Here is a 121,896-nt window from a genome sequence, read left to right on the forward strand (position 1 = left end):
CATCCAATTGGCACTTCTGATTTCGTCACACACATTTTCTTCTCACACTGCACCTCAGCAGTATAGGATTTTTCATTAATTCCTATTCAAATTCATCACTATATCATGTATTAAATAGCGACTTACTGACAACCAAGATCTGAGATAAAAGCTTTCCTGACCCCCCCCCCCCCCCCGATTTTTATGAAGTAGTATATCAGATGTGAGAATCAGCATAGAGGATTAGGAGATAAAGCAATGAGGTGAAATGCAAGAACATACAAAACATTTATGTAAGATTAGTAGTGTTAGTAATGTGTTTTATACACAATTGCCCAATTGTAGTATACCAATAGCAGTTAAAAAAAAAAAAAAAAAAAATATAAACAAACAACAATATAGTTGACATATTCGATATGCAAGTACAAATCCCTTGCTAACAATGACTCCTTGAGGTCTTAGATTTGTAGACGTCACAAACATTTGACATTTTCTCTGGTCTGGAATTTTGCTATTTTCTGTTTCAATATTTACACATTGAAACTAAGCTATCTACCGGTTAAAAAAAACAGTTCCCTCACAAACAGAGAACTAAAAATATAAACTTTTTTTATTTTTTTTTACGTAATTTCAATATAGCAATAACAGACCATACACAGATAATGCAAAACACTACTCGTTATATTCTGACTAGACGGCTAAAAAGAAAGAAAAAGATAAGATTAGCAAGTATCCATACAACACCAGTTCTCTGCATGCTGTGGAGGCTCAAGCATGTTGCAGGGTTAATCTTCCTGGTAATGTTCATAAGCTCAATCAAGGCCAGGACAGCCAGCCCTTACGGATTACTACTCTACGTGGTCTTTCTCACGTCTAGATTACACCTTCTAATCATTTAATTTACCCAAATCACTTTCAAAGTATGTGCAGATACAACACTCGCAAGAACCATCAGGTGCTCTTTATAGCAATTTCAGCCTGAGGCGTGATACAAACAAAAAAACATTTGTTTGGATAGGAAAAGCAAAACTGTAGCAGGAAAGAACACCCTTACTAATTCGGAGTATATTTTAAAACATGAAAGCCAAGCGAAGGCTAATATTGTTTGGCCAGTGGGATACCGGTCAACAACAAATAAGCGAGTGTCAGGTCCTCCAAAGAGGAATTCTGCTCCGACGAAACAGCCATACCTGCAGCTTCCAATAGAGCTTCAAGTCGCGCCTGTGTCTCTGGATCAACAGTCCTCAGATCTACTCCATCTGTAGCGCTGGACAATAGCAATTCCGATGCGGTCTTCATGATAGGGTTGTCGAGGTCCTCCTGGTCCAAAATGAATGACTCAACCTGAAAGATACAGGGCAAAGGAATAATAATTAGCTTTTTATATAACAGCTTTGTAGTTCACATCAAAAGGTAGAGATTATAAGGAATATATTTGTGTAATTTTGTATTAGTGATATTTTCATAGAATGATTTTGATGCGTAAAACACACAAGCAAATCACTGTACACAGAATAACGTAAATATGCTATGGCTCAAACATGAACCTATAAAAAGACCAGGCTTTCTTCCCCTGTTTATTTACTATCTTTCATCAGAAGGAAGCCAAATTAAAAAGCACACAGTGATAGCAAGGTCTCAGATTGTGAAGAACTATGGCCAAAAATTACAACCCTTGCACACATGGAGATATTCAGCTGACAGTCAGCTGCCCAAGTGCAGCACCACAATCTCATACCTGAACCATGTCCCTGTATTATAGTCTAAAGTAAGAGAAGATATAAACTTCATCAAAACACCAATCAATATTTTGCTTACTTAGAAATGTAAAAGCTATTTCACTGCTATTTCTAAATATCTAACTCATGTCAATCTAGATACATGTGTTCAAGGCATCCCATTCTGTGAGTTTATTTCTTGTAATCCTAAATACAGGCCAGTGGGACCCCTGGATTTACACATTGCAACAACCTGAAAATGAAAACACGCTTTGAGTACAAGTTTAGTCCATGATTTACAGGTGATCTGCCCATTTTTTCACATGTAATAGCCCTTTGGATAGCAGACAGTTCTCAAATGTGGTCCAGTATCTTTCAATGTGAATGTACTGTAATATCATATCCTGTACTATCCTATTCAAAATACATGTTAATGCAGCAGGCCAACGGTCCACTTTCAAGTGACGCCATAGAAGTGTTCATAACTGCTGCAAGTGTTCTTAAATACATGTGAATCACTGAAGGAAAGCTTTTGAAGCAGACATAAGTACAATATGACAAATTTGCACTAATCAAACCATGAATACTTGGATCCATATTAAAAAAAAAAATAAAAGACAAAGGATCAATTCTCTGTACTACGAGGGCTGTGCTAATTATCGAGAGAAAAAAAACGACTATCACTTACCGTACTACCAAGGCAATACATACATAACCTACATATTATCTTCATTTACACGTTTCTATTCAAAAATTGAAGCATACAAGGCAGTAGTTAAATTTGTTAGCCCACCGTTGTAGTGATATTTTTTTTTTTTCCCAGAAACTCTATAACTGGGACTAAATTAAATTGGACTTGAAGTTCTAGTGTTCTTTTAGCCATTCACTTTATATTTAAAAAGACAGTATAGGTATAAAAGAGCTATTGTGGGTGGAACAAGACAGAATGAAATTCTACACGATCTATCATTGTTTGAATTATTTTTGAAATTCTTGTTAGCGAATCAAACCATGTAAAATGGACATGAAGAAACAGACTAATAATGCACATCGCAAAGTGTAAATGCTGTAAAAGAAAGAGTTAGTGATTGGTGATGTAAAGTAATTCAGCTATTCCATAGAACCACAGAGCACAACCACTCGTGGGTCATGTTGTTCTCCAATGGCTTTTATATTCAACAATGGACATCAGTCTTCACTATTATTGAACTACAGTTCCCAGAGTGTTGGTATCCAGAGAGCTGGAAAGGCCTAGAATGGCATCTGCTTAATCCTGGGGCTCACATTTTAGCTACTGCCCAGAGCAGTGGGTTCTCCACTGGAGTAAAGCATCACAACAAACACTCCTTTTCAGGCTTATAGACTAGCCTAGGTAAATAAAGAAACTTGATATGGAGGAAATTTATCAGCCATTTCATTGAATTAAACTGCCATGGATATGGTTGTCAAAATTAATTTTTCTTCCGCTGAGGTGGACCCTGTTTCGCTATTCTTACATTGGTTCTGGCTCACTATCTACTTGGGTAGATGTACCTTGGGAGTATTTGATACAAATTTCCCCTCTGGTTAGATACAAGTCAGGTAAAAAAAAAAAAAGAAGACAGAAACAGACAATATACATAGTGCGGCATCAACCAGTCAATCCACACCCATAAATCATTGATGATGGTGTTCCTGACAGAATATTACATTACCTTTAAGATGACAATAACCAAGTCCCCATGAAAATGTTTTTTAAACACAGATGTTTGATAAGTTTGTGTAACACAAATATTTACCACCTAGCAGTCTGGCACATTTAAATCATTTGCCTGCTGTTGTCATATGATATTGTAAATTGAATTATTTGGCAATAGCATGTCTGAGAAGCCTTGTATTTAGACCACATTCAGCATATCTTGGATATTTTTCGAAATAGTAAGACAATTGGATAATCTGTCTAAAAGCATTCACACACATAAAAAATAAATAAATAAAATCACCCTTCCAATAATTATTTTCACATTGCCATCTAAGGAAGGATTCGCATCTGTCCTATTGTTTTCGTGACGTGCTGGCAAATATTTGCAATAATCGAGTATTATATTACCAGGAGATGCTATAAAACCTGTCTGCGGCACACAGTGCAGAGATGTCACCACACCTGTCCCCTGTGTGTGTGTGTGTGTGTGAGAGAGAGAGACTGCCAGCACATGGAAAGTTGGAGCCATCTCAACTTGAACTCTAGCTGCTCTCAATAGTGTCAAGGTAAATCAAGTTGAAAGACCGGCAGCCGCTTTCTGGCTGACAGGGTCGAAAGGAGAAGAAAATTCAACGGATTGTTGTTTTTTCCCCACGTTTCCTCCTTTGGACAGCAATGCTCGTAAGCTAAGTGCCCTGCGAGGGAAAGAATAATGTATACACCGTAAAGTTAACCTCGGACAGATCGTTATTAATTTACATGATTTTGGGGGAAAAGTGACGTAACGGTATTTGAAACACAACGAGCGAAGAGCAGATAGTTTATCGGCCGTGTGAGTCCGTTGGTTTACAGGCATATTCCATTTGCTGCGGTTGGGGAGCTGCTGGAAGAGGCGCAAACTTGTGATGGGTGTTGCGAGACGACAGCACCAAACGAGGCCGTCGTCGCTTCCACCCGAACTAGGCCGTGAACACAGCCTGAGCTGCATAAATAAAACATTTCAGCCGGTTAGCGTGAACAACCCGCCGCGTTTCGCCAAACAATACCGATATCGACCACTTCGCAAACACTTTAAGTGCTAGAGGTCGTATTTTAACACCAGCTAGTTGGTTTTATATCATTCCAGCGGCCTGGAAAGGGGTGATTGCCAGCTGCGAGCTAACGTTAATTCGCTAGCTATTAGCCTGCTCGCGCAAGGAGAGGAATGTTGCCGAGCGCTCTGATACGGCTTAGCTAACTAGCTTAGCGTAGCTACCTCAGAAACCTCGTCTTCGTCGCTGCCGGATCCTGGACCCGATGAGAGGACGGCCGCGGCCGCTAGTTTGAAATCCAGTCGTTCTGCTGCCGGGCCGCCTGGTTCGCCGTACAAACGTACTTTCTTTCCACCTACACCGATTCCAATGCCCCCTAGTCCGACTCCTCCTGGTGTAGCTCCTACCCCCATCCCTGCCACTGGGGAGCGAGGAGTCACCGAGTCAATCTCGTCCTCGAAGCCGTCCGTCAGCATTGCCGTCCCGGCTACTGCATCCTGCATACTTATTTTCACGATACGTGTGTTAACGATCTAGTTGTTGACTTATACGTCCGCCCTGGATCTTTCTTTCGAGATTTTTGCGTTGCTTTACTTCAGGGAATCCAGAAACTCTCCCGAAGCGAGGGTTGAGGAGGTTCTCTTTCCCCCAGCCATTAACTTTCTGACAACCTAACCCGATACGCACTGTTTCTCAGAAAGACCGCCTCCTCTGGAAATTCCGGCGATTCTATTGGTCGAAATGGAAAAATACACGTTTCCGATTGGACAACGCTGCCGCTTTTCAAACCAAAGACCGCAACGTCATGTTAGGTTTACCAATATCACGAGGCTGTAGAACGTCAAGACATGACATGGTAGGCCAACTTAACTGGTAGCTAGCTTTACTAGTTCATGTAAAGTGGTAGGAATTTAAATCCACGGGGGGACTGCAGTCAGAGTGTTGTCAATTTTGTCTAGTAATTGAATGCGATATTCAATTTCGTTATCAATCATTTGATACGAATTCATATTTTCACTTGTCAATGATACAGAGCAAACATACAGAGAGGTTAAAAATACAAGTAAATTAAAGCCCTGTCTTAGCTCCAATTTAACTGGGAGTCTCTCTCTTTTGTTTCCTTCATAAGAACAAACACTCTCCGCCTCTAAGTGTAATGTTTATGCTTGAATGACAAATTATAATGAAATAGATATTGAATATAAGAACTTCATATTATAACTAGACATTGGTACAAACTTTGTACAAGGGATCTACAAATTTGAAATATTTTTTAAGCAATTTAAATATTTGAGATGCATTTTCAATACAAAAACTATCGTGTTTGGTCAAATGGATTAGCAGCATTTTTCCACAGCGTCAGACATGACCAAAATCCCGAGAACAAAGTTCCTTAAATGCTCAAACAATCCATTTCTCTGTTATTATTATTTTAAAATATTTATTATATTTCAAAATAGATCTACAAATGTTAAGTCTGTTATTGATCATCAATTTAATCATAGACCTTGGTGAGACATTACAAATGAAAAACAAAAATAGATTCTGTTTTTAAAATATTTCTCTTTGCTCTCAGAAAATAGATAATGGTTTCAAACACAAATCATTTAGTTCAGATGATATGGCTTAATAAGAAAAACAAAAAAAAACAGGAATAATTTCAGTGAGCTTGACTTAATTCACGAGCAACAATGCTGAAAAGATTGGAAACAACTCCTACTCCCATTTGTTACTTACATTTCTATTTTTTGCTTGTTTCTATTAGCCTATCCTGCACCTAGGGTCACGGGAGCCTATCCCAGCTGTCCACCTGGGACCAATCGATCGCAATGCCACACATGGAGATAAACAACCACTCTCTCGCCCACACATCTGGGAAATTCTTCCAATTAACCCATGCAGACACAAAGAGAACATGCAAATTCCACATGGATAAGGCCTCCTGTGGGAATTGAAGCAGGATCCTCCTTGCTGTGAGTGCGAATCACTATGCCGCCCTTCTATAAGAAGTATTTGAGTATAACTTCAGAGCATTTGACATTAAACTGAACCAATTGTCCAAGGTAAAGGTGCAATATTACAATATGACATTACTAAGATGGAAATAAAGACATGCTCTAGGCAGTGCTTCATTAAGAACTATACTCTGGCAAGGCATGTAATACACAGCATACATAAAATGTTTCACATTTTATGAGCTCGACTGTAAAGGCCACATTCCTTAAAATAAAAAAACAAAATCCAAAATTCAGTTTAACCTACTAAAAAAAAATAAAGAAGCAGCCAGAAAAATTCCACACTGACTAATTTTTAACGTGGAAGTTTGGCACAACTTGTTGTCTCGGACATGTAATTGAGTAGGAAGTGGCTCGGTGAAAGACAGCTCTAATTGTTGAAGAGGGGTGGGCAAAGTTCTTCTGGCCGTGCACACGCAGAAAGTCTCTTTCTCTTGTGTGCACAAATTTTAAAAATATATGTGTCATGTAAAACTGATTTTTTCATCAATATCTTAATAATTAAATAGTACAATAAATTGGTAAAGGTCTTAGGTGTGTGTGTGTGTGTATATCTGCATGGGGGATAGGAGGAATACCTGTGTTGGTTTTACAACAGTTTGCATTCAATGAATGAAATACAATTGCCTCGGAGAGTCTGTGATGTCACAAGGGGGGATCTGGGTAGGCGGAGTTACGTCATGGCACCCAACTCACCGTGAAAGAGGAAACTGTGAAGTGCGGGAAGAGGGGGGGGCTTAAGTTGTGATATCACAAAGTAGAAGATCTGATGTAGCGGAACATCCCATCGAGATGCATTTTCGAGCGCTTAACAATGGGAAAGGTGGAGGAAAGGTAACTTAAGCGTATGCCTGTCACAATAAAAACACGCAGAAAAGGGAAGAGAAGCGAAGGAGAGGACTGCGGATCTTCATATCGGCTCCTACTACGGCGATAAGGTGTGAGTTCAAAGAAATTGCTCAGATTTTTACGAATGGATCCCAGATGCCCGAGCACAAGGTCACAGCAGTTGTCCTTAGCTATTGAGTGGTGTTTTAAGAGAAAAAAAATTATCTTGTTTGAGGCTTTTTGCAGTTTGGATGTTCTCACTGTTCTCACTGGCACTGGAATGAAATAATGAGGTGGCAGCGACATAGTAGTTTAAGCAATTGTGTTTCAGTAGTTACATAGTAGATCCAGGAGTTATCCAGATTAGCTCTTTGAGCGATTTCTTTTAATATCTCAATGAGAGGTTCAGCGAGGTAGAGGTGGTCACTTTCACGTGTGAGCCGTCTTCAAAGGAAAAGGGATCAACATACCTTTAGCCCTATCAGACTTGTCTCCGTGACCTAATTTAATTCTATCTTCCACCTGTCCTATTCTCCACGGTCTGTCTGCCACGATACTAACACTTTAAAGGTGACTAGTGTGGTGCCTCCTTGTGCCTTTTTATAGTTGTTATCTTCTATGAGAAAACAAGTGTGTGTGTATATGTGTGTGTGTGTTTTGAGAGTGTGTGTTTGGAAACCATCTAGGAAAAACACTGGTCAACACAGACTTTGTTGTGAACAGCAATCCTCAAGACATTTTGTCCCTCCTTGGGCTTCCAACAAAACTTGTATTTCTGTTCTGACATGCAAGTTATAGCTAAGGTTAAGGTTAAGGTAGACCCATCCAAAACATACTTTTTACCATTACACAGGCAGTTGAACTCTTCCATCTCCTTTTCTGCTTACACAATTGGATTGACCCTCACCCTTCCTCCCCTGAGGAGAGCACCAGATCATCATCACTTGATCATTTTGAATCAATCCAGAGGAATGAGTGGGTGTGTCAGTGCAGATAAAATAATGAACAACTGTTGCAATATTGAGAACAATAATGTCAATCTGATGACTTGTAATGCAAAATATTGTGTTTGGTTAATTTCCTTTACTCGATCCAGTCATCACATTGCGCGTCCCCTCTGACATTAGAATTCCCAGTTTTACAGAGCGTCCAACATCTTTTAAAATCTAGAAGTTATCTTTATTTTTGCATTTTTGCAGTGGTGAAAAGGCAGCTGGGTGCAAACTGAGGTCTTCGCAGTTCAATGTAACGTTGAATTTGGGAATAGGGCCAATTTGACGAAACAAATGAACTGCGGGCTGAGGTAAAGTCCAGATGAGCTCCTCAGCAAACACTCACACTTTTTGGAGATAAAACTAAATCCTTGTGTCACTCATACAGACACACAAACGCTATGGACTTCAACACAAGATTTACATTTCTAGGCTTGGCTGAGCAGCAAGTTGTGCATGATGGTTAATATGTTTCATCCCCCACACAAAAATGGATTACATCCAAAATTGGTCTCTGGGAAATAAAGGGGAAGCGAGCAGTAGACTTCGCTGTAGGTTTCTAACATTTCACTGGAACAACCGTAAAAGTTAAAAGTGGATTCACACAACTGCAACTTCTAACTCCATTAAACCACTACGATGCTAGGGTTGCACATTCGCTGTGAAATGGGAAACTTTGATGTCCCAGGGTTTCCCGGGTGTGGTAGTGACCACCCACCCACACACACACACACACACACACACACACACACACACGGGATCTTGCAACAGGCCATTCTTACAAACGAGCTCTGCAATGGTGTTTTCCCGTCTACGGTTTTTTTCGGTATGTAATGTGACAACACGTACCAGGGCTTTGACGGAAATGGCTGAGTGTGTATGCGTGTATGCGTGTGTGCGTGTGCGTGTGTGTGTTTGCCCAACACCGGGGCTGACGTCATCGGCTTTGGGCGTGGACGCCGAACCAGCCGCGACCCCGAGGCGGAAGCTCCGGATTTGAGTCGGGGTTGCCAGATGTTTACCAAAGACGGTAGTTTTTTTAGACAATGCTTCGATCGCGCATTTAATTGTTTATAAAACAGTTAAAAAACGTCTCACTAGAATGTCCCAATAGATATGAATCATACATGATATGTATGAGTTTCCCAACTTTAGCCAAATTAGTTTCTTTAAGTTATCGCCTTTCACGAGTGGATTAAAAAGGCAAGATACATGTAAAAAGAAAAATCAAATTATATTACATTTAAAGATTTCAAAATTCCCCGTCTTGTCGAACAACGAAAAACACTTAATAGTTAAAACAGGGGCGGTTAATAAATGAGTGCATTCGAAAAGGGGGATATTTAATGGGTACTGGCAACCAAGTGTGCGCTTTCAGCTGCATCACGCACACACAGGCCCGCTCATACGTACTCCGGCGCGTTGTATTCAAGATTGAATCAGGTAAATCTATGACTTCCGCAACCGTTCTGCGTGTGTTCGGCGGAATCCAGCGATCAATTCGCCGGCTTCCATGCCGGGAAACCGTAATTCGAAAATGGAAAAACAAATAATCTATTCAACCGCACATGCTAGCCGGGAAGCTAACGCCTCGCTAGAACATGGCGCAAGCTAGCAGGGCCGCTTTTGTTCTCGTTTCAGGGTGCGGTGGAAAGCCCGCCTAAGGCCCCGCACGATAAGTTAAATACACGATCCTCCGATCCGTGACCAACCTGGGAACAGGTTTAAAATCACGCCTATTTCCGAAACGTAACGAAATTCCAGAAACTTGATGTAGGAAGACGCAGCGTAGCTAACATTAGCTAGCCAAGCAACGTTACACCGGGTTCCCATTTTCGTACCGCCGGACTAAAAGACCAAGTGAAGGATTCGATTAAATTGTTATTCTGCATGTCGTTGGTAAAAAAGAAAAAAAATACAAGCGCAGAAATAATTTCATACTGACCAGGTTGGCTATGCTTATTCACAGCAACTTAGCCCACTTTATCAGTACTCATTCAAACTGAACCTTAACCCGGCCGTTGTAGCGTTTAATGGAAGCCTTCCACGTCTGAAATCCCGCTTTCCGCTGTAAAGGAGCAAACCGAGCCTACAACCTTAAAAATTATTTCACCGTTTAACCGGTGAAATATTTTTACAAACTCGTTGTATTCGATTGCATTGTTTTCTGAGGACTGATAAGAATCGATTAATTTGCCAATAACCTGTCGAGTATTCCCTCGTTCTCCTTTTATCAATCTACATGCTCAACCCAGACTAGTTGTTATGAATTTACCCTTATTCATTCAGTCATGATTATATAAATTTATACATGATTATAACTCCCACCCAGTTGTGGATGTGTGTAATAACCCTTTTGTTTTGTCTGGTGGTTTAATACTCACAATAACAAAATAACTTTTTTTTTTCTTCAAAAGGGATCGTGACCAGTCATGGCAGATGAGGGATATGTTGTACGAATCAGGGGTCTCCCTTGGTCCTGCTCTGTGGATGAAGTGCAGAGGTTTTTCTCAGGTACATCTTTGTATTTTTTTTTTTTTGTCAAAGTGTATTCAGGATCTATCAACTCAAGTTGCAAATGAATATTCCATTTGTTTTTTTAAGACTGCAAAATTGCCAACAATGGAGGCGGCATCCACTTTACCTACACGAGAGAGGGGCGTCCCAGTGGGGAGGCATTTGTGGAGATGGAGACGGAGGAAGACCTGAAGATTGCGGTGAAAAAGGACAGAGAGACCATGGGCCACAGATATGTCGAGGGTCAGTCTCACATCCATCCCTTTACATACATCAATTTCAATGTGATTGTCTTCAGCAAATTGATTGCTTTTTGCGTGCTGCGATGCAGTGTTCAAATCCAACAACGTTGAGATGGACTGGGTCATGAAACACACTGGTCCAAACTGTCCAGAGACAGCAGGAGATGGTCTTGTCCGGCTCCGAGGTCTCCCCTTTGGTTGCAGCAAGGAGGAGATTGTACAATTTTTCTCAGGTAAGAAGGTGTCCCCTTCAGTGGCAAGCTACCTGTAATACCCCCCACCCCCCCAACCTTTCTTTTCTTGTTTCCTTTCTCTCATGAACACTGACTAATCCCTTTTATGTTTTACAAAGACCTGTCCATTTCCATTGATAAGTTAGCATTGTGTTTTCTTACACATCACAATAATCAGTGATTGTCTTCAAAATAGTGGCGCTGAGGAAATGATCCTGAAAAAGGAAGCCAGTCAAAGCCAGGAATGAGGAAATACTCTGAAAGCATTATATATCTAATAGGAATCTGCTATGCAGACTAGGGATGTGCTGGTATGCCATCAAACAACGAACGGTTTCATGTGTTCCCTCTGGATATCTTTGATTGTATCCATTAATGGGACAATTGATTCTTTGCTAAGTATACAAATTGTACAAACTTGACAGTATCATCACAACTATTCAAATCAAATGTGAAGCAGAACATGGCTCAAATCTAACACTGTTTTCTTTGAGGCATTTTATTTTTTTATTGATCATTATAATTCATTTTCAGGATACAGCGGTGTGCAGCTTTCTGACTTTGGCGGGTTCTCAAGATTCCAAGTTGATTTTTGTATGAAGTCATTTTACTTGTAACACTTGTTTCAATTAACCAATCATCATTTATGAACAACGTGAATCTTCTTTGGATCATATTTTGCTGCCAGCACATCCCTAGTAAAAACATCCTTCCCATCATTTACATCTTTAGTCCATATCCATCCCTTTTTTGCTTTTAAATTGGACCCAATGTTGTGAAACAGTTGTTATTTCAGGTTGCCCAATGGCACTTACTAACGATGGAATGGGTATCATCTCTGATTGGACAGCTCGCACCTCAGTGTCATTGTTCCTTTTTTTCCTTCCCATTTCCTCGCACCTTGTCTTTTGTAGAGGCATCAGTGTGTGCCAAAAGTTAGATTAGCGCCAAAGGGGTCAATTTTAACCCATGTCACCCACCAGATTCTCTCTTCATCAACACCAATACTAGCCTGATGTCCTACACAATGCCCTTTTCATACTCTTCCTCTATCCTCTCATTCCTATTTTTATCCCCAAAGATACAATCGATGTAAACTGTTGAAATTGCCAGTCAATGGTTAAAAAAGCTGAACTGGTATGTGTGAATGTTTAGAGTTTTCCATAAGTTTTCTATCTCTCTAGAGAAAGTTCTCTCTGTGATTGGGCATGTGATTTAATATGTCCCCCGCTGGGGTTATCTGTCCTTGGGTTGAAGGGTTGGAAATCGTGCCAAATGGGATAACATTGCCGGTGGACATCCAGGGGAGGAGTACGGGGGAGGCCTTCGTGCAGTTTGCTTCACAGGATATAGCTGAAAAGGCTCTAAAGAAACACAAGGAAAGAATAGGGCACAGGTGGGGATGGTTGGTTGGTTGGCTGGAAAAATTGCTTTTCTTATGGTGTGCACCCTCAACATGTGAACCAAACCTGACACTTTTTGAGCTTGGCTAACTTGTACGCATACATAGTCTCTACCTCAAACACACTAATTCTTCTTGTAGCTCCAACTAGGCCACACATTCACATTGATCAACGGGAAAATTAGTGCTTAGGCACCATTCACTGTATGAGAAATCCTGAATTACACCTTTTTTTAATATTGAGAACAAATGGTGACTCAGCACTAAAAATTAGTCCAGGTTGATAAATGGTAAGGAGTATCCCTGGTGGTAACACAAGAGGCCCACTGTACACAAGGATGGTGGCGCCCACTGTCACAGGTAACGCTTAGTGGGCCGCAGAAGTGGCCCGTCTAGAACCAGGACAATGGCTGTCATGGAAAGGACACAGGATGCTTTATCACATCTCGAATCAGGAGTCACTCCAGGTAACCATCAGAAAAGTGTACAAGTCATTAAGGCCCTCATGAATTTGGAGAGCTACGTTTTTTTTCAACTCAGCTAATTAGTCCTTCAATTTGTTTTAGCCTATTAACACCTAGCATAAAGTATTCCAAAAAAAAAAAATTGTTACCACGTATGGAACTACACCATGACAGCATCTGCCAGTTTCATCAGTAATGAGCAAAGGCAGTCTTGCCGATCCATTCCCCATGTGCCGACTCTGTTATTTTTATGCTCTCAGGTACATCGAGATCTTCAAGAGTAGCCGTGCTGAAGTGCGGACCCATTATGAACCGCAGCGGAAGCCAATGGGCATGCAGAGACCCGGCCCCTATGACCGGCCCTCTGCCGGTCGCGGCTACAACATGATGAGCCGAGGGGGATCCTATGAAAGAATGCGCCGCGGAGGATATGGGGGAGGTGGGTGTCGAGTGGTCCGAAGATCCCCAATCAGATGTTCATCAGACACTTTGGCCGGATCGCGAACCCCTCCTATTGTCCACACACAATCTGTCTTTCTGCCAGTATGCCACCGAGCTTTAGCACGATAGTCTATCCCCCATTAAGATGTAGTGCTAATCATAACTGTCTTTTAAGGAGTATCAGACGGACGATACAGTGATAGCGGCTCATCCTTCCAGAGCACAACAGGCCACTGTGTTCACATGAGGGGACTGCCATACAGAGCTACAGAGACAGACATCTATAATGTAAGATGACACCGGCAGGAAATGCCTCTGTCAAAACCGCCTGAGCAAGCGAAGGTGGACAAACTTTTCGAAAAAGATGGTGAAAATGTTTGTCTCTGTAGTTCTTCTCGCCCTTAAATCCAGTGCGGGTCCATATTGAGATCGGGCCAGACGGCAGAGTAACAGGCGAGGCTGACGTAGAGTTTGCGACACACGAAGATGCCGTGGCAGCCATGTCCAAAGACAAAGCCAACATGCGTGAGTCTGAACGAAATGATCTCTTAATCCGTCGTCCGCCAGCTGCATACAGATGTTGACGTTTTGTCTCTGCCCCTCAGAGCACCGCTATGTGGAGCTGTTCTTAAACTCAACAGCAGGTGGCAGTAACGGGGCCTACGGCAGCCAGATGATGGGAGGCATGGGTTAGTAACGATTAGGTGGCCAGTGGCCTGTTTGGATGAAGCGTACTTTTTCTTAAACAGTGCTTAACGACGACTAGCATTGAGGGCTTTCACACACAAAGCTGTCATTGAAGAGCCGCGTACGACGCGTAGTCTGAACATCCCGGCAAATGTCTTTGCAGGAAACCAGTCTTCGTACAGCAGCGGCCAGCTGAGCTCAGGATACTCCGGAGGATACAGCAGTCAAGGAAACATGGGCGGCTACAGCGACTACAGTGAGTGTCAGCTCCTTTCCCTGCGACCGTCCTCCGCGTCCACTAATACCTCCTACCGATCTCGCCCGTGATTGACATGTCATGTTTTGCAGTTTGGACAGTTCTCAAGCAGGCTCGTTTTGAACTTCTCGGTCCTATGGTGTGTATTTTCTCTCTCTTGTTAGGTAACCAGGGCGGAATGGGAAGCAGTTACTATGGCGGTGGAGGTGGTGGCGGCAGCAGAGGCTCTATGAATGGACTGGGTGGGGGCTGGGGAATGTAGTAATTAGTATTTTGTTGTTCCCTTACGTCAGTGTTTTTTTTAAACTCAGCATTTTGCTGCGAGGACTGGAAATTGAAATCTCACCTAGCAAAAAGCAACTAGGGGTAGGGTCAGGTGAGGCTGTTTTGAACATGTTGATAGGGTTTGTAATTTTTTTTAAGTGGATGCTCCTCGGACAGTGGAGAGATCATCTGGTGTCACAAGTGTCAGAGAATGGCTGTTTATCTTCCCCGATTTGACAGGATACAGAAATCATGCTTTTCAAATCGCCATGTGCAGGATCTGTGTTTCTTTTCTCTCTCTCTGTGTCTCCCTCCAGTTTTTTTTTTGTTTTTTTTTAATTTTTTTGTCAGTGTGCTCCACACCCAGCTGTTTTCTCAGTTATCACATCTTGTGCTGGCAGTGTTAACATTTATTTTTTCGATGAGTGCATGAACAGTATGAACAGTGGTATCCTGATGTTTAGCCCTTGTTTCTGATACAGTGCTTAGCATTTTTACTTTCAGTCGATAATGAGATTTCACACATTCACAGCATGTTTCTTTAAGGTTTGACTGTTGATAGGGCAGTTTATTTTCTTTCTCCTGAGGGGTGGGCGGGGGTCTCAAAGGGCAACTGAATTTCGAATCTGTCGAGATGAAGGTTTCTACTGCTTCAAATGCTATTTGTATTTCTTGTGCACAAAGTGAATAAAACTAGTTGGGATATCTCATTGAAACAAATATTGTAAAACAGACTTTATTAAGTTTATCAAATATCAAGATAAAAAAGCTCCATGTCCAGATTAGAACACGTTTTGCAGTTGACACACTCCCCTGTTAATACATTCTAAAATAAATTGATTTAACATTCTACGGTTAGTTTTCCTGTATCCAACACAGGGAGAAATGTTTTAAAAATAGCTTTTTTTCTAAATGCATCACAATTTTGAATGCATTTAAAATGAAGTACATGTCTTCTGCACAAAGTATCAACAAAAACGCGAAGCAATTCTAACTTATAGCGCCTCAGGAACTACATCCAGCGGGTTAAAGTCGACTAGACGTTTCTGCCGCCCCGATCGGCAGAACTTGGATGAAGCGCTTAAACTACTACAAATCATTTCTGCTTCTTTTCAAAAATCACATCGCTAGACTTTCTGCATAAAGTACAATGCGTAGTGCAACCCGTCGCCATGGACCCAGTGCTGAATGCGTCTTCCTGAATTTCAGGAAACGTTGAAAAATGAACACCAAATCACATTTCTCTAATGACTTGATGCCATCTGTTAGTATTTGGAGTTAAAATGAGTGACTGCGGTGGTAAACAGAACTTGCGTCTTGTCGGTGTGTCAGGACCCCGTGGACGAGCTTCTCTGCAGCAGGAGGGAGTGGCACATGTCACACACCCGCACAGGCCGGGGGTAGGAGGGTAAGGCAAGTTCATTGCTGGAGCAACTGTTGCAGTAAATGTCTCCGCAGTTTCTACAGTGGTGCTGAAAAAATGCCGAAACACAACCCGTTAGACTTAATGCAACTGTACGCGTCATCAAAAAACCATGAATGCGGCCCCACCTTTCTGCGAGAGATGGAGAACTCCTTCTGGCACTGCTTGCATTGAGTGGCCTCGTCATCTTTCAGCCAAGCGTGTCCCTGGTGAGAGCAGAGCAGCGGAGTATGAGGTGGTTTCCCCTGCTAAAGGTTACATCAACTCAGAGGAATCAAGAATATTTACTTTCAATGCTTTGTTAACCTCCTTGAAATCCTCCATCTTCAGTTTAGACCTTCAACAAACACAAAAAAAAAAAAACAATTCATGATGGGAAACAGTCAACTAGTGACTTGAGTGAGAGGAGGTCCAGTACTGACTGGCTTAGATGCAGCCCCATCTCCTGTAGCGCCTGCTCCTGCTGCTCACACTTCTGCTGCAGCTGCTGCTTCTCCTGTTTCAGGTCCTGAAGCTCCTGCATCATTGTCCCAAAGGAAATGAGCATTTTTAAAGATAAGGAATGCACCAAATACTGTTTTTAAAAATTTTGTCATGCAAACTAAAAGTTGACTTGAAGCCATTGTCTGTAAAGTTCACACTATGAGTAACTTGACATTTTCATCTTTTGTTGGTTTTAATCTTAAAACTCAAATTTGTCTACACATAATGGATTAATAAATAGGCAAATAACATTTGACGACGGAAACCTCCAAGTTAGAAGCTCAAGAGTTTAAATTAGAGACAAAGCGTAAAATCCTTTTAACTTTTTATTGTGCTAACAGTGATAATTTCACTAGTATACAGGACTGTCTCAGAAAATTAAAGTAAGTAAATTAAAGAAAATAAAATTCTTCTGTAATGCAATTACAAAAACAAAAATGTCATACTATCTGGATTCATTACAAATCAACTGAAATATTGCAAGCCTTTTATTATTTTGATATTGCTGATTATGGCTTACATCTCAAGAAAACTCAAAAATCCTATCTAAAAATGTTAGAATATCAAAGTAATTTTTGTTTTTTAATTGCATTACAGAAGATAAGGAGCTTTATCACAATATTGTAATTTTCTGAGACAGTCCTGTATTTGTCAAAACACCAAAAACCAAAGGTGACTAAAGAGTGGCTGTTACTTTTTACTGGCAGCGACACACACACACACACACGCGGCTCTTGTCCCAGGTGCCAGAATAGAATTAGACTCCTTTTAATCCTTTCGGGAGTGAAAAGCTTTAAAGCCCTTATTAAGAGTAGTTAGCTGCGACGTAAGCCCAGGGTGGAGGAGGCAGCGGCGGTGTGTTACTATATCATATAGAATGACCGAGTAATAGCACATCCCAGCCACCAAAGGTAATGATGATCTCCCACTTGAGAACCCGGATACGTCACTTAAATGTGAAGAGTCCGTGTTGTGAGGTGAAACTGACCGCGTGCAGGCCCTGGAGCTGCTGCAGCTGCGTGCGGATCTCCATGCTGTTGTCCTGCTCCCTCTGCAGGGCTCGCTGCAGGCCTTGCCTCTGCTCCCTCTCCATGCGCAGCTCGTTCTCTAAACCCAGCCTGGGCACACAGAAGACACGGCCGCGGTTAGCCGGATCCTGTAAGCCAGTCTTTGCCGCTTATGTGAAAATATTCACACACAGTCAGAGACATGACGTGGCGTGACAGACGGACTCTTTATACCCCGTGTACAGACCGGGGCTGTAACAGTGAGTGTGTTTTTTGTGCATACAATCATCTGGACATCTGATAGTGCGATATCAAGGGAAAATGGTGGATCGTGTAATTCAGTCTTAACTGGTCTCAAGGAGTCTTGATGAATTCATCTACAGCACGTGTCAAACTCAAGGCCCACGGGCAAAATGTGGCCCATGGGAACATCTTTAAAGGCCTAATTGTCTTAAAATAAATAAGTCAAACACGTGCCTTGACCATAAACTATTTTTCCCACAATGCATGCCGATCATGTAACCTGTGAAGTGACGGAATCCCGTCAGTAGATAGGGGTGTATCCACATCAATATGATTTTCAACAAGTGGAATTAAGAAATACAAATGATCCCTAAATGTCCAAGAAGAGAAAAGTTAATGCAGATGGGAGGCTGTTTCAAGACAGATGGGGAGGCGAATACTTGAATACACGTTTGTTCTTCATGGGGAAAAACCGGTATGTCTTTTGTGTTGTGTTATGTTATCAGTTGTCAAAGAGTACAATCTGCATCAGCATTTTGACACCAAACATGGAGCTAAATATGCCAAAGGTAGTCTTCCAGAAAAACAACAAATTGTCCAAGAATTAAAAGATTAAAAGCCAAACTACGATAGCGGCAGAATGTGTTCAAGAAAGCCGTATCCAAAGACACTGCAGTAGCGAAAGCTAGCTTTGTAAAAGAGCCATGAGTAAAAAAAAATTTTTTTTTACATCAATGCAAATGCATATGTAACATTTTGGATTTGAATGAGCAATAAATTCAGAATTATTTAACATTGAGGAGTATTTACATTTATTTTACATCACATTTGGTTACCCGGAATGAAAACACAGATGTTTACGGGACCTTTCAGTCACAAAACACATAGAATTACAAGCCAAATGTTTTAATTGGTGCAAAAAACTATCTGCATGACTGACTGCTGCTACTGCTGCTGCTGCTGCTGCTGCTGCTGTCACCAGGCATACATGGCTAAAATAGCTACATCGTCATTTCAGCCCGTGTATTTTCCAGATATTGCATATGTCTGAAAACTTGAAACATCCGAGCTTCCAAGCAACTCATAGGTTTGTTTGGATTGGATTGTTTCTTTCATGCAACTTTTGATATGAGCCTCTTCCTCGATTGGGAGTGGTGTTTCTGCTGATGTAAATTTGCACATGCAGACAAACACTCCACCAAACTTTGTGTGCCTTCACCTCAGTGTATCCAGGTCGCTCAGCTGTTTCTGCAATGCATCCACTTTTCCCTCCAGCTCCATCCTCATGTCCTTATCGGACTGGTCGCTCTTTCTGGATTCCTGCTCAGAGTTCTGCAGTCTTTTGCACAAAAAGAGACACACATATGATTGAATTCCTGCGCTTTATAATCATAAAGCACATTCACAGCCAAATAAACTGAAACCTTCGCTCCAGCTCCGCCATGGATCGCTCCATCTCGTTCATCTTCTGTTCGAGCCTCACCGCCTCTTCCTGCTTCTTCGCCGCCTCCCGCTCAGAGTCCTGAGGAGCCCCAGCAGATTCAATTACGCTCTCGACGGGTGGAAAGTGCCGGAGAAACCGAGCGTGGGGGTCGCGTGACTCGCCTGCACTTTGTGGAACATTTGAAGGTTGAGAGTCTTGACTTGGTCGAGCTGGAGTCTCAAAGCCACCAGGGTGTCCTGCTTCTCGTGCGAGTCCTTCTCCAGCAGCTTCATGGCCACCTCCATCTCCTGCTTCATTCCCAACTGCAGCTCCAACTCCTGCTCCAGCTCCTAGGACGGAACAGCGGGGGCATTCGGAGCTGTCCTTCAACACTTTTATCCTGCTGTTAAACCATCTTTTCATTCACAGATACTTGTGAACAGTAAATAAAGTGCATTTAAGTCCACCTCCCTCGACACCTGAATCCCACTTTGTTGTCAAAAATAACAGACCGTCAAAAGTTTGGAGCCCAAAATAGAGGAAGTGTGTCTGGCCTGTGTTTGATTTCATTGAAGCTCGGGTCCTTTGAGACGTCTACTTTATCCAGACCGACATGCACGGCATCACCACATCCACCGTTCAAATGTGGACGAGTCTTCCTTAACTATTCACAGTGAATATTCTAATGTCTTTATATATTCCTATGAACAGTGGCCAGTGATATGAAAAGGTGTGTCGTATAGATTTTAAAAAATTGTTTCAAATCACATCTGGCCTGTGTGAGAAGGAAAGCTGAGTTTGGTCCCATTCTTAAAAAAAGAACAGTACCTGCAACCTTTAAATGTGTCTTAAACCTTTTACTTTAAATAAAATGAACTCTGGCACTCCATCAGGGATTCTGACTGAATGTGTATGTTGTTCCTAATTCTGCTTCCAATAGATTGCAAATGCGAATGAATCCCTTCTCTCTTTCTAAGGATTCTTTCACATTGTTATTTTTAAAATAATTTGGGATTTTACTCCTATCTTTTCATGATTACTATGTAATGATAGTAGTTTTTAAGTTGGACAATTGCTAATTTGCTCCCTGCGCTTCACCAAGAGCTACAGTGTTACCATGAAATGATTTGTGCCAGGATGGAGACTGAAAAGAAGTACTAGAATACTTTCAGTATTCCAAAAAACATGCGGGATAGGAGACCGAAGTTGGATGAAAATGGATTTAAATAAGTCCACGTCTTCATGGTACGAGATAACACCGGCACTAATCCATTTTTCTTCTCTGATTAGCTGCCAATGATTGCGTTTGTCCGACAGAGGAGCAGCTCTTTATGTTGCAGGGGAAGAAAAGACGGGGAAAGGACTTTGGCCTCAGGGTTTTACACGGCAGGGGCCGAGGAGCCGGTCAAAGGGGAAGCAGAAGCACCTGGAAACCCCCGGCCGTGTTCTTCAGCGGAAAGGATGGACTTTATGAAGCTTCGTAAAACCGGGGAAATGATGCTGAGGCTTAGAGATGCAGAGGATCCTAACACTGGACTAGCAGATGTTTCAACTAATCTATATTGTCTTTTGCTTGTCACCGTCTGCATGCCTGACCTGGTGGATGCGTTTCTCCTCCTTGTACTGCTTCCACACCACATTATACATCTCATCCAGGCCTTGCCGCGTCTGCTTGTACGTCTCCAGCTCTGCCTGGCTGTCTTGAAGCGCGGCCTGGAAATACAAAAACACACCCGTCTGTCATCTCCGAGAGCAGTTTAGAGGATGGCGGTCAGTTTTCTACTTATATATTCTGACCTCCTCCTTTTTCTGGCTGGATAGCAGAATCAGCTCATTGTCCTTTTTCAGCTGGTCGTGCTCTTCCCGCAGAGAGTTGATTCTGTCCGTCGCTGCCATCAGCTGCCGAGGAAGAACAGACTCGTCACGGAGAAAAAATGAATGAGGAATCATCTGATTGCTCCTCGTGGCGGGCAGGTCGCATCCTGTCTGGCTGTACGGGCACCGGGTTTCCCCCGTACGGGTGGCTGACCTCCTCCACTAGTTTGCTGTTGGTCTTCTCCAGGGAGTCCATCTTGGCTTGAAGGTCGGTGACGGTGCCGCTGAGATGACGGTTTAACTCCTCGATGTAATGCTTCTGATCCAGGATGGCCGTCAACTTACTATCACTGAAACGCATAGCAACAAGCAGAGAAATGACATAGAGAATGGGGGAAAAAATGGATCTGGGGCGCAGGCTCGATCACTGGAAGGTGGTACTCACTCCTTCGGGGTCTCGCTGTTGGTGGAGTCTTTCAGGTAAAGAGAGAAGTCAATGACTCCCACCTGAAAGAAACCGAAAACCAGACACGTCCAGGGGAATGCCAAGATTCAGAAGCCCAGAAATAATTATTACTCACCAGAGAATCAAGATCCTCTCCTTTAATACAAAGGTTGGCATCTATAACATTGAGGCCCACCAGCAGTCCCCCCATTACTGCTCCTTCATCCTCCAACATTAAGGCTCCAGAGTCATAAAACTCACTGCGAAGAGATGGCGAAGGACCAGTAATGGTGAGATTCACAGGCCGACACACCTGCCGTCATCGTGAACTCATTGTGTTGCTGACCTCAGGAGATCTTTGCGATCCAACAGCGCTTTCATGTAGTCGGCCACTTTCTTCTGCATCAGTGCGAGATGCAACCAGGCCCTTCCCCTTCCCAAACCCGTCTTGATACCGGGCAGATCTCGGGCGCTGGTGGCTATGTGAACCGACTCTGGACACAACCTCTCAACCAGCTCCAGCGGTCCCCAGATGGACTTGTTCTGACCGATAAAGGACTTCTTGGCTTAAAAAAAACAAAAACAAATCGTCACCGGCTTCACTCATTCAAAAGCGTGTATTGTCATATGTACAGTCTGGAAACGTGTTTCCCCGTACAATGAAATTAGAAATGTGAACGGCCAGGTTGAAAGAAAGAGTGCAAATTGAAACTTAAACAGTTGTTGTTCACAGGATGTGCAAGCTGAGAAGGTGCAGCCTGGCATCTTAAAAGCTGAGCACAGCTTCGGGCGTGCGTTTTGAGTCAAGTTCAATGAACTTGTGGTAAAATAGCAACGAATGGAGTTTAAACCTTTTAACCCGTGTTTGAGACAATGCTCCAGGACGATGAAGAACTGCTGCAGCGGCGGGTACTCGGAGTCCAGCGTCCGGCCCAGACTCAGCGACGACTGGATCAAGACTTTGACGCTGAGCTTCATCATGCTGAGCAAGTTGGACCTCTCTATCGACATGGGGTCTTTGGGGGGCAGCGCTGTGGAAGATGCATCACGGGGGATGGGATTAATGTCACAAATCGGGATAAACAATCCGAGGCGCCGCTTGGTCTGCCGACCCGTAAAATCCCGGTTCCCCTCCCGCAGTCATGTGGCCGGACAGCTGACAGTTAGCTAGCCGCAACTTGGGGGAGGAAGTGCTGACACGGTCACTTAAGAGCAGCCTTATCAAAGTACCGAGGAAGTTTCAGGGTGTTTCTGGAAGGGTAACGGCCTACCTGGAAGTATTTTCGCGGTGCTGTCGAGCTCGTTGTCCGGCTCCTTCTCCGTCGGGGAGCTGGCGTCGGACCCTTGCGAGGAGTTTCTCGGGGCGACGGCGTAACTCACCCCGCTGCTAATGGTCTCCGTGGCCTTCCTGGCCAGAGACAGGAGTGGAGCCGACCAGCTCTTCTCCGTCTCGGCTTGGCCATGAGGGTCACCGGCTTCGTCGGCGCTCGCCGTCTCAAAAAGTCCAGGCTCGTCTTGCTGTTGTTTCGCTTGTTCATCAACAGCAGCTGTGTTTACTTCCTCCGACTCGTCGGCCATCTTTGACCCCCTCCCCGTTAGCTTCTTTTTCGGCTTAACTTTAGCGGTGTCTGTCAAACACCGAGATTGCTCATTAGCGCCACCCTGCGGCGGGGAGGTATAATAGAATCGACTTTCTCGAAAAATATAATTACATTTTTTATATTCCATGAATTAAATAAGGGTTCTGAACAACAGAAAAAAAAAAATCTTAAATTCATGACATTTTTCTTTTATATTGATCTCCTCAAATCAAATCCCTGTGTTTAATCGGCTCTCCTTTCATTGTCAAAATGTATACTGTAGATAACAATGACTTGACTGGAATAGGACTTTAAATAAGGGTTCTTGAACTATGGAGAAAAAAAAATAGCAAAGAAATTCTTGAATTCATGAAATTTTCTTTTTATATCGATCACCCCTGATCAAATCTCAGCATTTAATCAGCCCTCCTTTTATTGTCAAAATCAATACTATAGTGTGTTGTAAGTATTCACTAGAGATTGTATAGTGAACACTTTCTATGTTCCCTGTCATTATAATGTCCACATGTTAATGTTTAATTCTAGCCATTTTAAATAAATACAAATTATTTCGGTGTGTCTGGAAATGACTGATTCCTGTTTTTAACTTACACTTTTCTTCTATCTTCCGCTGGTGCTCGAAAATGTATTTCATTTCTGATTCTCCTGAAGGAACTGTTATACCGGACAGACTTTTTTGAAACAATTTCCTTTTCCATTCATCAGACGTTTCATTTCCTTTTATTCGAGTTTGTTTTTGAGTTTACAATTATAAGGAACAATGCACTGAGCCCTGTCATCTGATTTCTGCTAATGTTTTTCTTTGTTTCTATGTAAAATAAAGAATATGTACAGTCCTAATTTACATCTTCCACCCGCTGCACTACTCATATACTGGCGAGTACTCGGTATAAACCGGTTTGTTTTGAATGTGAATTGCATATGACCAGGTTACAAATCATCTCCTTTGCTGAATCCCTTATTTTGGTTTTATTCAGTCTAATGAAGTTTCACATCCTCCTTCATTTCCCAACATTACATCACTACAGATGTCGTAATCCACCAGAATAATTTATTGCTGGATTAAACAGCGATTGTTCTATGAAATATCCTAAAAAAACCAAAAATTACTTTTTCATGATATTCTAATATTTTGAGATAGGCTTTTTGAGTTTTCTCAAGATGTAAGCCATAATCAGCAATATTAAAATAATAAAAGGCTTCCAATATTTCAGTGGATTTGTAATGAATCCAGAATGTATGACATTTTTGTTTTTGTAATTGCATTACAGAAGATAAAGAACTTTATCACAATATCCCAATTTTCTGAGACAGTCCCGTATATTAAATATTGTTTCTAGTTTTTCGACTTCTCTAATACGTCCTGTAAACACCCCTGCATTCAACCAAAGAATAATCATAAGAACTTTTCTGTGGAGACCTCCAGAGTCCAGTCTGGTTCTGAGTCTTTGGTTCATGTGGCCTCAATATGACCTTTAGAGCAGTGTGTGCCGTGAGAGATCATCAGGTGTGGCGTGGAAAAATACCAACTTTCACCTGATTGGTCCAAAAATGATTTATTCACCGCTCCCTTTCTCCACAACGTACCCATATCAGCTTTGTGTTCAACCAAACAGGGCCAGATTTCACACTGAGTAAGTACATTTTTGACATATTTTATATATTTTTTTAATGTAATGAATGTACATGTATGAATGCACATTTTGAATGTATATTTTTTGAATGTATATTTTTTTTGAACGTAAACGATGTGCCGTGGCGCAAAAAAGGTAGGGAAACACTGCTTTAGAGGACAAGACCGGTACCGCTCCCCTCGCCAAAACTTTCTCGATTTTTGATGGAACGCGGTCTCTGCAAATCGACGCCAAGATGAACTAAACATGGATAATTCAGCGATCGCCTTGATCACGCGAATCCTGACCCCTAAATCTGATCTTCACTGTATGAACCGTTACAGTGACCTCACCGCATGGACGTCAACTTTCCAGTGTGTGGACGGACACAGTGCAGCCATAAGCCCACACAAAGTCTATCCATTCCCCTGATATGTGATCATCTCTATCCTCCGCATACCTTCGTCCTCCTTTATAAAATTCCAACACTTACAAATCTCTGATACAGTGAAGTTACAGAGGAACAAAGAGAAATGACCGGAGAATCCCCCACCAAAACCCTGTCTGTGACTCAAGACAAAGGGGTGAGTCATGAAACTCTGTGAGCTACATACTGCTGACTTTCAAAGCGTTATCAACCCGCTCTATATCTTGTTTCTTTCCCTCCTGCTTTGAAAACCAAAAGAAAAATGTGCGGTCTTGCACATTCTGTCCAAGAGTTCCCATGAAGGGTCGCATCGACCTGAACAGGAATTCTTCCTCCTCTGGGTTTTAACGTTGAGGAAGGAGCTGAAGGTGACGGTAATGTTGTGTACAGAGAGCGGACCTGAACGTCAGCGTCAACAACAAAGATCAAAACTGCACTGGCTTAATAGTGTTTATAACGTCCCCTCCGAGGGACTTTTATTCGTTTGATGATGATGATTCTTCAACCAAGAAGCCATCTCCGTCACCCTTTGAGCTATAGATGCATCGTTGGGAACAAGCTACAGTTGAAGAATTTAAATTATTATGATGATTATTGTATGAAATACCTGAGGAACGGAGAAGAAGTATGCTGCTGCCCATTTTGAAGAATAAGGGCGATGTGCAGAATTGTGGTAACCCACAGAGGGAAGAAGTCGATGAGCCATACAATGACGCACTGAATGGCAGTCAGCATTTGTGAGCAGCGGTATGGTTTATGCTTAGGAGTGCTACAGATGCAGTATTTGCTTTGAGAAAGTTGGTCAAGAAGTACAGACAAGGCCAGAGGGAGCTGCATTGTGCCTTTGTAGACCGAGAAAAAGCATACGACAGGGTGCCCAGAGAGGAACTCTGGTACTGTATGTGCATCTGGAGTGGCAGAGAAGGATGTTAGACTGGTGCAGGACATGTATGCCAGCTGTGAGACAGTGGTGAGATGGGCCGTAGGTGTGACAGAGAAGTTCAAGGTGGAGGTGAGACTACATCAGGGGTCAGCTCTGAGCCCCTTCTTGTTTGCGGTGGTGATGGACAAGCTGACAGATGAGGTTAGACAGGAATTTCCATGGACCATGATGTTTGCAGATGACACTGTGATCTGTAGTGAGAGCAGGGAACAGATGGATGCAATTCTCAAGAATGGCATGCTCTGGAAAGGAGAGGAATGAAGGTTAACCACAGTAAGATAGAAGGCATGCATGTGAATGAGGGGAACTCAAGTGGAGTAGTTAGGCTACAGGGAGTGGAGATAAAGAAGGTGGAGGATTTCAAGTACTGAGGGTCAAGAGTTCAAAGCTATGGAGGTTGTAGAAAAGAGGTGAAGAAATGGGTTCAAGGGCAAAAGTGTCTGGGGTACCATGCCATAATGGAAAGAAAGGTCTACAAGACAGTGACAAAAAGGCAGGAGATCGCGGAGATGAAGATGTTGAGGTTCTTTTTGGGAGTGACCAGGATGGATAGGATCAGGAATGAGTCCATCAGAGGGACGGCACATGGTAGATGTTTCTGTGAGAAGTTCAGCGAAGCCAGACTGGGATGGTTGGTCACGTACAAAGGAGGGATCGTAAATATATTGGTAGACGGACGCTGAGGTTGGTCTGATTTGAGGATGAAGTGAAAGAGGACATGAAGTTAGTTGGTGTGAGGGAGGAGGATACAGAGAATAGAGTTAGTTGGAGAAGGTTGATTCACTGTGGTGACCGACGAAGGGAGAAGAAGGGAAGGCGCTCCCACTTCCGCTGTGACCCAAGTAACTCGATTTTGGAGACTTAATCAAAAAATACTGCGAGACAGGGGTAGTACTTAGACTGACCACACGGTGGTGCAGGAAACCATCGAAATACACCCATTCAAATCTGTACTTTTCTCCAGGTATTTGGACAAACCGCCTATTTCCACTGACGAGAAGTTCAGTGTGTTTGCGTTGCAGATTATATTACGGCGTCTCCTCGAAAGCTCTTGCCTCAAGTTCACCTGACCAGGTGAGCGGAAGCAGCAAGAAGAAAATATTCCATTTCTAATTGAGTTTTTCTTTTTTGTGAGTTTATGAGACGATACCTACCTGCAATAAGGAGGCACTTACCAAATAATACATGCATATTTGACAATATCAGCTATGCATGGATTATCTGGAGGCTGCGTGGGCGGAGTTTGCAGAGTCACAGGGGCCATAAATACCGGACTGCCTCTGAGCAGCCGCTCTCTCTTTCTGCGCCTCCCAGGCCTCTCCCTCCTCCCTGAAGGAATAAAACCCACACAGATCCACCCGAGACAGCGGCCACAACGGCAGGATTGTTGACATCAAGCGGACGGAATTAAACCGCAGATTTTTCTTTTTTCCCCTCCCTTTTCTTTTTGCTGCTGAACATTTGAAAGAAGTCACAGAAAAGTGCTGACATGTGGATTTGTAGTGTGGCGCTCTTTCTCGTGGGTAAGTTCCACTGGTGTGACAACCTCTCTCTCTCTTCTCTCCATGGACGGAAATGTGAAGGAGCTGCAGCTCCACTGCTTGTGGTCTTTATTTTTTATAATAACACCGAAGGCTCTACACGATGAAGAAGAGCTAACGGGGTCATCTCTCTATTTTAAACCACGCTTTATGTAACCGGATACACTTATTTTTAACTCATATTCTTGCCTGACAGTTAACTGTCTGTCCATGCATTTCATGTGTGTGTGTGTGTGTGTGTTTAGGACTCACTTGTACTCCCAACATTTCATAGCCAGCCTGTCTCTCTGACGTACGCTCTGCCCACGTGCCCTTGAGCAAGGCGGCGGCATGTTGGGGGTTTTCTTTTCCCTCCGCGTCTAGGCCAGCAGCTATTAAAATGATGGCCCTCGAGGCTAGAAAACAAACCGGAGAGAGAGAAAAAAAGCCCAGGCCGGAGCTCCACGACATGTTTCGACATGCCCGTGGAGGTCCGCCCCCTCTGGCACCGGAGCCCCGGCGGGTCTGTTTGTCATCCCCGGGCCCGAGTCCAGCGGAACCTGCTTCAGATGCTAACCTCTCAACGGTATCTCACCCTCTCCTGCAGCGGCGTCCGGGCTGGCCAGCAGCGGCGCGGTCGACGTGCACGGCGGCGAGCGGCACACGGCCATCATCAACTTCCTGGGCACGACCCGAGACAGGAGGTTGGAGGACGAGGAGGGGAGAGGAGGCGAAGGCGCGACGGCGACGCAGCACGGTCAAGACGGCGAGGAGGAAGCGTACGACGGCCTCAACTACTACTACGAAGAGGAGTACGACGACGGGCTGTCCGGAGATTACGAGCTGGAAATGCCACGAGGTAAAGGGAGTCGCTCCTCGAGCTACACCTCCTGAGCGCGGCTGTCGGCGGACGACAAAATCCATTCATTCGTTTTATTTCTCCGCTCAGTTGCCATGTCGAGCAAGCCCAAAGACCCGTCGGCGATCCTGGAGGCGGAGGGCGGCGAGCCGAAGAGGAAGAGGGGAAAAGGAAGGAAGAGAGGGAAAGGCAAAGGGAGGAATCCGTGTCGGAAGAAGTACAAGAGTTACTGCATTCACGGCACCTGCCAGTATCACTATCAAATCCGCGTCCCGTCCTGCGTGTGAGTGGATCCTCCCGCACCGTCCCGTCGCCCTCCGGAGATCCTTCCGGATCCGCTTAACGTGTCCGTCTCGTCCGCAGGTGCCTGCCGAGTTACTCCGGCGAGAGGTGCGAGCTCTTCACGCTGTCCGTGGAGAAGCCCAAGGAGGGCTACAACCGCACCACGGCCCTGGCGGTGGTGGCGGTGGTGCTGTCGTCCATCTGCCTCACCATCATAGGCCTTTTACTAATGCTCAGGTAGGCAGGACGGTCACACACACACACACACACACACACACACAGAGGAAGTTTTAGTGACAAGTACTCTGAACTCCGTTGTCTTCGTCGCAGGTTTCACAAGCGGGGAGCGTATGATGTAGAAAACGAAGAGAAGGTGAAGTTAGGGTTAGCGTCCAGCCACTGAGGAGACGGAGAAGGGTGAGTAGGCGAGAGCAGGTCCACGAAACACACCCGCTTGACAAACGCCCCCCAACACACACACCCCGAGGGGCGCGTCGAGGTTTTGCTCATGGCCTCTGTTTCTTTCTTCCAATGTTAGGCAAAGATATGGAAATTCTACCTCAAAATAGAAAAAGAGAAGTGAACCACGAAAGGCGGTCCTGGAGGAAAAAGGAACATACATGAAGAAGGGAACAGAGGGTGTCTGCCTGAACCCTTTGCTTGGTGTTCGAACGCGAAACGGGCCCCTCTGCGTGACCCCGGAGTCCCCCAACACCCGACCCCCCCCCCGGGAGACGGCGGTCACATTTGAAACTGGAATAACCGAAGGCGGCGGGGTTACGGACTGAAGACGTGGAAGACGAGGAAACGCGGAGAGGAAGGGACGTGTTGAGATTCTGTGCTGCTTCCTGACTGTGTGAAGAGAAGTGTCAGACTGAACCGAACTATATCCAATTCATCCACATCTAAGCGAGCTCAACCTGGATTTTTTTTTCTTCTGTTTTTTTTTTTTTTTTTTTTTTCTCTCGTCTCAGCCGACAGCATTTTATATTTTTCTGCACAAACACGTCGCGTCATTTGATTGTTTTTTTTTTTTGTTTTTTTTTCATGTACAGTAAACAGTATATTTATACGTCTAATTTATTTATTTAAGCTAAATGTATTTATGTAGGTTTTTAAACGCCTTCATCAGCTTAAAAAAAAAAAGAACAAAAAAACATGTTACAAGTGTTTATATATTTCTTATTGGATGTTATTTATTTATGAGGCAAATGACAGAAATGCGGAGGCTCCCGGGGGTTTGAGTATTACAAGAAAAGAGACGCTGCGTAAAAGAAACATCTGATTTTGTAATGATAACACAGATGATCAATAGCACTGTGATGAATAAATTGATCTTCTATTTGAGTATAAATGACCTGTTCTTTTCAGGGCAGCCTCACTGTGAGCTGCTCACACACACACACACACACACACACACACACGCCCGAAAGCAGACGAACAGGCCGCTGTTCGCTTTTCACCGTCCGGGGTTTTCCTGCAGGATCCAGGATCTGCGTTATTGCAGCGTTTTGTCGTCGAACCGGTACCGGTAGTTCCGCGTCTGCGCACAAGTCTTTCTGGAAACAAGCGCGCACTCGCGGCCGAGCACCGGCGTGTTTCAAAAGTGAGTCCGATGCCGCGGCGCCGTGGGGATCGGCGCGTTTGTTGCGTCGTATCTCGTGATTGACCGACCCGTATTAAAAGATAAACACTCACGAATCCCGGTGACGCTGTCCGCTCGAGTGTTCCGTCTTTCTAAAACTTTTTCCTGCAGCCATTTTTTCTGTGTTTTGTGATTTGATGTTTTTTCAGAACAAAATAAAAAGAAAAAGTGATCTGAAGCCCCGACTGCTGGTCTTTGCCTCCCGCCGATGATCTCATGTCCCCCGTTCATAGGAGGCGCAGACGTTGTTCTGGAAGATCAGATTGTGGAAGGTCAAGGTTTATTTTAGCCCCCCTGGTTTTTACTTCCTTCGTCTGGACACACTTTAATGTGATATTTTAAAATGGTGGGTCTGGTTAATGATAACACCGGTGTGTTCTTTTGGCTCAATCCGGAGCTGTAATTATAGCAAACACAATATTTTTATTTCCTCAGTTGCTGACGTGTGAGGAGCCGCTTTCTGCAAGAAGGCGTATCCTGCTCATCGGCGCTATTATCCCGAGCCCTCCGAGGGCAAACACGTGTTAGCACACGGTTCGTGAGCGCGCTAGCTCGGATCAGGCGAGGGCCGCGGCTTCTACGGGATGTTTCTACATCTGAAAACACACAATTTTGTGTTCGTGCCGCAACGCGCGGATTGCAGCATCACCGTTCCGCGTCAAAGATCGATGATGTTACGCGCAGCCCGCTTTGTACGAGCGCGGCCTCGGGGCGCAGCTGCGCGGCGTGCAGGCCGGACGGCACCTGACGCCCCGTACGCTATTACTCACACAGCCAACAGATGTCTGTTTCAAAGACGCGGTACCATCTAGAACATCTGAGACCTCGACCACCCCTGGATGCCGCGGGGTTCAGAGAAACCGCATACGGCGAATACTGGCAGGATGCAACAATGCTGTCATGTATGCCACACACACGTTTAATCAGGGCTGGGTTGGTCAAAAGACCCAGCTGGGCTAAAAGGCAGGCAGAGACTAAGCCAAATGTTAGTCACCCCTTGAAGTCACCTCCTACACGGATGTTGTTACACCGGCACCTTGTGTGTGTGTGTGTGTGTGTAACTTTGTGTGAGGCCATGTGGTAGAGTAATACCTCGCTGCTCCACCGTGTGGGTTACGGGGGGGTTAACCGATGCATTACGGTTAACCGTATGTGTGTGTGTGTGTTTGTTTGCCGCGTCGTCGGTGGGTTTGATTGTCATACTTTCTGTGACTGAACAGACGTGTCCACATTGGGGGCGGGAAGCGACGGACAGATGTTCGGCCGAAAGGCAGGGGTGTGGCGCCCGGTTCAGCGGCTCGCGCTACTCATACCGTCTGTTGAGTAATTCAAAAACCAGCAGTTTAACTAGCCTTCAGTTGGCACGTCGCTGCACAAATGACTGCGCGTGAATATTCGCATTTGTCAGGTCACCAAATGCAGTTTACCTAAAGTTCATTTGTAAATGCATTCACATGTGTGTCTGTACGTGTGTGTGTGTGATGTGGGGGTAGTCATTTACAGTAGTGGAGCCACATAATCCTGTCCTCTCAATGTCAAGTAGCCGAGAAACAGAAATAGTGGCGTGCCGTCATGATCACATAGCTGCTATTCCCAGGCCGATGGGCACCGAAGAGCCCGGCGTTATGCTCCGTTTCTCTGAGGCCCGGTGGAACCGGGCCAGGAAATAACGTCCGCTCCGGTCACCCATCAGCGCCACCGTCCGATTTCCTTTTAGGGTCAGCCTCGCGTGTCCCGTTCGCTGGCGTTTTTTTTTAAGGGAAAATCCGAAGGGAACGGGAGGTTTCTCCCTCCAGGACGGACGAATTCGGCCGGAAGTTGACCGTCGCGTGCACCTTTGCGGACTCGATGCTTATTTTTAGCCGGACTAAAGCACGTCGCTGCCAAAAAAAATCGATCCCTGCGCTACTTCTTCATTTATTCTGCCTTTTCATAGAAACTAAAAGAATCACTTTGAGTGCAAACTTATAAAGGAAACCGGAGATCTCTATAGAATCAACAACTTTCCTAGGTGACCGAAAAAGGAATATGCGCTAAATTATACCGTTCTGAACACCATAGAAACCAAATATTACTGGGCCGAAGCTCGTACGGAAACATGTCGGGCCAGCGGAGAGGCCAGGCACGCCTTCGTCTTCTCGATTAATCAGATCTTAAGCTGGTTGCACTGGATTGAAATGTTAGTTTGTTGTGAAAGGTGTTTCCTGCCCTGCTGTGGAGCAACAATGGGTAGTTTCCACCCCGTGGTGGAAGTGCGCACACCGACAGTTGGGAATATAATTATTTTCTTACAGGATATTATCAACCGGAATAAGTTATTAGCTGAAATTCAAGTTTGCCGTGAATGAGTGCGTTTTGAGTTTCGGTTGCGGCACAACCCTCGCCCGAACCCGACGCCAGCCGCCGTCACGTGGCAGAGAGCGGCAGCGGCATCACGCCGTTTACGCGGCGTGGACAGCCGGAGGGGAGGAGGGCGGAGAGGATGGCAGGAACGTGGAGGGGTGGAAGATAAGGTTGAAACGGTAACACGAGAGGGGAAGGAACAGTCGAGGGGCGATCGAAGAGAGGGCCTCTGCTAAGACGGGTGCCAAGTGTCCTTTGCTTGCGGTTGACACGTTAGAAAAGCGACGTCTCTCGCCCTTCGTTTTGTGTTCGCCACTATCTTTAGTCTTCATTCCTGTCCCGCGTGCATCCCGAACCCCCTCCTCTGCTTCCTCATCCCTTTCCTGTCTCCTTTTTCTTCCTCTTCCTTCGGGGTTTCTTTAGAAACTGAAACACGCACGGGTCTCCGGGGCCCCAAATCACCGACAAAATGGGGAAAGCAATGTTTTCGTTATATAACGAAAAGGATGTTTCTGGACTGGCCGGCTCCCCTCGCTTATTAGATGAGAGATCTTCCGTCTTGCTCACTTCCTCCGCTGAATCGATCCGTTGCGACATATTGGCTTCGTTAAATCACCGGCGGGATATTTACCCGCTCATTAATCTCAGACTTATCGGCGTCACCTTCGCTTAAAGGAAAATGTATCTTTCACTGCCACCATTGGATTTGATTAGATGTCATTTGTTTTGCATTCTGCAACGCATGACGTCAACATCCGACGTGCCCTTTGCATAGCATTAGCATTGCTGCAGTAAGTTGCGACGTAGTCGAGTATATAATAATAATAATAATAATAATAACCTTTTTTTATAAGACCACTGAGGTCTCCTTCATTTTCAGGGTCAACAAGTTTACAAGCAAAGCAGAGCACAGCACAACAATAAAATGAGATCAAATTAAAAAACAGGAGATAAACTAAAAACAGGTGAAAATGAGATTAAATTAAAGACGCTACGGAAGCAGTAGATAAAACTCGAAACAAGTAAAAAATGAGATCAAATTAAAAAGTACAAGGGGGTGGATAGAACTAAAAACAAGTACAATTGGCAGTACAAATTAAAAAAACAGTAGATAAACTAAAAACAGAGGAAACTTGTGGCGAAGTTGTGAATGTGTGGTTTAGCAGCCCCCCCAACACACACACACACACACACACTGGCCGGCGATGTGGTCGCATACATTGTCGGCATAGATGGAATTAAGATACATTCAGCCTTTGGCCGCAGGAGTCATGACTCACTGCAGCCGCCCATAAAGGTGGCGAAATTCGGTGTGCAACTCTCGCTTTTCTATGGCTGACAATTGCACCTCGAGCAAACAAGTGCACGTTGGCGGCGCTTCGATCTCCAGGCGATGACATAATCCAGATGCCAGTAAGCGATTTGCTAATGACGATGGAAGGGGGTTTTACGGTCAGCGACGTTGTGCTAAAAAGAACAACAGGAAGATGCAACAGTATTGTGTTAATATCTTTACCGCCCATTCAATGGGATAATCATTAGAACACGGAACCATGATAATTTTTTTCAGGACCTGATGAAACCAAGCATCCAAAATGAGGATGTTGTGTCCTAGGAGGCTCCTGAGCACGGCGGCAGGAGAGCGTCTGTTCCTCCACTCGCCCCTGATGCCAGCGGGATCAGGGCAGGGATACCAGCAGATTCCCCGCTGCTGATGTCACCCCGCCGGACAGACACTTGTTATGTATCATGGTCACACTATTAAATTCTCGCTGTGGTCTATTTAGACCCCGAGGAGGCTGACGGTGGCATCGCGTTACCTCCGGAGGGTAAGAGGGGTTCAAAGTGGGAGGGAGGAGACAAGGGGATGGTGATAGGAGGCCCGTGCATGGAAGAAAGAGGCAAGGCAAAGACACACACACACACACACACACACACACACACACACACACCAAGGCGCTTGTCAGCAAACAGACAGGAAGACTAGGTGACTGCATGCTTGACTCATCTGTTTTCTCTGCCTCTTGCCGTATACCCTGCGGTTCTCTGGAATTGAAATAAAACTCCTCCCATATCCGCCCAGCATGTGTTTTTGTGTGCAGCAAAAAAAAAAAAAAAAACCCTCCTAATGGGGGGTTTTAGAGGATCAGCTTCAATGCGTTCCGGGCAGTTGAGCTGGCCGACGCTACGGCTTATAACAAAAGGAGACGAGCGCGATTGTGGAGGCAGACAGCGGGCTCTGGTTACCGAAAGGGTGGACTGCAGCTGATACTGAAAAAACATCTCACCCTCTCCGCTTACCCGAGATTTGGAGCGGTTTGGCGTATTTCTTAAAAAGGGGGATTACGAAAGAGCCGTGGCATTCCCTTCATCGCCAGAGATATGTAACACAATGAAGGTTGCGTACCCCTTTGCAGATGCCCTTAAAAGATGATGCCGTTGGGTAAACAGATAAATCTGGGCACGCGGTGAGCAGCCTCCGTTATGGTAACACGCTCTCGGGGCCGAAAACCGCCGCAAAAGGGTTCGTTTCTCGCCCCTCGTCCTCTCCGATGTGGGATTCCGACTCGAAGGTAACGCGACCCGCCGCTGAGCGATCGCTGCCCGTTGACCCCGTTCGGCTCGCTTTCCGTGACATCAGCAGGAGGGTCAACTTTGTACTTTGCAGCCGAAACCCTCCAATCTGGTGTCGGAAGTTCACGAGCGAGCGGGAAGGAGTTTGCGACCGGTGTGATGAGTAGAAAGGGGGAGAAAGGTGAACCGGCGTTATCTCACCGGGAGAGGTCGGGGACGTAGGTCGGAGGCCGCGCACGAGTAATCTCATTTCATATTTAATACGGGTAACTCCGAAAGACTGTTTCCGATGGAACTCTCATGACCCGAGACCTGGAAAATACAGACTATCCGGGGATGACTTTCACTGTTTTCGATCTCTTCGTTCCTGCGCGTTCATCTGCAATTTTACATTCCCTCGTCCGAGGCCCGGGCCGGCGACCTCGGCGAGGCTCCCCTCCGCACCCCTCGACCCCCCGCCGTTCTCTGCCGCTTTCTCCTCGGGACAGTGTGGGCGCTGTTCGGAGAGCTGGAATGCAGCTCAAAGCTCAGCTGCTGGAGGAGACGCAAGGGAGGAGAAGCAGGCAAGAGAGGGGGATTTTTCCTTGGATGAGATCATGGATGATGGCTTCTCTCTGAGCTCGTGGCAGACGCGCCCCTGACCTCCCTCTGACGGCACACACACACACACACACACACACACACACAGAGAAAGGGCTGAGCCTGTAAAAGCCCTTTGCTTGGCAGAGAGATGACATCTAGTTTTCATCTCTGCCCATTACACCGCGGTTAATCTCCAGATCCAGCCTGCTCTGCCTTTATCAGACGCACGACAGCCAGCTTTGCACGAGGCAGTAAAGTCAAGTCCCAGAGGGCCACTTTGCTGGACTCGGCCACGTGAAAAGCCCCTGCTAAAATCTACTCCATTACTAGCTGAGAGATGGAACGGATTAGTGCCCCCCCGCTACAATTAGCACGCTCGGCACCTGCGCCGATTCAACCGCTCATCTCGAAGAGCGAGATGTGATTCTTTGTTACCGCGCTGATCGCACGATGAGTCCCAATTTGCGGCGACTGTCCAGACGGCAGGATGATGATGTTATTGTTGTGATTAGTCAGCCCCTTTTCCCCAAATGCGTGAGTCACGCGGCCCGACGCGCTCGGTTCGCGCCACGGCGTGAAAAATACCTTTCTTTCTGCGAGCCCCCTTCAACGCGGATTTCGGGAATGCGACATAGCACCGAAGCTTCGGCGGCGACAACGGGGGAACGGATTTGAAAGTGACGCATCCGTGTGGGAGCAGTTGTTGCTCCGACGCTCACGCCGGCCCACCTTTCACGCCGGCGCCGGATGTTCAAGATGCTTTTTCGTGCTGACATTTGACTGTTAGCTGACGTTCGGTGGTTGCAGATGGTCTGACGCGCATTCATGCCCTTTTAAAGAGTGACTTTTTTCAATGTGTTTTGCATTAATATCAGCAGAGATGTTCATCCTCACACACTCAACCGTGAGGAATTTCATTCACGTGTGAGGTTGATATCATGAGACCGGCGATGTTGCGTGGTTTAGAAATCGTGGCATTGAGGAAAAATACGAAGACGTGGGGATTTCACTCATTTTTGCAACAACAGTGGATTTCCTTTTTGGAACTTGACAATCAAGATTCATTCACTGGTCTTTTTTTTTTTATCCATGCGACTCGTGGGTTGCGTTTCACTCTGGATACAACAGCTTTGCATCAGGCAAAAGGAGCGAGCACATGAAGTACACATCTAAGTGAAAACAATGAACATGTGTTTTCTTTGTGATTACTTCCTGAAGAGGTTAGCCGTCAAACACACACACACACACACACACACACATACGGTTTCCCAGAAGGGCCCGGAGCTCTTTGCGAAGACAGTGATGCTCTTGTTCGAGGCTGCAGGTGTGTTTGCAACCTTGGGAGTTCCCTCCTGCTAATTACAGGCTGCTCATCCACATGATCTACTGTCGATGGATTGCGCTCCTTCTCGGCCTCTTCGTCAGTGGCGTGCAGAGGTCTGCCGATGCCCGGGGCAAATGTCGATCAGATGTCCCAAAAACTCAAGTATAAGAGTATTGAGAAATATTATGAGGAAAAAAAAAAACCATTTTGAATATATAAACACAGATAAGACATGATAGAAATAATCAATTTTAATATAAATCACTATATCATATGATATGAATCAATGTATTGATATATATGATGTATTAAAATCATAATAATTTAAATAATTAGTTACTTTATGTTATGAGATGATGATGAGAGATGAGAACAACTTTATTTATCCCGAAGGAAATTGTTGTGCCAGAGTTTCAAGCAAAAAGATAACAGCAATAGATAATAGTAGGATGGAGGGAGAATAAGAAATACAATAAAATATAAATTGTCAAGGTTAAGCCTATCAAGTGTTTTAAGGTCATAAGTACAAATATTTGAAGATTCCCTGCGGCTGAGGGAAGAGGAATTAAAAGTTAAGAAATCAAATTGAATTAATTAAAAATTAAAAATGTATATCATATGACGTCATTTATTATTAACTTTATGATGTTATTATTATTATCATTGTTATCATTATTTAATTTACATCCGCTGTGAGGAATTCTTTTTCAGTGTTATTAAAGCCAGGCTGCTCAGACCTTTGTGTGAAAAAGAAGATCTCAGATATGTTTTGATTAATTTTGACTTAAAATGCGATTGTAAGCAGTAATGTGTGTGGAATGCACAGCGTCGTGAATTTTGCATGACATATCAGCAAAAAACCTACTTGCATCCGTTGTAGAGCTATTCTCTAGTGTGGGAAGGTAAAAGAAATTATCTAGATGCACAAGAAACTGAAGAAACTTGAGGAAACACAGGAGAAGTAACATTTCTCCAGATCTCCAGGATACGTCATGTTAAAAGGCTAACAACTGTGGTAAGCTTCCAAAAAAACTGATTACCGTAATTTACGGATTAGAAGCTACTTTTTGCTACTTTTTTTAAATGCTTTGACCACTGTGGCTTAAACAACAATGCGGCTAATTTATGGATTTTTGGGGCTAATGAGCAAAACATTTAGCATCAGACCAATGAAATGACAGTGAAATTTAATATGTATTTAATTATTACCGTTATAATCTATATTATCAATTTTGTAGAGTTCTATAAGCGTCTGCATATTTAGAGTTCCATCTGTATATTCTGTATAATTGTTCACATAACATCTCTAGATTATCCCTTCTGTAGAGTTACTGTATGACATCTATATATTGTTATCTGTTAATCAAACTAATCACTACCTATTTGTACACAATCTGCACATAACAATTATCCACCATACTTGCACTAGTTGTACATATTCTGCTCATATCTCATCAACCTGTACTTGCACGAGGAAAAAAATACTGCATATATCATAAATAACGTTGAATCCAATCTAATCTAATTAAAAAAAATGTTTCTGCGTAAATATCTCATGTTACAGTGTGGAAACCTGCGGATTTATAGTGAGGCCTACATGTACACATATTTTTATTTGTTTATTTTTAGCCAGTGCGGCTTATATTCAGGTACCCTCTGTCAAAATGAGCCACCGCTGAAATGTCGTTCCCTTCTCCGATTGAATCCCCCCGTCCAACACACTCCCCTTCACACCCCTGCCGTTTGTATAGCTGCGTCATTCTGCCTCTTCTTAAAAAAAAAAAAAAACTACCAGAAATTCATGTCTGGTGTTATTGGAGATTAAAAATCCTGCAGCTCGGAAGGAAATGAGTTGGTAAACCGAGCAGCCGCGCCGACGGACCACAACATCCTCCCTCTCCTGTGCTTATTAACAGTCGTCTTCCTCTCCGGCCCCGCCAACGGACATCCATCCCGGTGGGGTTCCGCCCGGCCCACTCATCCGCTCACAAAAAGCTCATATCAAGCGCATTTACAGACGGGCAGGAAGTGACATCACCGCATCACATGTCTTTGTTTAAGTGGCTGCTTCACTCTGAACTCACTTCAAACCTTGCTGCTGTTAAAAGCGGTTCCTGTGCAGTGAGTAGGCACTGGCAGCTGTCCAGGGTTCCTGTTACTCCAGCGTATGTGTGTGTGTGTGTGTGTGTGTGTGTAGGACCTCATCATACCACCTTATATAGAAAAAGCAGGGTGACCGCGGGAAGACCGCTGAGGTGAACACCATTCTCCACCGTCACTGCCAGCCTACGCCAGCCATCTCTATAGTTACTGAACGCTATGCCAAGCGGGGAAAACAACATCATAAAAGAAAAACGGCCGTGTCTTACAGTCATTATTGGATTGTACTGCTGGGCGGGATGGACGCAATTGATCGCAGATGTTTCTCTTCTTGAGGGACTGAAAGAAAGGTTTGTGCGCTCGTGTGTCATCCAAGGCTTTTAAAGTTGACAGCGAGGATGAGGTTTCTTCAGGATATCCCACACCTTATTTCCAATCACGCCTGTCTCTCGCAATTTTCTGTCTGAAAAAAAGCGAAATAAGTCGCTTTTTTCAAAACCCTCTTCTGAGTCAATTCACCAGTCTGAATTTCCAGCGCGGCAACGGTCAAAGAATGTGACTCTCGAGGCTTGCGAAATTCCGTTCATTAATCGAAAACACCCCCCAAGCGGCGGTTCGACAACCGCGAAACATAAGAATGCAAGTTGGCTTTTTCTTCCTGATCCAGAACGCAAGCTGAGAATATTCCATTAGAAATATTCTCATGCGTTCGAATCTATTTCTTATCGCGTTCGCGTCAAAACCAATTTCCTGTGCGAGCGAACAACGCATTCTTTCACTTTTGAGGGGAACGAAGATTTCCTGGTCAAACCCCCCAGAAGACGCCGAGCATGGAAAGCACCAGGGCTCGGCCCAGATCTACTTTTGTGGAGTTGGATGTCAACTCATATTTACTTCCTGTATTTTTTTCCTCCTTCAGTCAGCAGTTGTCGAGGAGAAAAAGAGAAAAAAAAAAAAGGCGTTTTTTTTTTTTTTTGTTTGTTTTTTTTTGGGTGGCAGACATTCTGCCTCCAACAACAATATCAATAAAAATAATCAAAAACTTAGCAGTATATTTTGCTGTTGCTTGGCGCGGCGGGTAGCGCTTTTTTAGGGGTGAATCCCACAACCCTGAGCGGAGGCTAGATACTACCTGAAATAGACATACAGGTATACAGTACATCATGAATGAACAAATTTCGAAATGTATAATAATAATCGTGAAATGAGGATTGGCTGACGATACGATTAGCGCGCTGCAAAATTTGCACGACTTGTGCAGGAATAACTGACCCTCGTTCCTGGAAGTCCCTCACGCACTGGAAACACGTATCTGAAAGTTTTATCCGTCTGCTGTTTGTGAAGCAGAAGAGAATGTGAATGTTACAGAAATCTTTAAATATGGGGAGCAAATGACGTAGCCGGGTATCAGTAACAGGTTATTAAGTTTTGAGAAGCTTTGCGGTAAAACTCACAAGGCAACTTGGAGAGCGATAACCCAACTTTTTACATTTCATGTCAGGGGATGAGACATTCATCTTATTATCTGTTATCTTTATCATATAAAGACTTAAAACCATTCACGTTCACGCATCGTCATGGGAAATACAACTGTCCTCCGACACGTCATACGTCATGTAAAGATAAAAAAAGATTCACGTCTGGCAAATTAAGCGTCTCCGATGAATTTTCTGCACCTTCTCGCTGTGAGGCGAAAGCGCCGACCCGCCTGAGGAATATTCAATTTCTTTCAATAATGTAAGCAACACAAACCTGACTGATAAATTTCTAAAGCCGGCTCGGATTTATTTATTTTCGCAGGATTTGTTTTGCTGACATTTATCTGACTCCTGATACTTTGACACTTTTTTTCCATTTTCTTATCTCGATATCAGGATTGCTCAGCGGCTGGTAAAAAATAAACCCTCTTTCAGCACCATTGTGTCTATTTATATCATCTATGCGGTTTCTTTAGAACTTGGAATTTTTATTTGCGTCTTCCTGTTTTTTTTTTAACTTAATCCCACACATTGTTATCTGCGGCGGGTCAGATAGGCTCACGCCAGGATGTGTTTGCGAGCGCGTTTCTTAATTTTCGGGTGGATCCTCGGACTCGGCGGGAGATACGTTGTCTGCGCTCGGACAGGCTTTTCCTGCGGGCCGATTACTGCCAAGTCATAATCAACTCCGCGGGGACAAAGACGGGCACGTGGCCACACGAAACTCGAAACACACGGCGTGCACGCCAACGACACGCCGCTGAACTCACCGAGAAAGGGCTGGTCTTGCACAAACACAAAGATTGTTCTTTGTTTTCATTTTTTTTTTTTTTTTTTTTTTTTTCCAGGGCCCTCTCCCATACCAACTTAGCTGTCTTTTCTTCCATCCGTCTGTCAGCCGTGCTATTTTTAGACGCTTTCTTTTCGCCAGTGGGTGTCAGTGCCCCGGGGCCGACGACAAACACACTAAAAATATGATTTCTAAATGACTTCAAACTAAACAAAAGAAGGAAGTGGGAGAAGAGGGGGATGAGGAGAGGTCATTTTTAAAACCAGAAGTAATGCTAAGAAGTTCATTAGAAGTCTGCGGTTTCCAAATGACGTCATCTGAATCTGAGTGGAGCGGTTTTTAAATATTAGCTTATTGTTAATTATATTGTAGTGAAGACCACTCTATAATGAAGTGTGGATCAGTTGAAAAGCTCTCGACAATAAAAAAAAAAAAAGGAGCCGCGTTACCGCAATTGCTTCCCAAAGATTAAATCATCAAACGGCGGAAGCAGTTTTCAAAGTAGTCGGCGAGTAATTGATTGTTTTAAGCATTTACTTACGAACAGACTCGGCCTTTGAAAATCTCTATCTTAAGTGAAAACACACGTTACGCGTACACGTGCGACATCACCACGCCCGCCGGCACAAAACCCGGAGAGCGAAACGAAAACGGGCGTCCCTTCCGTTCGCTCCTCCGTCGGCCCTTAAAAACACCGCAGACTTCACGGCTCAGCGGGAGCCGCCAAAGAACGGCGCAAACACCTGCTGCAGCGGGAGAAGCTGTGGGACGCCCTGATGCAATGCGTCGTAAGGTGACTTTGTTTTTCATTAAGAGTAATAACAGCTGGGGATGTAGGAGGTCAAACACACACACACACACACACACATATACACATCACTTCCTTGCTTTATTTAAACCACATTAACCACTGTGCCTCATTGCCACGATGCCTTTTTTTTCTTTTCCTCCTGTCTCTTCCCAGTTCTGTTGTACACGTGTGTGTGTGTGTGTGTGTGTGTAGGTGCACTGACTGTGTCACACACACCGCCGTGCCTCCGCATTCCTCCACCAACAGTTCCTGTGCCGTCTCACAACAGCTCCAACCGGGTAGAAGGAGGGAGAAAAAGGCCCTCGGAGGCGTCAGCGTGAGATCGCCGTTCCTGCGACGCCGTGGAAACGGCGGTGGCTTCCGGACAGAAGCTGCACGACAACTTTCAAAAAATTCCCCCCCCCGACACCCGAGTTTCACATGAGCGTGAAATCCAGTGAAGTGCGACCGGATAAGCGTTTGCGTTTTGTTTTTTTTTTGGCCGTCTGAAATGTTGTCTTTGAGTGAATTTAAAAAAATTAAGCACCACATTGCCATTTGAATGCAGACGTAATAAACACACACACACACACACACACAATGCCACAATGCGGTAGCACATTCCCATAATACCCTTGAGTGCGATCACCACAATTGGGAAGTCACTATTTCAGGTTTATTGCAGCGCTTTACACACAGCGGAAGCTCAAAACACTCCTTGCTCCCCTCTTGCGTTATCAAAATCCGAGGCCAAAAGGCTTTTTTTTTTTGTTGTTGTTGTCGTTTTTTTTCTCTCTCCAAAGGTTTTTACTGCTCTGACAGCGGAGTTTCCCGGTAAAACCAGTTCACTTTATGAGGCTCTTCTTGTTTTTAAGGGAATGTGTGTTTCATATCCTGTCAGGGGTCTAATTTTATTCTGAAGTTCCCTCGGCCAAAGCCCCGACGCCGCGCCAAGCATAACAACGCAAGAACAATATATGATATCGATATGTTACGTCATAATAAAGCCATCTGGCGGGACATGAAGCCCTATACTTAGATTTTGAAAGATCGGGGCTAAACTTCATCAAAATACTGATGAAACTGTGTGTAAGACATCTGCTCTCACACGGAGTGACCATAATACGCAGGTTGGGAGAGCACGTAAACATGAAAGGCTATTAAATGAAAATATTTCAGAGCACAGCTGGAAGGAAAGGAAAGGATGAAAGGACGAGTTGAAAGGACGGATTCGGTCTGCGGTTTGGTTTGATGCTCCGTAAAAAAGAAAAAGAAAGAAAAAAAAGGCTCACATCTTGATACAGTCACAGAATATTTCTGAAAAAGAGTGAAAGGCCTCTTTTGCACCTGCCGTATCTGGTCGGCGCCTCGGGGAGGTTGAGAATGCAGACTTAAACAGAGAAATTCGACATCTGTTAAGGCAGATCGCTTGTGAATGACATGACACGGCTTTCGCTTCATGTCGATTGTTTCGACACAAACCGCTGCAAAACTGAGTTGTGTTAGTATCAGATCTTGCAGTTCTGACAATATTACACCGACCTCTGTTATAGCTGTGACTTGGCAATGTGGCAGTTGGTGTAAACCAGGGGTCGGCAACCCGTAACACCCAAAGAGCCATTTGGACCCGGTTTCCTCGGAAAAGAAAACACCGGGAGCCGCAATTACTTTTTGACGTCTAAAATAAAGGTACCACTGTATATATGGCTTTTTATTACCTTTACACTTTGTATTAACAAGTGTGTAGTGTGTTGCCTCTGAAATTCACAAAGTATTACGGAGAAAATTAAATTTTATTTATGTAATGAACCCATTTTGAGCTTTGGGCTTTCAGAGCGTGGAGCGGAGCCTTGACCTGAATTTTAAAAATAAATCGGGAAAAAATCACTGTGTCAGTAAAGAATAAAAAATAAATACTTGCAAAATATCTTCGTAAATATTCATTTTACCTGGTTTATGGGACTTCTGCTCCTGAATTTCTGCGCACGGCATCTGCAAATCGGGACTTTACCGGCTGGCGGGTCTACCGGCTTCCGCGAGCGTGACGTTATTTTGAGCGACGAAAAATAATAAATATAATTTTATTTAATATTTAAAGATCACAATAATCTTCCAACTTAGAACTAAAAGTTAAAAAAAGGAATTAATATTTAATTGAAATATACTTCAATTAAATATTTATCATTTATTTTCCCAAGCCATGAAAGAGCCACAGTGTAAAGGTGAAAGAGCCGCATGCGTCTCCGGAGCCGCGGGTTGCCGACCCCTGCTCTAAACCTTTTACGCCGAGGCGAAACCGAAATGCGGCACGTAAAGTGAGCTAGAAGGCGGACCTGACCTTGGAGAGCTGACAACTACACCACGGCCAGTCCGGTCCCGGTGAATTTCCCATTTAGCAATGCTGTCAGAGCTATTAAAAGTCAAATCCAAGATGTAACAACCTAAAGTTAAACCATGATAATGTGTTTCTAATGTTAGTTTGTTAAGTGGTGGCATTGATTTAACCGTAGTAAATATTGAAACCCACGTAAACACACACACACACACACACACACACACACCAAATGCAGGCTGGGACAAGAAAACAGTGGAATGTGACAAATGAGGCAGAGAACCAGCAGAGGTGGGACGACTAGGGAAGTGTAGCCCGAGGACACTTTATTCTACCTGTGTGCAGGTATGATCTCCACAGAGCATGATTTACACAAGACAACCTGACTCACACACACTCCACTCCACTCCACTCCACACAGCCGCATTATTGTTCTCAGGCTGCGTCGGAGTAACCTGAGTAAACGCGAAGAGACGCCACTCAGGTAACAAACGTATCGCTTTTCCATCCTGAGATATTCCACCGAGGGCCTTGTTTAACCGCTGTCCGACATGAAAGAGAATCCAGTTTGGGCGTGCTGACTCGTTTGATCGCGGTCGGCGTCGGCCTTGTGTTTATCCTCGAAGGGTGAGCAAAGGCCACGTGAAAACAGCGTGACGCAAAGTTTTGTTTCTCTTCAACTGAAGCACCTGGAGAATGTGCGAGAAAAAAAAAACAAGCTCGGAGAACTACAATGTTTCTTAAGCCGGGCGGCATTCCTCCTAAAATACCGAGCCGGATGGTTTAAGAATTAACTCAGCGTTCGTTTGGGGTCTTGGAATTGCACTCGAGTTGCGGGTGACGTTCGCGGCGAGAGAATTCACCAAACCTACATGGGTCGGGATTCCTGTCGGCTTTGACAAACCGCCGTTTGACTCATCGCGATGCATCCGGAGAGCGGTGCGATGAAACCCCGTGACTTTTGTGAAAGTGGCATAAAACAGGGCGCGGAGACAATTGCAGGACAGAGGTCTTGCACCCGCAGGTAGGAAATGAAGAAGTGAAAACGCACCGGGATGATGCAAAATGCACCGTGTGCGATCCAAGAACGGGACTCGGAGGCGAAGGCGAACAAACGGCCAGACCGAAGCCGGACGCGACCGGCTGGCGGTCAAAGTTTTATGCCGCCGTGTCGTGCAAAAGGTTAATTTTCATGTGAATCGCCACAAAACTGCTCTGTGCTCAAACAGAGCCGTCTTTCAGGACGGCCTGAGCCAGATGGTAACATTTTTCGACAGGAGGAATTGATTTAGAGATACTTCACAGAAGCGCCGCTGGTTATCTCCCGGTGAAAACTACATAACTGAGACTGCACATCTCCAAAGCATTAACAGAAAAGTATCTTTTTTACTAATATATGTTTCACCGAGATACTCAAAACTAATTCCCCCGACCGAGCAATCGAAGTAACTTGCGACATTTGCGTTGAGTTAGAAAAGCGGAAGTCGGAGATTGAGCAAAAGTGAAAATGACAGTTAGCGGTTCCCTGCATGTGTACTCCGCCTGCGAGATCCCGGAACGTTGCCCCACTTTCACTCGGTGATAAAGTAATTGAACATTTCCTAACGCACTGAAACCCCGCAGCGATGTAGCATTTTGTTTGATGTAAATGTAGAAAAAAAAGCTGCTGATAACATTCTTTGGTTTAGTTTCCGTCCTGAATGTCCGGTCACTTTTACAAAGATAGCGTAGCTCGGGAGTTACTCCGCTAAAAGACGGTGAGGGATCTTTCTGCAGGGACTGCCTCTGACGTCTCAAGAAAACATAGACATCTATGATCATAGATATCAAATGTATTATAACGTCTGAAATGCACGCGGCACGAATGTTCCTCAGCCACAGCGGTGGCCGTCTTTCCAGTGCGGTGTTGCTGCAGCGATTTCGCCAAATGCTCTCTTTTGCTTCTATCCAGCTCTGCATGCAGCAGGATCTGGCTCTCAAACAGCACCGAGAATGTCGCAACCATAGGTCTCCGTTCCACAGGCTCTCCTGACCTTTACACAATGCTGCTTTTGAGCTTGTGAAAGACTAAAGCAGACCATTACTGCCTGTGTGAGTGTGTGTGTGTTTGTGTGTGTGTGTGTGTTGGGGGGAATCCCTGGGACCAATAATTGTTGTTTCGATTGTTTTTCTTTTAAAGACCAGAAATTAAGTGCCGCACTTTGCCAACAAGAGCGGGCTTTCCAAGCATTCTTTTACGGACAAAGTGGTTACTTTTTACAAGCCGGCAAAAAAAAAAAAAAAAAAAAAAAAAAAAAGGATACATGGAACAGGAGTGTGTTGATTTAGAGGATTGGTCACGTCTGGGTCGGTTCTGTCTGCCTCGGTTTCCTTAAATGAGCGATGCCTCCCATGATGAAAAGCCCAGTTTATTTTCCTATCATGAACCGCGCTCGTATCCAGGCTGGGAATACGACGGCGCTCTCAGCTGCACCACACTGACTATGTGAAATATGCAGAGGATGTGTGGGAGACAGACGTGTTTTGTTTGACGTGAAGGATGCTGGAAATAATGCTAGCAGACAGACAGTGCGATGACTTCGCATACGCACACACACACACACACACACACGCACACGCACACACACACAGAAGCTAACCACTTAGATGAAGCAAGCAGTGAGGAGAGCTACCAGATACACAGTTTCAGTTTTTATATTTGTGGCCAGACGTGGTTATAATGCGAGCGCTTGGCATTTTGGCTTGTGGGGAAACAATAGAAGAGTCAGTATTATTGCTTATTTTAGAGCGTTATAATTGGAGTCCAGGCCAGGGTTTTCACAACCATGCCCAGGGTTAGTGTGTTTACTGTGACGCGCTTGCAAATTTTGGAGGACTTCGGGCATAAAACTACAGAAAACACAACATGAACCGTCAATGAAACTGCATTACACTTCACATTGTTAAAGGGAACACCGCCTGAGAGGACTAACAGGCTAAAATATGTTTACTGTTTACTGTAACAGATTATTTCTTAAAAAAAAAACCAAACATAATTTATAACATATTTCAACCCTGGAGCGCCGCCATTGTTTTACTAGCACAATGCATGTTGGGTCAATGACCTATAGAGGTTGGACGCGTTAACTTCGGCTTTCCTCTCGTGTTAACTTTCGCTCGGTACGGTTTGGTACAAATGGTAATAATGCCAGATTGTGCTGCAATTTCCAGTCGACGGGGAACAAAGGGACTGATGCTAGGCTACACAGCTTTCCAAGGGACAAGAAGAGAAGGAAGGAGTGTGAAATAAGGATCGGAGGCTGTTTTCTCGCCACTTCTCTTCGGATGCGCCGACGCATTTAGCCGAGCTAAGCTGCTGAAAGAGCTTTAAACGGATACTAAAGCCAAACGCTGTGCCTACAATTTTTTTTTCCAACCATACAAAAGGTCCGAGGGAAAGGAGTGAAGCCCGCTCGAAGAAACTCGACAGGCAGGAGACGCCGCACGCTCTCCTGCCAGCACGTCAACAACCTGCTTCTGCAGAAGTAGCATCCGATGACGAAAGAGCGGTCAGCGGCGCGATCGTGGAGGAAGCTGACGATGAGCCGCCCGGTCAGTCGACGCAGCGGTCCGTAAGTCCACAGCGAACTGCCGATGACAAAAAGCGGAGCTCCTTACAACAGACGCGCTCTCTCTGGTAGCATAGCAACGCAGTTTCTGCATGCGCGCCGGCCACTTTTGCCGACTCTGGCTCTCGGTGTCTCTGCTCGTCTTTGTTTCGAAGCTCACTTTAACTTCTGTCTTCAGGGTTCTCTTCCTCTCTGTCGAGGTCAAATGGGAAATTTTGCACAGGTGATATGGTTTTGCTCCATAAAAGCCCAGACCAAGCTTGCGGCGTCACTAACCCAGACAGCGTTGTAACGTAAACAACAACAGGGGCCTACGATTAAAAGTTCTTATTCGACGATATTATCCAAACTAAGATATGTTGAGACATTTTATTATCGTTTTTATGTCGCTTGTAAAAATCTTCTTTGTATCAACTAGATAAGATTCTGGGATTCTGACTACTACTTATAAGTAGCATCTGTTGCACTTACATCAAGCTAATTGTTATTGTAGCATATCCATACAGGAAACAAGTGTCTCGGTCCTTTGAAAACTATGTGATATATGCCCACGTGTGTGGTGTGTGTGTGTGTGTGTGTGTGTGTGTAGCTTGTAAAAATATTCTTTGTATCAACTAGATACGATTCTGGGATTCTGACTACTACCTATAAGTAGCATCTGTTGCACTTACATGAAGCTAATTGTTATTGTAGCATATCCATACAGGAAACAAGTGTCTCGGTCCTTTGAAAACTATGTGTTATATGCCCACGTGTGTGGTGTGTGTGTGTGTGTGTGTGTGTGTGTGTGTGTGTGTGAGACACAGCTGTTTTGCCATGATATACCTTGAGAAACACTTTTGTCCTCTCTGCTGCGGTTTAAGTGTTGACACAAGTGATCAGTCCGGACATGTATATGAGCAGAACCTTTGAACTCGTCGTGACATCACGAGTGAGTGATCACCGTCTCACGGCTCAGGAATGCAAATCAGGGATCCCCGTCTTCCAGGAGTGTGTTTGCGGTACTTTTCCGAAAGGCTGCCCAGGTACTTTTCCCCGAGGCAGGGTTACGAGTCAAACCGAATGAACGTGAGCGTCTCAAATCGCACTTCACCTGCCTGAAACTCTGATGTGCATTGCTTACGCTGTGTAGAAAAGTTTTATCTATGTGATTTATCTTTTACGACCCCCTATCATTCTTCCGGCATGCACATTTCGGCGTTATAACACATCTTTACATTTTGTGCCTGCCGTTTTGTTTCCTATAGCAGTGATACCGCACCAACGCACGTCGCAGATTACAGCTATCAACACATGCAAGATTTATAGCACAAGTATCTGAGCAACTGTGTGTGCAACCCTGGTGCAGCTCAGAGGCCATAAAACACGGCTCTCGGACAGCGGAGCAGCTGCGGCTCCACGTTACTATGATCCCTAACGGCTTCTTGTGTTATATTTACTCCAACACGCCCAAAAGCAACAAAACGGGCACTGCAGTTACTTAATAATATACAAATCGCTGGATATGGAATCGCACGTACGGGTAAAAAAGGTTCTCGCATGCGGCACAGGGTAAACTGGGTGTGCAAAGCCAGCATATCCTCCAGTCTTCTCAGTTTAGCACTGAACCCTCCCTCCATGATTAGGATCTCCGGACCATCATGACCTCACTACTGAAGACGCTCGTGCATTCACATGGTCGGGGGGCTAAGGGTAGCCAGCGGTGTTAATTTACAAGTTAACATGACGCTATTTGCCCGGACGCAAGCGCACACACCCTTATTACGCCCGGGCCGTACACCAACATTAACATACGGGCCATACTCTCTGTCTGGCCGGAGAAAAAGGCGGCGGGCGAACGGTATCGAGTGCGGGGGCGCACGTTTCGGACCTTGGGGATCCAAAGAGTCTGCACGCAATGACCTCTTTTCCTGCGCTTCTCAGAATTAATCAGCAGGTGGATGGGAGAATGCGTATGTGGGTGTGGGTGTTATTAATACCCCAAAGGCAGTCGGTTGAGGGGATTTGAGAGGCTTCTAGGGTTTCAGTGTTTTTAAGCTCGCAGACAAATGTCCCTACATGGCACTTTCTATGCCATTCCAACAAGCTAACAACTCTGTCCCGCTCGCCGACCCCTCGGGCCCGCGCTGCAAAGCGATGGTGCAACGTTCATACGCCACTGCCAGAGCGAGTAAACAGTCACGGTCACACAGCGGGAACCTCAGAACAGACCTTGGGTGCAAACTAGGTACTGGATGCCAAGCCGGCTTGTGACAGCAGGGGTCACAGCATTTGCCTTGAATATGATTTAAATCCCAAGAGAGGCCGGGTGGATCTTCTGCGGCAAGAATGACAACAGCTGTCAATTACCTAACCGATCGTTTTTATGGTAAACACAGCACTTAGTCCACAAATGCTCCTCGGGGGACTTTATTGAGCTGTTACTAAAGATGGACATCAACAATAAACAGGATAAACACACAGCAGACTAAATAAAGGCAGCACAGCCTTACAGGGGTACCAGAGGGGAGGGAGAGGGGCAATTCTCAGACTATCGCGTCCTTATAACGTATTAATATGAAATGATTCATGGGGCTCACTTTTAGTGATGAGTAAAGCACATTGCAAAGTAAGGCGTACAATCGCTTTTACATTTGTCCGTAATAAAGTGATGTAACACATCGCTGATCTAAATTCGGTCGTTACATTTGTTCCTAAATTAAGAATCTTGGGTTTTAATCTGTCAAAATCGTAAAACCTTTTTTTGTGTTGATGTATTTTATCATTTGATTCATTGGTTTGTCCTCTCAGGGGGTTCATTTTCATTAAAAAAAAAAAAAAAAAAAAAACTTATTGGAAATGATGTTTATATCCCTTACATTACATTTTCATTCAATACATACATGCGTATTTTCTACATATTTGTACAGAAAGCAGAGAAGAAATAGATTACGTGTATTCCTAGACAATTTTTGCGTTAATCCATTATACTGAGTAGAATTACTTGAGCAAAGAAATTAATTAAACATCACACACACGCCACACAACTCTACGCTCCTTTAGTGCCTGTCCATATTTATTGATGTACTATTTACTGTCCACTTCAACTGTATTTTTGTAAAGCATGACTTATCATCTGTACATTTCTCCTTAAAGTTAGTCTACTACAATAAGTCTACTATAGTCAAGTATACGAAATGCACATATCTATTTATATAATACGTTCATAGTTCCCTGTTTGTAAATCACTTGCACATTTTGGAAATAATATATCGTGTACCTATCTTAAATGTATTTGTTATATCTGCACCTGCTGCTTTTTCACACGACTGCTTAGATGTCACACCTCATTTCATTGCCCTGTACTTGTACATGTGTAACGGCAATAAAGTTAAATTGAATCTAATTCTTATTTGAAAAGCCAACAGGTTTATTTGCATGTTCTTTTGAGTGACAACATCAAAAGCGACGCGAGTTCTGCCGGTGTCCGAAATCTGTATCTGCAGCCCTGAAGCCCAATCAATTATGCTCGACACCTGCATTCAATTTTTAATCCCGCTGTACTTGATGGTAAATGGAAGGGGAAAAAAAAAAAGCAAGAAACAGCTGGTGCATTTTTACGTTTGAAGCCATAATGCACCGCGCAACTTTGATGTGAGTCAAACCCGACTCTAGAATGCAGGAAAGCCTTTTGCGCAGGCCATCCTCTGACCTTGCGCCTGTCCGTCCATCAGTCTGTCTGTCTGCTTTAACACTATCTGTCAGTGTAGGCTGTGTGCCTGCTTTTCTGTCTGGTCATCTATTTGCAGTACCAGACAGTCTATCCAGCCCGTGTTTGACAGTTGATGTGTTATTTTGTCTGTGTGCCTGAGTGATGTCATTCAGGTGCAGTGTGCCAGGGCAGAGAGCCCAGGGGACACCATTAGCTCTTTTTTTTTTTTCTTCCTGTCCGCACTGCTGTCACTAACCACCTGCCAGTCTGGGCTCTGTGGGGATGCATGCATGCGCGCACGCTATAAAAACCCGAGGGTGCGCGCGACTATGCACGTTAGGTGTACGCATGCAGATGTTTGACCCGCGCTGTAGGTCCAGTAGTGCAGCGTGACCTCTGGGGCCGTTGTGGTCAAATTATGAGGTGTTTTAAATAGGCAAGCCCTTGGATTGGACTGTGGTGACTGATGGGCCACACTTTCCCTTCCTCGCTCTCTGGCTGTCCGTGCTTATGCGCCGCGATGATGGATGCCCAGCCCTGTGTAAATATAGCCCTGCCTCAGCTAGTTAGCATGTTTGGCGTGATCCAGGCCGGTGGTCATATGCTAAATATATATCCAAAATAAATACTTCCAGATTCAATCCTCGATTGTTGTCCAAAGAGGCTGTAGCGTAAGTTTCGTCGAGAAAAAATGAGACAGGGGAACATTTAGCGAAAAAAAAAAAAAAAGGCCTCCATGTTTTTAGGATTGAAAAACACACAAACCATTTTTTTTTTTTTTTTTTTTTTTTTTTTTGGACCGAAACAGGAAAACCCTGTGGTTCTGCAACCGTCTACAGAAGCTTTGCCCTGCACTGCGGCGACTGTGGTGACGAGTCACTGCCGTGGTAACAAGTCATCGCCATGGTTTCCATCCAAACTCTCGTTCTGTGTTCGTACACTCTGATACTGTGGAATGGAACCTGCTGGTGCAGAAAAAAAAAAAAAGAAGCCAGCCAGCCCACGGTCACCACAGTCATTGACGCAAGTAGAGCATCCATGATGTTAGTTTGGCATTCAAAAGTTAAATCAGGTGCAGTCGGACAGCACGGCGGCAAACATCCACACCTGCTTCTCTCGGCCGACGCCGACGGGAAAACAATGGCACTTCCAGACGCTGACCTGTCAACGCAGATGCTTTATCTGCGGCATCAGAGCGCGGCTCATCGGCTCGGAAACTCCTCATTCACCTCTGTAAGCCTTTTGTCTGAAATAGGTCACGGAGGTATTTAAAAAGGAGGAGATCATTTTGATTTTGCGCGACGAGACAACAGAATCTTTCATTTGGGTTCAGAGGATCAAAAGGCCGACACTGTGACCGCACTGGTAGGATGGAATTCGGCTGCTTGAGAGTTTCCTTTCTTCCTACAACAATAGCGGGCCTTCTCTGCCCGCCCGGCCTCCACCCTGCTGACTAGCAGGCACAGCAATCACCCAAACATCCCCAGTTCCCTTACAGTCGCTTACACACACACACACATACAAACACACACTGATTCATCAACTTTCTAGACATATTTATTACCATGACAAGGCTGCACAATGGAAAATTCAACATGGTATGTGGATATATTAAATGCTACGCAAACCCGTTGACATTATTAATGGCAATATTGTGAGCTTTGAATGCAATCAGGCATTTGCTGCGCCGCAAAGTTCAAGCAAAACCAGTTGTAAAGCGAATGTTTATCTCTGTTTACAAAAAAAAAGACTTATAATTAGGATAGGGTGAATTTTCAAATGTCCATCTTCGGAGAGAGTTGGACGATACTAAAATTTATGACACTTTGCGCCAATTAGCTATGCGGCATTAAAATTTGATGAAAGAAATCCCAATTTGGTCCAACAGAGATGACATAAAATAAAACTTTTAACATGATTTTTTTAAAATCATTCACTCGTTGGATGTAATATCGGACAACTTGCACATTGACACTTTATTACGGTGAATAGCCACCTATCAGTATGACTGGTAATACAGCACCTTTCATACCCTGACTAAAGATAACTTCTATTAGAAACTATTAGGAACACAAACACACACACATACACGTATATCACACCAATGTGATAGAAACCACTAACCACCCGGGGGGAAAGAACCTGCATAACAAATTACCCAGTCCCACTAAACTATTTTCCGACACGCATTGTTTACGCGTGACTCCTCTTACTATTTTGTCTACTTAATGCCATGGTTACTGTGACTGCGAGGATCAGGGTGCTTCTTAGATATAATCTGAAAGGCTGCATCGGACCATTTGTGTGGAGCCGTCTCTTGAAATTAAATTTTACAGGCACATCCCAGTATGTCTGATGTAAAAAGGCACTGTGAAATGTCATGTGTAATATCTGATTTATTTGCTAACAGTAGCCATGCATTTTTGAAAATATGTACTTACAGAATAAGGGGGGGGGGGGATAAATACAAAATGATAACCTGTCTGGTAGAGTTGGTTTAACAAGTGTATTTAAAATTCCTATCGAGCCCATTGGTCCTGCCTTTTGTTCAAAGTCAAAAGCAAACGCTAATCTGAAAATACATAAATAGGACATTGGTTACACAAGCATTTCACGATGTACTTCATTGGTTCTTCGTCGCGGCGTTTAAATTTAGAAGTGAGGAATTTCACGAGGCAGGATTTCAGTTGTGCGAAAAATACTTGCTAGTTTGACGAGCAGGTCAAAGTACAAAGGGGGGACTCCACCTCTCCACTTTCCCTTGTCTGTTAATTTGTTCCCAGTGTTTGGCCTCGCTCGGTGCCAGCCGCTCGCTGCCAGCCGCTTGGCACCGCCCTGGTGGCGGCCAAGAGTTGGCTTGAGAACTGATCTAATCTACACTGTTTTCTCACACGCACAAAGTACCGTGTTATTAGAAAATGGTCTGACTGAGCCCGCAAACTCCCCTCTTACTATATAACACAAGACAGACCCGACGATAATTTGGCATAACGGCCTTGAAACCACCGCTGGCATAAAGAGACGAGTGACAAGCCTGACTCACCTTCGGCAAAAATCCCGTGCCAATTCAGATTTTCTCCGCGTTTCTCTTTCCAAATGTTTGCACGGTATTTCTACGGTCATTGTGAAATATGACTGCCAAATGTCATTTGACATCCTCAGTCCATGCAAACATACTGTTGCTCAAAAGAAACAAGAAACAACGACCACCACTTTCCCAAATACCACCTTCGAACATTTTCCGCTCTAAATGTCACCAATCAAACTGGAGAAGTCAAAAAAGGGAAAATATTTTCCTCATTTCCCACCTTAATTAAATTTCATGTTCCTATGTATTTGTACATCTAACTGTAAAACTGATATACCTTTGATAAATCTATAATCTCTCAATCTCTTTCTGTCTTTATAGAATTTCTTTTCATGACTGAACACGATTTCTTTCTCTCTAATTTAAGGGTGACGGCAGGAAATGTTAGAGGTAATGAATGAATGAATAATTCATAGGTCATTTTCAAAAGTGCAGGCTAATGTTTAAAGTAATTGTCAGGAGATTCTTTCGAAATTTGTGATGGTTTATATTGATTAATCACCGATATAATTCCAGCTGTGCTCTGATCTGTCAATTATATAAAGGCGCTGCGAGAAATCATACTTTTTTTTTGGTATAAAGTGCGCTGAGGATGCACCCTGCTTGCGCTTCAAGTTCCATCAACTTATGGATACACACACACACACACACACATTAGTGGATCGCCCAACAAACGAATCGCTTTTAAAAAGGAGTGAAAAAGCATCGATTGGTTAAGCAACTATTACATCACTGAAATGGGAACTCACTCAGGGTGAAAGTGACGCCTAAACCTGCACCGCTGGTAAAAAAATCGAAATAAATGAGTGAGATATGAAGTTGGAATGAAAGGGACATTGGGGCCGAGGTCTGACGCAGTCCCTGGCGTGCTGTGGATTTCTCTAACCACGCTGGGGATTCCGCGCATTGTAAATTGCGATAAGACAGGCGTCTGAGATTATTGTGCGGGATCAGAAACGCATAAGAATGAACATTTCCAGACAAACCTAACAGACTGCTATTGGTTTCTAGTTTGATGTTTAATAGTGGTGTTATTATGTGTGTGTGTGTGTGTGTGCACGGGGGCCACCCTCACATGACTCATCACTTTCACTTCATGCTTGAAGAATGCAGTGACCCACACACACACAAACACACACACACACACCACCCCATAGCAAGTCTGACCACTGAATAAAAAGGCATTTCCCATGAGATGACCCCCGGCAGTAATGTCCTCCAGACCTTCCTGCCGATGACCGTAACCTTCTGCTTCATGTGTTGAGCTTTAAGAAGTGACTGGGCGCTGATGACTGCAGCAGGAGTGTGTTCCTGTCAACTCATCTATTTCTCCCTCTCATCAGCCCCTCACACACACACACACACACACACTAAGTTTCTCCCCTTCTCATTCCTTCCATTCCTCATTGATCATTCGTCCAGCTCTTGGAAGCAGATCGGGTAAAGTGATCAGACTATGATATCATTTTTTGGCGACCTCGTTCTCCCAAGCGGATGATGCATGCGCGCGGAGACGAGGGTAGACCCTCAGTGTAAGCAACAATTTCCCCTCCAGACACGAAGGGGTCCCGGGTACACGAGACGAGTCTAGACAAAAGATTTCCACTATAAACGAAAACACTTCATTGCCTCGATGTAGCTGAAGTAGCTAGTATAACGGTGACATCAGCCGGAGAGATCCTCCGTGTGATTAAACCGCCAGAATCGATGATTTGGTGCAGATGCTGAAGTCGCTGTTGCGGATGAGTCACATCAAGGCGGATGATGTCTGCCTGATGAACGCTCCCACCGACTGAAGCCTTTCCAGATCTCGGCCTGCCAGTCAGTCGGACAGGTAGACGCACCACCTGCCGGAGCGTTCGAGGCCGATGTGACACACACACGGCCATAAACTTGCAACACACTCACTATTATGGCCTGCTGTTGCTCGGTAACAAGATGGCAGACAGACAAGGTATCAAGTTTTCGGCTCCTTCCTTTAACGATACCGCCAACCCCCTCCCCCCAACCCCTACCTGGCCACGTTGCTTCATTCGCTTACAAGTTGTCATAATACACCAGGAACACACATGCCCTCACCTGCCCACTTCCTGTTGGAGGCAAGCCTTTTATGGGCATGGGAATGCAGGTAACACCAAGCCCTCAGGTGCACGTAAGTGAATCACACTCGTTGTCTTGCCAGACTTATTTTGAAAGCTTTTTCCTGATTTAAGGGACGCATTCCGCTTATGAAATCCCACGGGATATGCACAAGAGACGCCGGTATTCGAAATGGACATTCTTCTTTCAAACTTTGATTTCAGTCTGAAAAATGAAAACAGCAAACAAACCAAAAAAAAAAAAAAAACTAAAATATGTCTCTTACCTCGTGGTGGTCGCTAAACATATCTGTAGAAGCTCGTGAAAATGGCTTCCTGGTTACCCTTATTTTCATGTGCTGTGTAACTAAACAAACATATTTGGTATTCTTTAATCTTGATTCTTTAAATAACATCGCGCGATAAGAACGGGGGGGGGGGGGGGGGGAGACCTTGCTCACTGTTCATATTCTCAGCAAGTTAGAGGTTACTAATGGTGATGTGTAAGAGTGACAAAACCTCTCCTATATGAACAAGTTTTCTCCATTTGATTGATAGACCGCACATCTCTCTGAGTCAACAACACGGTAATCAGTTAGAATTGTACTTTTATAAACATCCTTCCTCCAGCCTGGACAATCAATGGAAACCTGCCTTATCGTCACTTAAAACTCACTCTTTTATCTGGCGGCGTGACCCATACCACCCACGTATTCGAGCACAAAGACAATGTTGAGGACTTTTCCATCGGCAATCAGCCCCCCCAGCGGGTCCAGGATTTGGCACGGCCACTGGGTGAGGCCGGGATGATGGGACTCTTTAATGTGTGTTGTCGCAATGTGGGGTAGCAAAGTAATCACGGAATCATAACAATAACAAATCCATTGGAAAGAAACCATAGCTCGCTGCATGATGTCATGGTCTGTTTTGTGTGTGTGTGTGTGTGTGTGTGTGTGTGCCTGACTGGCATTAAGTGAAGTCCCACCTTAGGGGGGAGGTCTGGAAAATGGTGATTAATCTTAAATGACTGAAAAAGATTTAATTTCTTCAGTCATGTGAAAGGCGTAATCTAATAATTCTTAAGTAAACCCTGTAAATCCCTGATACTATCACTACTTTGGTCCATTCTATCGCAATCAACTGTGTTTTTAAAGCAAAACCGAGACCTCCAGTTATTAAAAAGACTCCGTCGGCGACGCCAGACGTATGTTTTTGGCTTTCTTATCGCCTTAAAAAAGTGATTGTCAGTGAATGTCAACCGCACCGGCCTGAGCTGATTGAAATCACAAAAAAAACATTTTCGCTAACTCGTATCATATTGTCAAATGATATTTGCAATACATATTTTTGCAAGTGTATTCCAGTGTATACGTGCTCTTCAAATGGGGCCCCGTTGATAAAAATGTAATTGCTTTTTAGCAAACTATCAAATACATTTCCAGTAATTCATCTAAACTTTATCAATTTAACAATATAATACACCCCAAATAACGTACAGTGTTTTCAATGAGATATTATGCCTGAAAAAGCAAACACTGGTTTTTGTGATGATGCAGTCATTGTAATGCGGACGTAGTACATAGTCACATTTCCCAATCCGGAAAAAGAATTGAGAAATGTATTGAAGTATTGTTAAATGGGTCAGTTGTTTTTCTTTCTGAATTTCATTTTATATTGTGCTCACATTGGAAATGTCCGAGCGGCAAATTGCTTTCTTAATCCAAAAGTCACATTTCTGATTTGCATACCGTTAGTCAACTTGGTAAAAGTGCTCCTTGGGACGGCTCCAGGGAGAAGAGGAAGTGAGTGTTTGGGCAGGAAATGATTTTAAAAAAATTAGGTGTGTCCTGGGATTAGTGTGTGTTCTTAAGGTGTGTTTCTAATCGTTATTCAAATTTAGACAGAACAGAATTGGGGCAATAACCAAACTTGCTGCATTCCATCAACATTTATAGAGCAGATTCAGCTGGATTCACCAGTTTTCTGTAACGTATTTGGATCATTACTAAGGAACTTGAAGGAGGTAAATTATCTTTAACATATCTAACACGTTTTATTGCTACATATTTGCTCAATCTGATAAGAGCTGTTAGCTGACAGTCATTACATAGTGTCCTTTCCCCTCCTTATTAACAGGGACGTCCCAGCAACGGACGAATAGTGACAACAAAGAGTTGTGGACGTGGGAGTTTATTTAAAGCCTAATAATAAAAATGTTCCTCACTCGCCCACATGGAAGGACTACACCTTTTAGAAGGTTCTTTCAGTCATTTATCAGATGTGGCGCACACAAACATACATGCGGACAACACCATTCCTCTTGAATCTCTAATAAAGGACAAGGGATACGGGTTTCTTCTCTGGAAAAATAATTACTGTCTGCCAGGAGTTAAAAGGGTCAGGATTTAATTAGCAGATCGTAAGATAGTGGTTCAGTCTCAGCTCCACGCTGGGCTTTCCTGTGGAGCTTCAGTGGTGTTTGGTACCCTCTTGTGTACAACATGAGAAAGCGCAATGTCAAAGACTCCCGGGTACAAAATGATGATAATTTTTATTCAACGTTTCATGTTCAGTCTCTGAATAAACTGAGCGTCTTGTGTGCAAGTAATCAGTGCTGCAACAAAGTCAATTATACTTGAAATTGCTTCATAATTAGACACTGTAAACTGCCCGTACATTAGTTTAATGGTGAGAAAAATTAGAAATGAGCATGCCCGATGTAGGTCTTTGCATTTCTTTTAACCATTAAAGATCTTTTTTTTTTTTTTTTATTGACTTGTGTCTCCCTGTGGGCATGTACATTTATATAAAGACTCTATGAAGTGCTATCTTTTTGGTCTGTTTGCTACCTTTCACTTGGAAAACCAGTAACTTTATAATGGATTTCATCAAACAAAACAATTTTCTGTTTGGTGCATCATTTATTGTTTTGCCCTGAAATGTATCCAAGCTCAGTTTCCATCAAGTTAATGATGTTTCCAATGAATTTTCATGACTTTCGTCGTAAAGCTCCTCAAAGTTTCAGCATTTAAAAACTTCAGCCCTTTCACCATGGAGCTGGCAAACCAGCTTTGAGAGATCACACAAGAAAATATAAGCAAAACACATGTGGCATATTTTATTTGCATAATTTTTGCAGACACTTGACAAATACACTCAACAAATACACTCATCTGATACTAGAGAAATAAAGCTTTAAAACAAGCAGTGGGTTCTTGTAAAACAGTATTTTCAATGTTTATTTTCTGCATTTGTTGGAGATCACACCATTGTAAATCAGTAAAGGTGTTGATGATAGCTTTCCCACTCTGTATCAAATGACAAAATATGTAAGTAGATCTTTTCCAAATTAGGAATGAACCTCAGCGCTGCCTCTAAATATCTCACGTGTGTTTTTTAAAGTATTAACTCAAAAATGACATTTCTTAGTCTAGTACGGTAGCTTCGCGGACAACGAGCGGCGGAAAAAATGTCAACCGAAGAATCGGCGTCTTCGGTTGCAATGTGAAAAGTCAAATAACATTACGGCTAACATTAGACACCCATTTTATACACCGTGTATTTAAAACCCCGCAGGCTCCAGGAAGGCGGCTCTAGCCTCTATTTCAGGACCTTTTCCCCCCTGTTGGGGGCAAGTTGGGGGGATGTTTGTGGTAGTAGACTGGGGGGGTGGGATTGGGGCTTGCATTCATCCCTGTGGGAACATAATACATACTCTCTAGGTAGCTCTGGTCTAGCGGTGGATGGTTCGGGGGTTCTGACTTGGATCCTTGACCAGAAGAATTCCTGTAGCCGACACCGGGACCGTTTGGGTGCATGGCTGCCGCTGCTGCAGCGGAGGCCTCGGGATAACGGGGAGGTTGGGGTTGAGTCTGGGCATGGGTCGGGGGAGGCGGCGCCGCGTAGGGCATGTACTGCGGTGCATGCGCGTACATATTGGGGTTATGGAGAGACGGATAGGGGGCTGCCGAAGGTGGGTACAGACCTGAGTGAGACATGGTCTGCTGAGGGATGAGCACCTCCACGTACTGACCGGTCTCCGGGTCGAACAACATTTTCCGAAGCGGCTGCATGGGCACCTCGATGTAAAAATACTTCCCCGTTTCAGGGTCCAGGAGCACCCTGCGGGGTGTCTGTCCGTAGGTGCTCTCCGAATACAAACTGGAGGTGTCTCCCCCGTACTCCGAGCTGTAGGACTGTCCCAGGCTTTGAGGCCCGCATAGGTACTGGGGATCTAGAGAAGAAAGGCCAGGAGAGTGACCGTGACCTGGATCACTATAAGGAGCGCCCGTCATTCCAGACTGCTGCTGCTGCTGGGGGGATCTGTGAGCAGGAGGACGGCGGTGGTCGAACGGCTGCAAGGGGCGCTCGGCGGGGCACGCCTGCATTAGGGAAGCGTGGGGAGGGCAGGGAGGAGGTTGTTGGAGAGGCTGGTACATGGCTGCCGGCTGGCTCGAGGTGAGGGGATTCGACTTGGGCGACGAGCTGGCCTGGAAACTCATAGGCTGAGTCTCGGGTCTGCACTGGTGGGAACGGAGAGGGGGCTGGGTGACCGGGTACGGGAGCACTTGGCCCGGGGACCGCGGAGGGCCGGGGGGGGTGTGGTTATGCGGGCTACGGTGATGGAGAGCCGGGGGTGGACCCAGGTGAGGCAGGCAGCCGGACGTGCAGGAACAAGGAGGAGGACGAGAGGAAGGTTGATAGTGACCCGATCTTCTTGGAGTCAAATCCGGGGGCATCAGGGGACTGAAGCTCTCTCTTTCGTCGTAGCTCGGTGGGTCATCGGAGGCATAAAAACCGAGATCGCCGGTCCTGCGGGAGTGTTCGTTAGATAGGGATCTGCGGCATTCCTGGCCCGTGTATGCTGACGTATTCGTTGTTGAAACGGCTGCGGGCGGTTTTTGATTGTTTGGAGTTACAGACTCCACTTGTTCACGGGAATATGTTGTCCTGGGACACTGCGCCTGGATATTTGGGTCAGTGACTGCTGGCGGACTTGCCTGCCTGTCTCCAGCAGAGGGAGATTCGGGGCCCCGGTTTTTCACTGGATTAGATACGCTACCTGCAGCAGGGATGCACAGTTCAGCGGAGGATACCGGAGTCGCGGCCGTGGCGATGTTTTTTTGTGAGGATCTTGGACTCTGAGGGGACGTCCCCGAGTGCCGCTGCTGCTGATCTCTGTTATCAGATGCCACGGTGTCGGAGGCTGCCGCCGGCTGGCTGGAAACGCTGGAGATGGCGGTCGCTTTGATCGTACTCGATGGCGGTTTGAGGCTGGAAACGGCAGATACGGCTAGTTTTTTCGTGTAGTTTGCCGTTGATGTGGATTCATTAGATATCTTTCTGTAAATTGTCGGCGAAGACACAACAATTGTTTGAAGTCTCTCCTCATTCTGAGGTTTTAAACTCTGCGCCGTCACTGGCGTTTTATGTGCTTTGCCGTTCATTTCGGCAAACTCCGCTGGTTTAAATTTATAGCTCGGTTTCGGAGGTACAGCGGGCTTTTCGAGATTTTTAGCAATTGATTTAACCTGAATGGTTTGTGGCCTGTTTCCTCCGGCGCTGTTGATTGTCATCTCTTGTTTTGGCGTCTCTTTCGAGAGGGACCTGACCTCTATCGGGTGAGGTCTGAATTTCCTTAAAGCAGGCGATCTTGGAGGGAAAGTTGTATCTTGTCTTTTCACGGCTTCAAAATCTCCTTGTTCCTTCTGTTTGGTGAGACCAGGAGCTGCCTCCTGCACATATCCATGCGAAGCAGGAGGCTGTTGTTTACTATTATCCTTCGCCGTAGACAGGTTACTCACACCTTCATCCTCCCTTGTCTTTGGGAGTGAAACCTTTTTTTCGGTCACTGCGGCAGGATCAGCCGTCGTGGATGGGGAGGAGAATGTCCTTTCCCTGTGTGACTCAATCTGACCATCTGAGGGCGTTGTGGTTTGAAGTGGGATCTCCAGGCTGTATACATGTTTGCATGAGACCCCTTTACTTCCAGCTGGATTCTGATTATCACCCACCACTGCTCCAATGTCAGCTTGGTAGCCCTTCTCCTTTAACAACATGGAAACCGAGTGGCCGCTGCTGCCCGGAGTACCGCCGGAGACTGTGAGCTCTGGTAGTGGTGAGGTAGCTGGAGCCTGGAGCAGGCTGGTAACCTCTTCCTGGGCCGGAGATACGGATATCTTTGTCTTGTTTGATGGATCCCTTATCAATACCACAGCGGTGGAAACCTCTCTTTCCTTGCTGGACTGCCTGGGAAGGTTTCCAAGCATGGGAGGCTTTCTGTCTGTTTTAGCAACCAAAGGTGTCAAATTCTCACCGTCTGGAATTTGGCACGTGTCTGTTTTAGTCTGTTGTGTTTTTGCCTCTATCTTCGGATGATGTTGGCTCGGTTTGGAAGTCATAGACACTGTTGTGTACGCATTTTCCTTTTGTTTGTCTGAAACAGAACCCAGGTTTGGAGACGCTTGGGATTGTTCTCCCGGCTTCTCGGACTTGTTACTGCTCTGCAGGTTTTTGGTTTTGTTCTCTTTCCAGCACACTGCCTTACATTGTATTTGCATCGGGTGCTGCTGGGATTGAGCCTTTTCTTTGCTCTGTTTAAGTGGGGATACGTTTAGCAACTTTTCATTGTTCATCTCCACTTTCTGTTCGTCTTTCTTCAACGTGAGCTCCTCGTTCTTCTCCTCTGATCTCTCCTTCATCTCCAACACTCCACTTGGGTCTTCCCCCTTTTTCTCTCGAGTTTCGTCCTTGTCCTCATCATCACGCCCAAGACTTTGCTCCTTTTCTTCTAATGCCGCTGTAGATGCGGTTGTCTTGAATGACAAATTATATGTATTTTTAACCAGCCGCCTGACATCTCTAACTTTATGGATGGGGGCCTTAACTTTATTCATTTCTTCTTCCTCTGTTTTCGGGTCCAGGTCGGCTTCTATTTTTTCCCCCTTGTCAATGCGAGATATAGTCGGCGAAGAAACAACGGGTTTGCTTTCTGCCTCGGGTGTGAGACAGACACTGAGAGAGGTTTTCCTTTTCTCCACACCTTTGAGTGTTTTTGTCATATGGGAGCTCTTGTCAGAGTGTTGCAGTTGTTTATGGTCATCTACATTTTCGCATTTCTGTTGTCTGTCCGTCACTCTGGCCTGCACCGTGCCGGCTCCGGTGGCAAAAAGACCTCCTGCATTCCCCGTGGGATCATTTGCTGAGTCACCAGACTCTCGTTCCATCCACGTTTTACTGTCACCCGTTTGTTGTACTCCCCTTTTTAACTGTTTACTGTTGAATGGCACTGTAAACTCTGACTTCATTTCAGGTTTCAATGAGGATGCATGCCGGCACTCATAATCAGCCTCTTTATCTTCACTTTGTGATAAATACACACCTCTGTCGCTGTTGCTCGAATTCGGTCTGTTCACGGACCTCGACCCGAAGAGTTTTGATGGTCTGGCTTTGTCCTTTGGGACGTGCTCCGCTTTCACGGCAACGCCTTCAGTTGAAAGACTGTTTTCCGAGACCGGACGGGAATGCAGGTTGTCTATGTCAGTTTTTGAGAATTCGTTCATTTGTGTCGCCGCAGTCTCTGTCGGTTCCGCGTTTTCCTCGAAAGGGCGTCCCCCTTCATCTCCCGCCTGCTCGTCGGGTTGTTTGTCAAAAGTTTGCATCTTCTTGGACAAAACGCTCTTGATAAAGCAGGTGGCCATCTTGGTCTTAGTGCATGTCTCGTCTAAGGAAGCAGATTTCTGCGGTTTGACCTTCCTTTCATTTCGTAGAGCACGCTCAGGACTACGCTCTAAAGGGTAGCATCCTTGAATGGCCGCCGGTGTGCTATGTTGCCTCAACAATGCTTCCCTGGAGTGCCTTTCAAGACAGGGGCTATTCGCTGACGCAGGAACACCAGGACTACTGTTCTCACTGCTCTCATCCTGCTTCCCTTCAGCACTGTCCTTTCTCTTTAGCTGAATCTGTCTCTTGGGCACGCCTCTTTTTACCTTCCTGGGGTCTTCTTTTTCCACAGCCACGTCTATGCATTCAAAGCTGCCCATCTCATAACACTTGGACGGATCTAGGCCAGCGGAGAAATAAGTAGACGGCTGATGGAACGAGAGGTCGTCGTTGTCCAGCTTTGGAGCGGAGCCCCTGAAGTCGGCGTAAGCCAGGGAGGCAGCGTTGACGCCGGCTGGGCTCTCTTGAGTAGACGGGTGAGAGATGTTGGTCGACGATCGGTGGCTGGAGTTGTATACGTCAAGATAATCAACCTCAGAGCTTGACAGGCTACTGAAAGCCAAGTCAGTGAGCCACTTCACCTCATTGTCGGTCTCATCAAACTCACTTCCCATGCTGGAATTTGAACTCTGGCAGGGCCTGTCGGCGACGGCACAAGCACTGTTCTTGCTCTGCGCTGACGGCGGCTGAGGTCGCCTACTTGGACCACTGCACTTGTTGTCTTGATGGGAAGTAACTTTAAGCAGACTCTGCTGTTGCTGGAGTTGCCTGGTGGCGAGTAAGTTCTCTGGAAAGGAATGGACTGTTGGCAGTCCCTGGCGGGGCTCTCTACTTGTGGGGGCTGTGCTGTGACTCGCAGACCCTTTTCTATTTCTGGCACTGAATGACAGCTCAACCTGTTCCCCCCTGTAACTGGCATCCGCTCGATACTCCTCCCCCTTTTCAAGCTCCCGCCCCCCTCGCTTTTTCCCCCTATCCATCTCCCTGTCCCTTTGCCTCTCTCTACCTACTTCTCTGTCCTCCTCCAGCTGCATTTTCCTCTCCATCTCCAATTGCTTTCCCAGCCTGACCCAGTGGGGCTCGCTATAATTATCGACAGAGACAACATCGGGGCTTTCCCTGTTTTCCACTGGCTTTTTAAAAGAAATATTGTGCACAGTTGCATCAACCTGAGGCTGGCCTCTGTTTTGCCATTGTCTGTAGGGTTTCTCAGGTGCTAGAATGTGTACAGGTGTAAATCTGGTGAGCGGTGGGGAGGGAGTTCTTCTCCTGTTTCCAAGGTGGTGCTTGTCCTCCGCGCTCTTTGCATTTTTTTCATGCTCAACCTTGGCCGGCAGTTGTCCTCTTATATTCTCAGATTTTGATTTAGACCAGTTTGTATTTTCAGAGGCGACTGAACACGTTAATTGAGGCGGTTGGCTTTCGAACCGCTGCTTAGATTTGTCAGATTTAGCACTGTGGACTGGGGAAATGTGTTGACTCCTTTCTTTACCCCAGAACAGATCAGGGGAAGGGGGCTTGGATTTAAGGTGAGTATTATAAGGGTCTTCCAACTGAAAAAAGGTGGAGTCAATGTCTTGTTTTTCCTTTTTGCTATAATGGAGATTTTTTTCCTTTGGCATCACTTCTTTTGCACCTTTTTCTTTCTGTGATCTATCCACTATTTCCCCTAGTAAGAAAGGTGACGTTGAAACAGGTGACTGCACGGCCACTGTAGGTGAACTTGTTTTTATTCCAGTGACAGATGACTTGTGTTTCACTAAATCCGATGAGGGTGACACATTGTCTGCTTCCAGCGGTGTAGGAAAGCGAATCTCTTTAACGCCAGGCGAGGGAGAACCCTCCGTAATCTCAGGTGTGTTACGAGATGGAGTCGCTGGTGAAAACTCCGGGTTGAACACTGTTGAGAGGATGGACGGTGAATACCGATGCCTTGCTTCTTGCGATGAGACAGGCGATGGATCTTTGCTTCTGTGCTGAGGTGAGAGGTACTGATCGGATAAGCGTCGGGGTCTCGGCTCAGGTGAAAGGGAGGAATTCTTCGGCTGAGGTGACGGGATCGCTTCAGGCTGGAGAGCAGAGCTTGGGAAGCCTGACGCAGGAGAGTCTCGCGGTGAATCGCTACAGTCCACTATGCTGCTCCGTGTGCTATCTCTGTTTGGAGAAGGGCTCCTTTCTGCAGGAGACACCGACCTCCTATCTGACTCAGTGGCGGTCGGACGAAAGAGCTCGGGAAACGGGGGTGAGTCTCGGTCCTCGGGCTGAACAATGGAATAAGAAATTCCTGTAATATGAGGAGATGAAGTGAGGCTTCTAACAGAGGCCACCTCTGACGGAGGATCGGAGTGAGGAGAATTTGATATTGACTTCCTTTCAGGCGACTGCTCTCTTCTATTAAACTCGGGTGAAGACGCTGTAATTCTGATTTCAGGAGAGGGAGAGGTAAATCTATTTTCTAAGGAAGAGCAATTGCTCCTAACTCCAGGAGATGGAGATAAGCTGTAACTTAACACTGGCGAAGACCCCCGGGTGCTGGTCTCGGAAGGAACGGAGTCTCCTATTTTAGATGACAGATTGGGGGAGGGTGTTCGTATACCACACTTTGTTGGAGAAGAAGCACTAACTAGATCAGATGGTGGGGCTGCGGGTTTTAATGCAGGTGAGGCGCTGCTCTGCAGAAGCTCGGGCGATGGTGTCTGTGAAATTGTGCACTGTGAACTTGTGCACTGTGAACTTGTGCTCTGTGAGGCAGGAGTTGACTCGGTATTGTCAGCCTTGTCTAGTAGCCCCGTGTTCTGATTTTCAGGAATTATCTGTGTCGATCCTTCCAAGTCAGGGTGTAAATTTAAATCAGAAGAGTAGGGAGAACCTTCAACATCAGGCGTGGAGCCTCTGCTGAGAAGATCGGGCAAGGAGACGCTTCCTGTCAGCTCTGGAAAAGGCGATGACGTTTGAGAACCAAAGGAGCGTGCCTTGTTTGTCAGTTCAGGAGAAACCGGTGTTTCTCTCGACTCCAGAGGTAAATCTGTATAACTGGGTACCGGCAAAGGAGAAATACTGTTGCATCTAGGTTCATAAGTAGCCGATTTCAAATCTGGAGAACAGTCTTTGAATCCGAGCCCGGGCGAGGGGCCGTTGCTCATTGAACCAGTCGAGACTGCGCCACCTTTAAACCGAAGCGGTGAGCGTGCATTTGCCGATTCTTGCAAGGATGAGATGCTACTGTTTATTGCCTCAGGGGAGGGACTTTGAGGTAAAGATGGAGGTCGGGGACTGCCCTGTCTGTCGGTTGGAGTAGAAGTGACCGACTCTCGTTCTGCGCCAGAATGAGGCTGTTCTGAATTAAGCAATGAGGGCGAATGCCTTGTTTCACCTGAGGTTGAAGGCAGGACTGAAACAGATCCTTCTGGACTAAGGTTTGAGGGGCTTTCTGGCCCAGGTGAAGGTGTTCTCTCCCCACAAACAGGATTACAAGCCTCAGATGACGGGTTTGCTACGCAAAGCAGAGGTACTGGTGATATGCTATTTAAATTTGAACCGCTATCCTGAGAAAGTTCTGGATCCCCTGTGATCACTTGGTTGCCCTCTGACTGACTCCTCTCTGGGGACTCACTTTGTGACAATGGACTTCGAAGTCTTTCCGTTGGATCTTCGAACCCCTCCTCTCCTTCACTAGAGCCTGGTGCTGTGTGGTAAGACCCTGAGGAGTCGTTCAGATCATCCAACAGGGGCGATGCAAGAGTTGTCCCTGCCACCTCCCTTTGGGAAGGAAAAATCGCTCCTACAGAAGGACTGCTTGAGATGGAGGGCGAATCACAATCATCCCCAAAAATGTCACACAAACAAGTTGTTTCAGAGATGGCGCTCCGCTGACTGGGAACATTGATGATATCGAATATTTCAACGTGGTTTGGGGTGCCGTCACGGTGGCAAAGAGAGAAGTTGCGGGGTGCACTGCGCAGGAAGGAGTAGCTGTCCCCCTGGAGAGTCCAGCTGTCCATCACTAGTCCATAGACTCCAAATTCTCACTGTTTCCAGACCAGTCTCCCCTGCAAGTCTAGTCTCGGAAGTGTTCCTGGACTGAAAAGAAGACAGGGTCAACTGGACGGAGTTTAGCTGATTCACTGAATAGTACTTCAAAAGTAGCAAAAGCTTATCAACAGCAGTAGCATAGCCATAGTTTCAAATCTCTCCTGTTCTTAGCGTTCCTCCCGTAAAATGAGAAATGGCAGGTGTAGAAGTTCAAACATTATTAAAACACGTTCAAAAGCGGAAGAGCTGAAGTGAAACACACATTAAGACAAAAATACTCAAAGTTTAAGAAAATGTCATTCATTGACTACATACTATGAATCTAGTGTACAGCTTTTACATGTGCTGTTCGAGCTCACAGAGACCCATCACTTATAAGGACGGGGAAACGTACGCTGCCAAATACATTCTGCTCTTCCTACAAACAATAATCAATGAGAGTCGAAGAATGAAAAGTACTTTACCTTAAGCCAATGATGAGGGTTTACACATGGCAAAATTCCTCCTTCCAGTACGGTGGTGTGTGCTGCGCGTTCGGCAAACTTCGAGCTTTCATGAGCTCCCGGAAAGAGGACAAGCGCCTTTGTATAGCTCAGTCTGGCAGAGCCAGAGCCAGAGCTAGGCAACCTCAGGATATCAAAAGCACTGCCATGTATCAGATTTGAATCCAAGAAAGAGCAAAGAGGGACACCTCATGCTCAAGTATGACATCCTTCAATGCCGCCATCTCTATTTCTACCCCTCCCCTCTGAGCTGGCCTTGGAGAGTGTGTATACTGTGTCCAGCCTAGATCTTTTTTCCTCTCCGAGCTGAAGTTTGGACGGCCATTGGCTTTTCCAGCAAGAGCTGGGCAGGGGTGCAGTGCTGGGGCTGGGTGGGTTTATAGTTAGCAGCAGGTGCTGAACCAGCCAGGACGGATGAGTGCGCTTGGAATCTGACACTTACAGCCAGCTCAGTCACAGGGCTTCTCTATATATAGACTCATACTATCAGAGGCTGATAGCCATAGCTTTAGCTGGTTACAAAAATAAAAGTGGGATACAATGCTCATTGTACAGCCTGGCTATTGTCCACTTAACTACGTTTGACACTACTTTTCACGGCCGGGTTACCAACAGGGTAGAGTTGAGGGAGGAACAGATCAGAAACGATGATGCAGACCACCTGATTTTGAGAACCCCTATCTGCCGAATATTTGCTACAGACACTTCCACAACACCAGTAGAAGGCACTCAAACACTCGGATCCATGTTTTTTGTTAGATACTGGATGTTTCATAAGGGAAAACTACTGTCACTTGCAGATTCTATTCACTTGTATTGAAATGTGTTCAGCATGGAAATACAACTGAATGGGATCTTTGTCAGTTTATTTTATGCATCACTGTTGCTACAGAGGCAGTATGCGAGCCACACGAGCCTGCCTGGGCGTGTTTGATGTTAGGCAGTTTTGTTAAGCCGTCCGTCTCTATCCTAATGCCTCATGAGATTACCATTCATTGCAGGTCAGGACTGGTCAATGGAAAATCTTTGATTGCATCCCTGACTGACTACTGATTAAGGCCTTGAACAGAAAGAGATTTAATCTGTAGTATGGGGAGGTTGAGCATTTTTAAGTCATCAGGTATGTCCTGACATTGACATAATGTATCCCCTCCTCTCTGAAGAGGTAAAACATTGACAAAAGTACCCATATTTTCAGTGGGAACAGAGTTAATGTTTACGAGTTCATGGACAGCCTTCAAAAACTGAATAGAAGGCTTTACCATGACTCATTATTATCATGAATAAATGATCATGATGGCCATTTCGTTTTAGGAAAACAGTGAAACTATGAAACATGGCACTAGAAAACATTAACTGTAAAAGGCAACGTACATGTGTGAATGCAAAAGTGTGTGCTAATAAGGTGACAGTGTCAACCACAGAATACAGTGCTAATCACCATGACTATAGCAGCACGGCAGACTGGAGGACTCAGAGGGAAAGAATGATGAGCACCTCAGCAATGGGGAGCTTTAGGCCACATCATTGATGGATTAGTCAGGCTAGCCGGCTGACGACCTAACCTTTCCTATGGGGTCAACAGGGCAATATACCAACAAAAGCCAGATAAAAAAACATTTAAAAATCTTTGTACACATTATAAGGCGGGAAATGTGTATTTTACCAATGAGGCGTGGAAGGCTAACATTCAACGTCTCAATTTAAATTCTGGCATGCGCAACACCTTCTTGTAGCAGTGACACTGATAGAAATGACCCAAACAAATCAGCTCAAACCCTTCCCTGCTTCACGGATACTTTCCTGAAATCCCGACAATGATCCGCATCTTCTTAATATTTCGTTTTCTGACCTCCCACTTTGGAGTCTCTCTTCTCCAAAGGTTTTCTTCTCCATTGTAAGTGGCTGACTGGATGGGCTCTGCAGCTAAAACAGCAGATACAAGTTATCTTTTGACACATCCTCTGCTGTGTCCTGATGTTTTTTTGCCTTTTATATACAGTACATTCTTGGATGAGGCCGGCCTTTGCAGGCTGATTAAACATGGCATCTTAACAGTGAAATTACATCATAAAGTGACACCACAGCCTCCACAAAAACAGCTGAATAACTAAACTGATCTAGACTCCACTATTGTGAAGCAACAGGAACCTGTGCTCCATGAAGAGCTGTGACGTTAACACTGACAGTATATATAGACATCACAGAATTACCACAGCAGCACCTGAGCAAATTTCTATAGCCTATATTTTAGCATTACAAAACACTTAAAGCCAACATTTTGTTGTTTAAGCTGACCTTTTGCAACAACTTTGACTCCATCAACCTCTTGGGCTCAGGTTAGCAGTTAGCACTTGTAGGCTCAGGTTAGCAGTTAGCACATGTAGATGGCAGTGATTGCTACTGGAGATAATGGTAAGAGGAAGATGGGCGTAAATATATTAAAACTAGAAGAATGGCATTGAAACTCATTGGGAAAGTTACCTCACTGATCTATTTATACATATATTGCTATTTCAATCCAATTATCATACAGAGCAATAGCTATGAGAATATAGAGAAATGCCACATCTTCTTTTTACCACTTACCTTTAGCAATGCTGTCTACTTATTAGGTATCATATGGAAAACTACGTGTTTTTTCAGTTGGCGAAGGCGGCATAAAAAAATTAAAACAGCTAAAATATCTTTCTCCCAACTTTAAAATAAACAATGTCCATCTTCACAGGTGTCCGGACATAAAGGGGGGAAAAACAACTAAGATTATCGCTTTAAACTTTTGCGGGGTTTTGCGGGCAGAGAGGACTTTAATGTGAAGCGCCCGGGAAACGCAGCAGGCGACACAGGAAGAGCCGCATCACGACTGCTGGGGGAAGTGTTGCCGTAACAGGCAAGTGGCTAACGCTAATGTTTGCTAACTAATCAACATAGGTGAGTGGCTAATATTTAAACGAACCATTGACGCGGTTAAACAGCTAGACACGTTTTAAGCGTTAGGGGAAACCGATATATAAACGTCGGGTAAGATGTCACGCTCGTGAAACATTTCGGGCCTTGTCAGCCAGCGCCGGGTTAACTATACGTTAAAGGTGCTAACTAGCTGCTAGCAACTGCGAGCTTTTGTGGCTCCGAACCTATGATGCCGTTTGTTTATGTTAGCTACGAGACCTCTTTTTATTGAAAGTGTCGCGACAAATGATCACTGCGTTGATTAGTCGTGTTGGTTATTCTAAGACAAACATTTGTAGTCATTCTTATTTGCACAAATTTAATGTAGCCTTCGCTTTTATGTGTTTGATAACCCCAGTTTTAGTGGTGGACATTTTCTGTACTTAGCTTAGCCTCGTAATACAAAACGATAACGTCTGATAATAGCAGCGGACAGTCCTCATCATTAATAAAGAAGACTTACACTTAATTTGTGTTCGGTTTCCAGAAAGTGTTCTCTCATTCTCAAAGAATTATCTAGGTGTGTTTGGGTGGTTAGCGGCTACTGACGCTAGTAAACACAAGGCCGCAGAGTTCACTGTTTGTAATTAGTCAAGGCCTTTCTTGGTAACAGTAGTATTTATGCAGGCCAAAGTCTAATTCGTGGAAGCACTAGTCAGGCTTGCTATTCTCCTGTCTTGAAAGATCAGATCACAATTTCCACCAAATAACATGACTTCAAAATCTCTGATGACATGATTTGTCCGACAAGCTGAAGGGGCAACCAGGAGTAAATTAGAGAATGACGAACCATGGCAGTTTTTTTCACCTTTGTCATGTATTTTATCAGAATGCTAAAGTTATGATATGGAATCATACACTGTTTAAGCTATGTGCTGATCATTTTTTTCCTTTTTTTAATCAACAGCAAAAAAAGCTAACTTTGTTGTCAATGTTTATGCCCTTTTTTGACAGGTTGTGTCTTGTGTGTATGTGTGAGTGCTTGGGATTGAAACATGGAGCAGTGTGCATGTGTGGAGCGTGAGCTGGAGAAAGTACTCCATCGCTTTGTAATGTATGGACACCAGTCCGAAGAGAGGCTTGATGAGCTCCTACGCAGCGTCTGTGAGATCCGAGGACAGCTAGTTGCATTTGGTAAGTTGCAGAGCATGGTGGCATTGGTTATTTTAAAGTAAATGAAATTTAATTTTAGTATCAGTTGCCTATCAAAAATGGAATTTGTTACTCACTTTTCAGTATTGATCACTATTTTATGCCATGTAATTACTGCTAACATGCATAATGATAACTTTTTTTTTTCCTTTTGCAGGTGTACAAGATGCAGACTTATCAGTCTTGTCCCAGACTATGGCTCAGTGTTGTAAGAATATTAAAGAAACAGTACAAATGCTAGCCTCTCGACACAAGGATATCCACGGCAGTGTGTCAAAAGTAGGCAAAGCTATCGACAGGGTAAGGATTGGAAGAAACATTGCACATTTTTATACAGTTTGCTTATAGATGCTTTAGCTCTCGTGTCTTTTTGCAGAATTTTGATGCAGAAATCAGTGCCGTGGTTGCAGAGACAGTATGGGACACTCCAGAGAGACAGAAACACTTGAGTGAAACCATAGTGGAGCACCTTTACAGACAAGGAATGCTGAGTGTAGCAGAAGATTTGTGTCAGGTAAGTCACTGAAATAAACTGTTGGAGTTATGGACATCAACCTAACTGAATTCTTGTGCGATGTTATTGATTTTAACTTTATTAAAAAAAAAAAAAAAACTCAAGATAATTTTCTGTGTCGTCTAGGAGTCTGGTGTAGTTATAGATATGAGTATGAAGCAGCCTTTCCTGGAACTAAACCGGATCTTGGAAGCTCTGAGGATGCAAGACCTCAGGCCAGCACTTGAGTATGTTGAAGGATGTCCTGACATTGTGTTGATGTATTTTAACCCCTTTTAGCTAAATTGCATCCCTTTCCATGCCAGGGGTTTTTATTTTTGATTCATGATTATATCAGTATAGCAATAATCATTTGTTAAAAGTGATCTAGGTGACCAGTGAACATTTGCAGCTCTGAAAGACATTTAGGTTCGAGTTCGATATTATTTGCATTTTTCAGTGTAAATATTTGTTTGTTTATTTTTAATTTTGTGGTTAAAACATGCTGAGACATTGGCTATTGGTATTGATACTTTAAGTTGCATTTAATACATTTATTAATTTCAATATTGCAACATGTATATCGGTCACTATCAATTTGTGCTTTACTCTTAAGAGTGACTACCCCAAGGGTTTCTAGTGTAGTCAAAACATTCTTACCTCCTCGCCAAACAACTTTTAGGGGAGAACCCTGGTATTCTCATGTAAATTGTGTTAAACAATTGTTCAATAGATTTCTTAAAAAGTTTGGAAACCAAGAAGCTTCACACTGTGACATGAGAGAGATGTACAAAATCCAAAGTACTAGGTATAGGTTTAAATTCACTTTACAATAGAAGTAGTGTAAAACCAATCTAAAAGTATCTCAGAAGAAAGCAGGTTTTTTGGTTGGAAAAAAGAAAACAATCTCGGACTTACCCATATTTGCACCCCTTCAGGTGGGCAGTGACAAATCGACAGCGTCTTTTGGACCTGAACAGCAGTTTAGAGTTCAAATTGCACCGCTTATACTTCATCAGCCTCCTCAGTGGGGGTATTGACAACCAGATGGAGGCCCTGCAGTATGCCAGGCACTTTCAGCCCTTTGCATCTCAGCACCAGAGAGGTAGGCTGCATGCAGCAGGAAGAATGTGACTGAATTGTTTAACCTTTTGTTGTTTTGGGAGAAAAATCTATTAAAATTCAGGACACATGTTCTTAATTCAAAGAAATATACGGTATGCATTGTTCCATTTTCTTTTTTTTTTTGTTCCTGCAGATATTCAGATCCTGATGGGCAGTTTAGTTTACCTGCGGCATGGCATCGAGAAATCCCCATACCGATGCCTGCTGGAGACCAACCAGTGGGCGGAGATTTGCAATATCTTCACCAGAGATGCCTGTGCTTTACTCGGCCTCTCTGTAGAGTCTCCTCTAAGCGTTAGGTCAGGACTAACTAAAATTGAAGTGTCAGCATTGATCCAAAGTAATGTCTTACCAAAGGCTATCTTCTCGTATTTAACTGCAGTCAGCATCGATGAATATTGCCATGTGTTTTCTCACCAGCTTTGCATCAGGCTGCATGGCTCTGCCTGTGCTGATGAACATCAAGCAGGTGATCGAGCAGAGACAATGCAGCGGTGTCTGGACACACAAGGATGAACTACCTGTGAGTTGTTTTTTTTTTTTTTTTGTTGTTTTTAAGTTGTTTTTTTTTTCTCTCCAAAAAGTCACTGTTTATCTGTCTTTATTTACCTTTTTGGTGAATTCCTCTCTTCTTTGGGGAAAAAATAGATCGAAATTGACCTGGGCAAGAAGTGCTGGTACCATTCGGTGTTCGCATGCCCGATCCTCCGACAGCAAACCTCAGAGAGCAACCCTCCCATGAAGCTCATCTGTGGCCACGTCATCTCCAGAGATGCCCTCAACAAACTGACCAACGGTGGGAAGTAAGTCAGCAGTTTCTGCATTTAAGGATTGAAACGTCAAACAAATGAATTGTACAAATTACAACATTTGTTGATAATCTGACACAAATAATGAATTGTGTTAAGAAATTATATTGTCAGTTGACACTGAGATCATCAACTGGTGCTGGGTTACATCAAATCAAATATATGTCACGATGTCCAAAGGCGCCCCTTTGTAAATCATTGGAACTACATATTGATTCAACATATCTGTTGAATCAATATGGAAAGGAGTAACTCCTAGATAAAGAGTTTAACTCCTTACCTCCAAGGAGAACTTGGTGTTGACTTCAAATCTGTAATCCTATACTTTTTAGCAATTACCTATAATCTCATGAATGAATGCTTATCAACCCAACACCTGCACACCGTTTCATGTTGATGCTATACTTCAACTATGATGCTGTATATCATGTCTTATGTACTCACCTCATCCATACTTGTGGGTTATTAATTTATTTGATCATTTTAGGTTGAAATGCCCATACTGCCCCATGGAGCAGAACCCATCACATGCCAAACAGATCTACTTTTGATACCACACGGTCTCCTCGTGAGTAAGGAAGTTCCATGGAGCTCTTTGCATATCCAGGATCATTTACTCTGGCCCTTGTTCCTGTGTTCGTGGCCCATGGCTTCTTCTTGTAAGCATTAAGGTTTTATCTCAGTGCTGGCCTGGACAGCCTTTAGCCATCCTGTAATCCACTTTGGACCCTCCAACTTTGCTTAGAATCCAGAGTCCGGTGGGGATGGTCCCACTGCAACCTGAGGTAGAGTGAGGAATCTCATAATAAGAACGGCCTCGCAAAAGAAGCACCTCTGAAAAAGGATAACTCATTGAAACAATTATTTGCAAATGCCTGCAGAGATATAGGCTTATCTTTATAAAGTATGTAATAATTTATAGTGTTTTGTTTTCTTGGCTTTATTGACTGTTTGAGTTGAGGCTTATGAACGATAGCTTCCCTTTTTCCTTTTCGTTTTTGACAAAGCAGTTTGGTGAATAATTATGGATGGCTGCACAGTCACGGTGAAGGACACGAGTTAACCAAAATGGTAATAAACTTCTGTCATAAAACCTGAGGAGGTAACAAACTGTGCCGAAGCTTTGTTATTTTCCATGTAAAGGGAACTGATGGTTTATCTTGAAATAATCTGCTTTTGGCATGTGGACCCATCGCACCGCCACAGTGATTTTAGGCCTCACGGAGCTTTGAAGGACAGTTCACCCCTGGATAATTTAAAACCATGATCTACTTGCCTGAAGTGCTTTGTATTGAGCTCAATCATTGTGATGCAGGTTTATGATTTTTGAAAAACGCTACAGTAGAGTTCTCCCTTCGCTCTAATACAATGGGACTGAATGTAGTTTCTATTGTGGTTCTCAAGGCGCCTAAAATGTTCTTGGGGAAGAAAGAAGAAAAAAAAAAAAAAAAAAAAATTCAATCAAAATATCTGTTTCCAGAAATCTTGACCCAGTTATTCAGGAGTTTGTTGTGAGAGAAATGTAGGAATTCAGATGTGAAATGTAATAGTTCCTCATGAAGCGGTGGTCAAAATCTGGATGAGGCTGTGGAGCTGAGCCTTGACTTTTTGGAAGATTGGAGTATTTGAGCAGAAGCAGACATTTCGATGGCCGGTATGTCCAGTCCAAATAGCTAACCGACTCCGAACAAAGCAGTCAACAAACAACACGGGAACATGGCAGGAAATACAGTCCTTTTTTTGTTGTTTTTTTTTTTTCTTAGGGTTTGGGGTGAACTCTCCTATAAAAGAGGTTACTGCTCCCTGACCATCCATCTGGCCAGGAGAACATTAAACTTGTTTGTGATGGAACAGCTTCTTTTGTGGTAAACAGCACCAGCAAGATTTTCCTCATTGTAGAAGCCATTTGTCTTGTTCTATGTATGTATTTAACACAACAAAAGGAAACAACAAATATATACTACTGTGAAATGTGCTGTGTTTCTATTTTTCATTGCAACTGCCTGACAGACTTGTGTAAAAATAGCAAGCTAAGTTGAACACACCATGCATAAACGACACTGCTGGGCGACTGTCGGAAGCGACGGTTGAACGCGACGCCTCAGGGTTGCGTTCGCCGTCTCACCCCTTTCCCGCATCATGTAGTCTTAAGCTCGCACGCCATGTGATTTGGGGATGTAAAGTGGTGCGACGGTAGCCGTGCACTCGAGTCTCAGTGACTGCGGGATTGTGATTCAACATTACTTATCGTGGGTGGGCAAGTACTTGGATCGTTGTGTTGTTTAATATATACTTAGGTAATGCTTCTGCTGCATAGGGTCGGCTTTTATGGAGATGGAATCAGAATAGAGACGTTTGAAATCCATACATTTCCTCAGGGCTCATTGTATCAGTGCTCACCACACTGCTGTTAGTATTACGGTTGTAAATTTCTATAAAAAGTCTTCAACAGAGCACTCATATTTCATTCAAGATTTTCGAAGCAGAGGCTTTTGGTTCTTACGGAGGACTGTATATATTATTCAACCCGTGACGTTTCAGCTCACACTCGGGCGAGGCCTCGTCATCGGAGGCGTGTGTGCGTGTGTGTGTGTGCGTGCGTGCATGTGTGTGTGCGTGTGTGTGTGCGCTCCTCACTTATTGTGGCAAGTTCTTCTTGATCAAGGCGATGTCATCTCACATCGGTGGGGCTAAATAGTTTGCAAGCACTGCACCAGCATAGCTCCCACTGACATGCAGCGTCATTCTCAGCGTTAAGGAAAAGGTTCAAGATAAAACACTTGTTTTAATACGGAATGAGTCAAAGCACATTTTCTTGAATTTCACAGGTTTTCATTTGTCGAGAATCACTTACTGCTTTTTTATTTTTTAAATGTCCCATCAGACTAACGCTTTGTATCTTGTCCTTAATTCTGTTGAATGTCCACATTTCCTGCTTTTCTGTGTGTGTGATGCGACTTTTAATGTAAATATTTATCCTCTGATATGTTTCATATCCTTGCATCGGGAATTAAAAATAAAAAATCACACTCCAAGCTCTTTTTTTGGGAGGCTTGTAATAGCATGGGGATGCTCCTACCTGTTCACTTTCCCGCAGCGGCTCAGTCCCTTTGCTACCACTGGGTGGTGACATTGTGCTATTTTCCTTACTTACTTTGTAGAAAGTGCCTTGGGAGTATTTCAAATCTCAAGTTCAAGGTTTTTGAATCGGACTGTGAGAAATAATTAGGAAATAACTTGTTTCCACCGACAATCGTAAGTCATCACATTTGCGACACCGACATTCAGTGCAGGCCTCCCACGGGGTGATAACGTAAAAATCCTCTCCTGTCACTCGGGTAAATCGCTCAGCCTCTCCCGAATGTACAGTTATATTAAGCACCCTTTACATAATGTTTTTAATGTAAGGACAGTGTGAGTCAGACGCTGCTCATACCACTTCTGATTACACTTGCTATTAAAAAAAAAAAAAAAAGCGAAATCCGCAGCATGGATTCGGTGCTTTCTCGGACGCGCACGTGATGCTGCGAGTTAACATTTCCTTGCACAGAACACATTTGAAGTGTTACGCCCACATTCCAGCCACTATATTCTTGACACTATGATTAAAATTCTACATGTCATATTTTCCATAGAGGAGTTTGTTTTGTTTCAGCTAACAGGGATCGTCTTAAATTTCCATCGGACGGCCTCCCACCTTCCCTGCACTGTTCTATATAAACTATATATACCAAAAAAAAAAAAAAACTACCAGGGCTTGAAAGGGAAGATAATAGCGAAAGGTTTAGATAAAGATCTGAGGCTTAATCTGTAAAAGTCACATTAGTTCCAAAAGCCTGTGTTGTTCATTCTGTCAAAGCCCCGAGTCCTTTGGTTTTACTGGCACACTTTGTGGAGATCTTAAGCCCATCAGAGGAGGAAAGCGCCTGAGCCCTCGGGATACTGCTGACAGTTCCATCTCTAATCGTGCCTCTCGGAGAGCGAAACTCAGCCGGAAAACCGCAAACAGAAAAAATCCATTACAAAGCATTTCAGAGGCCTGAATCAGAATGATGCTGCCAAACACGATCAACCAAATTTACACCACTTCGTAAATGTTTAATATGAATCCAGAACAAAAAACACATTTACTGCACAGTTTCAATTCCAGTAAATTTCTCAAGAGTCACAGTTTGCTGAAAGTCAAATGACAGCTGGCTTGTGAAAGTCGCGTACAGTGTTGGAAGAAATATTTTCCTCTATTTCGTGCACTGTACGGTGGAGAAGTGCGCTTAAAGTTGCACCAGTAAGCAGGTCATTCATCTGACATTGGAGTAGCATAAGGCAAATCACTTCAAAATTACACTTATCTACAAAACTGGGACTAGCAATTGAGGGATTTAAAGAAGTCCAACGTTTCCATCTTGTGAAACAGGGTCACCGGTTTGATGATGATAATGAAATGGCATTATGGATGCCTTTGGCACTGAACCACTTTAATCCTCAACGCTTGACCCAGACGCGCAGCTTTCCTCCAGGAGCCGAGGTGAACTCTTGAATCCACCGGACCTTCTGCTTTACTGGGCCAAATCTAATCCCTCCAGAATCCTCGGGTTACGGTCGAGAGAAATGTGATTACTGCATCTGCACAAATATCTTTGTCAAGAGAGCAGAGGTGCCCGGTTGGCAATGCTTTTTTTTTTTTTTTTATTTTATTTTATTTTTTTATTTTTTGGGAGATTGAAGAGGGCAACATAGTTTATTTCTGTGCAACTCCCAAAAGATGTGCATGTGGGAGTTTCTCCGTCTCGTCTTCAGCAGAGGGGAGGTTAACAGACTCCCAATCTATGGAAGCACTTTCCTGCCAGAAATGGAGCTGATTTTAATGACGTGCTTTGAAAACACAGAAATACCTAATTTGACAAAATAGACAGTTTCGCTCAGCCAAAACTTTTGATACAAATCAAAAAAAAAAACTTCAAGTACGGCTGTGCCAAATCTGACCATTCCTCTTCCACCGCTGCATCTCTTTACCAGATGAGATGATTTTCCCCAGTGTTTGCAGAGTCCAGAGCTTATTTGCACATTTGCAGGAGAAAAATGAATTTCCACTTGGGGTTTTTAGATCAGCGCCAAGGATAGGCATTTGCTTAATCGCTAAAACTACTTTGACAAAAAAAAAATTGAGTTTGTTTTTACTTAATTCTCGTCGGCTCTCTTTTTGGGGTTTAACGCTCGCAAAGTCATCGAGTCCCGATTTCTGTCCGAAACATGCGATTTTTATATTTGCATTCATTTCACAAATGCAGAAGTCACGACGTGGATCGGATTTTAATTTGAATCCGAGTCAATACGTTTTGATACCGACCGTATTGGTCGGCGCGCTCGGGGCCTGGCAGGGCGACGTCTCGGTAATAACCACGCTTCCGGGAGGACCGCGTCGTTTTTCGGGGTTTGCAAATTCGTTTCAAAATCCCATTCAAATCTCCGACGATTCAATCCTCTCTATCCACGGCAAACCGGAGGACGGTCTGTCCTCGTGTTTGTCTCCTCCATTTTCGCACCTTTGCTCCGTCAGTTCTCTTTCGAGCGTCCCCTCCGCGCTCCCCCTGCCTCCTCTCAGCTGGTGCAGTTCCCTCTCGAGCTCATCGTTGCGATGGTACATCTCCAAGTAGCTGGCCTGCAGCTCCTTCTGGTACCTGATGACCTTGTCCTTTTCTGTCTGCCACGTGCGACGCTCTTCCTCGAAGGCCATGGCCTGGGCTTCGCTCTGCCGGCGCTCCAGTAGCAACTCCGCCCGCAGCCGCTCTTCGGTAGCGCCTCCGCTCCCTCCTGCAGGTTCCCCCGAGGACGGGGATGGAGTGTTAGCGCCAAGTATCTGATAACCCAGTTTTTGAACCCAATAGTGAATTTGTACTTTCTGAAAATAACTTCCTGTTGATAAAAAAAAAAAAAAAAAACACATGCTGCTGTCTCTCTTGGTGAATAATTAACAGGCATCTGTGGGCGACACATTTTCCGCGCCCCCTGGGAAAAACCTAGACCCACTTAGTTTTGACTTCTGCCCCCTTAGCCCGCCATCGAAAACCTTTCTTTTTTTTCTTTTCTCGACCGGGAGACGACGGCCGCCCGGACTCTCACCTGCGGCCGCGACTGAGGCGCTCTCTTCTTTGCCGTCTTCGCTGGCGGTCTGAGAGGCGCATTTCCGACGCTGCGTCCCCTGCAGGACCAGCTTCAGCGTGTCGATTTGACCCTCCCGGTTGCGTAGCTGCGCGCGGGCCTCCCTGAGCTGAGTCTTCAGCTGGAAGATCTCGCTCAGCTTCTGGGCCACCTCCGCTTGAGAGTCCCTGAGCTGCTGCTTCAGCAAGGAGATCTCTCCCGATTTCTGGCAAACCTGAGACGATCGGCGAAGAATAAGGTCAGGGGGGAAGAGGAAGAGGAGCGACACGTGAAAACAGAAGAGGTCGTACCTGCCACTGCGTCTCCTCCAGAGTTGGACTAGTTCGTTTCTCCGCGGCTCTGCTTTCTGGGTTTCTTTCCCCTTTTAAACGGTCCAGGTCCTCTTGGAGCCGGTTCTTCTCCTGCTGGGCCTTGTACAGCTGCAGCTGGAGGCTTCTCTGCGAACGCTGGGCATGCTGGGACACCTGGCGGAGCTTGGCGGCGTACAGGCGCTTCAGCTCCTCCACCTCCTTCTCCCACAAACGCTGTTTCCCCTCGAACACCTGCGAGTGGCCGGCAGGCCGTCAAGTTTCAAAACCTGGAAACGCGCGGGTCGATGGTGCGGAGATGATAACTTGCGCTCCACCTGCGCGATGGCGTCTTCGCTCTCGTCCAGGTTTCGTTTCATCTGCTTAAGCTCGTGTTCCTTCTCGACCAGGCGCTCCTCCAGATCTCGCACCTGGAAGCACAAACGCATCAGTTCGCTCGCGGGAGCGCCGCTTCGTCCTCCCGCCGATTCTTCTGCTCGGCGCTCACCATCTCCTCCACAGAGTGGGAGAGCGTCCATTCGTAAGGAGGCGGAGCCTCTCCGCTGTACGGCGCCAGGCGGGTAAGTGCTGCCATGCTCCGACACGCCACCTCCCCGATGGGAACGGCGCCTGGCGCGACAGCCTTCGCTCCCAACGCGGTCCGATCCAATGACCCGATGGTGTTGATGTGGCCCATCGAAGCACTGAAGGAGAGAGAAACCGTTGTTTTTTTTAAAAAAAAGACATCAACGAGTCGGGATGGAAGTCGGCGAGTGGAGCTGGAGCCGACCTGATGTGAGCCAGGTGCGGGCGGAAGGGAGGCCGGTACGGCGGCAGGCTGCTCATTGAGTTATGGCCCGAGTCGGACAGGGTGTCGTCCTCCTGGCTCGCGCCGCGCACCGAGGAGGAGGCCTGCACAGTCGGTGTGTCGAAGCTGCATTCATTCTCAGATAATCAAAGAGCGATCGCGTCAAAGAAAAACCACCCGCGCCTTCCCACTCGCTGATTAAATGAGTTTGGAGATATTCTGGACGCGGCACGTCCCCGACAGGAGCCGGGTGTGGACCCGAGTTTATGAAGATCCAGGGTAAACATCACGGATGTTATTATACCTTGTTGCCAGCGAGGGCTTGTCCTCCATGACGTGAGGGTGAGGAGGACGAGGAAGAGCTCGACACAGCTTTGGGGACATGGGCGTAGGCCCGGTGGAGCCCGTTGGAAAGACCGTGGTCCAAATCCTCTGAGGTGGAAGATGGATACAGGTTCTGCATGGAGCTGAAGTTTTTGGGGGTGACAGGTTTGAAGGCAGAGGACCTCAAACGCGGCTGCGAAGAAGGAAAACAAGCATGTCCGTCAGTCAAGTCAAGCAACGGAGAAGACCTCCTGCTGCCCGGATCTTCACTAGCCATCTCAGTCTGACTTCCAGAACACCTGATATTTGCTGTCCCTCTGATGGACTCATTCCTGATCCTTCTCACTCCCAAAGAGAACCTCCACATCTCCATCTTCCACTTTATATACATACTGCTCAAAAAAGATAAAGGGAACACTTTTGGGAACACTCAGGAAGCAACACAGATTCATTTTGACTTGTTTTAAGGACATTACATCAAAGTTGGATCAGCCTGGAGTTTGTTTTTACACTTTAATTTTGAGTGCGATTCCTAATCCAGACCTCCATGGGTTGATACAATTGATTTCCATTGATCATTTTTGTGTGATTTTGTTGTCAGCACATTCAACTGTGTAAAGAGCAAAGTATTTCATAAGAATATTTCATTCATTTAGATCTAGGATGTGTTTTTTAAGTGTTCCCTTTATTTTTTTGAGCAGTGTATATATCCAGCATACTATGCATACTATAGTAGGACAAATGCACTGACTTGACCTTATTCCTCAAATCCAGTCCCAGTTGTCTGGAGAGCCAGTCTAAGTGCAGTTAGCAGGCATCTTCTTAACACATCTGATCTCTATTTTGCTCGCTTTTCACCAAAAAGGACTTTCTGATCTGAAAGTTACCGTTTGAACGAAACCTACCGTTTCCTGCAGGCAGGTGGCGACCAGCAGGTGAGCGCAGAGGACGTCACTTCCCTGAAATTCTAGTTGTGGCGCAGCGGACCGGTCGTAAAATTTACCTTTTCGTACTTGCCCCCACTCGGCAGCGAGTTCTTAGTCAAGTCAACTTCGGTGCCGTCTTTGTTGTAGACCTTGGCGTACAAGCTGTCGTCCTCACGGCCGGCAACGGGGGCGATGATATCCTTCTTCACGTCGCAGCTAGTTTTAGGCTCTTTCCTGTTTGGGATCAACGGGATTCAGCCGAGAACTTGGATTCTTTCACAGTCGAAGTCCATGCCCGGCACTACTCACCTGGTGATGTTGAGGTAGTTCAGTAGCTCTCTTTGGGTGAACCCTTTCTTCAGGAGGCCGTTGGTCTGTTTGGGCCTCACTTGGGGAACCGCACGGTTGACTTTGGTCGGAGGCACGTCCGGCCTCTCCACCAGACTGCCGACGCTTCCCATGCTGCAGCTGGAGGTGAGTGGTAGGACTGGCAAGGGGTTGCGCACGTTTTTAGTGGAGCCACGGGTGAGAGGAAGAGTTTGGACTGAGGTTGCCATTGGTTACAGGACTCTGTGAGGAAGTGAGGTGCTCTGCAAAGAGAGAAAGTGGAGAAAACAAGTCAGGTGACTCTCACTTGACAAACGCTGACCTGCAAATCAAGATTTAGCATCAGATACTTTATATTAGCTTTTTTTTTTTCGCATCCTTTAAAGGAGTCCTTGACCATGGATCAAGCTACGTTCGAAGAAGAGGCTTGAGTTTGAGGACAACTCGGTCGGATTCCCTGAAGTCCAGGAAAGACCACGATCCCTGCGCCTTTCAAGCATTCAGATTTTATTTTCCACTTCTTCTGGATGAGACAACAGAGCCTGCCATTCAGGGCTTCTTTCAAGCTACACGAGCACTTCCTGATTCCTACCGGACCCTAAAACATGAAGCACAAGCTTCCCCGGATCACACACACAAACCTCTTTTTGACAAGTGCCCGTGCGATCACACCTTGTCTTTGTCTCGCCGACTGACCCTCCTCTTTCCGAAAACAAGTTCAAATCGGCAAACCTCACAGACAGTAGTTTAACTGAGGCTACAGAAGAAGTTCTTCTCGGGAAACCGATCTGACGCCAAATTGAGACATTGCGGTACATCATGTGATACACGACCCGGGAGAGTCCTGAGAACGGGCAGCATATGTCACATCACAAGCCAGAGCAACTCGGTTTGTCCAGAGGGGCCTCGGAGAAACGAACCTGGCAAAAGTGCTTTGCAAAACAACACGGATAATTGAATCAAATGCTTATTTGACTCGTCTCGTGTTTCATGAAAATCATATGCGTCCAATAAGGCAGTCGCAGAAGGAACCCCCTCATGAGGGAAGGACAACCTGCGCACTCCACAGAACGCATGGCTGACTGGGATATTTGTATTTTGTGTCGTCCACATGAAGTTGTGATTGTGCTTTGTTGGTTTTTTTTTCTATTTAATTGAAATGAAGGAATTGTTATCCCGCTGCCAACCAGAGGCACCGGTGGTTCGAGCCTCTAATGCCACCTGTGCATCAGAAAAACTTTGAAAAGATTTGGAAAAGACTCGTGGAAAACTATCATATCACATTTAAAGACAAGTCACTTCAGAGTTTTTAGTCACAGCCTAGAATCAGAATGAGATTTTACAAAGACCAGGAACTTTATAGGCTCACTATTTACAAGACAACAACTATTCATTCAGCATTTTTTTTTGCTCAATGGTTTCAAGGGTATCAGCAGAGCCTCTACGATTTCACTCCATTGCTTTTCCTTCCCCACTTGGTGGTGATACGTCAGAAAGTCGACATGGTCCAAGCCGTTCCCGTTTATCCGTACCACAAAAGAAATACCGTCCCTGCCGCCAATACCGCTCTGGTGATTGTTTGTCTACCGGTTTTCCTGTGTCTGGTTTTGTTGGAGCTCATCTACTGGTTGTTGACTGACAGACTTGCGATAATATCAAACATGTTTGATACATGTCCCGCTCTAAAACAGCTCGGATTGCAACCCTATACTTAATGATCGAGATGACGGGAGCGCGCTGCGACTCCAACAAAACTTCCGTCTGACTTTCAGATTTTAGTCTGCGACCGTGACAATCTCTTGGCGTCAGCCCAGCATCAGGGCGCCGCCTCTTTTTACGACACCGCTCCCCGCCCCAACGCCACCCCCCACCGCTTCGTCTTTTCAAACAACCTCATTAAGGATCGCTATTGATTTCTCCCCTTTGACCCCGTCTCTCTCTCTCGCCGCGCACAAACAACCCCGAGCCGGCCGTAAAACATCGCAGAGACCGTAAAGCGCAAACATGCCTCGAGATTTCCGACCATAAAACCGCGACAGACGGAGGCAAAGTCTTTCTCTTCGCTCGTCCGGTTTCTGTAACCGAGGTAAAACCGGGACGATAAAGGGTAATCAATTACGTGACAACGGCACGTTGTCATTTCCTATTTTCATTTGAAACATTCGATAGTATCGATGATATGAGAGGAAACGTTGTTTCATATGCACGGCAGGTGATGTGCTCTCAATTTATCATGAAGTAAAGCATTAGTAAGATTGAAAACTTAAGGACATCCGGCTCACTTTTTGAAAAATGAGCCTCGGCTGCCAATAATTATTGGCGCGTGTGAGAGAGATTTTCTCCGAATATTCAACCTTGAGGACGATCCCTATTACAGCGGATACCGAAGTGAATTTGGAGTTTTTTTTATTTGCCGATTTTCTTGGCGTTTATTCAGTCTTGGACACGGGAGATGCTCTGCAGACACATTCCTGTGTCTACTTTCAGCCTCCCGGTGGATTTTCTTCACGTCGGGCGTAGCTGTTTGCAGTAAAGCGCACGTCAGGTGAGACACAACAAACTTCCACGTTTCAGCAGATGCGCAAGTTCCGTGCCGTTCAATGTTTCGGTCCTTCCTGGTGGTTACCGGCTTCTCTCGTTAACTCGTTCTACTTCCACAAACAAATAACCAATACACTCGAACAGACACCTGCCGATACACGCCGGCTTCTTCCCCTTGCTTCTAGTGCAATCCACATTTATGAAGTGCTTTCACTTCTGGCCTCGACAGTTATAACAATTATGCAAATGGCAGGAATAGGCGGGGGGGCGGAGGGGGGGGGGGGAGCTCTGCGGCGGCTTCGGCCCACTCCACTTCGGGCTCTCAGCCAGGGCCGAGATCAAAGCGGCGCAAGCTGCTCATGTTTATATTCATGAGACCGTTTCCCTCGACGTAAAACTTAGCACGAAAGCATCCGGCTCCTAATAGGCCAATATAATCTCAGCGCGAGCCGGGGCGACCCGATCGGTGACGATACACGGAGTCCGTACTTGCTAAGTGTGAGACCCGAAATTCACCGCTGGGTCACGGCGCGAGCGCATGCGTGTCTAATTTCTCGAATGAATAAATCATGACGGTACCAAACGCAATTGCCGGCGTGAAGGACTGTATTTTTAAGTTCTGCGGTGTTACTGACCTGTTTCTGCCAGAAACCATGAGAAGCTAAATTATGCTTGACGGGAGACTGTCATTTCGCCCGACGTGGCTTAACAAGTCCCTCTGCTGGGGAGGGAAGCTTAAGAATCATTTAACGCTGCAGAAACTCATCAGGGAGGACTAAATAAATCTTCTAGCTGTTTTCTATAAAAGCTTTCTAGTTTACGAGTCAACCAGGAGACCTGACAAAATTTACAACACATGACTAGCCGAAGGGTTCGCAACACACCTTCTTAGCACACACACACACACACACACACGTATGGTTGAACCGCGCTACCAAGAAATCAATCGACAGTTACGCCGGTTCGGAAATGACTCACTTTTTAACGGCATGCCTGTTTTTTGAAGAAGCGAGGAGCTGTTTAAAAAAGCTGCTCACTTTTTATCAGAAATAAAGGGATGTCGTCAGCATATTGAACCCCTCGGCTTCACCTTCGGATTTAAATCCCCCAGTTCTATCAATGAACAAACTCTAATTTTTTTCTCCTTTTGTGCCGATTCATTACATCTCACTGCACGAATGAGAAAAAAAAAAATAAAAAAAAAAAATCGCTAATAATGTGGAATTTGAGTGATTTGTGAAGCGGCGTGCTTGAAGGAAGAGAGGGAGGATGTTGAGATGATGCTGACGTGTGTGTGTGTGTGTGTGTGTGTGTGTGTGTGTGTGTGTGTGTGTGTGTGTGTGTGCGCCTTCGCAAGGTTTGTTGTGAATCTTCCCAGGATAATGGTTGAGCTCGTCTAGAAAACCACATGGCAGCCACTTCACCGCAACCACAAAGAAAACAAATCTTGCAGTCTCTCGGAGGGGAGGAGTGGGTTCAAGGATGCACTCTGAAAATATTATCAGCAGAAGAAAAAAAAAAAAAGCTTTCAATGAAACCCTCGAGCGCGGAGAGGGGGACATCTCGTACCCTCCTCGACGTGCAGGTCAGCAACACCAAACCCGCAGCGGCGCGGAAAGGGACGAGGAAGCCAAATTCCAAAGATGCTTGGCAGAACACAAGCTTAAACTTGTCGTTTTTTTTTTTTTGATGCGCAAAATGCTCACTCCCACAGACGCTCACTCCCACCGGTGCGCGCGCGGGTCACTCGACGCGGTCTCGAAAAAGAAAGGGAAAAAGCACGGCTCGCAGCTCCAGATTCCCTCTCCTCTGCGCCGTAATCAAAGTTTGTTTACATTTGTGGGGTAACTCTGCAGGTTGCATCTCAAACGCCCACACAGCGCTCTCTGTTACATCACAAGCAGCTCTGACAAAGCTGCGCTCGCTTGTTTTTAGACTTTTTTTTTTTTTCTCCATCGCACGTGAAACCCGAGCCTCGTTCCTTTTTATTCAGACAACAGCTCGAGCAATATGTTTCGGTACCTTGTTTTATTTGTCCGACGGCGGTCGACGTTGTGAATGTGTTCCCTTGAACTACCGTAATTTCCAGATGATAAGCCGCGACTTTTTTTCACGTAAACGATGCGGCTAATATATGGACTTTTTTTACGCCGCTAAAACATTTATCCTCGTCACATCGGACCGATGAAATGACAACTCTGACACCGAAAAAGACGACTTTGACGGTTTTAGTGCGCAGCAGGAAGACCAAGATAGCGATCGGCAACCCGTAACACCCAAAGAGCCATTTAGACCCGGTTTCCTCGGAAAGAAAACACTGGGAGCCGCAATTGCTTTTTGACGTCTAAAATAAAGGTACCACTGTATATATTGCTTTATATTACCTTTACACTTTGCATAAACAAATGTGTAGTGTGTTGCTTATGAAATCCACGAAGTGCTACAGAGAAAATTAAATTTTATTTATGTAATGAACCCATTTTGAGCTTTGGGCTTTCAGAGCGTGTAGCGGAGCCTTGACCTGAATTTCAAAAATAAATAGGGACAAAATCACTGTGTCAGTAAACAATAAAAAATAAATATTTGCAAAATATCTTCGTAAATATTCATTTGACCTGGTTTATGGGACTTCTGCGCCTGAATCGGGAATCCAAATCGAAACTTTACCGGCTGGCGGGTCTACCGACTTCCGCGAGTGTGACGTTATTTTGAGCGGCGAAAAATAATAAATATAATTTTATTTAATATTTCAAGATCACAATAATCTCCCAACTTAGAACAAAAAGTTAAAAAAAGGAATTAACACAAATGAAATACACTTCAATTCAATATTTATCATTTATTTTCCCAAGCCATTCGGAGCCGCAGCGTAAAGATAAAAGAGCCGCGGGTTTCCGACCCCTGGGCCGGCCGGTGCGGCTTATATTGAGGTGCGCCCAATAGTCCGGAAATTATGGTATACTGTACACGTTGAAGCTGTGGATGCTCTTGTCAAGGGAGAACATCACCTAAATGTCACCAACACTGATTTACAAGAACGCGTCCGCCGGCCTCCGGCATCGCATTCGATGACTCAGCCTTGACCTCCTCTTTAACATCACGCAAAAGTGATGTTATTGTTCAACTGCAAGGAGAGGGCGTGGCACTCGACGGCTGGACGCTATCCAGGAGAACAACAACATCTGGGGATCCACCGGGAGGACCTGGCGAACTCGAGCGAAATCGGGCCTGCGCCGTGCAAGAGCGTCAGTAGTAGTAGTATCAAGTTAACCAACAGTCGTTATTTTAAATGACGGCTGTTCAGAAAAAGAGAAAAAACTGACGTCTTAACAACTCATGAGTGCACATCGTTGAAACCGAGGAGCGTATCTCACAGAGATCTGCCGCTAGTAAATACCTCCCGTTACGTAAAAGCCTCTGGACGACATCAAACGACACGGCGAACTGCGACCGCCGCTCAGGACTCTTTAGCCGGCAGCGTGACCTGACCTGGAGGAAAGAAACGCTGCGCTCTCTGACGCTTCCCGGTGCACGAGGAGGGAGTGTGTGGCCGCGGGGCACGACAGCTGAGGACCGCTCAGCAGCAGCCTCTAATTGTCAGCGCGTTATTCATCATGGACGGAAGACAAAAAAAAAAAAACCCTAGGGCAATTTAAAGTTGAAAAAGACAAAGCCGTCTTCAACGAAGTAATGGTGAAAAAAACGGGGTCTTTAAATGCTTCTTCTCATCTTCTGTGTGGAGTTGCATGCCACGCCATACCATAAATCTGTGTAACATGACAGGGCGCACTATGCATGTATACAGTGATCTAAGCAAACCCGTGATGGATGGGATTTTTGTTTGAGCGGATAAAGGGACGGCGGCATTTACAGCGTGAATCACGCCGCCGGGAACGCGGCGAATAAAGGCCGCAAAGGGCGAAAGACTCCGCGTTGAGTCTCACTCTTTGTCCTTCCATGACGACCGGCAGAGTCTTCACCAGGGTCAGGAGGTCGGGTTTGGTCGCGCGACCTGATAAAAGTCGACTTTGCGCTCGGCCGGTACGGAGGACGACCGCGCATCGGGAAATTCACCAACTGCAGAAACGGACTGATGGGATGATTTGTTTCTGCGTTTTGTGACTTCCACTTGAAAGGTCAGAATTTCTGACTCGACATGAGAAGCGAGAACCCGCTGCTTTATATAAGACTTGGATACTTGCGCCGCGCAAGAGGAGTCAAAATAGAAAAGGCCAAGACATCAAAATGCTGATGGCGGATAAGTAGCAGAGTTGAAGCGCCCACGTGAGAAGAGCTCTGAATTGTTTTGGCCTCAAATGCAGTTTTAAAAAAAAAAAAAAAAAAGAAACAAACTTTATAAATCGTAGCTTTACTTCGCCCGAGTGTTGAATCGCAGTGAAAACAATGATTCTTTGAATCCTATGTTTCAAGCGATCTTGCAAGCAAACCTCTGATGCTATTCGGTTTGTCCGGGACTGCAAATGGAAAAATAAGTCTCCGCTTCACCCGAACGGAGCTGCCCTGTTGTCTATTCCTTGTTACGACGGTCGAAACGCGAAAGCGGCCAGCCGAGGAAGTTTGTGCCGAGCCCTTTGCATGCCAGCCCCGTCATCTGTGTCATTATCTTCTGACATTTAAATCGTTTAATGGATTTTAAATGTCCTCCTTCTTCAAGTGTCCCCCCGGTGCCAAGCAGACTTCTATATTTCAACACTGACTCCTCTGAATAAGAATTTCCACTGCATCCTTCATAATCAGCGAGGAGAGAAGCCCTAAAGAAATGAGGGAAAGTTTAGAAATGGAAGACATTTTAAAAATGCAAGGGCGCAAAAAAATCCTTAAAAGGCACACAGCGAAGACAAGAGCTACAGTATGTGTGTGTGTGTGTGTGTGTGTGTGTGTGATATTCCCACAGGCGTGATCGCAAATGTCTGGCATTGTGCTGAACACTAAATCAGCAGTCAGGCACGGTTGAAGTGGGTTATCTCATTACTAATGGCAGTTTGTGTTTTGGCCTTCGTCGCCCGCCTCTGCTGACTGCACAGGATTGTACGCACACCCACACACACACACACACACACACACACACTCACACTCACACACACACACCATTCAATCCGTGGAACCTGATCGATCTCCATCTTTCTAATGTCATGTATGGTTCTTTGAGAGCACAAAACCCCGGGTGAGTGGGTGCACGACCCCCCTTTATTTAGTAGTTTTATTTAAGGGGTCATTTATTCCACATCAGCACAGTTTTGTTTCAACACAATACAAAGAGTGGGTTGCAGCGCTGCGTTGTGCGAAGAGAATGGCCCGTATAATCCTTTACTTTGTATTGATTCGACGTAAATGTGCGGCTTCAATTCCCCCCCCTGTGGGGTCAAACGGGCGTGTGTGCATGTGTGTGTGTGTGTGAGTGTGTGTGAGTGAGAGAGAGAGAGATTACCACAAGAAACATAGAGGTAAGTACTTGACCTCAGTGTTGATGATATCTTGCCCTTTCCTATTGCTCTCTTTACACACACACACACACGTAATCTAGTAGTCAAAAACACCCAAGATAAAAATCAAAAATCGCACAATATAATCTAGCATGCATTGCATTCCTTCACGATAAAAACACCCTCCGAAATATTTTGCGCAACGTGTTTCGGGACCGTCCCTTTGCCCCTCGGCACGCAGGCCAGGTGGCGACGTTTATGCTCTGATAGCGACGGGAACGCGGATCGGCCCGTTTTGAATGAGCGTAATTCAAAATACAACAAGTAACTGCATGGAACACATAACAGCAAACCTACGACTTCAGACAGACCTATATATTGACAAATGGGCACCCATCAAAAAATTTTTGGAGAGTTGAGGATATTATCTCTATTTGACGGAGCTAGATGTTTTTTTTTTTCGTTTTTTTTTTTTTACTCTGTTGTATTTTATTTTTTTTTTTTTTTCGCTTGCTATTGAGGAAATAAGTGAATTGCTAAATGAATGGTAGAAATAATTATACCTATAAAGAATATTGTATAATGTGTATCTTGTCATGAGGTTTTGTAAGAATGTGTGTGACTGTCAAGGAACTTGTTCTAATAAATGTTCAAAAAAAAAAAAAAAAAAAAAAAACAACAAGTAAGAGAAGCCTTGAACGTCAGTAAACACAGATTCTAAAAAAACCCAAGCTTTCATGCGTTGGAGATAATAAAGAGGGATTTATGATCAGCTGTCAGGAGCCTTCTGTCGCTCTAATATACCGTATTCAGCTTTTATTTTTTGCTCGTTGCAAAATACGTGCTTCACGGTAGTTCTCACCGCTGCTCGTGGGACACCTCTGTGTTTTGTTTTCTATGGTGTTGAAAAATATCTCCCCGCGTAATCTCGTTGGCATTCTGCGCCAGCACGCCTCGAGAAAGCGCAGCGTTTATCTCACTTCACACTCATTCCTGTTCGCACTGTTTGCGTTCTGCTCACCTTATTAACCAAAAGGACTTGTAGTGTTTGCCAACGGCCGCTATCGGCGGGGCCGGTTGGGAAGAGAGAGGGCAATACGAGGAAAAGAAACGCGCATTCCTCACATATCTTACCGGGTAATTATTAATGCGCCTTCAAAAAAAAACCCAAACAACGCCGATAAAGGTCGGACCGGAGGGCCCTTTGGTGTTTTGGGTCATTTTTCAAACAAGTTTCCGTTATTAAAACCCGCATACCTTTCGCTCCAGCCGCCGTGCTAACTGCCCATTTTGCATCGGAAGAGACGGGAGCCACATTGTGTTAAACGGAGCTGATAAAAGCACGAGAGTTACCTCCTGATTAAATTCATTACAGAGAGAGAGAGAGACGGGAACACGAGCAGCGACTCCCCTTCCATCTCCTCTGTGTGGCTGCATTGTTTCCTGCAGAGGTTCACGTCGGAGTCAGCGCTGGGTGATCGCAGGGGCCCGAGCCCAGACGTCCCCACGGCGTCCGGTGACCCCGGTGAACGTGCGCCGCTCGTGATAAAAAAAAGAGAAAATAATCACTTGATCTCATCTGGTGGGAAATAAGAGATGATACAGTGATCCCTCGCTATAACGCGGTTTACTTGTCACGGTTTCGCGACTTCACGGATTTGCATGGTGCGTTGTGTTCTGCGTTCTGATTGGCTAAAAAGTCACTCCGCTTCTTCTCTACCTGTGCGTTAATAACGTTGCAGTTTAATATGTACACGTACGTAAAACAGCTCGCCAAATTTACATGACGTACGTGCTAATTCTCTTACAATTTCGAGTTTCTCTAAAACCCCATAATGTTGACAAAACGCTCAGGAGCGACAAAAGCACCTTGCAGGGCCCAAAAGGCAGCGGAAGATGCTATTTATCGCAGATAAAGTTAAACTTCTGGACATGCTAAGGGAAGGTAAAAGCTATGCGGCTGTAGGTCGGCATTACGGAATGAATGAATCTTCCGTTCGTTCCATAAAGAAGGAAGAAAAAAAAACATAAGGACGACAGCAGCGATAAGTTTTAATAAGGATGCAAAAAGGGTTGCAACTGTCCGCAATTTGTTGAAAAAAACATTTCTAAAGTACAGCACTTTTTTTTGTGAAACATATGATTGAGCCTGTAAAATGGTTGTTCTTTCTTTTCAATGTATAATAGAGTATTTAATTGTATAATAATCGTAAAAAAAAATAAAGGTTTCTACTTCACAGATTTTGCCTATCACGGGTTCTTTTTGGAACGTAACCCCCGCGAAAAACAAGGATATACTGTATCCAGGTTTCCTCCCACACAGGAGGGTCATTGAAGACACTAAACTGACGTGGGAATGAAAGGGTGAATGGTTTCGAGGCTCGGTGAAAGACAGCGTGAAGGTTTTTCTTTCGCGATGACGTACGAACTAGAGAGAGAATGGTTGTCTCTGCACCGCGTGTGAATGAGAGGGTGAACGGTTTCATGTCTCTCGCTAAGAGGTCGGCAACCCGCGGCTATTTCGTCCTTACACTGCGGCTCCGAGTGGCTCGCGAAAATAAATATAAGTATTTAATTGAAGTGTATTTTATTTGTGTTAGTTCCTTTTTTTTTAATTTTAGTTCTAAATTGGAATATTGTTGTGATCTTGAAATATTAAATATTAATTTTATTCATTTTATTTCATTTCACTGTGCAATATTCAGAACTGTGCAATATTTCATCTCATAACAGCTACACTACAATTTTCCCTTCTATCATACTATTGTGCACTCCTTACCTCACTTGTTACTAAGACACTTATAGTTTTATCACTGTTTACAAAGACACTTTATAGTTTCACTGGGACACTTTATAGTTTATAGTTTATTTTTATTTCTAATTCTGCCTTATCTTTTAATATTTATTACTGTTATATTTTCTGTAACTCTGGCACAGCAATTTCCTTCGGGATTAATAAAGTTGTTCTTCTTATTCTTATTCTTATTTTTTTGCGACGCTCAGAATATACGTCACACTCGCGGAAGCCGGTATACCCGCCGAGACGCCGTCAATTTGTCGAGACTTTCAACCCCAGGTAGGCAAAATATGAAAAAGCAATATATACAGTGGTACCTTTGTTTTAGATGTCAAAAATTAACTTCTTTTCCGTGGAAACCAAATGGCTCTTTGGGTGTTAAAAGTTGCCAACCCTTGCTCTACCTGATCTGTGAATGAGAGGATGAATGTTTTGAATGAGTAAATGGTTGAATGTCTCTATATGACATGAATGACAGCGTGAATGTTGCATCTGTATATGATACCGGAATGAGAGGGTGAATGGTTTCCATGTGATTTCTGCATGAGAGGGTGAACGCTTGTTTGTCCCTATATAGGGACGACATGGCGAGTAGAGCTGTCGTCCTTGGAATTCCCGATTCGTTGTTGAGCAAAACGCTGAACCCTTCTGACTGCTTCCCTGCCACTGATAGACGGCAGCCAACTGCGCATGGTTCATCCAGGATGGGTTAAATGCGGAGAACAAATTTCCAGCAGGGCGTTAATAAAGTATACAGTATACCCTTGTTTTTCGCGGGGGTTACGATCCAAAAAGAACCTGTGATAGGCAAAATCCGTGAAGTAGAAACCTTTATTTTTTTTTTACAATTATCTTATAATTAAATACTCTATTACACATTGCTACTGTCGTCCTTATGTTTTTTTCTTCCTTCTTTATGGAACGAACGGAAGATTCATTCATTCCGTAATGCCGACCTACAGCCGCATAGCTTTTACCTTCCCTTAGCATGTCCAGAAGTTTAACTTTATCTGCGATAGATAGCATCTTCCGCTGCCTTTTGTCGGTTCAGAGCGTTTTGTCAACATTATGGGGTTTCAGAGAAACTCGAAATTGCAAGAGAATTTGCACGTACGTAATGTAAATTCGGCAAGCTGTTTTATGTACGTGTACATATTAAACTGCAATGTTATTGACGCACAGGTAGAGAAGAAGCGGAGTGACTTTTTAGCCAATCAGAATGCAGAACACAATGCACGATGCAAATTGGTGAAGTAGCGAAACCGTGAAAAGTAAATCGCGTTATAGCGAGGGATCAGTGTAATAAAATCAAATGGAAAAAAAAAAAAAAAATATATATATATATATATAGCCCTGTTATTGACTCCAGTTCTCCCACAACCCTGACTGCAGGTTTTAAGGGAACAGAGAATGAATGAATCACCAGGGGTGTTCAAGAATCACCAAACAGTTCAAATTTGACAGTAAACACCGATTAAGTGAACAGACGACGGCTTTGTCTTTTTTAACTAGTACGACAAAGAACCCGTTCAGAAGAGGAAGGCCTGATAACTGCCATGTCACAAACCAGCTCCCTTTATTTTGGTGTTTGTGGCTGGAAAACGTTTTGGAAACCCCGGCGCCAGACAAATGGCCGGAGCGTCAGGTAGTAAACACGACGGATGCTGACGCACGCCGATGCAAAGTCAAAGGATCAGCACTTTCTTTCTCCTGCAGTGGAGTTTTTCTGGAAATAGAACGTTTGTTGTTTTTCCGTGAGAACCAGCTCGGAGGCCGTAACTTTCAGAGAAATATCGGAGTTTACACTCACAACAGCGACGCGATAAACCACCGGCCGTTTCCCGCCGCGTTGTCGTAAAAGTTTTCGCTCGTCCCCCCCAGCCTCCGGCTGCACGGGGAAACCGGAGACTTCGCAATTTCCAAAAAACTCCAAATAGGAGTTAGAACAAAGACGAGCAAATGAAATCTTACCCGGCCCGGACACAACAAGACAGCCAAGAATAGTCCTCGGGGAAATTCCAGGCACAGAAATAGACCATCAGACCGAGCGATCATCAAAAAACTCGGCAAAGAATGCATGTAATGGAGAGCCTTTTGAAGATGCTCAGCCTAGCGGAGCGTTTAATCCGATATATATATTTATTTAGACGCCATGTGTTTCCATTTTGGGTCATGCAGTAATTAACGGTTTATTAGCATTAGCATTTCTTCCTCGCGTGACAGAAGCGAACGAGGAGGCGACGGCCGATGCTCCAGTGTTGCGTCGTAAAACCGTGAGAAAAGGCGACTTAAAAGTCGCGAGAGTTCCTGGAGGGCAAATTGGAAATCGTCGTCGTCTCCTGGAGCGAAGACGCGAAGAACAAGCTGGCGATGGCGAAGGGTCACGTTCGGTTCGCAAAGGACAAACCGAATGCTACGAAACAATAGAAGCACACCTTTACAAAAAGGCCGTCGGGTACCAAGTGTCACGGCGCGCTCCCCAAAAAGCCGCGCCGAAAGCGAACGTCGCAAAAAGACAAAGTCTCCGGTAACAAAATCGAACCTGCGAAACGAGTCGTGAGCGGTGATTGAGATAAAGCAAGCACTTTCTATTTTTGTCTCACCGCCCGTGAAATATGAAGCCTAAACCGCTGACTTTGCATTTCCCAGATTTCCCCAGATTTCCAACATTCCATCAGAGGCACTTTAAGGTAATCACTCATGAAATCAAGTGTTTAAATATGCTAAGAGTTAAAAATAAGCACACATTTACCTGTTTGTCCACTCTTTCTCCCCCCTCTCTCTCATGAAGACTACCTTCACCCTCCGGTAGCTTCTCTGGAAGATGAGGAAAGGTGTGGCTAGGAGGAAGCCGCCTGGTCCTACACGCTGACCTGCAGGATGAATCCGCTAAAATCCAAACTAGATGTCTAACCTGATCTTAAACCGCGAGTGACAGCAGTTTTAAAAAAGGCGTCACCAAAGGTCCACCTGCGTGATACTGTTTCAGGAAATAAGGATTTGGCACAAAGGGTACGAGTCCGTGCGAATGTCCGGTACTTTCCTGCTCCGCCACTCCTGTTTAACCTTCCCATTGGCTCATCTCTTTGAGTCCATTCAAGAAAGGTGTGTGTGTGTGTGTGTGTGTGTGGGGAGGGGGGGGTGGTTGGACTTGTTCCCCCTGTTTGGTTTTTTTGAAGACACAAAAGTCCAACATCTGAATCGGGCAACACCGTTGGCACACAAAGGCCCGCTTCATTGGACAAACACTCGCAACCGCGTGGGTTGTTTGCTCTCGGACAGTCGGACAATTATGAGAGATTTGTTCTACAAGACAAGAGAGGAGGAGGAGGAGGAGGAGGAAGGGCCGAGAGGAGGGGAAAATATAAGAGCACGTACGGGGAAAAAGGATAATGAGAGTGCGTGGGGGTTTTCTCCGGTTGGACTTTTTTGGACAATAGTCCGAGTGTAAGTCTCCCTTCCCGGGGCTGTTACTGGACGGATTCTCCACCGGGTCGGGTTACATAACCCACACTGGAGACACTTGCATCTGAGCTGGGAGAAAAGAGAGGACATTGTTCCCTAGTTTTGTTTTGTTTTTTTCAACCCGATTCTCATCTTTCCTTTTGCCATGCGGGTTTTTAAGGAGTTGGAGGGCCGGATCGCCGAAGGTTTGGGTCTACCTTGGGTAAGAGAAAACACACGTGTGCGTCAACACGGACGGGCCGGCCGTTCAGCCGTCATGGAAAATAGCTGACCGTCGACTCTCACCGCCTCATCATGCGGTCGCGTACATAGTGTTTTAAAATCATATACCGACCCGCTCCATCGCGGGAGAAACCCCGCGCTCGGAGGTGGTGGCGGTGGCGGGACTTGTATTCTTAAGTCCCGTCGAGTTCTTTTTCCGAATCGACGCATTTCACAATCTCAACCCTAAGCCGCGGTGCTTTTCGAATCCAAGCTGAGTGCTTTTGGTTGTTTTTTTTTCCCGACCAAACACAAACCGCATTGAGAAAACAGTGGATTTTATTTAAAGAAGCCATCTCGACACGACGACGCGGTTGAATGCATAGATACGGCGGAGATGCGATGCCGTATTCAGAGCTCGCGCTTATTTTCCAGCGAGTGCCGAGAACCCGCGAGGCGCCGGCGGAAATTGCGCGACTGCGGTTGGACGAAACAGAGGAGGAAGGCGCGATCGGAAGCGGAAAAGGAAGAGGACCGGGAGGAACGCCTGACCGGGACGGGAAGGTGCTGGATTCTCTGCCGTACGCCTTCCAGATGGCTCCAAGGGAAAACAGCTGGATGGTGAAGGTGCGCTTCGGGGCGGGAGCGCCGTCCAGGACGAGCAGGTAGAGGCGGCGGATAGGAAACTTTTTAAGGAACAGAGGGGAGCGTGGAGATCCATAAAAGAAGACGCGAGACGAGTCGGAGCCTGCTCTCAGACGCGAGCCTGTCTGGCCTGTCGACTAGAGGAGAAGACGACCGGGGCTAGACTCATTTCCTCTGGCTGAGCTCCTCTGGCCAATATCATGGCAGGAAGCAGCGATGGGAGGCATGCTGGCTGTCTGGTTTTTGACAAAAAACATTATCCTGGGTAAGAATGCGGCCGGGGGACGGAGCTGAGCTATTTCGGTGTTATTTATCTGAGCAATGCGCGTACATTTGCGGGGTCAGAGACGGGACTAAAACACCCTGGAAGAAATACAACTAAGGGTTGTGTCGCTCGCTATGTGACGTCACCTGTTTTTAACTCATAAATAACTGAAACTTAAAAATGGTTCACTTTTTGCACCGGCAGCATTGCTCCCCCCTCGGATAGCGGATCCTGCTCCGTACTAAATGAATCTAAATGAAATCGATCGGTGGATGGCTTCATTAAATGATGAAAAAAAACAAACAAACGAATCGTAAATGAATAAAGTAAAAACTAGATGAATGAATAAATTCATTCATTACATGGAAAAAAAACAAACTAAGGAAAGAAAAAAAAAAATCAAATAAATTAACAAGCGCATTCTTTAAAATGTAGGTATACATCTGGGCTCCATTAAACGGTACGCAGACATTAACGTTATTGCGACCGAAATACTGCAACACGACGAGAGTGATCCTTTAGGAATTTAATTTCCACCGGCAAATATTTTATTAGACCTTTTCCAGCCCTAAATGTAAAAGGAGAGGTTGGGAAAGCAAACCCAAATTCGGTTGGGATGGAAACAAAAGACTGAGAGTGACTCCTCCTCGTGCACATACATATAATCCAACAACAATGCCCACTTGCAGAGGACTCATGGCCTTTTGTTCCACAATGTTACTACACTTGTAAATGACAAAAAAAAAAAAAGAAAAACAGAAAGCCCACACATAATTGTATAACCGCTGCTACATTTATCTACAGAGGATGGAAGGCAGCGCTCACAGGGGAGATAAACCCGATCGATAAAAATGAGGAAGCCAGAAGAGGTGAACACACCCTCCCGGGCCTGCGGGGGGGAAAAGGGTACGCTCCTCGACAAGACAATAGTAGGATGACGACCTGCCCGAGTTTAATACCAGTTAGCGGCTATTTTGGTCTGGCATTTGGAGACAAAGAGCGCGATCCGGGGTCCCCCGCCGGCCTCCCCACCCCTGCTTCACGTACAGCCCTTTCCCCTCTGAAGGTCAGTGGGTCCCGCCAGTCCCGCGAGCATACAAGTATTGTTCCCCCGTCGGGCGGCAGGTGAATTCGACCCCTCTGAAAGAACCGGCTTTTCTGTGTTTGACTACTGAATATCTTCAAGATCTGTTTTCCTGTTCTGTCCTGGCAGCAGAGGAGATTTAGATTGACAGATTACATTATTTGTGCAAACGCCTCGTAATGCCAGTCCCACACACGCAAACACTCACACTTACAACTTGTTAAATACCATCAAGCTGTCAAGTTCTAAGACTAATTTAATGGATGCTTTTCATTTGTTTGCTGGCATATAAAGTTTTTTTTTTTTTTTGTTTTCATTATTAATGCGTGGTAAAAAACTAAATGTGCGGCGCAGGGGTTGCAGCAAAAACATCGGCTTCCCACGGGGGGGGGCCTTTCCGGTGTCGCGGAGTCTCCATGTTCTCCACGCGGTCCAAAAAACATGCAGCGGGTTCATCGGAGACCCTGAATTCCCCAGATGAATGGTCGTACGCCTCTCACCCGGCGACACCTCGGAGGGATGGGCTTCGGCAACCTGCGGCCTTGAGCGCATTCTGAGCAGTAGATAACGAACGGACGAATGACCAAGAGAAATCAAACGCAATAAAAAGGTCCCGCCCGATGCTTATATCTCCGCTAAAGAGCAGCCAACTCTGACCCCTTCAAGGACCAGAGATTAGCGGCAAACAAATCCACGTCGTAAATCTCAAGTTCCTTGGTGGGTTCTTCCTTATCTTTGCTTTTCTCAGTTTTAGTTTCAACATGAGCAGCAGACACATTACCTCATGGAGAGGCCTCCGATATGTATGTCATCTTGCGATTTTCACACACAAATAGAGGTTTAAGAGAGTAATCTAGGTTGCAGAAACTATCAATACGGACGGTAATATGGCTTTCACCTGCAACAGGACAGATCCTCCGGACTGGAACACATGATCCGAACTTTTTGTCGTCCGTCGGACGGTGTTGAGTCGTGGACACCAAACCAATACAAATAAATGATGCACTAAGATCATCCGTCATTGATATGAACAAATATTACTGTCACCTTCTCCAACTTTCAAGGTAAAACGTTACATTCCTGCTTCGCCGAGTTAAGATGTTTCTTTGTTTCCGCCGCGGAATTTGTAGCGGTGGAAACATACCTTTCCAAAAGCTCAGGACTCGGCTATGAGGAAACAAGCCGCCACTCAGGGCTAATGATTAAACAGGACCGAGGCGCTTTCTTTCCCTCGTCCAGCCTGAAAGACCCGCGTTTTAAACACGCCGAATTTGCCTCAAACGGCCGAGCGTCAAAGCGAGGCTACCTCAAGCGAGGCCCAGAGAGTACGCAGGACAGGCCAGGTGGTTAATGTGATTTAACAGCTGATTATCTTGCGGTGGAAGACGTGTCGTCATCTTCGGGGAAGGCAAATATACGAACGGGCGCAAAGCGATACGGTTCGTAGGGAGCGGCGGAATCCAAAGCGGCGGATCCAGCAGAGCCACAGCCGCACGAGGCCGAGTCCCACAGTGATTTTCTTAAACCGGGAGGATTTTAATCACACCGACAGAGAGGCCGGAAAGCGGATCAGTCCAAACAAGAGGGACGACCGAGGAGTAAAACCTCGACACTTTCACCTCGCGGCGCTCAGGCGGGGCCTGTGAACACTCCATGAGACGGGTGCAGATAAGGGGGTGGGGCGGGGGGGGTGACGGGATAAAGCCGGGATTAGGAGCAAAGAGCGAGAAAATGAGGTGAGAGGGGGAGAAAAGCCGAGCGGAGAAAGAAACATGAGAAAAAAAAAGAGGCTGATTAGTGTTTGATTCGCCGACGGGGCCGAAGGGGAGCCGCCGAACATCAACACAAAGCCGTGAGGCCGGCCTTCCTTCCGTCCGCGGGATTAGATCCGCACAGGATTCCCATCTGCATACGTTTACGTACGTGCGCGATGTTCTCCGGGTTCTCCGTCCGGACTCATCGCACTGCTGAGATCTGAACCCGAAGACATCGCCGCGACACAGGGTCCTGTCCGTCAGCCAAAAAGGAGATTATCTTTAAAAAAAAAATAAAAATAAACACAATCTCTTAACTCCTCCGCCTCCATGTTCTCCTCGTGTCTTTGGGGTTTCCTCCGGGTTCCTCCGGCACCCCGGTGACTCTGAGCGCAGGATAAGCCGTGGAGATAATGAATGAATAAATCACTCTTATAGTCCAGTGCGTAAGTTGAGAAGCAAAATATTTATATATATGGGGGGGGAAAAGGTCCACTGATTCAAGTATTCTACTAACTTTCCAACTTTGAAAGTCATTCTTTTTCCTCAGTTTCTCAATGATACGGCTAATTTAAGGATTTTTTTTTGGGGGGGGGGGATAATGAGTTTCAAGCCGCCAAAACGTTTCGCCTCGTCACATCGGGCCGATGAAATGACCGTGAAATTCCGAGGACGTCCATTTCCAACTTTAACGGTTTTAGCGCGCAGGAGGAAGACAAAGATAGTCATCAGCTTCAGGACGAAGCGGGGTTATAAAATGGATGGATGGACTTTTCCTTATGTCATTTATTACTCATCTTTGCTGTGTTACAGCCACTGTCTGGGGAAAAAAAGCATATCCAGTACGTATTTGTGGATGTTACCAGTATGTATTTCATTAGAAATAAAAAAATAAAAATGTAAATTCAGGTAAGCGTGGACACCTATATGTGCACGCATAGATGTATTTTCTGCAGGTGCGGCTTATATTCAGGTGCGCTCGATAGTCCAGAAATGACGATACTTTCTCTCTCACAGTTTTTGGGCTGTCAAAAATGGTGAAATGGGGAATATGCACTGGGGACAGGGGGGTTTATTTACGTTTTGGGGAAATTCTCCCACTTCTTTGACTAGCTGGAGCTGCAAACAGGAGCACTTGTGTTTGCCGTACTTCTTTCAGCTCATGAAAGCTGAATGCACAATGTCGTGATTTTTGGAAATTAAACCAAGTGCACAGAGGGGCTTGGTATTACGCCTTCTTCTTTTCCCTTCAGGGGTCGCCACAGCCAATCGACCTTCTCCATCTATTCTCTGGATCCTCACACCAGCAACTTTCATATCCTCTCTCGCTGCGTCCATAAATCTTCTCTTTGGTCTTCCTCTAGACCTCCTGCCTGGTAGCTCCAATTCCATAATGTACATATTGTACATATTCGTCCGGCCGCTTTCTTTTTTTGGCTCGACACAATAGGTATAAAAGGTTTAAAAATATTAAGAAAGAAATCACACGGCGTCGCATCACGATAGTCACAAATTGACAAGTGAGCTCACCGAAAGCTAAGCTATATAGAAGCTGTCGGGAACCAATGGCTCTTCTGGTGACGGCATGTGGCTCCCAAGACAATTTTGAGTTGAAAAAAAAAAAAATCAGTTTGCAACTGATTTTAAAATACTTGTGATATTTCCTCATAATACGGTGTCATTTTGAAGTAAACAGAAATTACTTTTGAGGATAAAACTAGTTCGGATCGGGAACCGAAGGCATCTGAGCACGTTCGGGTCATTGTAAAGATGAAGAAATCCAGTAAACTAGTTTATCCTGGCGTCAACCCTTGTAACGGAAACATTCACCGTGCATGAATATGCGTGGACAGAGGAATTAGCATTTAGATCTGCGGTATGTCTAATACGCAATGATAAAATTGCATTGTTGAAACGGTCAAATATGAAGCGACACTTCCAACAAATCCATGCAACACAAGAGGTCGCATTAAAAGTAAGACATATTTACTTTGTTGTACGCTAAAAATACTATATGGCTCTCGATGAAATATATTTCGAAATATTTTGGGATCGATCGAACCACTGATCTAACGTGCCGTCCCTCCGATGGACTCGTTCCCTGATCATCTCCATCCTGGTCGCTCAACATCTTCATCTCTGCCACCTCCGGCTCTGCTTCCTGTCTTTTGGTCATTGTCACTGTTTAAGATAAGATAAACCTTATCGATCCCCGTGGGGGAAATTCTTTTGTCACACCAGCCCGACAGTTACAGTCTCGATAAATATAAATAGAGAGACAATTAAAAGACAGCAAAAGACAACCAGAAATAAATAGAAAACAGAATGGAAGAAAAAGATAAAAGACAGCGAGGGTGAGAACAGCATGGACAACCAAAACGACAACAAGGATAAAAACATAAACAGAGTAACAACAGTGATGATAAATATAAACAGGATGTGAATGGATTGAGATCTACAAGGACGTGGTAGTCGTCTAACTCAAAGCACCCGACACGTTTCTCCAACCTTTCCAACCCTGTTTCTCCACCTCTTTTCCACACTCCTACGCTCTGGACGGTCGACCCCGAGTACTTTTAAATCCTCCACCTTCTTGATCTCCACTCCGTTCCACCCGGGTTCCTCTCATTCACACACATCTATTCCTTCTTGCCGCGACGAACCTTCATTCCTCTCCTTTCTCTCGAGAGAATCTCACCACGGATCACATCTGCAAACATCATGGTCCATGATTTACGTCTAAGCTCATCCGTCAGGGCTTGATGTTACGTTTAAAGCAGTAAAATCCTACACTGGTGCAGTCATTTTACTGCAAAATGCGCTTTTTTTAGGAGCTTTTTGATACTTAATCAGCTGCGATGCATCTGACGATTTGGTCTGCAACAATTATTTTGTGCACTCCACACATTGCTGCTTCAAAATAGCTTTACGCCGGATTGCATACACACACACACACACACACACACGCCAAAGGCAGAAGAGCTGCTGTATGTTTTTTTTTTTTTTTTTTTACGAGCGGGGTTGTTTAAGTGGTGATCATTTTAAATTAGCAGTACAAATAAATGCCTGTTTTCCGTTTGTGTTTCACTTTGCAGTTCTCTGTGTACTCCATATGTCGGATAACACGAGGAATACTTTTATTCACACAGTTTTTTTACTGCAGTAATGACACGCGTCAGTCAAAACGGCCGGGTTGACGGACGAGAAGCGACCGAGTTTGAAACTTCCGCTAATGAACACGGAGCAAATGGTCAGCAGATGTCTAATGGTCAGCAGATTTAGTGTTTCATCAGCTGTTAGTGCTTTACAGACACACACACACACACACACCCTTGGGAAGTCAGACAGCCCAATAAAGACATCACATCAGCTGTCAGGATAATTACATACGAGGAAAAAAAGTGGCCTGGTTGTCATTGAAAGCATCTCGAGCCGAAACCGAACATCGGGAAGAGTTCGCTCGCGATCGGACGGTGACATTATGAAGGTAAACGCACACTGGTCTGCAAATAACAAATTAATAATTGAGCGGAACTATTGATTTTTGGCGGATTAATAATTAACGCTTTTATTGAATGTTCAAAGCGAAGACATATGGATAACACACACATGAGGGAAAAAAGGTTGATTTCCACTTTATACACAAGATGTCATTTACCAATTAACCAATCAAACCATGATTGGTTGAGGAGATGTTTGATGGAAGAGATGAGTCAGTCTTATATAAATATACAAAAAAAAAAAAAAAGATCGGAGATAACGGTTACATAAAGGTGTGAGACATCCGTGATCCGCCCGACATCCGGCGCAAATAAGCGATCACGAATTTCACAGCGCATCGCCGGCAGATGTGGTCCAGCTAAATATAAGCGGCCTATTTTTGGAGCGGCCACCTCTCCGCCGGGAGCTTGGAGATGCTCGGAGAGCAAACGCGTGGGTGAAATCAAACGCAGGCACTATTATCCTCTATTTTCCACCTTATCTTCCACATTTTCTTTTCATATCATCGTCGCAAGCGGCCCCTCACTCGCCGACGAGGTGGAGAATCGCGCGTTTGTGCGGCGTTTCCACCTGCACCTGCGGTCCACCCTCTGCACCAACGCGCTGAAAGGCCCGTCCAGCCGCGCCTCACAAGTCCTCGGGTCAGAGGTCACCTGTGGCCTCCTGTCTCCACGACAACAGGCTGCCGGTGCCTAAGACGGAGCCTGCCCCCTCACCCTTTTCCTTCCAGGCACCCACCCACACACACACACACACAAACACACTTGGGCAGTTTCTGTGTCCCTCCCTGCTTCACACACACTCACTCACGCATACACACACAGCTTTTGTCCAGAGCACTAAGAGATCCTGGAGAGGAAGAGCATCAACCCAAACATTTACAGCTGCGCGCCGGCCAAACACTTCCCCGATGCACCGGAGGAGGAAGACCACCAAAGCTGCAGACTGACACTGTGTATGTGTGTGTGTGTGTGTGTGTGTGTGCGTTCAGAAAATGTGATGAAGATCTCTACAACCCCCCACCCAAAAACACACACATTTAATGCACCCTTCCTCATGCAAACACACACTGATGACGCCTTAACAATATCAGGGTGACATGTGGCTTAACCCTGATTTGTTCACACACACACACACACACACATACACACATGTTGCAGCACAAGGCTGCAGAGTTCCCATCCCATCCAAAACACACACACTTTATGCACCCTTCCTCATACAAACACACACTGATGACGCCTTAACAATATCAGGGCGACATGTGGCTTAGCCCTGATTTGTTCTCACACACACACACACACACACACACACACACACACACACACACACACACACACACGTTGCAGCACAAGGCTGCAGAGTTCCCATCCCTCGGTTCCGGCGTGCAGAAACTTCCTGCACACGCCGCCATCGTGGGGTGCGGGGGGACGCGTCGCGCCCGGCGTGGGCGTGCGTGAAATTGCGATCTGCCATCAGGCATCAAGAACACACTGAAAAAACTACAAAAAAAAAAAGTTGTCTCACCATATTCCGCCTGCAGGACATTTCTCGGTCGGCCTCCGGCTGGTTATGTAAGCTGCCCAGCAAATCCCCACGGTGGCTCCGTGGGGATTTTTTTTTTTCTCTCCACGGCTCGTCGCGCTGAGCGGACCGGGGTCGGTCTGCTGGCGGCGTGGAGGGGAAGGCGGACTGGGACGGTCTCTCCACTCCCACCGCCGAGAGCCGAGCGACTGAGTGGAAACATGAGAGGGGGAGAAAGTTTGTCCCCCCCGCGGGAACTCTGTGGGACGCGCTGCCGCCCGTGTGGCGGGGAAATAGCGCCATCTAGTGGCCGGAACACGCAACTGCAATTGTAAATCTGCAGAACCGGCTCAAATCAAATAAAAACTCAGCGTGAAGTAAACCTGCAAAGTTTGGTCGAATATACTCATTTCGGTGACTTAATTCAAAGTAGAAGTGTGGTAGAGTTGGAGATAAAGTCAGACTGCGATGGTTTGGACGTTATCTTTTTATGTGTTTATGTCTGGGCGTCTCTATCCTCTTTTGCTGCGGTGGCACTCGAATGTCTCCAATGGGGATAATAAAACATCATCTTATCTCTTATATTATATTCTGATTGTTTCTGAAGATACAAACACATCAAGTGTAGAAACAAATATTATTTATCTCGTGTGGAGATTTTTCTGTTTATTTTTCACATTGATGAAATAGTTGTACTAGACTTCTTTTCATTTCGGTTGCAAACAAATCTCGTCCAGCATGTGCAATGTGTGTATATCTCAAATGACATTAAAAAATCTGAATAAATCTGAATCTGTACAGAGGAGGGATGATGGTGTGGATCTTTAAATACACTCAAAGCCACCTGGAAGAGTACACTCTTATTTTAATCTTAAGGTGTTGCGTCAGCTCACAAGAATCATCTTGGTTTTTACGTTCATAATACATTTTTCTGCACACTTCTGGAAAGGAATGTATGAAGTCTTCCTCAGTATGTCGGAGTTTATTTGATTTGCGCTTTTCAATCTCAGCCAAAATACACACATTTGACACATCCCCCCTTTAATACACAAATAAACTCTGACGTAAATCAACTCCTGTGGAAAATCAAAGCGCTAAATTTGAATTAAATCTTCATTTATGATTGCTATACGGTCACTCCTCACTTACAACGTCATACTCGGTTAACGATAACTCAAAATTACGACGAGCGTTACGACATTGACCAATATTGATTGAAGGAAAACATCTTCAAGTTGCGACGACGATGGAAATGCGCCGAGAAGAGCAGCATCTTCTCTCTGTCAAGGCTCATTCAGTCACCGTTGTCGTCGTGTACCGTCATTTAGATATCTCCGATTTTTCTACGGTTCTTTCGATAGTTTTTATCCCCCGAAGGCGTCGCAAAAAAGAAAGGTGACCATTCGACCATAAAGGGAATCGTTCGCTTAACGGCGAATTGGTTTGATGACGAGGTCGTCGAAACGGGTCGTCGTCGTCAAACGAGGAGTGACCTTATTGAATTATAATTTTTTTGGCAATTATTTTTGTGCTTAAATCAACTCCTCATTCAACATACGGCTCAGCTTTCTGACAAAAATGACCTCGACGATCTGATACATGTTATGTTATGCTACTGCTGGATCAGTTACGAAGCACGTAAATGTTTCAGATCCTGAAACTGAAAAAAAAAACAAAAAACATCAGTGCCCATGATGTCATTATTACCATCAGAATTATATTTTAGAAAATTGAGGACGATTGTAGGAATTTAATAACTGCTAGAACCAGGCGGGTTTTCAAAAGGTGTTTAATATACAAAATGTCGAGTTAATCATCCTCCCTCACCGCCTCCATCCGGCGGGCGGGGAGCTCGGGGAAGAGCAGCTCAGGGTTTCTTGGGTTTGGGTTTGGGGATCACTTCCACGTCGGTGGACACCGACTTGGTTCCTTGCAGGTTCTGGGCGGAGCAGGTGTACGTCCCCCGGTCCACGTCCCTCACCTCGTCCACCAGGAGGACGGACCGGGTGTGCTGTCGGGACGGGTCGTCGGCGTCCGGCCCGAAGCTGTCTTGCGTGTACATGGGCCTTCCGATCTGTGTGGAGCGAGCAAGTCAGGCCGCGACTCACCCGGAGCTCATTCGCGGGAAGTGTTTTATTCGAAGGATTCCCACCTGCTGGCCCGGATACTCCCAGGAGATCTCCACGGCGATGTCCCGTTCTCCCACCACGGTGCACGTCACCTGCAGGTTCTCACCGGCGGCGAGCGAGCGCGCGGAGGCCCGGATCACCGGGGCGGGAGGGGCCACGGGGTCTGCGGCGGTTCGGCCAATCGGAGAGGGTTTTTGCAAGAGGGGACGACATAAGATAAGATAAGATAAGATAAGATAAGATAAGATAAGATAAGATAAGAACAACTTTATTAATCCCGAAGGAAATTGTTGTGCCAGAGTTACAGAAAATATAACAGTAATAAATAGTAAAAAGAAAAGGCAGAATTCGAAATAAAATAAACTATAAACTATAAAGTGTCTCAGTGAAACTATAAAGTGTCTTAGTAAACAAGTGATAAAACTGTAAGTGTCTTTGTAACAAGTGAGGTAAGGAGTGCACAATAGTATGATAAAGGAAAAATTGTAGTGTACTGTTATGAAATGAAATATTGCACAGTTCTGAATATTGCACAGTTAAATGAAATATTGCACAGTTTTTGTTTTTTTTAGGTTAAAGATAGGTTTTTATGGTTGCCGGCGGCTGAATGGAGAGGAATTAAAAAGTCTGATTGCCTCAGGGAGGAAAGACCTCCTGTGGCGTTCAGTGGAGCTTATACATTACTTCTGCTTTTTTTAAAAACAACACATCTGGTGGCTATTGAACTGAAATATTTAATTGCCTTTGCAAGGGATAAAGATGCATCTAATGATGAGGATGCAGATGCAAGCCCTGGAAGATCTCCCCTCAGAGGCCCCAGTCAAGACTGAACCGGGGTGCCAACCTCTGCGCCGCCATCGTGATGCTTGTCATCCAGATAAAGGTGAATTCTTGTCATGGCAAGTGTATTTTTTCACGTTTCAGCACTCGTCCGAGAGGTTTTCCCCCCCACAGGTCATTAGAACTGAAGAACCCTCTTGGATGAGGTGAAGAAATTCACTTGCCATGACGAGAATTCACCCTCATAATCTCCATCCATCCATCTTCTGCCGCTTTATATTAAATCACATTACATTACATTGCATTTGGCAGACGCTTTTATCCGAAGCGACTTACAATAAAGGACATAGGGTCTGCAAATACACTTGCAAATACACGATGCACAGGAAATATACAGAACAGTAAGCTTGGGAAAGTGAGTTGTTTTTTTTTTTGACAAAGACATACACAAATGTACACACACACACACTGCACAGCCTAACTTGGTGCCTAACCTGATCTGGGGCATCAGCGTAGTAAAAAGTCCTGAAAGAGCAAAGTTTTTACCTGTTTCTTGAAGGTTGAGATAGATGATGCTAGTCTTGTTGCTTCTGGAAGTTTGTTCCACCACTGAGGTAGTAGAAGTGAGAACAGTTTTGCCTGAGATCGCTTAGAGCGAGCAAAAGGTACTGCTAGTAGGTTTGTATTAGAGGATCGCAGCTCTCTGCCGGGATCATAAGGTCTTATCATTTTCCACCCCGGTGCAGAAGTGAACGCTTCAGACGTTCCTTTGTGGCCACGGCCATCAGACCGGACAACAACACACAACTCTGACCGGCCTGAGTGTGCCTGTGCTGCTTCCACAATTCCAAAATCTCACTTCTCTTCTCCGTTCACTACCTCACCCACTCACGTCATGTCATTACATTACATTACATTACATTACACTACAGTCATTTAGCAGACGCTTTTATCCAAAGCGACTTATAAAAATTGCATTTCAATAACCGAAAATCCAAAGTACCAGTAGTCGTTATTCAGAAGTCACCACTCTGCCAAATAGTTATCTCAAAACCATATACATACATACATTCATTTCTAATTTATTTATTTTTTAACTGCTGTCTCTCCTTGTCTGCCCCAGCCGGCACACATCCTGTCTATTTTTGTGACCTATTTTATTAATTTCAATTTATTTTTGTCACTCTATTTATATTGTTGTTTAGTTCTAATTGTGTATTTTTCACCCTCACTGTTCCTTGATGTCGCCCATCATCATCCCTGATGTTGTTGTCTGTCGTCTTGCTACATCCCGTCTTCTGCCTTTCTATTTATATTTATACTCATATTTATTTCCTTTTTTTTTTTCTCTGACATTATAACTGCTACGCTGCTGTGACAAAAACATTTTCGGGTGAAACCCCAGACAGGCATTCACACACTCATTCATTCATTCAGGGCAAATTTCCCCAATTTTTCCCAATTAATCTGCTGCATGTTTTTGCAATGTCGGAGAAAACCCATGCAAACATGCAAACTCCACACAGAAAGGTCCCCTCGTCGGAATCGAACTCACAGTTGACATAGATGAGCATGTACTTGGTGGAGCTCTGCCGCAGGTTTCCCAGGCTGGCGACGCAGAACAAGGCTCCGGCGTGGTACGGCCGGGGCCGGTGGATGGTGAAGCCTTTTCTGACGTCGAAGGAGATCTCCCTCCCGTCCACCGCCACCTCCGCGGGCGGGTACTCGCGGTGGAGGGTTACCGTGGCTTCCGGGGACGTCACTTGGCAAGGGAGCAGGGTGGGCCAGTTTGTTCTCAACTGAATCACCTCGTAATACTCCGACGACGGGACAAATAGCTCCGCCGGGTCTGTTTGTACAAAAGATACGGCATAAGCGATAAGATAACGAGGCTTCCCGTTCGGCCGGAGGTAACGGTATCGGTTAGCATCTATAAACGTCTTTTATTGTACCAGGAAAGAAGACAAAGACTTTAACAGCTTTGTCATACTCCCTTCTGCAGTCCGCGTCTTCGCAGCGCGTGGGGTAGCAGGTGTACTCCCCCGTGTCGGCACCGGTGCTGTTGACCAACTTCAAAACCCCGAATCGCTCATTTTGGACGATCCTGCGGAGGTCCAACGGACGACGCTCAGTCTTTGACGAGATCGAAAAAAAACAAAAAACGTAGGAGTCGCGACGGCGGCGCTTACTTGAGCCTCCCGTCGTCGTCCTCCTCCAGGTACGAGGGGACGCCCCACTGCACGGGGCGACCCCGGCACCTCAGCTCCAGGGTGCCTCCGGCCCGAACGCTTATCGTCTCTCCCGCCTTCGTGAACTTACCTTTATCCAGCACCTTTTGTGACACAAAGTCAGGCGGAATTACAAAAAGAGCGATTCGTCTGTCGGGGCGGAGGCGGCTCGACAGGATACCTGCGTGAGGAAGGTCTGCGTCTGGGCGGCAGCCGCGGCTTTCACTTTAGCTTTTACCGGCTTTTTAATCGTCGTCTTCCCAGATTTGGGCTTCACCCTCCTCCCCGGGCTCGCCCTTTGCTCCTCGGCGTTTGTCTGGCAGTGAGCTGGAAATGTAAAAAAGAAAAAAAAAAAAGCACCGCAGATGGAACCGTGTTTTTGAGGGAATACAGTCGGAGATACATAAAAAGAAGAATCCCGCGTGGTTTTACGAAGCTCCCCCCGCAGGAATGTATCGAAGGAGTAAAAAAAAAAAAAACTTACCTAACTCGGAGATTACGGCACAAATAAGGAGAGCGCTAAGCAACAGCCTCCCCTTTGACCCAAACAGGTTCACCATGGCCACGAGCGATCGGTGGACTAACGGAGCGCTCCGCGGATTGCCGGTTCATTCAGTTCACCCTGCAAAAATGCGCACCGAAAAAAAAGAGGGACGGCGAGGGAGAAGAAAGAGGAGGCGGAGGAGGGCGAACCGGCCCGAGCGAGCGGTCAGCTGTTTACCAGAATCACACGGATTCCTCCTCCTGAGAGTGGCGTTTTGGGAACTCAAATTCCTCCTGAGCGGCTCAATGGACGCTTTCAAGCCTGTCTGGACCAATGAGGGCACAAAAACAGAGGCCCCTCCATCTGAAATCGCAGAGCCTGTTTGCTTAGCTGCTGGAGTGGAAGTGAGCGAGCGGCATGAATCGCACCACACAGGACCTCGGTCGAGACTCTTAAAAAGCATTTGGTGCCGTGAAAACGTTTACACATCACAAGCCTTCAAAAACAGTGAACTGGTGTCGCTAAACATACACATTTCTCAATGCTAAATATCAGCATTGGTTTTGGAAGGAGTTTTTGAAACTATTCCCCTCAACCCGTCATTTGCAAACCCCAGAAAATAATAAATAACCTCATTAGGACTTGGCTTTATATTCATAAGCGCCAAATCTCTCCTTTCGCATTGCCTTTTCGAATCAATGCATGAATGAAGCTGTTGCGTGTTTGATCGTATCATGTGGTATCCGTGCGGGAGCAATCGAAATCTCTGCTTTCAAGTCACTCGCTAAGCCACCGTTCACATCGTGACACAGGTAAGCTGCTGTGAAAGGTCTATTGTTCTCGCTGACTTCTGGGAAAGAGACGCCCTTCCCATTAATCCGCCGGCGCCGAGGCCCGATTTTATATTTTTCTGTACGTCCTGCCGGGGAATGAACGGCAAGATATCTTTTAATTAAAGGAGTGCATTTACAGGACTTTAATTGGCAAACATGTACACTTCTCATATTTACAACCAAACCGAACAAAAGAAAAAAAAAACAAAGAATTAAATGTACCAAATGCAAAAAACAAGACATTTTCACACAGGCTCCTCTGCATTAAAAATGATTAAAAAATTGTCATTATTATTATGATAACAGCAACGACAATAAAGAATAATAATAAGAATAATGCATGTATTATGGGCTATTATTATTATTATTACATTGAATACGACCAGTGTGACTATTTCTTTGTGCTGTTCTGGTACTTTTTTAAGAAAAAGTTTTATTTCAAACAGACAGATTTTTTTTAAAAAAGTTACAAGACAAGGCTCTACGTAAAAAAAAAAAAAAAAAAAAAGATTAATATTGATTATAAAAAAAAGAAGGTTGTTATTTTACATGTGAGAGTTAAAAATTACCTGGAAACGGAGTCAACGTGCGATAAATCATCGGCACGGACTACAATCGTCCAACTCTGCCTATTCCGCGCCCCCACACCGGGCGCACCGGCAATTTGGACATTGAGGTACAGGAACATATCGGCTGCAGTGCATTGAAGACTTTACACACACACTTGAAGTAGTTACCCGCTGTAACATCTTTGTTTGTCTCGCTCCGACCCGCCGGGTCTCAGAACCTCTCCTCTTTAAAGATGTCCTTGTCTATTTTGTCGCTGATGGTTTCCGTCTTGCTCTGGTTGGTTTTGAGACGCTGCCTCTGCATGCTGTGACGGCTCCCGTAGCCAAAGTAGATGACCAACCCTGCGGAGAAAATGCGGGGGGTTCAACTCGGCTCGGCCGGACTGGATAAAATGCCTCCGAGTCTTCGGAACGGAAACAAAGACCCACCTACGACCATCCAGATGGTGTAGCGGATCCACGTGTCTCCTCCCAACTGGACCATGAGGTAGATGTTTATAAACGAACTAAATATGGGAAGTGCGGGAATCAAGGGAACCTGCGGATCCAAGGGAGAGGATTTTCATTTTCCGATCGAAATCACCGGAAATCGAAAGCGCGCGCTTTTCGAAGAAAGCGTTCCCACCATGAAGGAGGCCTTGGAGCTGTTCTGCGGTTGCCTCCAGATGAGGAAGACGTTGAGGAGCAGCAAGACGGAGAGGATGCAGACCAGGACCAGAATCCACGCTTCCGTTCGGATTAATGCGTCGCTGCCTTGGCTCAGAGTGACGCACAGCCCCACCACACATGCAACTGAGCAGACGGACCGGTGAGAAACCGTCTCCGGGCGCCGCGGGACGCAAACGAAAAAGGAGCGAGCGTTGCGGGTTTACCCGTCACCACGATCAAGATGATGACCCTTCTCGATGTGGTTGAGTTGGGAGTTGACGGAGGTTTCAGAAATCCGGACGTGATGGTTAATTTAGAGACATTCAGTTCTTCCTCTTCTTCGTCGTCCGGGTTCGGCTGGTACCTTCGATACGGGGAGACGGAAAATCAGAATCCTTCACCTTTCAACCCTCTTATTATGTTGAGGGTCAATTTGACCTATTTCACCCATTGACCCAATGGGTCAAATTGACCCTTAACATAATAAAAGGGTTAACTCCTGAAGGTGAAGCGTGAGATCGAGAGACGAACCTGAGAATCAGGATGCATATCGCCACCAGTGTGTAAGCAAACAGGGTTCCGATGGACATCATCTCCACCAGGGCGTCCAGATCGAACAGCAAGGCCATAATGGCTAAAGATGGCGGACGACGTATCAGTGTCTGCAGTGCGTCAAGATGTTCAAGCTCCCGCCGGGGAAACCGTACCTGCCACTATTCCAGATGATATCGTAGCAATGGCGGGACTTCCCTTGGAGGTGACTTTGGTCAGGGGTCGGAAAAGCAGGCCGTCTCGCGCCATGGCGAACATCACCCTGGGCATGGGGAACATGGAGCCCAGCAGACTGCGGGCAGGAAGACGGGAACAATCACCCACCAAAAGTTATGAGCCGATGCAGAAACTGAGCTCGGCTCCGATCCGACCAGCATCTGACTAATCGGGACTTTCAAAGCAAAGGCGTAGCGGCTCTTGTCTGAAGTCTGAGCGTCTCACCAAAGCAAAGCTGGAGGGAAAAATGATAATCGCTCTCCTGATCAACTCTCCGGCAATCGCAGCCTTCGATGAAAAATCCATTCGTATTCCGAGCTACCCTAAACCTCGATTTATGTATCGTCATAAAACACCTGACTTTTTAGACATTGTTTCCCCAGTGGGGAATTTAATCTGTTTTATGTATCGACCTTCGTTCCTGATGAGTGAAACCTTGCTGACAACATTGTGTTACAGTACATTCACTGTTTCTCCATGCAGACAAAGGTGTTACTTTTGTGACAAATACTCATTGGCGTCCTTGACTTCACAACAAAATGACTTTCTAACTGCAGGCTGTCACTTTGAACTGTAAATAGTTTTAATTAAATTAAATTAAATTAAATTAAATTTAATTTAATTTAAACTTAATTTAAAAAAATTTAATTTAATTTAATTTAATTTAATTTAATTTAATTTAATTTAATTTAATTTAATTTAATTTAATTTTAATTCAATTTATGTTAGCCTATTTTAGCCTATTCTAGTTTAGCTTATTAACTTAAAATAGCTTATTCCCTTCCCTGTGCAGTAAACAATGCCGCCCCGGAAACAAATTTCTTGTTCTTTTGAACTTTCTGAATAAGATTCTGCTTCTGATCAGGCGGATGGCTTGTCTTCATGCTCTCCGACGTCATCGGCCACAAAGCGGAGATAAACTTCTGAGTCTCTGAGTCGGGCCGATGAAATCAGATTAATGTTGAAGCCAATACGAGCTCTGCATGTGACCCTGTGTTGGACGGTCCAGGGTGAACCCGTATTGAATTTTTGGAATTTTCATTTCGGTAGTCATACCATTCCTGTGAACACGTCACACGCATGCACCGATATCTGTGTTTAGAGCAGGATTGCGTGTCTTAACACACGTGGGTAAGCGCTTAGAAATCCATGATTGCAAATCTAGAATCAGGAACACAACTGTGTTAGTTTGCTGAAGCCAGTACATCGTGAAGACTTCCCACGTTTTCCTGCAAAGAGCTAACCTCTGCGTATCTTCCAGATACGTGACTTCCTTTGTGGGTGAGAAATTGATGGATAAAGAGCAAACTTAAAATGACCGCCGGCCGAAAATCACGTGACCTATTCAAACGGATGTCCACCTGAACTTCTCAGACGGTTGTGGATCCGTACCTCGTGGACAGGGCGCACAGGGATCCCACGGCGACGACATATCTGGCGGGACCCCAGCCGACATACGCGAAAGCCACCGGCAGCGGGCTTTTCTTGTTGAGCAAGTAGTAGGGCATCATCAGAGTGAGAGCGGCGGATACAGCGAAGTAGGCCAGGAAACAGATGAGCAAAGAGGCCACGATCCCCAGGGGGATGGACTTTTGCGGGTTCTTCACCTCCTCGCCTGAGCAGGACAGAAAGCGTTCGTTGACATCTCCTCCTGGTTATATCGACATTCAAAGTCCTCCTCCGACCTGTTGTCGCGATGCAGTCGAAACCGACGAAGGCGTAAAAGCAGGTGGCAGCTCCGGCCAGGGTCCCGCTGATGCCGTAAGGGAAAAAACCCCCGTCTCCGAAAGCGCTTGTGAGACTGGCATTGACGGATGCGTTGCTGTACGGAGAGAAAAAAAAGGGATTTTTTTTTTATTTACCGCGACAGAAACAGTCGGGGCGACAGTGATCCGTTCCATCGGCAAGGACCGCGCCCACCCCCAACATGGACTGTTCACAATCCTACTCCGAAGAGTGAAATGTAGAACGACACGATTAAAAAACACGTTCTACCCGACTGCCGTCAGACTCTGAAACAGCTGAAACGGCATTCATTCTTCTTGCGCATGTAAATTTTACTGCCCACTTCAATTGCACTCACTTTGTGAATTGTGCACTCAAATGTCTTATTGCACTGTTCATATTCATATCTATAATCATATTTATAATAACGTTTACACTCTTCCTATCACCTATCAGCACCACGGACAGCAAAGTAGCAATTTCACTGTACAGCGAAACACGTTTCTACACTGCACATGTGACAAGAAACGCTTTGGATCTTGAATCGGCGGCATTACTGGTAGTTGGTTGTTGCATTCAGGACGTCCTCTTTGCTGATCTGCCAGTTGGAGATGTTTCCGTTGATGAATCCAGAAATGGCCACAAACAGCAGCACTAGTACGTTAATGGCGGTGAAGATCTTGTTGATGGTGGTCGACTCTTTCACTCCGAAGGCGAGCAGACCTGCAGAGGGAATTCACGTCGACTGTTCAGTCGGCACGTTGGGCGGATTTCCATTCTGGGGGGATCTAACTCTTACAAATCATACTTGCTCGCATGTTAAGATCAGACATTCGGTGAACGCTGTAGACTTCGATTAATGGTGAGAATGAATGAAAAAAGTTTTGCGCAGTCAGGCTAATTTCTTCTATGAATCTTAAAGCTATTGTTTCAGCTATGACCGTGAAACTGCCGGCGCTATCGATATTATTAGCGAGAGCGCCCTCTGTCTCCAATCGCACTCTTGCTTTGTCTCTCTTTCTACCCCAACCGGTCGAGGCAGAAGGCCGCCCCGCTTTGGGTTGGGATCTGCCGCCGAGCGCTCGCTCAGGGTGGGAACGCAGCGGTCCAGATCCACTCTGCATTTGGCGCCGTGCAAATAATAAAAAAAAAACAAAAAAAAAACGATGCGGCAATTGTCAACCGCCATCGCGGTTCAACACCATTACCTGATAACAGCAGGATGAGAGCGGCAGCGAAGATGTCCGGGTAGGGAGCCAGGCCCGGCAGGTCCATAGCTGCATGTTTCTTAAAGAAATCGGCAATAACGTCACCGATTAGGTCATCAAATGTGCCGCTCCAAGCCAGGGCGACGCTGGATGTTCCTGCGTAGAGTGATAAAAACAACCCATCGGCCTGAGTCACCAGCTATTCAACCAAACTAATCGAGGCCGTAAGCGGGAAATAATTACGCTGATATCCCCTTTTGGACTTCTTATACTTTATGACTTGGTTTATAAGGAGTTCTCCCGGTTTTATCTCTCAGCTGTAATGTGTTTTGCAAATAAACTATGAAAATATTTGCCTCTACAGCAGGTAAAAAGTCAAAGGGTGTTGCCGCGTCTCATTATGATGGTTGATCATTTATGGTAGAACACGTTACACAAGAGAAAAAAAACATTATCTGTCGTGCAAAGACTGAAAACTTTGAAGGCTGATACACTTGAACACAGCATAGATGTGCATTTTTTTTTTTGGAAAGCAAACACGATTAGATTGCAAATGATTTTCAAATTGACATCGAAGTGAATGTACATGCAGCGAGCGGTGTTATTGCCTCTGCAAATGAAGCGCATCACACTTGCCTATGACATAGGAGAGCAACAGATTCCAGCCGGTGACGAACGCCAGCAGCTCCCCGACCGTCACGTAGCTGTAAAGGTACGCCGAGCCCGTTTTGGGCACCCGGGACCCGAATTCTGCGTAGCACAGCCCCGCAAATATGGATGCCAGGGCGGCGATGAAGAAGGAGATAATGATGCTGGGTCCGGCGGTGTCCCGGGCCACTTCTCCGGAGAGGACGTAAACCCCGGCGCCCAGGGTGCTGCCCACACCCAGGGCCACCAAGTCCACGGTCGTCAGGCATCGGTTAAAGGTGGACTTCTCCCCCTCCGGTTCCAGAGGTTTCCTCCAGGACAGACTTGCCAAAAACGACTTCACCCGGCCGTGTGACATGCTTCGAGGGATCCGAGCAAGATGGATAGGACGTAACGGGGAAAAGCCAGGTGAGAGGAATGGGAATGAGGAATGGCGGTAGAAAAGGTGGGAGGAAACATAAAGAGAGAGGAGCGGGAAAAGGAGACGGATCAGTAAACCGGTGAGTGAATAATTGTCAGCTCAGTCCCTCACGACCATATTTCCCTTTTCATTTCGATGAAAAGACAGTCGGGGCACCGTGATAAAGAAAGACTTGAGCCGTGAGAGGAATAAAAGACAAACTTTTGCTCGGGAGGACTCCCAATGACCTTGTGATAAAATGTATCTTCAATTACAGGTGCAGTGATTATTTTGCTTATTTTAGATGAAGAATAATGACACCAACCTTGTCTATGTGACTCCCTTCCTCCCAGGTGTGCTTAAAAGAGAGAATTAATAGAATCATTCAGCCCTCTTAATCATAATATTCTTTTATACATGCCCCTTTTTTATCACTCCCCTGATATGATACTGCTGATGTCTGGCGTTTTCTCCGCCGCCCAGGGCGAAGCAAAAACACCCTGCTACAAACTGCACTTTACTCAACCTTCAGATACTTACATAATTACTTCCTTCAGCCTATCTGCGTCCTGTGGCGGATTTATTGCACGGTCAAGTTTTCAGTTTGGACGGTGAGCGTTTTCTCACCTCAGCAGCGCAGAAGCATATCGAAGATCAACCCGGCCCTCGGCTCGACTGAGTCCGAACAAAATACTGAGGGACAAAGACGAGACCCATTAAAAGAGAAAAATGAATGTGCGAAATTATTCTTGAATAAACGCTAATTTTTTTCCTTTTTTTTTTTTTTTCCTTGCAAAGTTGCATCACAGAAAGTATTTCCAAAAGTTACATTTTTATATCGTGAAATATGAAACCAGATACATGTAAAACAGCGTAAAACAGAATGTCCTGAAAAAGTGTTTACATAAATATACACGCTGCTAAGGAACAAGTTTTATCACTGCAGGATTGAAGTCGCCGTGTCATAACCTGACGGTCTGTACCTGCCAAACAAACAAGCGTGAAAGTTCATGAGAAACAGGAGGACAAAAGCGTCTTTGACAGCCGCCGTGCACGCAGCGGGGCTTCGCATTTACTTTGAGAGAGCGGACCTCGCTCCCTCTCTCCTGCCATCAGGGGACCTCAGTTTACCAAATCCCTCACGGCATCCACTTCTGCAGGCAGCCGGCCGGGATGGTCAGGAGACCTTTGACCAAACCTGCATCTCCTCAGGGACGATGGGAGGCGGTAATGCTTATCTAATTAATTGCTACTATGCACGTGACGTGCGGCGGCGTGCCGAGAATCTTGCGATCGTAATCGTCTTGCACTCACGGGTCCCCGCTGTACATTTTGTAACGGTTAAACGTCGCTATCTCCCATCGGTTTGAGTGAAATTTAAG

At 45.2% G+C, this 121,896-nt stretch overlaps 9 protein-coding genes and 1 long non-coding RNA gene across 21 annotated transcripts in view; 3 read left to right on the forward strand and 7 right to left on the reverse strand.

Annotated features, from left to right (window-relative positions):
- Positions 1-5,053, reverse strand: part of ankhd1 (ankyrin repeat and KH domain containing 1) — a 33,813-nt gene extending 28,760 nt beyond the window's left edge. For all 5 annotated transcript variants that reach the window (XM_086139334.1, XM_086139333.1, XM_086139332.1 and 2 more), the window contains exons 1-2: positions 4,634-5,053; positions 1,170-1,323 (exon numbers count right to left, since the gene is read on the reverse strand). In XM_086139334.1, coding sequence (XP_085995460.1) covers positions 1,170-1,323; positions 4,634-4,912 — 433 coding nt within the window. In that variant the 5' untranslated portion in view covers positions 4,913-5,053. The remainder of the gene's footprint in view (positions 1-1,169; positions 1,324-4,633) is intronic.
- A 4,555-nt stretch (positions 5,054-9,608) lies between these two features.
- Positions 9,609-15,470, forward strand: hnrnph1 (heterogeneous nuclear ribonucleoprotein H1). Its single transcript, XM_086139336.1, has 11 exons — positions 9,609-9,687; positions 10,662-10,758; positions 10,849-11,004; positions 11,093-11,236; positions 12,494-12,632; positions 13,363-13,541; positions 13,719-13,831; positions 13,933-14,068; positions 14,149-14,232; positions 14,394-14,486; positions 14,651-15,470. The coding sequence occupies exons 2-11, from the start codon at positions 10,677-10,679 to the stop codon at positions 14,746-14,748; spliced, it is 1,224 nt and encodes a 407-aa protein (XP_085995462.1). The 5' UTR covers positions 9,609-9,687; positions 10,662-10,676; the 3' UTR covers positions 14,749-15,470.
- Positions 15,147-23,439, reverse strand: rufy1 (RUN and FYVE domain containing 1). Its single transcript, XM_086139335.1, has 16 exons — positions 22,861-23,439; positions 22,441-22,620; positions 21,936-22,155; positions 21,726-21,849; positions 21,590-21,651; positions 21,359-21,494; positions 21,127-21,228; positions 20,926-21,042; positions 19,512-19,679; positions 19,331-19,428; positions 19,126-19,245; positions 17,645-17,774; positions 16,596-16,690; positions 16,462-16,510; positions 16,302-16,379; positions 15,147-16,222 (listed from the first exon to the last, which is right to left on the reverse strand). Exons 1-16 carry the CDS (start codon positions 23,315-23,317, stop codon positions 16,079-16,081), a joined length of 2,280 nt encoding a protein of 759 aa, XP_085995461.1. The 5' UTR covers positions 23,318-23,439; the 3' UTR covers positions 15,147-16,078.
- A 4,043-nt stretch (positions 23,440-27,482) lies between these two features.
- hbegfa (heparin-binding EGF-like growth factor a) lies at positions 27,483-30,657 on the forward strand. Its single transcript, XM_086139337.1, has 6 exons — positions 27,483-27,696; positions 28,301-28,552; positions 28,643-28,835; positions 28,916-29,071; positions 29,165-29,251; positions 29,373-30,657. The coding sequence occupies exons 1-5, from the start codon at positions 27,663-27,665 to the stop codon at positions 29,235-29,237; spliced, it is 708 nt and encodes a 235-aa protein (XP_085995463.1). The 5' UTR covers positions 27,483-27,662; the 3' UTR covers positions 29,238-29,251; positions 29,373-30,657.
- Positions 30,658-60,290: 29,633 nt separating this feature from the next.
- Positions 60,291-69,805, reverse strand: LOC147215822 (uncharacterized). 2 transcript variants are annotated; one of them, XM_086178931.1, is made up of 2 exons: positions 69,476-69,805; positions 60,291-69,054 (listed from the first exon to the last, which is right to left on the reverse strand). In XM_086178931.1, the coding sequence occupies exon 2, from the start codon at positions 68,978-68,980 to the stop codon at positions 60,863-60,865; it is 8,118 nt and encodes a 2,705-aa protein (XP_086035057.1). In that variant the 5' UTR covers positions 68,981-69,054; positions 69,476-69,805; the 3' UTR covers positions 60,291-60,862. The 2 variants fall into 2 exon arrangements, with proteins under 2 accessions (XP_086035057.1, XP_086035056.1); XM_086178930.1 differs by having other exon boundaries at positions 60,291-69,059.
- Positions 69,806-71,338: 1,533 nt separating this feature from the next.
- On the reverse strand, positions 71,339-72,159 carry LOC147215823 (uncharacterized). Its single transcript, XR_015104181.1, has 3 exons — positions 72,104-72,159; positions 71,813-71,914; positions 71,339-71,440 (listed from the first exon to the last, which is right to left on the reverse strand). It is a non-coding gene; the product is annotated as an uncharacterized LOC147215823 (long non-coding RNA).
- Positions 72,160-72,348: 189 nt separating this feature from the next.
- On the forward strand, positions 72,349-79,077 carry rmnd5b (required for meiotic nuclear division 5 homolog B). Of its 3 annotated transcripts, XM_086139346.1 has the most exons (11): positions 72,349-72,445; positions 73,418-73,597; positions 73,773-73,915; positions 73,992-74,129; positions 74,256-74,356; positions 75,047-75,213; positions 75,367-75,532; positions 75,654-75,756; positions 75,882-76,036; positions 76,530-76,610; positions 77,806-79,077. In XM_086139346.1, the coding sequence occupies exons 2-10, from the start codon at positions 73,459-73,461 to the stop codon at positions 76,591-76,593; spliced, it is 1,176 nt and encodes a 391-aa protein (XP_085995472.1). In that variant the 5' UTR covers positions 72,349-72,445; positions 73,418-73,458; the 3' UTR covers positions 76,594-76,610; positions 77,806-79,077. The 3 variants fall into 3 exon arrangements, with proteins under 3 accessions (XP_085995472.1, XP_085995470.1, XP_085995471.1); XM_086139344.1 differs by having other exon boundaries at positions 76,530-79,077; XM_086139345.1 differs by having other exon boundaries at positions 72,352-72,404; positions 76,530-79,077.
- Positions 79,078-80,714: 1,637 nt separating this feature from the next.
- Positions 80,715-108,292, reverse strand: n4bp3 (NEDD4 binding protein 3). 5 transcript variants are annotated; one of them, XM_086139343.1, is made up of 10 exons: positions 108,098-108,292; positions 84,856-85,136; positions 84,624-84,780; positions 83,601-83,813; positions 83,279-83,400; positions 82,997-83,192; positions 82,827-82,919; positions 82,492-82,743; positions 82,163-82,415; positions 80,715-81,853 (listed from the first exon to the last, which is right to left on the reverse strand). In XM_086139343.1, the coding sequence occupies exons 2-10, from the start codon at positions 85,101-85,103 to the stop codon at positions 81,501-81,503; spliced, it is 1,887 nt and encodes a 628-aa protein (XP_085995469.1). In that variant the 5' UTR covers positions 85,104-85,136; positions 108,098-108,292; the 3' UTR covers positions 80,715-81,500. The 5 variants fall into 5 exon arrangements, with proteins under 5 accessions (XP_085995469.1, XP_085995464.1, XP_085995467.1 ...); XM_086139338.1 differs by having other exon boundaries at positions 83,279-83,433; XM_086139341.1 differs by lacking the exon at positions 108,098-108,292 and adding an exon at positions 102,214-102,253 and having other exon boundaries at positions 83,279-83,433.
- An 813-nt stretch (positions 108,293-109,105) lies between these two features.
- LOC147215826 (platelet-derived growth factor receptor-like protein) lies at positions 109,106-113,985 on the reverse strand. Its single transcript, XM_086178910.1, has 7 exons — positions 113,716-113,985; positions 113,413-113,558; positions 113,193-113,335; positions 112,956-113,107; positions 112,559-112,852; positions 110,247-110,386; positions 109,106-110,168 (listed from the first exon to the last, which is right to left on the reverse strand). The coding sequence occupies exons 1-7, from the start codon at positions 113,789-113,791 to the stop codon at positions 109,962-109,964; spliced, it is 1,158 nt and encodes a 385-aa protein (XP_086035036.1). The 5' UTR covers positions 113,792-113,985; the 3' UTR covers positions 109,106-109,961.
- Positions 113,986-114,574: 589 nt separating this feature from the next.
- On the reverse strand, positions 114,575-120,860 carry LOC147215827 (cationic amino acid transporter 2). Its single transcript, XM_086178703.1, has 12 exons — positions 120,840-120,860; positions 120,103-120,473; positions 119,467-119,622; positions 118,816-118,981; positions 118,219-118,355; positions 117,926-118,148; positions 116,473-116,609; positions 116,297-116,399; positions 115,990-116,129; positions 115,743-115,909; positions 115,547-115,655; positions 114,575-115,459 (listed from the first exon to the last, which is right to left on the reverse strand). The coding sequence occupies exons 2-12, from the start codon at positions 120,470-120,472 to the stop codon at positions 115,329-115,331; spliced, it is 1,839 nt and encodes a 612-aa protein (XP_086034829.1). The 5' UTR covers position 120,473; positions 120,840-120,860; the 3' UTR covers positions 114,575-115,328.
- Positions 120,861-121,896: the final 1,036 nt, after the last annotated feature.

The sequence above is a fragment of the Fistularia commersonii genome, chromosome 31, assembly GCF_037954325.1.
Source record: "Fistularia commersonii isolate RoL2024-O1a breed Wild chromosome 31, RoL_Fcom_v1.0, whole genome shotgun sequence".
NCBI classification, from domain to species: domain Eukaryota; kingdom Metazoa; phylum Chordata; class Actinopteri; order Syngnathiformes; family Fistulariidae; genus Fistularia; species Fistularia commersonii.

Coding starts and splice junctions, on each gene's coding strand:
- hnrnph1 (XM_086139336.1), top strand. CDS start 10,677: ATGGCAGATGAGGGATATGTTGTACGAATCAGGGGTCTCCCTTGGTCC. Junction 10,759..10,848: donor AGTGCAGAGGTTTTTCTCAG/GTACATCTTTGT, acceptor TGTTTTTTTAAG/ACTGCAAAATTGCCAACAAT. Junction 14,487..14,650: donor GGGCGGCTACAGCGACTACA/GTGAGTGTCAGC, acceptor CTCTCTTGTTAG/GTAACCAGGGCGGAATGGGA.
- rufy1 (XM_086139335.1), bottom strand. CDS start 23,317: ATGGAATATAAAAAATGTAATTATATTTTTCGAGAAAGTCGATTCTAT. Junction 21,495..21,589: donor AACAGCGAGACCCCGAAGGA/GTGAGTACCACC, acceptor TATGCGTTTCAG/TGATAGTAAGTTGACGGCCA. Junction 19,246..19,330: donor ATGGCGGAGCTGGAGCGAAG/GTTTCAGTTTAT, acceptor TTTGTGCAAAAG/ACTGCAGAACTCTGAGCAGG.
- hbegfa (XM_086139337.1), top strand. CDS start 27,663: ATGTGGATTTGTAGTGTGGCGCTCTTTCTCGTGG. Junction 28,836..28,915: donor ATCCGCGTCCCGTCCTGCGT/GTGAGTGGATCC, acceptor TCTCGTCCGCAG/GTGCCTGCCGAGTTACTCCG. Junction 29,072..29,164: donor GGCCTTTTACTAATGCTCAG/GTAGGCAGGACG, acceptor TCTTCGTCGCAG/GTTTCACAAGCGGGGAGCGT.
- LOC147215822 (XM_086178931.1), bottom strand. CDS start 68,980: ATGGACAGCTGGACTCTCCAGGGGGACAGCTACTCCTTCCTGCGCAGT.
- rmnd5b (XM_086139344.1), top strand. CDS start 73,459: ATGGAGCAGTGTGCATGTGTGGAGCGTGAGCTGGAGAAAGTACTCCAT. Junction 73,916..73,991: donor TAGGCAAAGCTATCGACAGG/GTAAGGATTGGA, acceptor GTCTTTTTGCAG/AATTTTGATGCAGAAATCAG. Junction 75,757..75,881: donor CACACAAGGATGAACTACCT/GTGAGTTGTTTT, acceptor GGGAAAAAATAG/ATCGAAATTGACCTGGGCAA.
- n4bp3 (XM_086139338.1), bottom strand. CDS start 85,103: ATGGCAACCTCAGTCCAAACTCTTCCTCTCACCCGTGGCTCCACTAAA. Junction 83,814..84,623: donor GTGGGGGCAAGTACGAAAAG/GTAAATTTTACG, acceptor CCTTCTTCGCAG/CCGCGTTTGAGGTCCTCTGC. Junction 83,434..83,600: donor AAGCCCTCGCTGGCAACAAG/GTATAATAACAT, acceptor TGATTATCTGAG/AATGAATGCAGCTTCGACAC.
- LOC147215826 (XM_086178910.1), bottom strand. CDS start 113,791: ATGGTGAACCTGTTTGGGTCAAAGGGGAGGCTGTTGCTTAGCGCTCTC. Junction 113,559..113,715: donor TGCCGTAATCTCCGAGTTAG/GTAAGTTTTTTT, acceptor TTACATTTCCAG/CTCACTGCCAGACAAACGCC. Junction 112,853..112,955: donor AGTCTTTGTCTTCTTTCCTG/GTACAATAAAAG, acceptor TTGTACAAACAG/ACCCGGCGGAGCTATTTGTC.
- LOC147215827 (XM_086178703.1), bottom strand. CDS start 120,472: ATGTCACACGGCCGGGTGAAGTCGTTTTTGGCAAGTCTGTCCTGGAGG. Junction 116,610..117,925: donor CTGTGCGCCCTGTCCACGAG/GTACGGATCCAC, acceptor TCCTGCCCGCAG/TCTGCTGGGCTCCATGTTCC. Junction 116,130..116,296: donor ATATGCATCCTGATTCTCAG/GTTCGTCTCTCG, acceptor CCCGTATCGAAG/GTACCAGCCGAACCCGGACG.